This window comes from Polypterus senegalus, chromosome 1 (genome assembly GCF_016835505.1).
Source record: "Polypterus senegalus isolate Bchr_013 chromosome 1, ASM1683550v1, whole genome shotgun sequence".
Lineage (NCBI taxonomy): Eukaryota > Metazoa > Chordata > Cladistia > Polypteriformes > Polypteridae > Polypterus > Polypterus senegalus.
In genome coordinates, this window is record NC_053154.1 from 79756953 (window position 1) to 79901131 (window position 144179).

The 144179-nt window shown below is 38.5% G+C and overlaps 1 protein-coding gene across 2 annotated transcripts; it reads right to left on the bottom strand.

The window, feature by feature from the left end:
* Positions 1-11114: 11114 nt before the first annotated feature.
* On the bottom strand, positions 11115-89452 carry il6r (interleukin 6 receptor). Of its 2 annotated transcripts, none has more exons than XM_039751744.1 (10): positions 89155-89452; positions 55467-55721; positions 42982-43105; positions 41438-41610; positions 40908-41068; positions 30884-31025; positions 27163-27209; positions 25942-25978; positions 15280-15388; positions 11115-14012 (listed from the first exon to the last, which is right to left on the bottom strand). In XM_039751744.1, the coding sequence occupies exons 1-10, from the start codon at positions 89237-89239 to the stop codon at positions 13751-13753; spliced, it is 1395 nt and encodes a 464-aa protein (XP_039607678.1). In that variant the 5' UTR covers positions 89240-89452; the 3' UTR covers positions 11115-13750. The 2 variants fall into 2 exon arrangements, with proteins under 2 accessions (XP_039607678.1, XP_039607670.1); XM_039751736.1 differs by having other exon boundaries at positions 25942-26026.
* Between the last annotated feature and the right edge of the window lie 54727 nt (positions 89453-144179).

Genomic DNA, 144179 nt, shown 5'->3' on the forward strand with positions numbered 1-144179 from the left:
ATCAATAATAGGCCTGGTAAAAATATAGATTTTCTGATTAATTTTTATATTTTGTTTAAATGATTCTACAGTATATTGATTCCTAAAGTCTCAGGGTGCATCTTGTAAATCTCTATCCTGCTCAATTACTATATGTAGATTTTTGCTTATCTTCACTTTTTGGGTCCGATCCAGTAGATTTCGCTAATGTGCCTGTTAATGCTTTCTACAATAAAAGCACTTTACTAGAGTAGCCTTCGCTGCAGAATGTGGGATGGGGAGGAGATGGAGCTCAAGGGGATAGGGTGCAGACATCTAACTATGCAAACACAAATAATGTTGCAAGAGCGAATATAAAATCCTAACCCTGCCCAAGTATGTGCTTGCCCCTCTAAGCACTGCACCCCGTTCACCTGAGCTCCAGTAGCCCTAACAAGCAACAGTTGAACATCCTTGACAGAAGATTCCAACATGACAGTCACCTGTTAAAAATGACTGGGCACCTGTGGCGGATGTGTTGCAGTCAAGCATGCTACATGCCAGTCATACCAGGAGCACCTTTGCTGCAAATACAATATGCAGAGCTGCTGAGATGGCTGGCTGGTTGTTGTTCCAAAAACCTTTCTAGCATTTCCAATGCACTGTTCCATTGTGTGCCCACATCAATCACAAGTTTGTGTGTTGGCAAGTCTAATCAAGGTTGCTTAGCTGTAAGCATGTGGCTTGTTGTACTGCTACAGTGGAAACAGTTTCCAACGCACCTCACCCGGCCAGCCTACAATACCAAAATGAGTGTGTGCGGAAAGCAGCTGACATGAAGTAACTGAATACGCTGTATCATATGGATCATATTAGCGGCTTTATCAGTCACAATGGTTGGTTCTTTGTTTTTTATATTAAATTCATCCAATGCCACTGTCATAAAGCATCAGATCCTCTATCATCTAGATCCTCGTTTTAAAACACTTCCTTTTAGTCTGAGGAATAACTGTGATGACACGTTTTCAAGACTGATTAATGTGACTGCTACACATGAATAACTGAAGATATGTAACTCATAGAATTATAGAAAGACACAAGTCTTCCCACTGTATCTTTAATTTCAACTAATTCAAGATTACTATTTAATGTCAAATAGGGGAATACATTTGACTAAAGGTTTAGTTGAAGGGTGTCTACATGGGGATTCATAACACATACATAGGTTATAGAATAACGTTTATTAATTAAAAAACAATATCAGATTATTTTATAATACTATTATTGGCATGTTTTATAAGGTAGATGTCATTGCATTGTATTAAAACAATATGTGTGGACTCATATTGTGACAACATATATGTTAGTTAAATTATAGTGAATTTTGAATGCAGTGCTGTGAAAAAGTTGTTTTTTTTAAAGAGAGTGATGATATTTTGTTCCACATCTTCTGTTAACTGTTCATTACTAATTAAGTATTAAGTATTTGTTCTTAATTGTCATTACATGCTTATCCAGATGTTATGAAGTCACTATGCAGAAACCCTTCAAACACAAGTGTCACTGAAATTTGTCACATTATATCAATGTTCTGTATGCATGGTTACGTAATCTCTAAAAAAAGCCAGCACTTCAAATACTAATTCTGTCAAGATAAAATCAAAATAGAATCAAATTGAGACATTAATAACAGTTATAAAATAAATGGATAACAGTAAGTGTAACTTGAAAACAAAGCAGCTCATCATTCAACTCAGTACAATAGTATTAATGAGTGACTGCATACACTTATTTAAAAACATGTATAACTTTTACTTTTAATCAAAACTAGACATTACTCTTCTGAAATTAAAATGGTAGTTTGTTGATCCACGCCACTTCTTTGTCCTTGGCTCCTCCTATCGCAGTCTGTTGCCATGCAACATTAATTATGTGACACACCTGTAATGGGAGGGGCAAAAGGTTTAAAAACAGAAGCTTGCATAGACTCCTTGCAGTAACTTTATATATCCTACTTTTGTGAAATCCTCTGTTCTAGCTTTATAGCATTCCAGTGTTTAGTGCTTTTTGAGCCTTGATTTTCAAGTTTTGAAATTTTAAGTTATTTTCAATTAAACAGTGCTTTATATCACTTTGTCTCATACTTTAGTTTTTTTTTTCATTATTCTTCAATTGAAAGATCTTCTAAAAACTCTTAAAACTGTCACATCATAATGGCTATGTCTTCATCCATTACAGAACAGAACATTACAGACGTCAATGAAATAGAAATATGAATTTTAATTTGGTTAATTATCAGTTTTGTCTGGTAATTAATCAAATAATCCGGTAAGGCTTCTACTTTATTTACCTTCCATTTCTCTGTTGAGTCTATGAGCTTTAAACTTATAACAAAGTAACTGAGGCACACTAATTTGAAAAACAAAATACAGTAATCCCTCCTCGATCGCAGGGGTTGTGTTCCAGAACCCCGCGCAATAGGTGAAAATCCGCGAAGTAGAAACCATATGTTTGTATGGTTATTTTTATATATTTTAAGCCCTTATAAACTCTCCCACACTGTTAACATTATTAGAGCCCTCTAGACATGAAATAACACCCTTTAGTCAAAAGTTTAAACTGTGCTCCATGACAAGACAGAGATGACAGTTCTTTCTCACAATTTAAACAATGCAAACATATCTTCTCTTCAAAGGAGCGCCGTCAAGAGCAGAGAATGTCAGAGAGAGCGAGCGAGAGAGAGCGTGACAGAAAAGCAAACAATCAAAAATTAATATGTGCTGTTGGGCTTTTAAGTATGCGCACCACGATAAAGCAGCCGCAACAGAAGGGAGCAATGTGAAGGTAGTCTTTCAGCATTTTTAAAGTAGCATCCGTATCTTCTAGGCAAACATCCTCTGTGCAAACATCCCCTCTGCTCACACCCCCTCCGTCAGGAGCAGAGAACGTCAGAGAGAGAGAGAGTGAGATTCAAGCAAACAATCAAAAAATCAATATGTGCTTTTGGGCTTTTAAGTATGCCGAAGCACTGTGATAAAGTGGCATTTCTTAGAGAAGCGTCTGTATCCTCTAGGCAAACAGCCTCTGTGCAAACAGCCCCTCTGCTCACAACCCCTCCATCAGGCATATCGAATGTTAAAGAGAGAGTGAGAGAGGCAGAGAAAAGCAAACAATCAAGCACCGCGCAGGAAGCACATCATATATCATTGAGGAGATTTATTTAATACATAATACATGCTCTGATTGGGTAGCTTCTAAGCCAACCACCAATAGCGTCCCTTGTATGAAATTAACTGGGCAAATAAACTGAGGAAGCATGTACTTTAAATTAAAAGACCCATTGTGCGTAAAAATCCGCAAACCAGCGAAAAATCCGTGATATATATTTAGATATGCTTACATTTAAAATCCGCGATGAAGTGAAGCCGCGAAAGTCGAAGCGCGATATAGCGAGGGATCACTGTAATGCAATTTATTGATAAACAAGGATTATGACTATGATAACTGAATCTATATATTTTGCATAGAAGACTTGATGCAGAGAGACTAGACAAACAAACATACAACACAGAATAAGGTAGCTGTTTCCTGCTTATTACTGATTTACTAGAGTTCTGACTTATCTTTGCACAGATACAGTAAATGGCTTCATGACACCACGTCTTCAAAAGGTGATGCTGTGGTGAATTGTTGCTTTGTTGCTGCTCTAGATTTAAGACTCTTTCTCTTTGCTGCATGAGCCTTTCTTGTGTGTTGTCTTCACATCTTTCTGGTTCAGGAGTTTATATGCTGAAGTTCCCTTCTTGAAGTAATGGCTGCTTCTCTGCCTTTCTGGTCCATTGACCTACAGCTTGGCTTGGCAGAGAGATTGTCAGTTTCTGATCTGCAAAGAGAAAGATGTTTCCCAAACAGAAAATGAACTGTCATCTTTTGTTTTCAGAATGCAGATTTCAGAAGTTTTCAGTCATTTTGGAGAGTTCCCCCCCTACATGAAAGAATCCCAGAGAGGGTGCCTCAAGAGAATTCCCATGGAGTTCAGTGAGAGTGTCCCAAGAGAAATATCCCAGAGAATAGTCAGAATTCCTAGAATGGATAATGCAGAGAATTTTAAGGGAATTTAATTTCTCCTTTTTGGATTAAAGTAATTCCCAGTTACAAAATCAGTATATTCTAATTACTTGCTTGCGTCCATTTAGTACCTTTTGGCTCAAGAAGTCTGCAGAGGGCCCTCGGGAGAGGTGTCAGTGCAACTCTGATTTATATCTTTCTATTAAATGAAGTTCAGGCAAATTCTGGTAAAAGCTGGAGTTCAGTCACTTAATTTGGAATGTAAGTTAGGAAGGTGTTGCTGAATGCCTGCCTTCCTGTTAAATCTGCTTTCTTAAAAAAATATCTCCCAAATGGAGTGGCAAATGTGTTTACTCAAAGACTCCTGTCAGCGAAATCTCACATTTGCATCCAACTTGCTGAAAACCCGAGCATCAGCTACCAAACTTAAGAATATTCTCTACAGCAGTGTTTTTCAACCAATGGATCACAATTCCATTTTTGGGTTCTGGGATCTCACCAGTGGGTCACAGGTTGCTCTGTTTATAAAGCTAGTGGGGTTACAGTGGGTCGATTCTCCAACAATCTCACTCGATTCACAAAGGGAGACTTCAACGCTCTCACAATCATGTTCAAGTAACCAAGAAGATCGCAACAACAGAAAGGTTATGAAACACAGCTGTTTGTTTTTTTTTTTTCATTTTTTTTTAAACTTCCACATTGTATTTTGTCATAGCCACTGTCACACATGTGCGCATGGGAGGCAGCTAAAGGGCTTGAGTAAGGGCAGTTTCGAGTCATACTGGGATGTGGCAGAGTGCACTGACTCTTTTTCTCCCTTTCCTGCAGACCATTCACGGGAGATTCCACCTGGCCCCCTGTGATGTCACGTCCGGGCTCGAACCTATGGTTGAAGACCTTCCTGAACCCGACCCCTTTGATCTCACTTCCTGTCTTCCCCTTTAAAAGCCTCCACCTTTTCCCTAATTCTTCAGTTCTGTTTTGGACTTGGTTTTGTGCACAGCAGTGCTATCATTTAAACAAAGATTTGCAGCCAGAAAACCAAGTATATGGGTGCCTGCCCAAACCTTGCTATGGCTTTTGTGACACCACACAAATATGAACTGAACATACTTCTTGGGAGCTACCATCATTCCACAAAACCAACCTGTGGGCTCTTCTGTTTTGCTTATTACTACCATCTGTTCCATTTATTCAATCTCCTGTATCGCCTTCTCCATCATATGTAAAGGAACTCTCCGTGGCATTTTGAGTGAAAAGGGTATGGCATTCATGTACATTTTTAAATAATGTCAAAGTCTAACATAGTTGCCTCATCTCACAGTACACCTATTAATACAATTGCTTCATACTCTCCATATTGACATCTGTGATGCTCTCATGTACATCTTCAGAAATGAGTGCAATATCTTCTCCTATGTAGATGCTAAATTACTCCATTGTCTTATTTATGTGTACACTTATAATCAATGGATTATCTTCAGCTTTCACTGGGCACAGGAGTAAACTTTCTATCTCTCTAATCGGAAACATTGACTTCATTTTCCAACAGAATTTGGCATAATGTCCGCTTTAGCCACACACTTGACATGTAATTTTTCCCAGCTGCATGCTTCCATTTGGTTTCTTGCCACATGAGATGCTTGCATTGCATTTTGACTGTTTTTTCTTTGAGACTTTTTCTTATTTTTGCCACAAAAGCTTTGGGATATGAGTTTTTACTAATATTGTATATTTCTTCCCAAATCATTTTATTTTCATTTAATCTCTTCCGGTTGACTTTCCATATTGGTAGCTTTATCATGTGTCAACACTCATTGTGTCTCTCGGGCTGGCCGCTAGCCAGACTCTGATAAGTTCATCATGAAGCAATCGATACTTACAGTTTTTAGCTCAGCGGTTCTCAAACTTTCGTATTTTGTGCAAACCCCCTTTTCTACCTGGAATAATTCTGCGCCCCCTGCATAATATCAGATAGATGAGAATTACCCATGATACAAATAACAAAGGTATACTCACGCGGTGTCGCGGTATCCTATCATTTTTACCTCCATAAGATTTGCATTTGTTCAGCTAACTTTGATGAAAAATTTTTTTTTAAAGTGCTTTAATAACTGTTAAAATGCCACGTGTGGTTTTTGGTAGTAATTCTAATCCCAAAAACAAAGAATAAATTATTTATTCTTATTTAATTATTTTTTATGTAAAGAAACGATTAAATATGTTTACATTTTTAAAAATTTTGTAAACGAGGACACTGATTAAGTCAATCTGCGCGAGACAAACGTATTTTCAACAACAACAACAACATTTATTTATATAGCACATTTTCATACAAAACAGTAGCTCAAAGTGCTTTACATATTAAAGAATAGAAAAATGAAATACATAATTATAAAAAATAAATCAACATTAACATCGAATAAGAGTAAGGTTCAATGGCCAGGGGGGACAGAAAAAACAAAAAAAACTCCAGACGGCTGGAGAAAAATAAAATCTGTAGGGATTCCAGACCATGATACCGCCCAGTCCCTCTGGGCATTCTACCTAACATAAATGAAACAGTCCTCTTTGGATTTAGGGTTCTCACAGAAGGGCTTGATGATGATGATGGTCACGTAGACTTCTTCCTTTTAATCCGTCCATCATTGTTGGAGCATCATGAAGCTTTGAGTAGGTGGAGGTGGCGCAGGCCACCACCACAAAGAAACCGGAAAAAGAAACAGAAAAGAGAGTAGGGGTCAGTACCGATTTTAGAGCCACCATGAATAGTTGTTATGATGAATTGAACATACAGAGTATCAGGATTAAGTTAAATTACGATTAAAATGAAGTTATAAAAGGCCATGTTAAAGTAATGTGTTTTCAGCAGTGTTTTAAAGTGCTCTACTGTATCAGCCTGGCGAATTCCTATTGGCAGGCTATTCCAGATTTTAGGTGCATAACAGCAGAAGGCCGCCTCACCACTTCTTTTAAGTTTTGTTCTTGGAATTCTAAGGAGACACTCATTTGAGGATCTGAGGTTACGATTTGGAATATAAGGTGTCAGACATTCCGATATATAAGATGGGGCTAGATTATTTAAGGCTTTATAAACCATAAGCAGAATTTTAAAGTCAATTCTGAATGACACAGGTAACCAGTGTAGTGACATCAAAACTGGAGTAATGTGTTCTGATTTTCTTTTCCTAGTTAGGATTCTAGCAGCTGCATTCTGCACTAGTTGCAAACGATTTATATCTTTTTTGGGTAGTCCTGAGAGGAGTGCGTTACAGTAATCTAGTCGACTGAAAACAAACGCGTGAACTAATTTCTCAGCATCTTTCAGTGATAAAGAGGTCTAACTTTACTTATGTTTCTTAAGTGAAAAAATGCTGTCCTAATGATCTGATTAATATGTGATTTAAAATTCAGATTACAGTCAACAATCACCCCTAAGCTTTTAACTCCGTCTTGACTTTTAATCCTAATGTATCCAGTTTATTTCTAATAGCCTCATTGTATCCATTATTGCTGATCACTAAAATTTCAGTTTCTCTTTATTTAACTTGAGAAAATTACTATTCATCCATTCTGAGATACTAGTCAGACATTCTGTTAGTGAATCAATAGAATCGGGTCATCAGGTGCTATTGATAAGTACAGCTGTGTGTCATCAGCATAGCTGTGGTAGCTCACGTTGTGCCCTGAGATAATCTGACCTAACGGAAGCATGTAGATTGAGAATAACAGCGGACCCAGGATAGAGCCTTGTGGAACACCATATTGGATATCATGTGTCTTCGAGTTGTAATTCCCACAACTAACAAAATATTTTCTCCCTGTCAGGTAGGATTCAAACCAATTTAAGACACTGCCAGAGAGGCCCACCCATTGACTAAGGCGATTTCTAAGAATGTTGTGATCAATGGTGTCAAATGCAGCACTCAGATCTAAGAGGATGAGAACAGATAAATGGCCTCTGTCTGCATTTACCCGCAAGTCATTTACTACTTTAACGAGTGCAGTTTCTGTGCTGTGATTTGTTCTAAAACCTGACTGAAATTTATCAAGAATAGCATGTTTATTTAGGTGGTCATTTAACTGCATAATGACTGCCTTCTCTAGAACTTTACTTAAGAAGGGCAAGTTAGAGATGGGTCTAAAATTTTCAAGAGCCGAGGGGTCAAGATTATGTTTCTTAAGTAGGGGTTTAACTACAGCAGTCTTAAGACAGTCTGGGAAGACCCCAGTATCTAGTGACGAATTTACTATGTCAAGAACATTATCAATTAGCACGCCTGATACTTCTTTGAAAAACCTTGTTGGTATCGGGTCAAGGACGCAGGTGGAGGGTTTTAATTGAGATATTATTTTTTGTAAATCAGGTAAATCTATCCTAGTGAAAGAGTTTAATTTGTTTATAACAGGATGTTGGGGTTTAGGGGGATCCTTAGTGTTGGGGAGATATACTATGTTATTTCTAATATCATTAATTTTCATCCGACAAATATTATACCACTGTTAGTTGTATCGTGAGAATAACCCAATACGCATTAAATTATTTAACTCAATTTGCCAATATTGGCTATGCTGCCAATGTGGTGCAGTTGTGCTACATTATCACCTGATCTACTGTTACCCAAATGTTTGCGACAGATACCGATACGTCTCGAACTTTCTGGATTGAAAATATGCGAATATAAAAGCAGCTGTGGCGGCGACGCACATCATTTAGTTCATGGTTGTGCCATTGTGACTGTGTTACATAAGAGATTTTGCCAGTTGGAGTACTCTGAAAAAAAATATTCTGATGTCTTGTTCATTTATTCAACGCCTACCCCCCCATCCCAATCCCCAATTGTACAGCTTCAGCGCGCCCCACAGTTTGAGAACCACTGTTTTAGCTCATCTCCATAATGATGCAACAAAGGAATTTATGGCTCATTGGCCTGTTGTACTATTTAAACCTAAGCCTCTGTAAATCGAATTTCTCTTGAACATGAAAACATTTTTACAGACATGCTTCACTGACACATACCTCTGCAGCACATGTTCTTCCAAGTTCAGCCAACCTGATTTCCCCTTTAAGAAGCTTGAGGTTGCTTGAAAGTTGAAATAACTCAGATCATCATATCAATTGCTCCCTTTTCTGCAGTGAAATCCAAAGGCTCCAGAGAATTGTAATTTTTGCCCTTGGAAGTGAAGTCATCCTCCCTAAACCTTATCATATCATGGCCACAACTTTCTCCATTACATCAAATCAAACTCTTTTTATTGGTTTACAATTCTTGGATTTTGGCTTTTACAGTACATAAATATTATCGCATTTAAAGTGCTTGTAATAAGTCTGAAGTCTTCAGCTAATCTTGTTGTTTTCAGGCATTGCCTGCTGAGTCTTGCTGGCCATCTGTGTGTCATGACTTTCGTCACAAAGTGTTGCACCGCTGCTGTGAAGTCAATAAAGTGGTGTGCTGTTGATAGTTTTCAACTGAAACGTAAATGGGTTAGTCAGAATTACTTCATGTGCCAAAGGAAATGAGCCACAGCATGCCTTTCATCATTTAGACAAGTCATTAGTGAAGCATAACCGTGTGTTGAAATAACTGGGTACAAATCTACTCTCTTCCGTATTTATTTTCTGGCTGCAACCTGAAGAGTTCTTATGAAGAATATAGTATGCATAGAGAGGGTTATAAGGTGACAACAAAACATTTAGAAAGCCGAGCAATCTCCTGTAAGATTCAAATTGTATACATTAAGAATATAATGGGCAACTGTGACTCAACATAGATTTTAATATATTTCAGATTTATGTCACAAAGCCACAAGAAAATCATCTCATGCAAGACTTTTAAAACTATCCCAGGACCACATTTAACATTCCAGACCTTTATGATGGTAGCTGTTGTCTATGTTTATGCCTCAACAACTCAACATAGACAATAACTTTATTATGAGAACAATTAAAAAAAGAAAGAAAATAACAGTTCTCGTTTTATAATTTGCCTTATTCCATAGATTTACAAAGAACTGTTCACCAGATAGAAATATCTAAAATTGATTGCCTTATCTGTAATAAAAATGTTTTTCACAAAAGCAGGTCATATCGAGCTGAAGGTTCCAGCACAGGCTTCAAGATAGGGTGAGAATCTATCACCACCCACACTGTTGCACTCACTCACCTTATATTCTTATGGATTAAGTAAAGAAATAACTACAGAGACAAGAGGAGAATATTCATACAGAAATACAGCTAGGATTTAAATCCAGAGTTCTGCCGTTGTGAAGCAGCACCCCATTATCCTCAACAAAATTTAGACCTTAACTGAAAATAGGTGTGATGATGTACAGTTGAAGATAAAAATGATAAGTGAGCAATCGCAGTACTATCGTTAATTTCACTCGTTCTTGAATCCAAAATAATGGACATCAGTAACACAGCCTTTTCACGTTTAAAGAACATTTCCAGGCTGCATTATTTTCTATAACCCACTGCTGAGACTCTCATCCATGCTTTTGTTACATCTTACTTGGAATATTGTAATATTCCTCTGTTTGGTGTTTCATTCCACAGGCAATGGGGATTACAACGTGTACAGTATTCATTTGCCAGAATTTTTCTCCTAGCAAGCAGTAGTAGACAATACTCCTACAATGGATTGTTTTACTCATGTTTGAGTCTCTTTATGGTCTCATTCCTACTTATCTTTGCAGACTAAATCAAATATACATTCTATAAAATTTGCTGTATCTTCACTCCATGAAAGATGCAGTGTTCAATGTTACTGGTCCGAAGACCCACCTCTTACTGCAAGTGTATCTACAATTTTAACTTCTTTTGAGGAACATTTCAAAGCTTACCTTTTTAGACAAGCATTCTGTCTATGTTTTCTGTTATATATTGTCTTTCATGTTTCATTTGTGTAATTATTATTTTCATTTTTATTCACTGTTTCTTTTGTCTTGCATTTTATTGTGCTTGGTTTTATTTTTTATTCAGCTATCAATGTGTTCAATGGTGCCTTACAAGGCAATTTTAAAGAAAATAATAATATGCTCATTTGGATTAAATTGTGATATTGAAATCAAATAGACATTCAACACACTTTTACATTCAGGTTTTTAATGGCTTTATTATTTGCTGAACAAAAAACATATACAAACTCAAGATGGTAAAATATACAATCATATAATTACAATGTATTTCTTAATTTAATTTAGAAGCATACAAAAATATGTTTATTTCTTCCTTATATCTATGACTAATTTTCTGCAAACAAGACCTGAGCTCTACATGTCCCCATGTAGGCTCGTGTTCCCTTTTATCCTGTAAACACCCCATGATTTCTTGAGTTAATAAATTCCTGATGATGTTTCTGTATCCTAGAAATCAACATGATTAAACTCATGTAAGATTTCTTTCTGAGAATTAGTCATTGTGCTCCTGGCGAGGATGTGTTAAGATGGTCAGTTGGCAATGAAATATAAAACTACTGTATTTATGCCAGTATGTTAAAAAGCACATTTGGTCACTGGAAAAACCTGCTTTCAGATCATCTCAGCTAGAAAACCTAACTTAAAATATATAATCATATTTCAAACAATACTAATTTCTTCTGTTTAACTCTCTAGTCTGGCAAAAACTCAGCAATTAAAACATATTGATTAATAAGCAGCAATACTGATAAAAAAAAACAAACTTTAAAAAGCCGAAAAATTACACATAAAATAAATTCAATAATCTGGGCAAGGCAGTTTAAGAATGAAACAATCACCTACAGGTTTGCCTTCACAGTGCCAAGGTGCTTGACTGACTTTCTCTAGTGCAGCAGGCAGCTCTCATGACCAGTGATCCAGATGATCAACAACATACTATAGTTGGAAAAAGTTTCCAGAAATAGTGCTAAGAATCCCGAAACATTACAAATGCCACATGTGCAAAGGGCAATATACAAAGACCAGATCTTTTCTGTGTAGTGCATCCAGAAAAGCAAGGTCAGTTATAAAGAATTGGCTTCGCAAATGACCACCTATTGAGTGGCTAGAAACACCTTTAAAAAAAAGCAGAAACATAATAAGATACACATGTACCGTTAGTGATTCTTAATGTCCAAGCAAAATTGCCATCATTACAGAAAATCACTTTACAGTCATGAGGCTGAATAACAGGAAAGAGAAAAGTACCCTTCTGAATGATATACTTTAGTTCTGAGACTTTTCTCAGTAAAATCAATCAGTTAGTAAACAAGTTAAACGGCAGCATATACAGTACCTGATATGTTTTTACAAATACTGTACAAATATAATGTATGCTTAGTAACAGATATGCTGTATATACGTATGGTCATATTTTGCGTATATGCTCTAAATTCCTGGTTGAGCTGCACCTATAACACACTACTTGCATCTGTTGTAATATGGATGCAGGTATGCAACTTTGTACAATCCAAAGTTTTTATTTCTCTTTTATCCATCCATCCATCCATTATCCAACCTGCTATATCCTAACTACAGGGTCACGGGGGTCTGCTGGAGCCAATCCCAGCCAACACAGGGTGCAAGGCAGGAAACAAACCCCGGGCAGGGCGCCTATTTCTTTTTTATGGTTTTGGAAAACCAAAGTCTATCCCTGTAGAATCATCTGCAATCCAGGAACCAACCGTGAATGGGATAAATTCTCCAATGCAGAGCATACTCACGCACACCCAAACAATTTAGAATAACCAATTAAAAATGTGTAAGGAAGCTAAGAAAACCCACACCGACAGTAGGAGACCGTGAAAACTCCACACTGACTTACACACTATTAAAGCTGGCACCTGTGAGACAGCAGCATTATGGAATGGTGCCATTCCATCCTAGTTGTGTAAGCTCATTAGATAAATGTCCCGCTGTTTTAAGTTGCTGTTGGTGAAGCCAATAATGTATAAGGCATGAAAACTACCAAACCTAATTTCTTCCTGATCTCTTTTGTACATTGTTTTAGTCACAGCATAGGAATCTTTATAAGTACATTTAACAGGGCTCACATTCCTGGAAGTTCATATCCGGAGTAGCTTCAGGTGATCCATTATACTTGACACTGAATGCTGCTATTTTTCAAACATTTACCAGCCTCCTCAATAGATTTTCTCCATGTTATGGTGGAGCTGTTTTGGTTTTTGATCTCTGATTAAACCAAGTACCCAACAGTCCGTTTGTGCATCGTTTTGTTTTTCTGGACTTTTTTGTTTATGGTGAAATACAGTTTCAATTCTCTTTTTCTTCTTTCTATCTTCAGATAGTATATCATGGAAAGTTTCATTGTTTTATTGTCTGCATGACCACACTCACAACCTTTCCAGGTGTCTTTAGTTGAAACAAATAGGCAGCAGCTGTTTTTCAGTTACAAGATTAATGTGCAACTGAAATTTCTGCTCAGGCATCAAGTACACCCATGCTTTGCTATCAGAGAAAACTGTATTGGCTTTTCAAAACATAATCTTCATGACAGTTTCTGGACACACCTAGGATGATAAAAGGTTTTGTTAGGACATCATGAAGTATAATCCTGGACATGTTGCACATTTCCAGAAAGAATAAACCAAAAACCTTCTGTAAACTCAAAACCAAAAACTGTAATGCGTCCATACAGTACTTATTGTCCAAAACAGCAGAGATTTCTTCTCTGCACTTTCAAGAGGCTGTAGTAATGTCTATGCAATTGTTGAAACTGAACATATAGCTGAAATTGTTGCTCCAATCATCGGGGTACTAGAAAGTAGCCCATATTCATGACATGAATGGGGCCAGGAGACTCTGTAATGGAGCTGTCCAGAGCCTCTTCTACTTTGAGAGCAGTATCCTCAGTAGGCTCTGTGTCCACTGGGGACGTGGGAGGAGATTCCATTGTGATCTCTCTATACTCAGCTTTGTCTACTGTAATTACTCTGATTGTGGGATTCAGTGTTGAGGCCGAGGAACCAATCACCTTTAGCAGCTTTTCCCGCAATTTCTTGTGGAACCTGCAAGAATAAGATTGGTACAAATATTAAATAAATGAGTAGATCTGTAAAAGTCACATGAAATTCAGTTTTACTCATAAGAAATCTAAGATCTTTAACAATAAACTTCAAGTGTGACATATTTTCTCTTTTAGAAAACTATGCACATTTCATAATTTGACTAAAAATAAAACAGAAGATACTAAAACACTGTCTAAACAACAAAAGCATTGAAATGCAATGCAAATAAACAATTATACCACTACAATAGTAATGTTCTACTTGTAATCTAATAATATCAGTTTGCAGTGATTTGAATCTTCAAGTTTGTATGGTCCTTTGAGAAAAGAAGTAACCAATAAAAGTAGATTTTATTTGGTAAACCAGGTACATGGACAATCTATCCATCTTCCAACCCGCTGAATCCAAACACAGGGTCATGGGGGTCTGCTGGAGCCAATCCCAGGAACCAATCCTGGGCAGGGTGCCAGTCCACCGCAGGACACACACAAACACCAAGCACACAGTAGGGCCAATTTAGAATCGCCAATCCACCTAACCAGCATGTCTTTGGACTGTGGGAGGAAACCCACGCAAACACGGGGAGAACATGCAAACTCCATACAGGGAGGACCTGGGAAGCGAACCCGGGTCTCCTAACTGCAAGGCAGCAGCGCCACCACTGTGCCACTATGCCACCCGGTAGATGGACCAATTCAAATAAATTTGATTTAATTCAGTTTAATTTTGTAAAGCTCTCTTCACTGAGTGCAAGTTCACAACACTTTAACAAGTTCACATGCATGCAATTATAAATTTCACCAACTGTTAATTGCATGATGAATACATATGAACATGCAGATTTCTATAAACAGACAGGAAAATAGAGTAGTTCCAAACTGATTAACATAAAACGTGTCTAACAATATCTGTCCATTAACATTATTCTTAAACAATGACCAGTTGACAAAAAACAAGAGGAAACCACGACTCCAGTTAACAGCATCCCTGGATTAAATAAACATCTAGGGGGTCCTTGGTCAGTTATAACACAAAGTCATAGATACAGTGACACACAGTTACAGTCCTCATATAGCCTATAGGCCAACTGTCTACCCACCCCATCCTGTGAAATCTACAGTGGATTTTGCACTGGGTTTCCTAATTTGATGACAGAAACTTTCTATCCAATGACTCCATGGCTCCACGTGTTTCAGTTGTCTTTCCGGAGGCAGGTAAACAACTTGATCCCAAACAAATTAACACACAAATTAAGGTCTCCACATACCTGGCTAAAAAGAGGAAGAAGGTAATTACAGTTGCTAGAAGACTACCTGCAACTATCCAAAGGCTTAATGAAGAGGATGGTGTGGCGTAGGTATCAACTGAAGCCTGTACTGTGAAACAAATGAAGTAATTAAATTTAATTTGAATACAATTTTACATTGCAATTCTGATAAACAGTTTCATAAAATGACAGGAAACATTTTCAGTACCTAGTACAACATTAAAAAAGAACAGCATTTTGTGTGAATGAATATTAGAATCCCATTTGCTAGGACTGTGAATCCATCATGATGGAGAGATTTGTATGTCGAGGAATCTTTGTGTTACTGATAGGAACAAAGTGATCTAAGTGAAGGATGACGGCCAAAGAATAATAAATTAAAATCACCTATGGTCAACATAAAATAAAATTAAGAGAACTATGTATGTTGGTCAAAATTTGTCTTAGAAAACTGCACAGAGCTTGTATGCTGGCTAGCTTACAGAAAGGTGAAGAGTTGGGGTCAGGTGCAGTGCTAGTCAAGTGGTGAATGTGTGCATGAGAGATTCATTCAAATGATAAGAAATTGTTTAAATAGCAATTATACAGGATGCTTAGCCTGCTGCCACCACAACCCTCCCCAGGAAGAGCAGTTTCAGAAAATTCGACGAGATGCTTCACGTAGAACAGACCCATGTATTAACTTCCCTGCATTCAGAGATTTTGAGTAGAAATTACAGAAGTAAATCTGTCTAACACCATCTCTGATCATTTTGTATTTTTCAAACCTCCTACTTTAGTGTCATCCACAACAGTTATGTACCAAGCTTGAAAAGATAATTTGCTATATAGATCTTTAACATTGATTAAAAAGAGTAACAACTCCATAAATAATCTCTGAAGAAATTCACTTTTAAAATCACAGAAATCAGAAAATATGACTGATTTCCTTAACTTCTATATTTTGTTTATCATTTTTTTTTAACTGATTATTACATTATCTTCCCAAGTACAAATATGTTAGGCTAACTGGTAACTCTAAGACACTCAACGATTATGTCTTGCAGCCATCCAGTCCAGAGTTCCTTCCTGGCTTGTGTCTAGTTGTCCCAAAATACACCAGTGACCATCAATAGGAAAAAGTAGATTCAGACCACAGATGGTGACATGCATGTATAGCATATATTTAAAGTACTAGCAGAATACCCGCGCTTCACAGAGGAGAAGTAGTGTGTTAAAAAAATTATGAAAAAGAAAAGGAAACATTTTAAAAATAACGTAACATGATTGTCAATGTAATTGTTTTGTCACTTTTTGAGTGTTGCTGTCATATATATATATATATATATATATATATATATATATATATATACATATAAATATATATATATATATCTACATATATATATATATATATATATATATATATATACACACACACACACACACTCCAAGAACATACAAACATATGGGAAAACCATATCTACATATACACATATCTACACATATACATATCTATATATATATTGTGAGCTGGAGGGCTGATCACACTCCAAGAAGATACAAACGCCCCTGGGAAAACCACAACCTCTGAAACACAGACTACCCTCACATTGCTCCTTACTTTCTCACTTACGCTATAACGCGTAATACAAACCTCGCGCGATACTTCGCTAACTTAAAAGCCTTGTGCAGTGCCTGTCAGTTTGGAATTGATTGTTTGCTTTTATCTCTCTTTATCTCTCTCTGACATTCTCTGCTCCTAGCAGAACTGTCATCTGACTTGTCATGGTGCACGTTTAAGCTTTTGAAAAAGAAACAAATGTTTTTTTGCAGTGTTTGAATAAAATTCCTGTTTTCTACAACCATCTGTGTCTCTGTGCAAATGTGTGACCCAAGCGTGACAATATACATATACACATCTACATATATATACACATATCAGCATATATATACACATACATATACATACATACATACATACAGGTAAATATATGTATATATACACACATACACATATATATATATATATATATATATATATATATATATATATATATATATATATATATACACATACATACATATCTATATATATATCTACATATATATATATACTGTATATAGCAAAATCCCCATGCTTCGCAGCGACGAAGAACTGCATTTAAATTTTTATTAAGAAGAAAAGAAAACCTTTTTAAACTGAGGAAAAATATACCAATAACTATCTGTTAAGGATCTCTTTGTATACCACGTTGTCAGTTCAGCACTCCGGTTGTAATATGACCAAGCTGTGCACTGAGATTACTCTTGAGAATGCAACGTATAGTTGTCCAGGAGAAAAGCAATGTTGCCTCAAATCAATGGCAACCTTTTGTAGGGTCTGTCCCTAAGACTTATTAATTGTCATCGCGAAGCAGAGCCTTACTGAAAATTTGAGGCATTTGAATTGAAATGGGAGATCAGAGGGTATAACGGTGATGCGAGGAATGCATTCAGAGTGTGGTGCTCTGCTGTTGTTTTGTGTAGCTGCCTTCACACAGCTTCTCCGCTGCTTTATAAACGAACACCATATAAGGCCATCGTATCTCCTTGCTTTGCGGTTCTGTACTGTTTTATTGTTCATTTATTACAATTCTTATAGCTATTGTGTAGCTATTCGAGACTTACTTTACTGTTTAGGTACCCATTTCCTTTATTTAATCCGCGGGTTGTACGCTATTTTTTGTTCGTTTATTACGATTATAGATATTTATTGATTCCCTTCTTTATCTGACTGCCTGCTCATATAAGGCGCTCCGCTGGTTTTCTGTGAAGCAGCCTTTACACAGCTTCTCGACTGTTTTATAAATGAACGACATATAAAGCCATCCTTTTTCCTTGCTTTGTCAAGGAAGCTGCCTTTTTATTTAATCCACGGGTTCTTTGCTGTTTTATTGTTCGTTTATTATGATTATTATAGTTTTTTTTTATATATGACGTTGTCTTTTCAGCACTCTGGTTTTAATATGACGAAGCTGCGCGAGCTCACTCTTGAGAATGCAGCGTTGTCCAGGAGAAAAGCAATCTTGCCTGAAATCAATGGCAACCTTTTGTAGGGTCTGTCCCTGAGACTTATTACTTGTCATCGCGCAGCAGAGCCTTACTGGAAAGTGGAGGCATCTGGATTGAAATGGGAGATCAGAGGGTTTAACTGGAATGCGAGGAATACATTGAGTGTGGAGAAACTCTAGAGACAGCGTGTGTATTAACTTGTGGATTTTTCTGTGAGTATTTGGTGGTAGCGTGATGAAGTTTCTTCCGCAAGACTGTGTTAGCTGTGGAGCTCAGCTCGGAGTATATTCTTTTTCTACCTTGTCAATTGTGTAATGCTTTTTTTGAACAGGTTTGATGCATGGAAGCGATCACTCGTACTGCGTTCAGTCAGTTCACGTGAGCTGCTCTCTTGAATGATGTTGCGATGTCCACAGCTTTATTTAATGTTAGCTAAGACCCGGCACTTAAAAGTTTCTCGCTACAGCAATTTTAACTCCGTTTCAAAGTGATCCAAAGTCTCGTTTATACCTCGTGTCTTCTCATTAAACTTGTATCTCGTGAATAAAGTATTCAGCATTTTTCTTCAGCGCTCTTTGGAGTTCTTCCTTCTTTTCTACGTACTGCGGTCACAGTCTGTTCATGTGATTACGTGGGAGGCGTGATGATGTGACACGCAGCTCCGCCCCCCACGGCCATCAAACTAAAGTCCATTACAGTATATGTTAAAAAATAGGTTCCAGTTATGACCATTACGCGTAGAATTTCGAAATGAAACCTGCCCAACTTTTGCAAGTAAGCTGTAAGGAATGAGCCTGCCAAATTTCAGCCTTCAGCGTTGGAGAATTAGTGATGAGTGAGTGAGTCAGTGAGGGCTTTGCCTTTTATTAGTACAGATATAGGTGAAAGATGAAACACAATATTTTAGCTTTTCACTAAACAATAAATTCTTTAATCACTAATTTTTCAGAGTGCAACTAAGTTCTAATTTTTCCATTCTTCTACTGCAGCCAACCTTAACTCCACAACATAATGTAAGAGGTTTATTCCAGCTTCATCATGTGACTGTGCAGGTCGGCTCCATGCTACTGGGTGCCACCGGGAGCCTTTTGAACCCCCCCCGCCGATAAGATGAGGATAAACACACACTTAGCAAGTTATAGTGTAAATATTTCATAAAAAAAGGTGTCTCTGTGGAGATTAAAATGAAAATATATACAGGTAGTCACCGAATTACGGACATCCGATTTACGAACGGCTCCCTCATCTGTCTGGGGGACATGACACAGGCTCCTCAATAGCTGCCGCTCTGCCATCTCCAGCCTGAGGAAGCTGCAAGCGGTGGCTGGATTGGGAGGTTTTGCTGCTCGTGCAGCGTAGTGTCCCTCAGGCTGACAAATGGGGCAGTGGGAGCCGCAACCCATTCATTCTCAAGTGGGCGGCTGGGTGCACGGCAAGTGCTCGTGTGCATTACGGAGGCTTGATGAGGCGATTCGCTGCCCGCCCACCACGCCACTGCAGCTACTGCTCCTGACTGGATGGAGGCTGGATGGTGCAGAGGGGGGCATTTCACTGCCCGCAGCCTTGCAGTGTCCCTCGAATGGCTGTCCCATTCGTTCTTGGTGGTCGGCTGGTGATGCTGCAAGCGGTGACCTGGTTGTGGCTGAATGGAGGCCATTGAGGGTGAATGGGGCAGCGGGGGGCAGCATTGTAGTGTGCCTCGAGTGGCTGCCTGTTGCACCATCTGCGGTGGTTAGTGATTCACTACCCACTTTTGGCCGCACCCTGTTTGCTCTTGGTGGGCTGACACTGCAGGCAGCATACTGTATGCAAGTGGAGGTGACTTTGAGGTGGGTGGGTGGTCAACTGCCCCTCACTGCCCCCATTCACTCTCAATAGCAAGCCTGCTTGTACAATTATGTACATAGCAGGAAGTTGTCTCTTGTCAGTACACCAGACGTGCCGACGAGGGGTGCCTTCCTGCTATGATAGCGTGCACAGTGCTGTGGAGAAGAGCTCATCTTAACCTTTTGTCTTCACTCTTCAATAATGTCTCTGAAACACAAATCTGATGCAAATGCCGGTGATACAGTCAGGGCTCTAGACTAACTTTTTGCACTGGTGCGCCTAACTTTTTTTCTTAGGTGCACCAGCACAAAAGTTAGGTGCACCCAAATTTTCAACCGCATCACATTTAACACCACAGTTTTACAAGTTCACTTTATTTATTTATTTATTTGGTTTTTTTTTTAATCGCTGTCCATATAGGCAATATTGACTTGTAAATGATTAACTAAAAATCTGGTCAATATAAAGTTCTTTATTTGAAGGCAAGCACAATTCTACAAGAAAGGTAACTTACTGAAAAAGTGTTGGTGCTTAAAGTGCTTTACTGAGCTGAAATTTAAACTTAAAAAATCTCAAGATAAATTAACAAAAAAGAAAATCTAAATTAAGTGTTTTAAGGGCTTCAAACTGAACATCTCATGGCTTAATGTCTTATGGACTATCCTCCATTGCAGTCACATGCCCCTCGGATGGCCAACTCCTGTAGTTTGGCCTTCTTGATCTTTGGCCTTGACTAAACCAGCTGGCCACACTCTCTCTAGCATCAAAATCTTCCAGACTTGGGCATGAGCATGCTCGACCTCAATGTGTCCAATAAGTATATTCACCGGTCTTCCTCTCCACAAGATACGACCGTAAACAATGACGCATTCCTTTGTGGCGATATCTGTGTCTCTGTCGATCAGGAATGCCATGTAGGCACTGTTCGCAATTTGCACAGATGTCTTTTTTTTCAATGTATCTGCGATGACCCCTATAAATTGGGCGCACGCGACATCATTGCTGTACGTCGGGTTTACGTTCAAGCCATTTTTCTTCATAAGAATTATTTCGGACTTGAATTTAGTGAAGGGAAGTTCTTCTTTTGCAATATTGTAGGCAACGTTAAACTTAATTATCATCTCGGCCTCGTCTGATGATCTGTTTGATACTGCCTGCCGCTGAAAGGCAGCGGGGAGAGGGACACTTGAGCAGTGCATTTATCGCGGCATGTAATGTGTTTTATAGATGCATTGTGCTTTTTCAGCGTTTCAATTCTAAATGTATTAGAACCATTCACAAATGCACTACTGCCAGCCATGGTCTTCCCACACTCTTTACAGTAAATACAGTGCATTATATTATCGGCTTTACTGTATCTTAGGCAGGGAAACTGGTCAAGCCACTCTTTTCGAAATGTATACACTTTACCCCTTTTAATTTCAGTGGGCTCGGACTCGATCGTATGTGGCTCATTATCTAATGCCGTCTCCGGACCAGGGCTTGCTATAACTTGGGAGGCTGATGGCTCCGTGTCAGAGCATTGGTTATGATTTTCGGACGGATCAGGCCCTAACTTAACATTCTTAACAAAAAAGCTGTCAATCGTTCTTTTCATCTTCTCTCATAATCCGCGGCTACATCCACTGTTTACCTGATGGGCTACTCACCTCTCTCTCTCTGACTGCATCACATGCATTTTCAAACGTACACACAAGTACAGGAATATCTGGACCACGGGCAATCGGGCGGATCCGCCCTTCACTATCTCTGATTGGTTTAGACTACGATATGGGCCTAATGTGTGTCTGTTGTTGAACAACAGGGAGACTTTAAGAGTCACGGAGTTTCGTTTTTTTTCCCTCTCGAACGGCTGGTCACACCGGTGCAATCTTTGATTTTTTTTAGTCGCACCACTGAGAAATTAGGTCGCACGTGCGACCAAATTGGTCACACTCTAGAGCCCTGACAGTAAAGAAGAGAAAAACCATCACCATGGAAAATAAAGTAGAAATATTAAAAAGGTCAGAGAGCCCACCTCCAGCGCAGCTCCTTGGCTCTGACCATTCTAGCCCTCTCTGTGCCTCCGACTCCCGCTGCCAGACTTGCGTCTCTGTGGTCCTTGGCACAACCTGCAGAATGCCGCTCTGTGCCTCTCCTTCCCCTGCAGCCTCGCTGCCTCTCTGGCATTGAGTCGCTACAACTGAGCAGCGTTGCTGCCATTCCAGCTACCCAGTTCACTCAGCTGGAGTGACCATCTGCCGCCAAGCACCATTCATGTGCTCCGAGGGACATCTTGACGGCTGTCTACCTTCTCCATCCTTCCTTGAGCTCACTTGCAATGGATCTCTGTTTCCTACCTTCCCTCCCTCCATCTTTTAACCTTCTTTTGTTTTCCCTCAATCTTTTTCTGTCCTTCTCCATCAGCTTTTCCTTTCCTCCAATTCTTGTGCTTGGTTGTTCGTATAAGGCTTTGTGGACACAGCATCTCAATCATGTACCACAGGAAGCCAATGAAGCAAATGAGAAAGAACACACCTTCATGTGCAATTGTGTCTCGCCCCAATTACTCCATCATCTCCCCTCAGCTGCGTGATTGCCACCCCCTTGGAGAATGAGTCGGCCAATTGATTTTTTATTTATTAAAATTGACACTTTTTCATGATCTGCAAGTCTGCTACTATATATCAAACACCAGCCTACAACCAGCTCTCCTTCAATGAAGAGGAATAAGCAGATAAAATTGCAGAAGTACAGGAATGTCCCCACATGCCACAATTATTTTTTGAAGAATGTCTATTGCAACATAATTTTGGAACAAAACATTTTTAAAAAACACAGTAAATGATGAGAATACTTGAATATGAAAAGAAGAATTCCTCCTACGGTGATATGAAGATTATTTATTCTTACACATACAAACATGTTGAAAGAAATAAACAATAAATGGAAGCTCGATAAAATACAGACTTACTCAGAAGATACATGAAAAGAAAAGTCACAAATAATACAATAATACTAGAGAGAGAGACAGAGAGGTTGGGAGCTTGGGCTCATTACAGCTCATTGCTGCATCCACCACGCGATGACTGGCTTTAAGTCTCTAACCTATTTTTTCAATTTGTTCACCCACTTGTTTTATTACAGAAGCACAAGGTACCAAAGATTGTCTCGGCCACAGCACTTGGCATTCAGCAGAATGGGAACATTGCTGGGTACACTCACATACCCATAATCAATCACGTCACCCATAATCACTCAGTTGCCTAACCTGCACCAATACAGATTGAATGCTTAGTAATATGTTTAGGCAAGAAAAAGGCAGACACAAATGCAAATTGTTTTTAGCTCAGTAAAGTAGATTTAGTCCTATGCTGTAGGCATAAATTCATTACAGTTTTTAATGTTTAATATTGCCTGCTTACTCCTACAGCACTAAATGTTTTGATATATTCATTTTTTCAATAAAAATTGTAAGCATTTTTAATCACTCAGCTAATAAAACACATATTCATCCGGGTCATAATAAAAGGGGCCGCCTCCTTCCAGTAGACGAGCCAGAGTTGGGAGGAAGGAGACGAAGCTTGTGAGGAGGAGAGAGGAGGTCAAGAGAGAGAGAGAAAGAGAAAGAAGAAGAAGAAGAAGACAACAGTGTAGAGAGTTGGTGTGAGGACATTGTGGTGCTTAAGAACTCAATAAAAGAAGTGTGTTTTGGACATCCTGGTGTCGGTCTGTCTGTGTCTGGGGGTACGCTTTCAACAATGGCGCCCAACGTGGGGCCCACCTCCTGCTAAAAGGGGGGACCCCGTTTTCAAAAATATTTTGTGGAGGCAACCCTGCACAGCAGACGAAGGCGCACTTCCATCGCGGTATGCAAGCCTGCGCCAATTCTTCACAAAAACACTTTTAGAGGAACACGCCTAACAGACGTTTTATATTATGGGGAAGAAGAAGGGCAAACGTGCCCTGAAGATAGCGACGCTTCTACCCGGCGTCGTCGTTGCGGATGCACGGGGCGGCGGAAGAGGCCGCCCAGCGACAGAGTATTCAAGAAGACGGGATTCGGGAGGTAAGTCTCGCGTCTGATGGTGATACGCTTGGCGGGGCTTACCCTGCGGTCCCCTGGTCTTGTTTTTTAGTAGGGGACTGCCCGAATCCACGTCTGTGGCCAAAGCACGCTGACCCGTGGAGTGACAATGAGACGGCGACGGGTGACGAAGAGGAGCCGCTGTTGACTACAGAATGGCTGCGGGCCGGAAGCTGCCCGGAAGACTCTTCCCCGTTTGAGTCCACGCATAGGGTGGAGGGAGCGTCGGAAGATCGGAAGTTCCTCCTAAAAACAAGCACAGGATTGGACAGAGTGTGTTGTGTACCCACCAAGGAGTACTTGAAGGCGGGACCTACGGACGTCAATCCTGGGACGCTCAAAGACCCAATGGAGCATGCGCAGGAGCTCCACGGCTCCCAGCCGGCAGGTGAGTGTGAAATAAATATGACTTCACCGCCAGCTGGCTTAAATGACTTGTTGTTGGCTGTACAGGAGTTGGAGAAAGTCTTTCGTCCTGTACAGCCTCTCTTACAGGTACTGTGCGATTTGAAGGGTGTGATCAAAACGCTGGAGGAGACTGCGGACGAGCCCCTGAGAGCAGTAGTGGGGTGGTTAACGCGGCGCGACGTGGGATTCTCCAGCCAGTCCGATGCTTCGGTACAGGTAAGTGATACCGGTACCGAACATGATTATGGAATCCCTAGCGAAAAGAACCCGGATGGATGTATGCAATAGACTGTGTTCTTTCTTCTTTGATCTCATGGAGGCACGGTGGTGCAGTGGTAGGCACCACTGCCGCACAGCTCAGGTCACCTTTTTGGCCACAATAATCAGTGCAGTATAGTTGACAGACGTTTCCCTAGCCCTCAGGGACACTTTATAGATGACTGCATCATTATAATGCAATCAAATCTAGTTCTGTTAGTCCTTCCCCATTAGTTAAGTGGCAAGTCTGTATCACAAGATCAAATAAAAAGCTATGCAACTCAAGAAGGTTAGAACTGCTGCCTCAAATTTTCAGAATGCTGGGAGCCAAATATGGCTTCGTCACTGCCGGTGTACAGTTTGCACATTCTCTAGTGCCTATTTGGGTCTGTATTTCTAGGACAGAAGTCTGCAGTGGCTGCAGGTTTTTGCTTTAATCCACCTTTTAATTGTAACCAATATATTTACTACTAAAGCAATGTTTTTTGGGTTTAGTTTTAGTTAACTCTTTTGTTACTTTTCAGAACCCTTACATTGTGTATTTTAGTTTTAAACAGCTGCATTAAGGTTTTAATCATTGGGCATTGTCTTAACCAACTATCGGTTAATAATGAGATGCAAATGACAAAAGAATCCCCAGCTCTCCAGCTAATGTGCTTCCATTTAAACTTGTGAACGTACATCATGAAGCATCTGTGTTAATAGAATGGTTGAAATAAATGTGAGGGAAGGGAAGGACCAAGAGATACAAATCTGTTACAGATGACAAAACATATGGATAATGTTCTCAGAAAAATCTACAAAATGATCAAGATTTTTCTTGGAAGAATGAAGCTAACAATCCATATAATTAAATATCAACTTTCATCATCTACTAGTCCTGGCTCCTAATTATGAAAGTGGCTGAAATGAACGCCTGAAGCCAATGCGGCTCTCCAGGGAGAGAGTTATGTACCCCTGTTTTAGGGCTTCCTCCCACATATCAAAGGTGCACAAATTGGCCCACCAAAATTATAAATGAGTGAATGAGCCTTCACTAAAATAGATTAGAGTGCAGCACTCATACCTACCATTATCAGAAGGTTCTTCCATCCCAGAGCCATCCATCTGATTAAAGGAGACAAAATGGTTTGCATTACTGATATCTGGTAATGTCTGTAAATATAAAACCGAAAGATAAATAAAAGTAAACAGTGTCAGTGCAAAAACCAAAAAGAAATAAGGTGAATGAAATATTAGCCTCTGAATTAAAAATAATAATAATAATAATAATTACAAAAACACATGGCCAACCATACTACAAATTATAGTAATGTTACAGAAAACACGCTGTGGTAAATTCAATACACTGAAATATAAATCCTGTGTAATCTTAAAATATTAGGTGTACTAAACTTACAATTTTATTGGTATGGATTTTTTCTGAAGTTCAACAGTGTTTAAGAAAATATGTTTAGCCATACAATATTGTCCTAGACCAAATATTTTAAGACATAAATCTTCCTCTTATTTTGGCTGCTCCCGTTAGGGGTTGCCAAAGCGGATCATCTTTTTCCATAATTTAAAGACATAAATATCCATCCATTTTCCAACCCGCTGAATCTGAATACAGGGTCACGGGGGTCTGCCGGAGCCAATCCCAGCCAACACAGGGCACAAGGCAGGAACCAATCCTGGGCAGGGTGCCAACCCACCGCAGGACACACACAAACACACCAAGCACACACTAGGGCCAATTTAGAATCGCCAATCCACCTAATCTGCATGTCTTTGGATTGTGGGAGGAAACCGGAGCCAGAGGAAACCCACGCAGACACGGGGAGAACATGCAAACTCCACACAGGGAGGACCCGGGAAGCAAACCCGGATCTCCTAACTGCGAGGCAGCAGTGCTACCACTGCGCCACCGTGCCACCCAAGACATAAATAAGTAATTAAAAATCTTGCAACAGTAGAATTAATTAATTTGTCTATCATCTTCTGTCGCAGTCAACAAAAACAAAGAGTTCAGAACTCTTATTTGTATTTTCCGCTCTTCTACAGAAGGGGACTGGAAGTATGTTGGACAGGACACACTCTGGAGGCTCTGGTAGTTGGCCCAGCACAAGAAATGAAGGGGTCTTTGTAGAAGGGACAGACAAAGGTTATATACAATTAAAGTATGAAGAATATCTAAGTTGAAAAACCGGTTTTACAATTCTGTTTTTTGTGTCTCACCAGCCTCTGTATCTAATATGTGTGCAACTAACCACCTTATAGAGAGTCTTTCATAAACTTTCAGTCTACTGTACCTTGTATTCTGTGCTTGGAAGGGGAGTCTTAACCAGGATCTTTGGATCTGAAATGAAAAATGGCTAAAGTCTAATGAGATGCTTTATGATCAAGCTACAAAATAATTTATTGTGCAAGCTCTTTTCCACTTGAATTTTATTATACAGATTTACTTTATATATTTCTGGGTTTACAAATAAAATTTTTGCTCATATATTCAGCTCATTAATGCATATTAAACGTTTAGATTTTAGACATCCCTATTTTAGAGTACTTCCAGCATCATAAACATTTACTTTTTACCTATATGTGTATTCTGTGGAGCAGTAGACATCCAACAAATGTGACATGAACACCAATGACAGCTCAGTTTCATGCAGATGTCTGTTTTGATGGACTACAAAATGCCATTAGAATTTGTCCAGAATTACACTACAGTATCTGCAATTATATTTTCTGTGAGTACATAACCCAAAAACAGGCAGCAAAGATGATATAATAAACATGGATTGTGCAGATGCCTGTTTGCTGCAGTACAATACAATGCTGGCTTTGTTAAGGTACTCATTGGCTACTACCAAAACACAATAAACCTTCAGTGAGATGCAGTGATATTAGTGTTACAATTAATATTTTTTCCATTTATTAAAATATTTGTCATCTCCAGCAAATGAAAAGCCCCTAGTTTATCTTTCTTTTTATATATGAAACACAAGTTCTTCCTTTGCTGTTTTTAATCCATTCGTGGGGATTCCCCACTGGTGGGCTCATATATGGTGAAACTCATTCTGGCATGCTTATTGTTTTCATTTATTGGCCCCCCAACATGAGCATGTTCTATGACAAGCAGAAACAATGATTCATTTAATAACTTGCGGTACTGTTAAACAGGGGACATAATCATTTGACCTTTCTGTAAGATATGTCGTTAATGCACTGCTATGCAAAAACCTGAGATCACTTCCCAGCAACAGCTTCATCATGATATGTACAGAGTGCCTCCAAGGAACAAAACCTTTAGGCTGAGTTAGTATATGCAATTGGTAAACCATTACTGATCTGCAGTTTTTACATTAGCTAAAATATATTTCCCTGCTTTCAAAATAATTTGGCTTGTTAATATTTCAGGAGGTTCCTGTTACTCTACTATCAAATTAGTACAGCAGCAAAATACTGTAAATTACAGCATGTATAATATTATTATGCACATACATATGTTTTATCTTCTTACATGCGTGGACAACTGGCTGGTGATTCACCCTTTTGGGCCATTAATAAAGCAACTTTTTATCTGTATATAACACTGTCAAATACATACAACTTCTGTTAATATAGATATAGATTTCTCAGAAATATGCCCAAATTCAAGATTCAAGTTAAGCCGAAATCCATTTTTTTAACCTGTATAAAACTTTCTGGACAATGATTCACAATAAACAGACAATATTACTAATGTAATATTGGCTTCTGTACACACCATTGGTTCTCCAATTTGTATTCACACCGCAAGTAGTGCTGCATTCAATAAAAAGTACAGCATTTTCATTTACTCCCTGAATCCAAATGTGGTCAGTTGAATCAAGTTCCTTTCAGCCTCAATACTGTGGTATCCTTGCAGATTTTGTACTGTTTACATGTCTATATTCTGCCACTGAGTTATCCGATGAACTCTCATAACTTTATGTGTTAGTCCTGCGCTTGTAGCAGAGGGGGACATTTTTTGTAAACTGGGTGGTTCCATTTCTCTCTTAGGCAAAGGAACATGTAAATATTACATTTAAAACACAGTAGATGAAAAGGCAAATTTCCTGGATAATCCCGTTACTGATTATTGTCATGGTTGTCTATAGGATATTGGCATTTGCTGCCTCGCAAAAGAATCACCACTTTGAAGTTTTAACTGGTCAAATATACAAACAATACAAAATTGTGATAAAAGAACTGCTCCTTCCTTAGAAAATGTTTGTATTTACCTCACTTGGAAATTAACATGTCTGAGAATTTTGTTTTCTAATCAGCATATGTGTACTCATTGATTGTTGCTAACAATAGATTTTTTTAACATGTGTTTACAATATTTGTTAAACCCAGGAAATTTGGATGAGCCATTGTTTAACCCATCGTCCTGTTAATCCATGCAAGGACTGAAGGAGATTTAAACTTCTGGGCAGGAGAAGGCAGGGAGATGGACGGTCCATTGAGAATGCTGCCAAGACACTTGGACAGAGCACAGGGGCTTGCAGGCAGACAAGGGTATGTGGCTGGCACGACGTGAGGCACAAGGACGGCAACACTTCCCTTCAGGGAGGAAGAGACAGCTCCACAAGAAGATGCTGGTTGTGGGTCCAGCGAGAGAGGGACGCCGCATGAAAGGGCTAAGCAAAGCTGGCAGATGAGAAGTGAGGCGTGCTGAGGTTGCAGCAGCACAATGAGCCCAGAGTGAAAAAAAAAGAACGATGAAGAGACGTTGACAGAAATTCCATGATTTTGACAAAACGTCTATTGGGAAACGAGTGTCCAGTGAACAGAGTGCATCCGTGGACAACTGGATGATTAATTGGGGTAACACAGTGTGCAAATTGGACTCTGCACCACTAAAGGTTGTATCCTCCAATTCTTGTTTTTAATGGACTTGTGTTTTCTTTTTAAAAAAAGGAATTTTTTTCCTGATATTGTTAGATTTTGTTATGTTTATTTATTTTTTAAAGTACTTAATATTGTCTTGTGTAATAGAAGTTAGTGTTGCTTTTCCTGAAATTACTGTTGCAGGTCTTTCATTGTGTGTTTACTCACCACCCAATTTAAAGAAACCTGTGTGCTATTATTGTTAAATTTTAAGAGTTCCCAGTCTCTTAATAAAACTGGGTGGTGTGGTTGGATATTTTAATGGTGTCTAAGTTAGATTACCTGTGAGTGTGACCAGACACCTGTTACACTTGAATTTGGAAATTACCCCTACACAAATATTCGCTATGGAAAATCTGACTGCCATTTTGGATGCCCACAAATTGATTCAGATTGAACATTAAAAAAAACAGAACTTCTAATTGTAGAATCAGCCAGACTATTCAAAGAACTTTGTGTCCTTCTCACTAAACCTCAGTTTTTGCTAAGGTACAGAATCATCCTCTATGACCATTCTTGGAGTTGTACTTGACAGTAAGACAATTTTATAATCTCACATCACTGCTGAATTCAAAGCCTCATTTCTCATCTCTTTCTCATTTCTATCATCTTTTATATTCCTTTGTCATTCTTTCATCACTTCAAAGTTGGGTACTGCGATACTTTTTTTAATGTTCCTCCATAATGAAGTATTAACAGGTTATGAGAGGTTCAGAATGCAATTGTCAGAATACTTATCAAACAGCTGGCTCATTTACAATGATTTTCTGAAGAATATGAAACTTTCTTCAAAATACTGCTAGTTGCAACACCTGTCTACACTGTTTTTACCACAGAAATGTTTTAGGCAACCAGGATTATCTGATGCTGGTAACTTGTTTCAAAACTCCACTGCACACCTCTCAGCAAACACATATTCAGCTTTATGACTCCTGCTTTTCATATATGAGTCTCCAACCACCTTGAATAAATGGATTCCTTCGAAACGTACACAATTTAACCTAATAAGACAAAAATCATACTTATACTCGTCTATAGCTATCCAGCTGCTATTGGTTAGTTCAATTAAGAGATGCAAAGTGTGCAGCCATGTTTTCTCATTTTAGAGTAGCTTACCTGTCCAAGTGATTCCATAGACCTCCTGACTCCATTCACTCCAATTGCCATTAAACTCATCTCGTGCTCTCACTTGTACAATATAAGTAAACCCGGGAAAAGCATCACGGACTACTAACCATCTCTCTTTGATGTGTGAATGCTGTAATACAAGAAAAACAAAATAGCCTGTTGTATAGCCCATTTCAATATCACACAATCTTAAAATCAAATAGACTTGGAAAAACTAGGGAGGCAAACTCATGGTCTTACGAAACATTTTTTACAGTTGAAAAGTTAAATAAAATTACCTGTATATTTTCAAACTATTCTACTAGATATTTAGAATTATGAAAAATGACTGATATGCTCTAGTTCAAGGGTCCCCAAATCCGGTCCTGGAGGGCTCCAGTAGCTGCCGGTTTTCATTCTAATCATTTTATTAACTGGTGACTAGTTTTTGCTGCTAATTAACTCCTTTCTTTTCATTTTAACTGGCTTGTTTTTTGAAGATTTGTTTCCCTGAATTTCTACATCTTTCCTCTGAATTACTTAATTTCTTTCCTTAAATGGCACCCAAAAAGAAATTAAATGTGAGGTGAGTGAGCCAACATTAGACCAACTAAGTCAGGGCCTCAAACTCCAACTAATTTCACTCCAACCATTTGCTTAATTAGGCACTGATACTTGCTGTTAATTAAACTCGTTCTTTAATTCCGTGGGTTGTTGCTGCTCCTTATTCTGCAATAGCATACATTTCCAAAACTGTTGATTTTTCTAAGACTAATAAAATGTTTTGGGGACCTGAGCAGATCAAAATTCCTGAGACCTTCATCTTTCTTTGTTTTGAGATATTGTACAATTTACACACTTTTCTGGTCATGCTTTGGCTCATTTTGTTTCTCATTATTGTTTGGTTGTTAATTAAGGAAAAAGAAACAATGAAGGAGTCTGAGTCCTCAAAAGCAAGTCAAATAAAATTAATTCAAAAGAAGCGAATTAGCAGCAAAATAGGTCACTATTTAAGAAAAAGGTTAGATTGAAAACCTGCAGCCGCTGTGACCAACCAGGGGCCTCATGTATAAAAGGTGCATACGCACAAAAATGTTGCGTAAGAACATTTCCACATTCAAATCGCGATGTATAAAACCTACACTTAGCGTAAAGCCATGCACATTTCCACGGTAGCTCATACCCTGGCGTACGCAAGTTCTGCACTCAGTTTTGCAGACTGGCGACACCCAGCATCAAAGCAGTGCTACTGTTCCTATGTAGTTACCCTTTCTTTTTTAGATCCACAGAGCTTAGAAGCTCAACCCTATAGGGGCCCGTGGTCACTGCCAGGGGGTGCCTAGATGCCTGAGGAGCCACACCCAGAAGTGTTGGGGGGATGAAGACCAGGGACACCTGGAGGGCCGGCGGAAGGTTATTGGGAGGCACCTGGAGCTCGTCTGGGTGAGTATAAAAGGGGCCGCCTCCCTCCATTCGATGGAAGGAGGAAGAGAGACGGAGCTCGAGAGGAGAGGAGAGGAGAGGAGAGGAGAGGAGAGGAGAGGAGAGGAGAGGAGAGGAGAGGAGAGGGAGACGGACTGAAGGAAGGCCTGGACTTTGGGGAAGTACTGGGGCTGTGTGTGTCATCTTTGTAAATAATAGAATGTACAATAAACGTGTGTTGGGTCAACTATCGGTGTCCGCCTGTCTGTGCCCCACACCGCATATTGTTTATTAGTTTAATGCATCTGATTATAATTAACCTGTAACAATATAATGGTTTACAGAATGGTCAAACTATTCCAAATACCATAACTGCTTTAGCTTTGTTACTCTCACTGCACCTTCTCCTTTCAGCTGCTCCCATTAGGGGTTGCCACATCGGATCATCTTTTTCCATATTACTCTCACTGCACCACTCAGAGTATTTATGTCACTGTATCTGAGTGTGAATCACAGCTATACAGCAGCTGATCGGAAAGAGAATTATCGGTATACAGCATCAAGCACATGCTGCCTTAGCCATGCTGTCTATTGAACTGCTCTCATACGGCAAACGCTTCAGAGCCTTTTCTCGCGGTTCAGAAACAGTTTCATCCCAAGAACTCTAAACGCACTCAATCATTCAATCAAGTGCTCCATGTAGAACTGTTTGAACTTACAAGTACAACTACCTCACTGTAAACTTGCGATACAGTTATAATATTGTACAACCTGAGCCACTTTATAAAGAGAGTATTTGCATATGATGACGATATAATTTTTAAGATGAAATGCAGCAAAATATGTTTATTATATTATACAGATAAAACTTTAACTTTATTTAAATAATCTATATTGTTAATAATTAAACATGTGAGGACACGGTGCCACAGCACTAGCGAGCCGCTGGCGCTCCGTTCACGGATTGTTTCTGCCTAGTGCTATATTCCTGCTGGTGCTGACGTGACACTGGAAGGATAGATGGATAGAATAATTAAACACGTACTACGAAGATATTTCAATGTTCCTTAAAAGTTTTGAAGAATTGCCATTCTAAGCTTACAGATGGCTTAACGTCTATTACAGAGCTGATTGTATGGCGATTGGGTATTTGGAGAAAAAAAAGGACAGGAATTGGAAGTTAATACGTTTGAAAGAGACAGTACTGATACAATAAAGTATTTCATTTAAGTTTGTGCATAGCGCAGCATGCATCTTGCGTGAGACATGAACAATCACTGCGCCACCGTGTTCCCATGTTTAATAACATGCTTTAACTCCTATCATCATGAAAATTATATCTCGTATACATCTCAGTATTTTAATTATTCAGAGAGCTGTAGTATCACGAATGTAATGAATTCTGTGTCCTGTTGGAGGAAGAGAAAGCCCAGAGGCACATAGTGATTCACATACATAGAGAACATAGAAGATCAAATACAAAACAAAACATTTAATGTGCTACTTTAGTTACGATGGGATTTGAGAAACTAGTAAATGAAACAATTTTAAGATGAAGTTTATGATATTCTACTTTAATGACAAAATAAACTATGTGATTAAAGTGGAAATTTCGAGATTAAAGTTGACATTTCGTGCTTTTTTCCCACTTTTTGCCTATTTTTTTTCTCTGTACCCTAATAAGCTTTCATATGACACTCAGACGGTGGGGCTGCGACTCGCCTTTTCACGGCAACTTTGATATCTGACAATTTCTTTTTTACTTTGGGCACTGTGTGACTTTGTAAACTTGAGCTATCGAGTTTCTCCAACACACTATGTCACTCGATCAACTTCCTTTTGTTGTTTATACCACTGTTTAAACCAACAAATAGTACGTTTTTCTTTGCTTCCACTTGGTATTCGTTGAAATTCTATTTTCCCTCATGCTTTTGCCATTACCTTTTCACAGAACGCTGAACTTAAGGGCTATTTATATTGATTTGCATATTCAAAGAGGTGTAATTCTGGGAGGAGTTGGGGTGGGGCAGCAGGCGCGTGCAAGTGTGTTAATTTTCATGCTGACCGGGATTTACTTGGAAGTTGGTGAATGCACAGATTTATGCATCTGGATTTTTTTGTACGTAAACACATTTCTGCTTTTGTGCTTACGTCATGTTATAGTGTGAATTCTATGCACGGCCTTATGCATGAGGCCCCAGGGCTGAAGTCACAACCTGTCACAACCAAGACTCTTTGCTTTCAAACTTCCTTTACTAATTGTATATCTTTGAACTTCTTAAGATGTCTTCCTAACTAGATTTCTAGAGTGCAAGGTCATACAAATCAAGACCCTATCTTAGCAGCAGAATAGCATGACATCAGCGCATATTGGGTAGAAATCTCATGCTTTCAGGGCGCAGTTATAGTGCAGCTACAGCCCCATTCAGAGACCCCAGTCAACCTACTGATCCTACTGAGACATTTTTAACTAATTTCTTCAAAGTTCTACAAAATAAGCCTGTGTTGGCTTTACAAACTACATAAATTTCTTAACAGTGAGCATTAGAAAAATCTTAGTTTGTTTTCTGCAAATTCATGAATAACAATGTGTGATATATTTTAACATTGCTAATTTTATTGCAGCATATTAAAAGGGTAAGTAAGAGCAACCTTCTTATGTTTAATAGTTTTGTTCTCTGACTTTTCTATGCTTTGTTTGGCTAGTTTTAAATGTTTTTATATCAAACTTGGGTAAACTGCATATACAGTAATATTTATTTGAAGATATACTTGACCCAAATTCTAAATATATATATATTGTCATCCTTTCAAAAACTGCCAATGGTCAATTAAATTGATTCCAGACTACAGCTTGCCACTTGAGATGATCTGCTACTGCCAGTGCTTGCAAAATTTCAAACTCACTGGTAGCCATTCAGGTAGGCACTCTTCAAATTTTGGTAGCCCGAAAAGAATTTAAGAAAAAAAGACAATTTGTTAATGTAGAAACTTAGATATAGTCAAAAACACAACACAACACAAATAGCAACAATCATACAAAAATTACTTAAGATCAAGTAACAATCATCAACATCAATTAACATAAATATGCATTGGAATCTAACTGAATTGAAACTTGTACAAACAATATGATGAATTTAAACATGAATTAGTCTGTGTCAGATTCTGAATCTAAGGTCTCAACTAAAATCACAGATGACGAAGTGCCACTTGACGTTGCGGTCACAGTTTCATCAGCTTTGTCCCTTGGCTGCTGTGCATTAGTTTCCATTTCTATAGTGCAATATGCAAATGAAATATCTCAGTGAGAGGGGAGGTCCTGTAGAAAATTGTGGAGTGTGGAAGGTGCAGGAATTGAAATACCCTATCTCTGCATTGGTGAGGAGGAGGGGAAACACTATGGAGTATGATCTCTGTTAAAAATAACTCGTAATAATTTAAGTCAAAATTACATTTCATATGTGTCACTTAGGCTTGCGCTTCTGAAAGTTACTCTTGCTTCTGAAAATTACAAGTACAATTCTGAACTGTCAAAAATATGCCATTCGAAGACCTTTGAAATTAACAAATTAACCGCAGCGCATTTTAAACTTTACATAACGTCTTAGCCGAGTGTTCATATGTTTGTTGTAAGTGTAGAGGAGAGCGAGATGTTGCAGAATGTTCCCAACCTTCGGATTTTGACACTCTTGGTCATAGATTTGGGGTTGGGGTGGGAAGCACGGAATTATGACAAAAATAAATAGGAAAAATAAATCAAAGAAGTGTTAAATATGACAACAACTACATAACAACATTAAATATGGGAGATTGCAAGTTCTTCCTGAGTCTGCAGGGGTTTCCTCCCACGGTCCAAAGACATGCAGGTTGGGTGCTTTGGCAGTACTAAATTGTTTGTGTGGGTGTGTATGCTCGCATATTTTGTGTCACTTTTAATTATTTATACTTGCATTTCATGTTGTTATTATTTCATTAGTGTCACATTTGACAATACTTTTATTTATTTTCATTTTATTTATTTGTGTATTTATCCATGCATCCATCCAGTTTCTATGCCCACTTTATCCTTAACAGAGGCAGAGTCACAGGGAAGCTGGAGCCTATCCCAGGATGTATAAAGCTCTTTTCTTTTGTCTGTGCCAATTAAATATCACATAAATCTCATTCATCAGCTTACAATGTGCCACCTTTACCAGTCAGTATTACCCATCTAACCATGCTGGGACAAGACATCCATTTTGTCACCAAGCTATTAAAATAAGTTGGTCCAGTGCCGTTTAACCTTTTACAATGGTAACTGAACATCACAGTGAAACTTATTCATTGGAAATGGCAAGTTTGCCTGCCAGGCAATCTGACCCATGAACTCACTTTGGGCCAGGCAAATCTCAACTGCAACATAAAAAAGGAATCTTGTCACAAAGCTATGAAAATAAGGGTGGCAAAATGCTGCAAAACTCTCTACAGTGCCTGTTAAACATCAAAGTTAATCCTAGTCATTAAAAATGGGAATGTGATAATTTTGCCAGTTAATTTGAGACAGGTGCTCACATTGGTCTGTGCAAAACTCAACTTCAACTTAAAAAAGGCATCTGCATTTTCTTAAAACTGTGACAAATAGGGTGGTCCAACACCATTTACCCTTTTTACAGGTGCTTTAAACTACACAGTTAATTTCCTTCATTGCCAAGTTTGCCAGTCAGTCTGACCCATGTAACCTGGGACAGCAAAACTCAACTGCACTTTAACAAAGGTATTCATTTTTCTCTGAAAATCAGAGTGGGTCAACGGCATACAATCCTGTATAATGCCAGTCGAACATTACATTGAAATCTGTTCATTACATATATGGGAATATCACAAATTTGCCATTCCATTTCACCCATGCACCCAAAGTTCAACTGCAACTGTTCTCAAAACTAGTGTAGCACAAAGCCATCTCCTAAAATCCAACACCAGTTCCTTTGGTCTTACTGGTGTTCATGTGTAAGTGGTTTGAGTCGCACCATTTAACAAAGTCTTTGATTAGCTTCCTGTACTCCTCCTCCTGCCCACTCCTGATACAGCCCACAATAGCAGTGTCATCAGCGAACTTTTGCACATGGCAGGACTCCGAGTCGTATTGGAAGTCTGATGTATATAGGCTGAACAGGACTATAGAAAGTACAGTCCCCTGCGACACTCCTCAGAGCCGACTATAATTTCTTAGAAGGTTGGCGTCCTTCAACATCTGCAATAAGATGCTGCAGATGTTCTACCAGACGGTTGTGGCAAGTGCCCTCTTCTATGCGGTGGTGTGCTGGGGAGGCAGCATAAAGATGAAGGACGCCTCACGCCTGGACAAACTTGTTAGGAAGGCAGGCTCTATTGTAGGAATGAAGCTGGACAGTTTAACATCTGTAGCAGAGTTACAGGCGCTAAGCAAACTCCTGTCAATCATGAAGAATCCACTGCATCCACTGAACAGTGTCATCTCCAGGCAGAGGAGTAGCTTCAGTGACAGACTTTTGTCACTGCCCTGCTCCACTGACAGATTGAGGAGATTGTTCCTCCCCCACACTATGCGACTCTTCAATTCCATCCGGGGGAGTAAATGCTAACATTACTCAAAGTTATTGTCTGCTTTTACATGCATTTTTATTACTATTTAATTTAATTTTTTTTTTGCATCAGTATACTGCTGCTGGATTATGTGAATTTCCCCTTGGGATTAATAATCTATCTATCTATCTATCTATCTATCTATCTATCTATCTATCTATCTATCTATCTATCTATCTATCTATCTATCTATCTATCTATCTATCTATCTATCTATCTATCTATCTATCTATCTATCTATCTATCTATCTATCTATCTATCTATCTATCTATCTATCTATCTATCTATCTATCTATCTACCCTCTGCAGTGCCCATTAAATATCTAATTCCATTCACTGGATATGGGAATGTGCAAACTTTGCCTGTCAATCTGACCCATGTATCCAACTCAGATATAACAAAGGCATCTTGTCACAAAGCCCTGAAAATGAGTGTTGCTCAACATCACCTAGCACTTTGCTGTGCCCAGTACATCTTACTCGTTAGATATGACAGTGTACCAAGTTTGTCATTGAGCTGGGCAAAACTGAACTGTCATTTAACAAAGGCACCTGTTTTGTCACAAAACTTTGAAAATGAAGTATGTCCAACTTGATGTAACTCCTTTGTATCCAATCAGCTCGAAAATTTGGAAAATTGATTATTTTTTTTCAAATAAAGGGCCCATTTTAGTGATGTACGTTAATATCTTTTTATGCTGCAGGACAATTTGACTGGCTCTTAACGATGAATACTATAAGTAACTGCTTTGCACATGTTGTGTAAATAAGAAACTGGAAGCGAAAAACTTCCAACTCACGTTCTCTCCGTTGGCTTTACACCAGACCTCCGATGACTCACAGATGATGTAAATAGAGGGTCCAATGGCGCAGCCCCGTGATGGGTTAGTGTCACAGCCTGGGCTGATTGCCCATGGAGTTCACTAAATGCTGCTTGGGAAAACTCTGGTCCCCGAGAACTCGTTAGATCACAAACACGCAACACCGTGGGTGGCAAATGAACCGACAACCAAAGCTTTAGCACGCATATATGGAGTAAGATCGCTGTCAAAAATAACTCCATCGTTCCACCTTTATGGCACATGCATAGCAACAAAATTCGATAGAGAATGCCTCGTGCGTCCAATAACGTATTTTGACAGTTTATTCATGCTTGAGAATTGTACTCGTAACTTTTAGAGGCGCAAGCATATTTTTCAGAAGTAACTTTTAGAAGTGCAAACGAAATTGACACGTGTGAAATTTAAACTTGACTTAAATTATTACGAGCTATTTTTATAAGCGATCTTACTGAGCATGGAGCGGTACGTGTTTGGACGATACACGTTCTGGAGTTTGAAACTGATGAGCTTTGATTAATTGCCTTCCAGCTAAACACAGTCCTGGCCTTGGGAGATGCCTCAACTTTTTAATGGTTTTCGGTCTTGATTGACTCCTTCACACTACTCGTCTTTCACTTCACGGCCCAAAAGCATGGTGCTCTTTCGCTCTCATTCCCCTCTACTCGACAGTTCACTCCGCACTGATCCTGAACACCATGCCTTTCCTGCACAGTGTGTGCTCCCCCTCCCTCCCACCAACGCCAAACAGAACATTTCTGCTTCAGCATCTTTCACACTCCATGCTATCTCTCGCGCTCCTTCCACCTTTTTTCCAGGGACATCCCCCTTTCGCTGAGATATTTCATTTGCTTAAAGCATTGCGCCTTCTAAACGCACAGTGCGGCTCAGTAGCTGTCCAGCCACATGGCCCTTTGAATCTCCAGCCTGATCATTACACTATGAAAGAGAGAAGAGAAGTCAGTCAGTCAGTCAGTAACTGTCCAACCCGCTATATCCTAACACAGGGTCATGTGGGTCTGCTGGAGCCAATCCACTCTGTTGAGCAAAGGGCACAAGGCAGGAACAAATCCCGGGCAGGTCACCTTCCCACTGCAGGACACACACACACCCACACACCAAGCATAATGTAGGATCTCCAATGCACCTAACCTGCATCTCTTTGGACTGTGGGAAGAAACCGGAACACCTGAAGGAAACCCAAGCAGACACTGGGAGAACATGCAAACTCCACGCAGAAAGGACCTGGGAAGCGAACCCGGGTCTCCTATCTGCGAGGCAGCAGCGCTACCACTGCAAAAAGTAAACTCAATAAACACACACAGGCATACACGTCGGGCAGTGCAGTGTAACAGTTTGGTAGCACGTATGGAAAAGTTAACAGCCCAGGGACGTCAGTTATTGATTTTGCGAGCCCTGTGTTGCTAATCCAATAAAAGGATTTAAATGAGATAGAAGACCAAAATCTACAAAATGAAATACTTAGTCAAATTTATTCAACATACACCAATAGACATTTTAAAAGTACTAACTAAAATTAAAATTTTAAAATATGTTTGAAAGATATCCAACATTATGCCATCTGAATGAGGATAAAGTCACAAGTTTCTATTGTCTATGGTTTTAAAAATAACAACTCTTCTCTACATGACAGCAAAAACTGTAAAACAAAGTGGGGATTTTAATTTGCCACAGCACCCTTCCAGAAAAACAAAGACACTGTTAATAAAAATATTGTTTTAATGCATAAGCCAAAATGTTGTATTTAAGAAATGACATGCCTTTTTGAAAGTATAACTTTCTTTCATTTCAGTTTTATTATTTTAATTATGGTTTAAATATCAATCACATTGATTGTTGTGTTAGTTCACAGGGTCCTTTAAACATAAATAAATCTGAGCTTTGAAAATAACGTGACAGAACAGGAAAGAGTCTTGCAAGTAAATTGCACTGCAGAAGACATTGTTTTGTATTTGCTTTTGGCTCCAATTCCCTTTAAAATAAAACACATTAATTTCATCTACTTCTTTTTTGTCATGGGTTGTTATATTCATATTAACACATAAACACTGCTGAAAAATTATTTTTTTATCCGGATATATTGTAAGTTCTACTTTCACAGGAGTAACGTCACTGTGTGCTAAGATTATCCAAGTCTATCACTTACCTGTATAAACGAGTACTGGATCTTGGTTTTATAGCGAACTTCGTAAATCAGCTGATAGAATACCGTCTTCCAGCTTGTAGGTTTTGACCACTGAATCAAAAGATGCCGGGTGTTTGTCTTCACTCCCTGAACAGACACATTGATTGGTGGATCTGGCTTGACTGGTGGGGAGAGGAATACACCAAAAAATAAACTTAAACCACCTTCTTGTTTTTCTTGGAGAGATATTTTATTATCACAACTGAAAACGTGTATCTACCAGTCTATCTTAATTATAGATTAGCAGATACATGCTTTAGTAAATAATGTTTAGTCAAAAGGTATGCATTCTCATTTGAAAATTAAAAGGAATACAGCAGCATCTCTGATAGGAGTGCAGTCACCTATGGACGAAGTGAAAAGCTCACTGGTTTATAGATATGAGTGAAAAATATAAAAATTAATTCAGTGGGAAAACTCCATAATGTTTTTAGATCAGCATCCAGCTAAATTCAATTAAAGAAAATGCATTATATTGCTGTCAGACTCACCTATCTTGTCAGCATGAAAGGAGAACTGGTCAGACGTGGAGCCCACACTATTGGAAACACAGAGACTGACCATGTAAAAATCATGGTCGCCCTCTATGTGGGGCAGGATACAAAAGCATTTCTGCTTAGCGGTGGAGTAACTGCAGTTGTACCGGGTAATGTTTCCAATCATCCTATGGGAAAGACACTGTACATTAAATGTTAAAAAGTAAAACCCAACCAGTTTTTATGATATCAAATCAATTTACTTCATTTGTTGAATACAAAGCACAGCAGCAGTTTTCAACTTATTGTTAATTCTTCCATAATGAACTATTTTAAAGCTATTTTCTTGATATTCTTAATATCCAGTAATTTGTACATGTTTCACATAAGGCATTACAGTATTACTATTCCAGGGAAAAGTAACTAAGCTTTATTTTTAGAGATTCTAGATGATAATAGAATGGCACAGTGGGTAGCACTGCTGCCTCACAATAAGGAGACCTGGGTTCGCTTCCCGGGTTCTCCCTGCGTGGAGTTTGCATGTTCTCCCCGTGTCTGCGTGGGTTTCCTCCCACAGTCCAAAGATATGCAGGTTAGGTACATTGGCAATTCTAAATTGTCCCTAGTGTGTGCTTGGTGTGTGTGTGTGTGTACACACCCTGCAGTGGTCTGTCGCCCTGCCTGGGGTTTGTTTCCTGCCCTGCGCCCTGGGATTGGCTCCAGCAGACCCCCGTGACCCAGTAGTTAGGATATAGCGGGTTGGATAATGGATGGTTGGACAGATGATAATACAGTATGTGCATTATGAAGTTTAGGATCAACCAAGTAATGACAATATTTTTCACTCAAAGTGTAACTTCCTCCTTTTCTTTCTGTGGATTTACACCTTTCTGTTCAATAAGCTCACAAATACACTCACACACACACACAAACATACATGCATGCCCACACACACACACACACACACACACACATTAAAACACACACACACTCACATATAACTGTCACTTCCTGGCTTGTGGCCTGAACTCCTCTGTCATCATGTCATACTTTTTTGTTTAGCATTTACACTGGACCTTAAACCTTCCACTCTATTCCCAGACCTGTAAGCAGAGTCTAAGAAAGTTGTAAATTACATATTAAGTGAATAATTCTCAATTAATAGTTTTAATCGGTATATTGTTTTCTGATCAATTAATGTTTGTTAGCAAAATTTACTAATATGTTATAATTTAAATCAGGCTGTGGGATATTTTAAAATTTCTGGAAGAATGGTCAGGACCAATATATCAAATATATATATTGTATATATATTAAAATTTTCAGTTTTTTTGACACTTTCACCACATCTTTAAACACCTATATTAAACATACCTCAACAGAAAAAATAATACTAATTGATGCTCAAAACAACATAACACAAAAACTGTTAGAACGGCACTATGACTCAATATCACATCTGAATAAAGGAAATGGAAAGCAATTTTCTATTGAAAACGCTGTCAACTGACTTTAGCCATTTATTTACCTGCTCAGTTTTAAGAACATTAGAAACCTACCCTTTCTTAACACTTAACCAGCATTTTGGCAATGGAGTAATCTTGTTCTGAGAAGTCCACTCACATCTGATATTGTTATTAGGCACCTTTTGATAACATGTCATGCTGGCCGTGCTTGGAATCACTAAAAAAAAAACACAATCAAAGAAAACTAAATAACAAATACAATGACAAAATACTTTATACCATAAACTGAAGTCTCCAATTAAATACAAGACCTTTCTTTTTCTCTGATGTATACTTTCAGTTATTCACTCTTTTATTTGTAAATTGTGTTTCTATAAGAACATAGAGAATAAACAATCATTTTATTACAATTAACTGGCAAACATTTCTCCCTTTCTATTAAACAGAATCCTGGCTATTGCTGTATTATATTTGGAATTACTTTCAGCTAACATATACTGCAGATTTTAATAATACTTTAAATTTCATATACATTAAAATGTAATTCATACTGTATATTATTTCAATTGTGTTTAGTGAAACGTTTCTATTTTTTATTTTCTAAATCTTTGCATATTTTAGATCAAATGCTATGTGTTCTTTATCAAAACCCTAATAAGATTTCCAAGTTTTATGTTGTTGTGTGCAAGAAAAGTAATTAGCCCAACGATTCAGCAATGATTTCACTCACATTCAGCTGCAATAACTGCAGTCAAACATTTTCTGTGATTGCTGACCATTTTTATACATCACCATTACCATTTATTTCATGGTGAAATACTGCTCATATCTAGCATGCATAATTCACTTCAGATACCTAAAAATCACTTCTGTAAAGGATTAGAACTGGATTTAGAGTTGTAACTTCTTATTTGTTTAGTTTGTTGCTCTTTTTACAGAATTCTGTGATTCTAGGCAGAATTCTTGGTTGCTTTAAAATGGCAGGTTTTTCACGTACCAAGCTGGAAAAGCATCCCCTTCACCATCATACTATCACCACCATACTTTATGGGACGTATGATTTCCTTAGGGATTGGATTTCACAAATCTTAATGCAACTCATATTACATTTTTGACTCATTGGTCCATAAACCAAGCCTTCAAGAATGTTATGAATAATCCTTTTGCAAAACTGTCCTTGATATTGACCCACTATTATGCGAATGTCTCATTAGTCCTATTTTATGGGTGCCATGCAATAGAAGTGCTAGATCATACAGTATATTTGGTAATTGTATCCTTACATCAACACAAAGCTCTTTGATCTGTGTTGTTAAACTATTCCTGTTATTCTTTGGCATGAGAAAATGCATAAATGATATAGGTCACACACATTACTTAGGTGGTACAAATGGCATTTCTGTGATTCTGTAGTGATGCTAACCTCTATAATATCTCTTTTAGAAAATCTTTTAATTTACACCACAAAAATATAGCAAAAATTCTGTTAAAAGAAAGTCACCAAAACTCACTGCCCTTTACAATGGTTACAGTTGGTCTAAGCAGTCTAATACACTATTCACGGCTCCCTCTTACAGGACTATTGTCTATATATCCTTCTGCGGTCTATCAGCTCTGTAAATTTTGCTTCTTCCCAGGTGGAAGTGTCCACTTTCTGTAGAGGTTACGTACAAGCAGGTGATACCATCTAATACCTCATTAGTCTTACCTCAAGTTATCAAAACATCTTTTTATTATCATACATATCTACCTTGGGCAAGAGTACATCATTTGATGTTTCCTGTACTGGTGATGTACCATCAAAAGCTGAATGTTTAACATTTGATGTTGTACTTTAGCCACCAGTAAGTCATTTTTCAGAAAAAAAATCAGCTGTAAGAAGGAAAGAAACAACTTTTTAAAGTAATTACTTTTTCATTACATTCACAAAGAAAAAGCAAAAGTGTTTCATAAACAGTCACTTTTCGGTCAGAAAAGAGAGGTGGAAATTGAAATTAAGTTAATGACGCATCACTTCTTCTTCCCCCTCTTTGTCTCTGGCTCAATGCAGACTGGAGCCTATATAGATCATAATTTCTAACAACCATAACAGAGCAAAAAGAAAGCAAAATGATAAAATCACTGAAAAACAGTGATCACAATATAATTAAATACAAAGTAGTCTACTTTGGAGACCTTAATAGACTTAATATTTCCAATTTTTGCAATTATTTACTAAACGTATTGTACTTCTTCCTCCCCAAAGTCAATTTACTGTATCTGGTTAGAACAACTTTATTGTAACCAAACCAACTACAGTCCCTCAACATAAACTGCTAGTTGAAAGTCATTAGATAGCATCTCAAGTGGGCATCTGAAATTTGACTGGGGTAAAACTAAATTTTTATTTTAAGCATTCTGATGCAAACATAGTTATTGTTCTTTAAAAAATGTTAAGTTAATAAGGTGTTGATAAAGCAAAGAATCTGTAAACTACAGAATGACCACTTCACTGCTATACTATTGAGTGCATCTTTTCATTTTATCATGATATTACAGAGTCAATGTTTAAAGTTGATATTCCATCTAAGTAATACTGTTGTAAAAATCTCCAAGATACCAACCTAAACCTTTGGGCAGCACTGAAGTGGTTTTTGCCTTGATACTCTGCCACAGATCTTTCTAAAAATGAGGACTGGTCTAAAGGACTTAGCCTGGTGGTAGAACATTCAGTATTGTTTTTGGTGCTCTTTAAATTTCCAGGGAAACTTTTTTGCCTTGAACAGATCTTAGAAAAACTGCTACTCCTTAATATCTGCAAAGATTCATGACTGTGAAAAATCTTTATCATTTGGAAAATATGAATCTGAATGTGGCCTGGTAGAGCCTCAAAGATTCAAAAATGGCTTTTGTCATACATGTGCGTCTATGGATCGGACTCATCTGAGATAGGTAATACCAGCCAGGTGCTCTTGTTAACCTTGTCTTCTTTTATTTCCTACACAGTAAGGGCAACTGACTCCGCCTCTTCTGGTCCGCCGCCTATAAAGCCAACAGCTGCCGGAAGGAGGCATTCAGTTTGGAACAGACTCCACCACAGGATGGAGCTCCTTTCACCGTGATCAGATCTCAAAAATGTATTTAGCCAGACAGCTTTCTTTTATTTAATATTCTTTTGAACATTGTACTGGTGTGCAAAGTGAGCCCTTTTCCTTGTTTCTTGGAGAGAATTAAACAGATACAACTGAGTTGGTGCCTGAATATTTACAGTGGTGTGAAAAACTATTTGCCCCCTTCCTGATTTCTTATTCTTTTGCATGTTTGTCACACAAAATGTTTCTGATCATCAAACACATTTAACCATTAGTCAAATATAACACAAGTAAACACAAAATGCAGTTTTTAAATAATGGTTTTATTATTTAGGGAGAAAAAATCCAAACCTACATGGCCCTGTGTGAAAAAGTAATTGCCCCCTGAACCTAATAACTGGTTGGGCCACCCTTAGCAGCAATAACTGCAATCAAGCGTTTGCGATAACTTGCAATGAGTCTTGTACAGCGCTCTGGAGGAATTTTGGCCCACTCACCTTTGCAGAATTGTTGTAATTCAGCTTTATTTGAGGGTTTTCTAGCATTAACCACCTTTTTAAGGTCATGCCATAGCATCTCAATTGGATTCAGGTCAGGACTTTGACTAGGCCACTCCAAAGTCTTCATTTTGTTTTTCTTCAGCCATTCAGAGGTGGATTTGCTGGTGTGTTTTGGGTCATTGTCCTGTTGCAGCACCCAAGATCGCTTCAGCTTGAGTTGACGAACAGATGGCCGGACATTCTCCTTCAGGATTTTTTGGTAGACGGTAGAATTCATGGTTCCATCTATCACAGCAAGCCTTCCAGGTCCTGAAACAGCAAAACAACCCCAGACCATCACACTACCACCACCATATTTTACTGTTGGTATGATGTTCTTTTTCTGAAATGCTGTGTTCCTTTTACGCCAGATGTAACGGGACATTTGCCTTCCAAAAAGTTCAACTTTTGTCTCATCAGTCCACAAGGTATTTTCCCAAAAGTCTTGGCAATCATTGGGATGTTTCTTAGCAAAATTGAGACGAGCCCTAATGTTCTTTTTTCTTAACAGTGGTTTGCATCTTGGAAATCTGCCATGCAGGCCGTTTTGCCCAGTCTCTTTCTTATGGTGGAGTCGTGAACACTGACCTTAATTGAGGCAAGTGAGGCCTGCAGTTCTTTAGACGTTGTCCTGGGGTCTTTTGTGACCTCTCGGATGAGTCGTCTCTGCGCTCTTGGGGTAATTTTGGTCGGCCGGCCACTCCTGGGAAGGTTCACCACTGTTCCATGTTTTTGCCATTTGTGGATAATGGCTCTCACTGTGGTTCGCTGGAGTCTCAAAGCTTTAGAAATGGTTTTATAACCTTTACCAGACTGATAGATCTCAATTACTTCTGTTCTCATTTGTTCCTGAATTTCTTTGGATCTTGGCATGATGTCTAGCTTTTGAGGTGCTTTTGGTCTACTTCTCTGTGTCAGGCAGCTCCTATTTAAGTGATTTCTCGATTGAAACAGGTGTGGCAGTAATCAGGCCTGAGGGTGGCTACGGAAATTGAACTCGGGTGTGATACACCACAGTTAGGTTATTTTTTAACAAGGGGGCAATTACTTTTTCACACAGGGCCATGTAGGTTTGGATTTTTTCTCCTAAATAATAAAACCATCATTTAAAAACTGCATTTTGTGTTTACTTGTGTTATATTTGACTAATGGTTAAATGTGTTTGATGATCAGAAACATTTTGTGTGACAAACATGCAAAAGAATAAGAAATCAGGAAGGGGGCAAATAGTTTTTCACACTACTGTATGTGTGGAACTTGTCGTACTTCATTCAAGCATATATTCCATCTCTTGACGGACTAAAAGACACTTTATCAAGAGGTCTTCAAAAAATGTCTTTTCCTAAGTATACAACTTCACTTTGATGGCAAAAACCAAGTAGAGGTTCGGATTCAGCTGAACTACTGTAAATGTAGCCTGATTATTAACTGTTGCATTCAAACAGTTCACCATAATTATTCATTTGATTCTCCTGAGCTTATTGGGTGCACTGGAGATATATCTTTCTCTCCTTAAACATATTGTTTGATTGATTTGTGCAACAGAAATTAAAAATAAAAAATAGAATTAATGTTATCACTTCACCCCCCCTCCCCCAACAACTGAGACAGTAGATGTTACAAGAGTTTGCTTATTAAGTAAATTAAATAAGTCACAAAAAATGTTTTTCATTCATGCTTTATTTTAGTAAATTATAACACTCAATATAATTTCAAACAGGTAAATATTTTTAATTAAACTTTATAGTCCTTATTTATAAGCACTATAAGACATGCACACCACCTAAAGCTTATTTCAGACTGTTTACATTTGAGACAGATAAAAAACACTACTAACTGTATTCAGTGAAGTTCTTCTAAAGAAATATATTTTGCTTAGTTTACTTTTTCTTTTTCATTGCATCTTTTTTTTTCTTGCCAAAACTGATTTCAAGAAACCTGACTGAAAGTTACATTTCATGTTGCCCAATGCTGCCATTTCCTTAGAGCTTCCTCCCACAAGTTAATGTTACAAGCTGCTACAATCCTGGGGATTCTGTAGCGTGTGAGTTAAAGTACACTTATGTGAAAATAGTCAATTACATTTTAATAGCATGTGCCTGCTTATCTATTACACCAGAGATTCTTCGTGTCCGACAGTCTATAAAATATGACATCACTTTTTCTTCACTTTAGTGAAGCCAACGATATAAATTATGAAATAAGACAATGTAAACACTCACACAGCTACCCTATGTACCTTATGAAAAACGCTACAAACAATACATTGAAAGTTATTCAAAACCTCCTATATTAATTGGAACAAAAGTAAACTTATTTTTTGCAATATAGTTTCATGGAGGTAAAAATGTCGCTCTAAACAAAACAAATTTTTCACCAAAAGTGAAAACAGCAGTTCCCTGGCCACTCTAAAGAGCAAATGGTTTTAATTCCTCTGATGATCAATTCAAAGATAGCATGAGCAAGAGCTGTCTGGTATTTGTTACAGTCATTTAAGACTTTTGTTTTAGAACTAGTAATCAATATTAACATCTAGAGGAAGGATGAACACTGTCACTGAGTTAATTTCTACATAACTTCCTATTCTATGTTTACAAATTCATATACAAAGTGTTTCAAACTTGCCTTGAATGCCACCTCATCAGTTAGACAGGAATTAAACCACAAAACCACCATTATGCAGGTGGTGAATCCAAGATTATCATGCCATTTATTTTTCGGTGTAGCACTAAAGCATTTCATTCTTTGAGGTTAAGTAACTGAACATCCTGCAGGCAGCTCATGCTGTTTGTATTTTATTGCCTGCTGATATGTTCTAAAGATCAAGAGACTAATGATTTTGTTCAGTACCCGACCCTGTACTTACATGTTATTGCTACAAAAATGTGTGGTAAATTCATAAAATGTTTATATTTACTTGAAATATGTGATTAAAAAAGAATTTCAGGAAATTAATACTTAATACAATCTATACATTTGAGTCACAAAACACAGATATCTACCATGTTTTATCCTTATCTTTTTATGGTAATGCATATTAACAAATTCTTAATGCACCAGACCCTTATGTAAATAATTAATTTGCTTGTAAAACAGGTGTAAGAAGTTACTGAAAAGTTTATCTACATGATGAAATCATTGGAACTTCACTATACCTAATAACTGTTTTCAGAGCTGCATAGTGCTCACATTAAGATATTAGAACATTAGTAAACTTGTGAAGACAACAGCTCATTCAGCCCAACAAGCTCATCCATCCTATTCAGCTCAGCAAAATTCTCTCAAGTAACATCAAGTATTCATTTTAAAGTATCCATAATGAATGCAAACTTGCTTGCAAATGGTATAATCCATAGTAAATATTCACAAAAAGTTAAAGGAGGTGAGACCCACATCCGCCCTACAAAATGTCACATAAGAAATGCAGTGTACACTGCAATTTCAACCTTCCCTCAAATACAGGGTGAGTCAAAATTATGTTAACACTAATGGATTATTTTTATCTCGACAACACCTTTCCAGGTCGATGGATAGGTCGTGGTGGACCATTGCCATGGCCTCCACACTACCCTGATTTGACACCCTGTGATTTCTGTTTATGGGGTTTGGTGAAGGAGATGGATGGCCGGCTTCATATTCCAGCCATCACCCCTAGGCCGCCAGGAGGAGCTCTCCCGACAGCATGGACGGGCCCCGAATTCCAGCAGGGCCTCATGGACTATGTAGTTTTTATGCACAGCCCTGCTGGATACCCTGGAGACCACTGGGAGTCACTGTCGGGAGGCCAATGGACTCATTTATGCCCTATAACCCGGAAGTGCGTCATAATCCTGTGACAGAAAGAAATGACGTGCTTCCGGGGTGAAGATAAGGACTATTTACCCTGACCCTGAAGGAATAAGGACTTGTGAACTGTTGGGCAGGAACACCTCCGGGTCAGGGAATATAAAAGGACTATGGGAGCTCCCAGACGGCGAGCTGAGCTGGGTGGTAGGAGGGCAACGCGTCTGGGAGTGGAGGATTGTGGTTTATTATTATTATTATTATTGTTATTGTATTTGGTTTATGAGTAGTGTGGAGTGGAGGGTGCTTAGTGCACATTATTATAATAAAAAGAATTATTGTAGCACTTTTACCTGGTGTTTGGCGTGGTACCTGAGGGTTCAAGGGAGCGATAGCTCCCCCTACTGCTACAGCGTGTATAGCAGGAACATTTGTGATATCGATGAGCTAAAGTACAGAATATGGACTGTGGTATCATCTATTCCTAGTGAAATGTGTGTCTGGGCTTTAAATGTTACTGTTGCTCGATGTTTTTTGTGTGTTGAACATGATGGCGAACAGGTTGAGACATTCCTGTAAATCATCTTGCACATGTGAAGTATGTTGTGTGAATAAATTGTTTCCATCATTCAAATGTTAACATAATTTTGACTAACCCTATATATTTCTACATCTGCGTCTAGGACTGGTACTTACTTTTGAAACTTACTATAACAAGGTATTACATTTTGAGATTTTCAACTAAAGATAAGGATAAGTTCAGTTCTTTCCAAGTCAAAATTATTTCTTCACAGTCATGACATGTATTACATTTGTCACATTATATTGTATTCTGGAGAATTTTTTATAAATAAAAAAAATAGCTAGCCTGATTTTGTATTATAAAATGGAACTGAATTGAGGCTAGTGTCCAAATGTGAAAGCAAAAGCCTTAAAACTCACAAATACAACCAGTATGAACAGCAAATGTTTTGATTTAAGAAAATGTGGCTGCATTTTATCCTACTTTTGTTTTTTTTTTACTCTGTTAAGGCTTGTAACAAGTGATGCTCTGCACAAAACTCTGCTGAGTGCGTGATATAGCAACACAGCTCTCAGTAATTCAGGAACATCATCTGAATGGAGCACACATCTACCATGATTCACTATACCCACCAAAACCCAACAATTTCTCCTAAATAACATCTAATTCTCACCTATTACATTTGATTCAATTGTTTTACGTAGCCTACAGTGCAAGATTCACACTAATTGGCAGCATGTGCATACATAACTATAATCTCAACTGAACCAATCACAATACATTGCATGTTTTATGAAAGTCTCAGAATTTTGAAAGGACCAAGCCACATGCACTTACTGTAGTTTACAGTGCAAATCAATATTCAGCATCACACACTTTCTTTGGCATGTTGTGTGCACGCACAATATAAAAGTATTGGGAAAATGAACAAGACAGATTATTCAATCAAAACAAACCATTATGAAACAGATTTAAGTGACACAAACTAGTTATCAAATTTATAACACATACATGCTAAATGATCATGTGACATTTTTCAGTGATTATTGTCTAGTTATCTGCAGTACAGAGACAGGAATGCACTGGGCATCAACATTTAATAATGTCAATTGTAACAGCATTTAGACACAACATTTTGAAGTGAAACTACACCCTAGGGGCTGAAAGATTGCCACAGCAAAGTGAGGAACACTGCCAATCTCCTTTTTAAATGATCGAATTTCAATAAAAAGCTTTACTTTTTGTTTAGTTTAGGGGTTTTTTTTTATCATTAAACAAAATGAATATGCTACTTTTCAGTATGTGTGCAATCTCAAGATGTGAATCAATACTTGGTAATACTTTTAGCTTGAAAAATTGATGTATTTGGTAAGTTGTAAAGCTTTTGTTTAACTGTTTGGACTGGCCCATTTCACCTCCATTTTAAAATGCTACATAATTTTTAAAATTTAGAAAAAATGCTTTACTTTAGAACACAATTTCACATGGCAAATGAATATATTCCATGACTCTGCTCTGGGTTTGATTTTGCTACTTCTCTTCATAACAACCCTACTAGGTGCATGCTTATGAGTCTGAAAAATAACTACAGTTACTTAATTGACATTAACATTAAAACTTAACTAATTAATTTAACATTAAAAAGACAATACATTTTTAAATTATACAGTAATTTTGATGACCCGGTATCTTCCAAATATAAAAAAAGGGGAAAAAACAGAAAAAATATGAAGAAACAATAATCAGGACACACAATATACAGACCCAGTAGTCCGTAGAAAACAGCTAAGACATAAAAAAGCAAGCAATAGCTTACAAATAAACCAAATAACCTCTTTGCAATGCCATACATTATTTCATCAGATCAAAAAAGAGTGGGTGGCGCAGTAGTAGCGCGGCTGCCTCGCAGTTAGGAGACCTGGGTTCGCTTTCCGGGTCCTCCCTGCGTGGAGCTTGCATGTTCTCCCCGTGTTTGCGTGGGTTTCCTCTGGGTTCTCCGGTTTCCGCCCACAGTTCAAAGACATGCAGATTATGTGCATTGCGCGATCCTAAATTGTCCTTGGTGTTTGGGTGCGTGTGCCCTGCCCGGAGTTTTGTTGCTGCCTTGCGCCCTGTGTTGGCTGGGACTGGCTCCATTAGATCCCCCGTTAGGATATAGCAGGTTGGATATTGACTGACTGACAAAAATGAGCAAGAGAAAGCACCCAGTTCTGAAAAGTAATGGATTTATGACCTGATAACCAACCATGGGATAAGGAATGAAATAAGGAATTAGAAACCACTGGTCTAACCAATCAGACATTTTTGTAGAGATTAGAAAATGTGCAAAGATGAAGGAACTTACTGTGTACCTACGCTATATGACCTAACAAGAAGGAGGACTGTAATATCTGTGAACTTAAAATGGGCAGTAAAAAGGTCCAATGATTATTTTTAACCATAGACTAAAACATGTCCCTAATTATTGTGTTCATCTTATAAATGCCAAGCAAGATGATCTGCCATTCCATCCGGGATGGATATGGGACAATTGATCCGGAGGTGCTTCCATCGGGCTATGCTGTGGCACTGGAAATACTTCTAGTTCTGACATTAAAAGAAGCTGTCCAACCTCCTTCAGGGAGTCAGAGTCAGAAGAAAGGAAGGCAAGGGTCACTGGAGGGATGTGGATAGAAAGAGAAGAAAGAAATAATAATTTGATGGGAATTGTTTTTGTGCAACCTTTTCAGGAAACCTTTGTGAGGTATTTGTATAATAAAAAACCCTGTTTTGATCCGATGACTGTATTTGTGTTGGTTGTGTCGAAGATTTGGGGCTCAGTGGTGTCCCCTATCTGTCACAATATCTAAAAGACTAATATCCACACCAGTACCATGAGTCTGTGGAAGATTACCTAAGACAGAGACAGTAACTTACTGCAGCTATCTTAAGTTTTTGGTATGTGACAGTGCAAACAATCTTCTACATTCTGATAATTTCACTTACTTTGTTCATTATCTTATTCATGATCCCTCAGAATCAAAGACAAAGCAACCCAGATCCCTATTCAAAATGAGAATATTTTACGAAAGCACAAATTAATATAGGAACCAACATTCAAGAAAATATTTATTTGAATCCTGTGAAGAATTCCATTATTTTGGTCTAATACTACCTTTAAAAAACACCAACCACCATGGATGGCATGGATGGCCTGGCATCCCAACCAGGATGAACCCCATACCCTGTCTCAGCTAGGAGGCTGGCATGGTGTGCCAACATGGACTGGAATTGTAGTTGGGATGGATAGAAGATCCCTGCCCAGCCAGGAGGCCTGTATAACAAAAGAACTGGGGGAGACAGCCTGTCACAACTGTATGCTCCCCCCAACACACGAGGTGGCAGCACTCCATAACTGGTGCACCCATTCATGCACCTAAAGGGCATACTGGAAACCCATACTGGTCCCATTAGACAGCCCTTCTGAGCTCCATGGATGCTGCCATCAGGAGCTGCGAGAAAGGACTATCCCTATTTTGGGTGGCTTCCATCTAACCTGGATGTGCTTCCATCAGATATTGTCTTAGCAATAGAAGTACTGCCAGGTCCAGGATAAAAGAGGTCACTATGCTTGTGATTAGTTGTGCCTTGAAAAAACTACAGAAAGGTACTTTGTATAATAAAAATATATTTTATTGAAACCCTTGACTGTGTCTGTGCACTTGTGTGTGGAGTCTGGGGCTTTAACACACCCCGTACTTGGCACAATATATGTACCTAATGTACACCAATCAGCCACAACAGAGCACAATGGATAACTAAGATGACAGCCAGTACGCATCTAAGAGTGCTGGTTGTCAACAGCAAAAAACAGGGCTTCCTGACAATTGAGCTTTGTGTCTTCCTTGAGCTTTTATTCAATTAAAATTTTTATGATCATGCCTCTTTTTTTACTGTCTAGAACACCGCTCCGTCTTCAGTCATCCATCAATCCTATTGGTTAGTGGGGTTATTCACATGACCTGTCAATCATTTCTGCTGCATCGTTCATTTGCATAAAGCATGCTTGAAGCAAAGCGCAGAGAGTGTACAGAAAGTTAGCATAATATTTAGTAAATATTGACAAATAATGTATTGATAACAAGGAAAATCTGTGTCAGCTAATTTTCTTATTTTGGGTTGATTTGAAAAAAGCTATTTCTAGTTTCTATTTCAGCTACATTCCTCTGAAGATTCAGGTGTTACACTCACTGCATTTGTTTTTTTTTTTGTGAATCCTCTTTTCCATAAGACAGTTGCTAGAACCATACAGCACCCCATCATTCGTATAATTAAACAATTTGAGTAACGCACCATAAGCACAAAAATAATGTTGTTAGCACTTAATACTGAACTTGTGGACAAGCCCATTAGCCACTTAACTGGAACTCTTACTGTTCTGCATTAGATCATTACTGTAGAGGTGAGTATTACTTTTTATCATTATGAATAATGTTAGGATTCATAAGGATATTCAATTCAGTAAGTCAAGATGTTAACACAAAGCTTTAATTTACTAAAATGCTACAATAATGACTCTGATGTGCTGCCTAATAAGAACATGATGCAAAAGCTACAGCAAAAACTTAAATTAAGCAACATAAATAAATGAACAAGAAATAACTGTTATGACTGAGCCATTACCTCCAACGGATATATTCTGCGTGAGTACTAGGCCCCCATCTCTGAAGCAGGCATAACTCCCAGAATCACTAAGTCTCGTGGCAAAAATATATACTCTGTCTCCATCGACTGTTCTCTGTGCATTAGATTTCATAGGTCTCCCATTAAGCTTCCATTCTGTTGTGGATAAATTTCCTCTTGCGTCACCACTTACAGGTGCACAATCCAGAGTCATATTTGTACCTAGTGCCACCAACTGTGTATTTGTAAATTGCACTGTGGGGAGAGAAAAAAAAACACTTAAAAACACAACTGAAATGTTTTAATTTTCTAAATCAAACACTCAACTAAGCACATTGCTATGCAAGTCACCATTCAGTGATTCTTCATCACGGGTTCATTCAGAACACTGAACAGTGTATAGCACAAGTTACATTTATTATCACACAATTGTATAACAGAGCTTTTCAAAAATGAGAAGATTTCACAATTTCAGTTACCATCTTTCAGGGGAACAATTAAACAAACAATTACATTTAGAATTTTAAAAGGGCATGCAAATGAAATACTATTGTCATCTGTGTAACTGGCAGTGGCTGGACCAATCACTGGCCAAGAATTCACCACCGCCTTGTTAAGCTGTAACTATGCCATTACACAATTATAGGAGCAGGAAGTAAGAAATTTAATTGAAATGGAAATAAAGCAAAAATGTCATGTTTCCTGTTGGCTAGAGAAACAATGGCATAACTGAACAGTCAATTTGAGCATTTATCATAAATCTGTGTACTGATGTTTTACATTTTGATTTGAACCTTATTTTATTGATTTTTTTCATTAGTGTTTGGAAGATAAGCGTACACCAAAGTTCCAAGTCCTTTACATTTTTTTGAAATTTGTCTTTTCCTTTCCTAAATTCCTTCTATTTTCTCTCTTGTTAAGTTCTCCAGGTCCAAAGGTAGAGAAGCATCACTATTTTGTGACACTACCACTATCACAGAAGGAATGCTTTTCTCAGAATGATGTCAAATGCCACTTTGACAGATCATCTTTATAAAAAGCACACATTTTATTAACACAGTCCCGCACAGCACACAGTGCTCCCAGCACCAATCACCCCTAATACGGGCCTTTCTCACACTGTCTGTGGGCCGCCTTTTCCTCTCTCCACGGGAGCTTCGTCCTGCTCCTACTCCTGACTCTAGCTCCCAGACTGTAGGAAGGTAGCCACTTTTATGTTCATCTGGACGTGCTCCAGGTGCTCGATGAGGATGTTCCAGCAGCACCTCGTGGTGTGGCAGAAGTGCTGCTCTTGCACCCAGAAGCACTCCGGGTATCCCTGGAAGGCTCTTCCTCCATCTTCCCGGGTGTGGCAGAAGTGAATGTTTCCTGGGCTCTCTGAGGCTCGGGGCACCCCCTGGCGGAGACCACAGGTCCCAATGGGCTTGAGCCTCCTTGTTCCTCTGCAGATCCAGGGCATTTGCCACCTAGTGGCCCGGAGGACGTATATGCCACCTTCCCAGTCCTTCCAGGCGTCTCAGCTGGGTCTGTCCCCCAGCCTCCTGTGACAAAAGTCTGTCACTGTCTATTTTTCTTTATATTATTTCTAACTAATTTCAAATTATCTGAAAATTTGGATTTCCACTTGACCATTTTATAATTTCCTTCTGTGGCTTAAAAGAAAGCTATCACCATTTAATGCATTAAGAGTCCACATTTAACACAATTAAAGGTAAAAGGTTTAAGGGTATAAATAATTTTATGGCCACTGTACTAAAAAAGGAAGTTCACCTAATAAAACATGTAAGAATTTAACACTTGCCCTAGTCTGGGCTGAGCAGGATTTAGTACACTATCAGGTACTTGAAGCTACTCCATTTTTCATGAATATCTCTTCTCATCATCTCAGCTATCTGATAACTTAAAGACTGCTTTTGCCCTCCTCTGCATTTTGCCTATGAGACACATATACGTGCTCTAACTTACATGCTCCACCGAGCCAACTCCCACTTGGACAAAGCTGGTGCCACAGTTAGGATAATGCTCTGATTTTTCCTGTGCTTTTAACACCATGCTGCCTCATTGACTTGGGAAAAAGCTCAAAGCTTTGAATTTTGATGCCCCCAGAATTTCCTGGATGATGGACTACCTGACCAACAGAAAACAGTTTGTGAGGTTGAGGGACTGTGTGTCAGAAATAGTGGTGTATAATACTGGAGCACTTCAGGAAATTCTCCTGTCTTTCTTCCTGTTTAGCCTTTACACAGCAGACTTCCAGAACAATAATAGTTCTTGCTATCTACAGAAATTTTCAGATGTCCTATTCATAGATTTCATTAATAAGATAGATGAGTCGGAGTACAGGAAGTGTGTGGAGGACTTTGTCTTGTCCTGCAGGTACAGCAACCTGCAAGTCAACATCAGCATGACAAAAGATCTGGTGGTAGACTTCAGGCATGCCAAGGAGCCTCGGAAACCAAGTCGCTATTTAGAGGTAGGACGTGGAAGTAGTACAGAGCTACAGGTACCTGGGGTTTAATATAAACAATAAAGTGGACTGGTCTGACAACACAGTGACGGTATACAAGCGTGCAAGAGCAGACTGTCCTTCCTAAGTAGACACAGGTCTTTTGAAGTATACAGCAAGCTTCTGGAAATGTTATATAAGTCCATAGAAGCAGTGTGTTCTATGCTGCAGTCTCCTGGAGAAGCAACTTGAGCTCAATGTCTGAAAAGACTCATCAGGACAGTCTGCTCATCACAGGGTGAATCTGTTGTGGAAAAGAGGATGGTGGAAAAACTGGATGTCATCATAAAAAATCCCTTCCATCCCCTCCAGGAATCGCTCTCTTGGATCACTTTTACCCACAGACAAATTTCACCATACTAAGAAACGCCTCTGGGGACTGTTTCTGTCCATTGCTATCAACCAAATCAGTGCATTCTCCAGATGTACTCATTAAGTTCGTTTTGAAATATCTGCACAATATACATTTTATTTATGTATTGATTTAGTTTACTTATTTTTTGACCAATTGATTCATTGGCTGCATTATTTGTTCTGTGAATCTGTACCCTTGCTTTTTATATTTCTGCTGCTGTATGCATCTGAATTTCTCAATAGGATTAATAAAGTTTACCTAATCTGAAGGGGATAAACATTAAACCCATTCATCCACTAGACAACACTGTGTTCTATGTTAATATTTGATCCCTTGTTCTCAAATTGTTTAAGGTATTTGGGCCTACTTTACTATTACAATTCAAGTCTTTTTGTCAGTGTTGTAATGTGAAATTTTGCATACAAGTTGATAAATATTTTGTATGTCTTTATTTGTAACTTAGACAAAGCAATGTAATATTAGTTTTACATTATAAGAGCAATGGTTTAAGAACCCCTTCCCCCTTTTCGGGAATTTTTTGTAATTTTACGACAGGATTGGGGGAAGTGTCTCAAACAAGTTTGATCAATACTTCTCTGCTAAAGTCTCTCAGTCAACCCCCACAGGAAAGCCAGGCTGCCTAACTGCCAAGCTTTAGCTTAACACATGGTTTGGAGGGCAGGTAAGAAGGTGTTCTATCCCCTGTTGGTCTAAAGTATGGCTGTTTGGAACTGACTTGTATCAAAAGCCTTTAAGTACTACGATGCCCTATTGGCTCTAGGGTTGGACAGAAAACCTATAAATTTGCTTGCTTTACCTCACTCTCTCTCTCTCTTACCAAACTGATGAAAGACCATCTCACACCATGAACTGAAAAAGAAAACATAATGAAGAGCACAGCTCGGCAGCCATACTGAGACAGGCATGTGGCCTGTTCTGAGTGCTGCTAACTCAGGCAGCTCTAACCTCTCTCTCTCTCTCTCTCTCTCTCTCTCTCATTTCTCCTAGGGCACGAAGCAGAAAATGGCCGACAGTGGGGTAACTCGCGTTGAAATCGTAATTGAGGAACTCCAAGCACTTGATGAACAGATTCAGAAACTCCTGTCCCGACGGAAATACCTGAGAAATCTGAAGTCCCGGCTGTTGGATAAACCATCCTTGCCATCTGGAACCGGCGAAACATCAACCCCGCGTTGTGCCGACCTCACCCCCGCGTCTCGTAGGAGCGACGCCGCTGCTGACCTCGGTGGATTTCAGCTATGCAGGCGGGGGTTCAAGGCCAGAGCACCTCCATCGGCACAGGCGAGCATTTTATCTCAGAACCGGTTTGACTCTCTCTGCGTCCCCATTTCTACCGTTAGAAACCTTAATGTCGCATGCCCTAATGCAAAATCGTTTGTTTCTTGTTTTCCCGGTGCTCGTGTCCGAGATGTAATGAAACGTGCGCCAGTAGTCTACGAGAAACACAAGGAGAGGGCAGTTGGATCAATCGTCTTGCATGCCGGCGTAAACGATATAAGGCACCGACAATCAGAAATCCTGAAGGCTGACTTCGCAGCTTTGATTAAAGACACGAAGGAGAGGACCCCATCGGCAAAGATCTTCGTTTCGGGTCCACTACCTCTCGTCAGACGATCCAACGAGTACTACAGTCGTCTGCTAGGGTTGAACAACTGGCTACAGGGTTTCTGCAAGAAGAAGGATGTCGGTTTCATCAACAATTGGAATCTCTTTTGGAAAGGCCGCGTCTCTTCAAGCGTGATGGCCTGCATCCGAACAGTTTCGGCGCCCGGGTCCTCTCCGAAAACATATCAAAGGTAATTCGTTTTTCTTGACTATCTATCTCTGCTCTTAACCCCTTCCAAATTAATACTGCTGTGCCAGGACATGATGAATGTTTAATAGAGTCTTCCATTAAAGTGCACACCATTAATACTGTAATAAGCAATCTCAATGCACGTAGAAAACCTAGGAAATACGGCATAAACTCCAATAATCTAATTAAAATCACTATTTTAGAGGAACAATGTATTAAAACTATAAAAACAGATCACAGATTAAACAAAAAATACACACAGAGCGGCGCTAATAATAATAATTTAGTTCCTATTCCAAATAACAATAACGCACATAGTACTCATCTCTGCACCTCCGAAACATTAAATATGGCACTATTAAATGTTAGAGCTTTAACTAACAAAACGTTTTTTATCAACGATCTTATTAGTGATAAAAAATAGATCTTATTGCACTAAATGAAACGTGGCTTGTTCAGATGCGCGCAGTTTTAATCGAATCTGCGCCTCCGGATTACAGTTTTACTCGCAGACCGCCAGGAAAAGGGGCGGATTGGCTAACATTTACTCGAGCGATTAAAATGTAAAGATGTCAGTTTTGGTAAGTTCAAGTCCTTTGAGTATCTCGCCGTTGTTATCGGAGATTCTCAAGTTCTAGTACTATCCGTGTATAGACCTCCTAAATATAACGCGTCGTTTTTTGAGGAATTCTCTGACTTAATGTCAATTTTAATTACTAACTATGACACACTCCTAATAGTTGGCGACTTTAATTTTCATATAGATAATCAGTGTGATCTAAAAGTAAAAGAATTTATGAACCTCCTGGATTCTTTTGATTTGAGACAACTCATAAATCAGCCTACACATAAAGCAGGTCATACATTAGACTTAGTGATTACTAAAGGACTGAAAGTTGATATAAAACAGATCATTGATATTGGTCTATCAGACCATTTTCTTCTACTTTTAATATAGAAATAATGATAAAAACACTCATGAGAAGCATATTGTTAAAAAACGCTTCTTTGATTCGGCAGCAGCTTTAAAACTTACAAACATTTTAAGCAATCAGTCCGTTTATAGTGCCAGCTATAATAGCGAGGACAATGTAAATAGTAAGGTGGAAAGATTTAATTCTAAAGTGAGAGCTGCTGTTGACATAGTTGCACCTGAAAAGACAGTGAAAAAATCTTCTAGCATTGGTATACCATGGAAGACCCAAAGAGTGTCTGATTTAAAGAGAACATGCCGTAGAGCTGAGCGTCAATGGAGGAAGACTAAACTTACTATCCACCACGAAATATTAAAAGTCAAAATAACAGAATACAATAACACTGTCCGTCTTGAGAGACGCTGCTATTTCTCAAGATTATAAATAACAATGCTAGTAATCCCAGAGTCTTATTTTCAACAATTGATCGCCTACTAAACCCAGGTAGCTCAAAGGAATGCCTCCTAAGTGCTTCCAGTGAAACCTGTGAGGCTGTCGCTGTATTTTTCAATCAAAAAATTAATGATATTAGAAATAACATAGTATATCTCCCCAACACTAAGGATCCTCCTAAACCCCAGCATCCTATTATAAACAAATTAAACTCTTTCACTAGGATAGATTTACCTGATTTAAAAAAAATAATCTCTCAATTAAAACCCTCCACCTCGTCCTTGACCCGATACCAACAAGGTTTTTCAAAGAAGTATCAGGCGTGCTAATTGATAATGTTCTTGACATAGTAAATTCGTCACTAGATACTGGGGTCTTCCCAGACTGTCTTAAGACTGCTGTAGTTAAACCCCTACTTAAGAAACATAATCTCGACCCCTCAGCTCTTGAAAATTTTAGACCCATCTCCAACCTGCCCAGTCCTGGGCGGTCTCTTGGTCTGGAACCCCTACAGATTTTATTTTTTCTCCAGCCTTTGGAGTTTTTTTTGTTTTTTCTGTCCACCCTGGCCATCGGACCTTACTCTTATTCTATGTTAATTAATGTTGACTTATGTTTATCTTTTATTGTGTCTTCTATTTCTCTATTCATTTTGTAAAGCACTTTGAGCTACATTTTTTTGTATGAATATGTGCTATATAAATAAATGTTGATTGATTGATTGATTGATTGATTAAGTAAAGTTCTGGAGAAGGCAGTCATTATGCAGTTAAATGACCACCTAAATAAACATGCTATTCTTGATAAATTTCAGTCGGGTTTTAGAACAAATCACAGCACAGAAACTGCACTCGTTAAAGTAGTAAATGACTTGCGGGTAAATGCAGACAGAGGCCATTTATCTGTTCTCATCCTCTTAGATCTGAGTGCTGCATTTGACACCATTGATCACAACATTCTTAGAAATCGCCTTAGTCAATGGGTGGGCCTCTCTGGCACGGTCCTAAATTGGTTTGAATCCTACCTGACAGGGAGAAAATATTTTGTTAGTTGTGGGAATTACAACTCGAAGACACATGATATCCAATATGGTGTTCCACAAGGCTCTATCCTGGGTCCGCTGTTATTCTCAATCTACATGCTTCCGTTAGGTCAGATTATCTCAGGGCACAACGTGAGCTACCACAGCTATGCTGATGACACACAGCTGTACTTATCCATAGCTCCTGATGACCCTGATTCTATTGATTCACTAACAGAATGTCTGACTAGTATCTCAGAATGGATGAATAGTAATTTTCTCAAGTTAAATAAAGAGAAAACTGAAATTTTAGTGATCAGCAATAATGGATACAATGAGGCTATTAGAAATAAACTGGATACATTAGGATTAAAAGTCAAGACGGAGGTAAAAAGCTTAGGGGTGATTGTTGACTGTAATCTGAATTTTAAATCACATATTAATCAGATCATTAGGACAGCATTTTTTCACTTAAGAAACATAAGTAAAGTTAGACCGCTTATATCACTGAAAGATGCTGAGAAATTAGTTCACGCGTTTGTTTTCAGTCGACTAGATTACTGTAATGCACTCCTCTCAGGACTACCCAAAAAAGATATAAATCATTTGCAACTAGTGCAGAATGCAGCTGCTAGAATCCTAACTAGGAAAAGAAAATCCGAACACATTTCTCCAGTTTTAATGTCACTACACTGGTTACCTGTGTCATTCAGAATTGACTTTAAAATTCTGCTTATGGTTTATAAAGCCTTAAATAATCTCGCCCCATCTTATATATCGGAATGTCTGACACCTTATATTCCAAATCGTAACCTCAGATCCTCAAATGAGTGTCTCCTTAGAATTCCAAGAACAAAACTTAAAAGAAGTGGTGAGGCGGCCTTCTGCTGCTATGCACCTAAAATCTGGAATAGCCTGCCAATAGGAATTCGCCAGGCTGATAGAGTAGAGCACTTTAAAACACTGCTGAAAACACATTACTTTAACATGGCCTTTTTATAACTTCATTTTAATCGTAATTTAACTTAATCCTGATACTCTATATGTTCAATCTCCTCAAAATAACTATTCATGGTGGCTCTAAAATCGGTACTGACCCCTACTCTCTTTTCTGTTTCTTTTTCCGGTTTCTTTGTGGTGGTGGCCTGTGCCACCACCACCTACTCAAAGCTTCATGATGCTCCAACAATGATGGACGGATTAAAAAGCAGAAGTCTACGTGACCATCATCATCATCAAGCCCTTCCGTGAGAATCCTAAATCCAAAGAGGACTGTTTCATTTATGTTAGGTAGAATGCCCAGAGGGGACTGGGCTGTCTCATGGTCTGGAATCCCTACAGATTTTATTTTTTCTCCAGCCGTCTGGAGTTTTTGTTTTTTCTGTCCCCCCTGGCCATTGAACCTTACTCTTATTCAATGTTAATGTTGATTTATTTTGTTTTATAATTGTGTCTTTCATTTTTCTATTCTTTAATATGTAAAGCACTTTGAGCTACTGTTTGTATGAAAATGTGCTGTATAAATAAATGTTGTTGTTGTTGTTGTTGTTGTTGAAGAAAGCCCACCAAAAATGAGGACCTTTTACGTAACTAACAAGTTTGTGTGCCACATGAAACTACACATCACCATTTATCAGGTTGTATGGTTGCCAATATTCAAATGTACTTTGTATATTGTTATTATTTATGAATATTATCAATAATATATTGTTTAAATTGTAACTTAACTCCTGCTTGTCTTTTACTACACCTAATTGCCTGAGGTTATATATGTAGAAGGGAAGGTGGGGAGAAGTTATATGGTACAATACCTTATAAACAGTGCTATGTCTGGGAGATTTGAGGCATTCTGACAAAGGCTACCTATTAATAATACAAAAGAGGAAAGTAGAGTAATAAATTTCTCTACCAAGACAAAACAGTCACACAAAATGCCCCAACTCAACCTTGATTCAGCCTACTACTGCTACTTTATAAAGGTCTTACTAAAGCCTTAGCTATACCAAAATTTTAAACAGGCCCACCACTTGCCACTTCAGCTTCTAAGTGATCTGTGAATTGCTGACCCATTTCCTATTTCTGAATGTGTAGTTCTTCCTCTTGTGGTGTACGGCTGGGGCCCTTTCCAGGCCAAGATGCCTATATAGTGGAACGACCAGGGGAGAGAACATATTCAGGGCATTACCTCCCCCTGGAATGTGGGATGGCCACCCCCCAGGATTGCACCGGTGTCTCTGACTCAGGAATGGCTGAACCCTTTGGTGCAGCACTCCTGCCACACCTTGAAGTGCTGCCGGAAGAAGATCACTGGACACCTAGAACACTTCTGGGTGCCATATAAAAGGAGCCAGCTGCCAATACTCCCTGAGTCTGGAGGAAAAGATAAGAAGCTTGCCGGGAGGAGTGGAAGCAGACTGAGAGAGAGCAAGAGAAGAAAGAGAAAAGAAGAGAAGTGAATTTTGTGCTGTGTAATGTTCTTTGGAACTGTGCTTTGTAGGTGGGAAACAGGGGAAGGCATTTCCCACAAAGAAAAAGAAAAAAATCAAAACATGTGAAAATCAAAACGTGTGCTGAACTTGTGTCCTGCATTTGTCTATGTCAAGTTTGGATGGCAGGAGCACACTCTGCAGGCCACACTCTTCAAAACCAAAAGTCCACTTTCTGTTGCCTCCTATGATGAACAGAAGCCAAGATAGTCATGTTAACTCAGAGGGTATGTGGTCAGAAAATTTGTACATGCTGAGTCTCTAGAAGAATTTGATGTACTGGCTGATGCTTTGTTATACTTTCTGTCGGAAGATCATCAAGGACATAGTCGTTTTAATCCAGTTGCGAAGAAAGGTTTGGAATAGCTTTTCTGTATATGGTGGAATATATACCTTAATTTTGCACCTTAATCACCTAGAAGGCCCACCCACTAGGTTGTTCAGTGATTATCATTCATCATTCTCACATTTAAATTTGTATAAACCCTTGAGGTTGCGTTGTCTTTGTTTCTTAAGACAAAAAATGGCATATTCACCCATAATGAGTATCAACAGGATCAGGTAACAGGAGGAAGTTTAGTCAGAGTGCAGCCCAGAAAGGGAATTTCAAATGAGAACCCCCAGTCTTTTAAAGCACTAATGAAAGAATCCTGATTAGGGTGTTAAGGCAAGGCAATAACCTTAACATGGGGATATATACTATGAGCTTTAACTCAATCTATAGACTAGCAAAATGACAAATGAGAATGCTGGTAATGATATTAGCTAGAGTAATTCACAGTTATTCTTCCACAGCAGAAAGAAAATTAGATCTACAAAGTTAAAGAGGAATTAGAGTTATTGGAGAATCCTTTGGATATTGCATTGGTCATGAGGAATGCTCTAGGCAGCGCATAGACAACTCATGCACTGTAACAAGATTTTTTTTTCCTTTTAATGCTATTTTTGCCAAAAGAAGCAAATTTAGAATCATTATTTAATCTAACATATTACAGATGTAGGAGGAATAACTGAGAAACCAGAAAAAAATCAACACAGACCCAGGGAGAATGCACATTAAGAACTCTCAAACTACATAAGAATGAGATTTGAACCTTTGAACAGTTAATCTGTGAAACAGCACTGCTGACCACTGCTCTACCACCCAAATAATTTCATTTGGCTTACTTTTAAAATATGTTTAATTTGTTATCTTTATCTTACTTTTTCTTTGAAATAATTAAAATTCCTATACAAAAACACAGAAACCTGACACTCTCGCATAACTTTAGATGCACGTGGAAATGCACAGTATGGGACATAAATGCAGGCAATTGACATGACAACATCTTTTTCATTAATACTAAACCACTGCTGTTTATACTCCTTGAAGAGCAGTGCACAAACATAATTGTTCAGCTACCAGGTCAACAAACAAAGCCGGTCTCAATGACAGTTATCTTTGAAACCAAGTATTTTGCAAATATTTATTTCCAGCTTGGAGTACAGGGTACACTTGATTTTAGTGAAAATCTATAAATATTAATAGCTTGCAGTGAAACACAAATTAGAGTACAGCATGATGTTAAGATACAGTTTTTTTTTCCATTCAAACTCTGTTTCCCTGTCTATTCTTATTGTCAGGTATCCTAGTAAAACCAATCATTTGGAACACAAATGTATTCAAAACTCTTGGTTCCTGGTGATGGTGTAACTTTTAATTTCTAGGCATTTGAAATTCAAAACGATCACCATAAAATCAGCACATGTGCTCTCAGCTTGTGATTAAAGGCACTTTTTAATATTACACTTTAATGGGCCTGCAAGAAATGATGTGTACAATTAGTTGTTTTTTCAGTCTAATGTTGTAATTGTTGTAATCTTTATTACTGCCCGTAATGTTTTATATTTATAGCACCTCAGCACTTAGGCATCAAAATCATTTATATAAATTAAACAAAGCTGTAGTGCCAGACCCTTGCAGAAAACCACTCTTGCTCTCATCTAACTGTAAAAAAATAGAATCTCAGACAGTTTACTTTGCTTATGTTGATTTTGCACCTATCTGCAAACAGAGTCCAGATTCTTTGCTTGTTGTAGTTTGATGACTAATATCCTATGGGTATGTCATGAAAGGCATTTGGGAAGTCAATGTGGATAATACCTTATGCTCCTGTCTAATTATAACTCTAGTATATTAGCCAAAGATAACCCACTCTCCCATCCAACTCTATCTCCTAAAACACCTGCACTAAATATGCATTTCCATATTTTGACTTTTGCATCTGCTTCTATTAATGTATCTGCAGTACATGCTAATCTAACTGGGTTATAGTCACTATGGGTAACATGATCACCTTTTTTAATACTACCTGATTGATGCTAGCTCATACTCTTTCAGAATTTCCTCTGTATGAAGCAAATCCTGAATAAATACACATCCAAAATTCACATACTGTAAATATATAAAAAAATCACTAACTTATTTGAGAACTCTTGGGTGTAAATGTTACTCAGTCCCACCGGTTCTCTTGTTTGTGCCCTTTTATAATTAAAATGTACTTTACTTTCAGCAAATCTTTAAAACCTTTGAGTCTCTTCTTATAGCTATTTTTTCATTCTTCTTTATTTCGACTGATACATATTCTTGTATTAGGAATTTGTTAGTTTTCGCATACCTCTTGGGGTCAGAGCGTAAGGTCAGCCATTGTACAGCGCCCCTGGAGCAATTGCAAGATCTCTTTTGACAGTGAAAGGGATTCGAACCGTCAACCGTCGGGATACCAGCACAGATCCTTGGCCTGAGAGCCACTACTCCGCCCTATTGGCATATTGCTGACCTAATTTGTTAATACCTGTATAAATCAAGCAACTTTGAGGTCAGACTCAATACTGTAATATACAATTGAAATCATTTCTGGAATAATGTGTGGATTTCTGGTCACCACTATACAAAAAAGGTGGCAATAAGGGGACCTAAACCAGGCCTTTAAAATTCTCAAAGGCACTGATAAGGTGGACTGTGCAGATAATTTTGAGATGTAAAGTACATCACATACTCAAGAACACTGCTGGAAATAACAGTAAAAGGAAGTGCATTCATTTAAGGAAGAACTGTTACACAAAGGGTCATGGGAATCTAAAATAAAATGCAAATCATGTAGCTGAAGAAGAAAAATTAGCAGTAAGGTTAAAAGGTACTATATCTGAAGGGGGAACTGGGAAACTTTTACAAAGTAAATGTGCTTGGTGGACTCTGATAGACTTCTCTTATTTGTCTGTCTTCTTGTGCTCTTATATTCACAGCTGAAAATGTACTATTTTCTTTTTCACTATCCTCTTGATAATCATAACATTCCTCACCTCTTTCTTAACTGTTTTCTTATCAAAATAATGAGACTAACATTTTTTACATTATTAGTTCCAATATTTGCTAAATTGTGACACTGTCTTTAGTTTAGTACTTACTTACTTATTATTATTTGGACGAAGCCTTCACCCAACATTTGGGAGATACAACTAGTTACTATTGTTTTTTTTTTTGTTTGTTTGTTTTTTTTAAACAGTTGCAGCAGTGGCAGGTAAAGTGACTTACTCATGATCACGCAGTGTCAGTAGTAGGATTTGGACCCAAAACCCCAGGGTTTGAAATTCAAATGACTATAATTGAGAAGGCTATCATACCGTACTAAACACAGATAACTTAACCTGACTGTACTTCCTTCAAGAAGACACCATAAGGCCCATAATATCTCACAAAAGAGACATATGTACCATATAGGATGTTTTACAAAACTAACACTCCAGGGTCTGTCCACGAATTACACTTCATCATACTTGATCTGAATAAAGCACAGACAGCATAATAAGGGAACCCTCTTAATATTTGTCATGCACAAATAGAGAAAAAAATATGTGGTCTGCTAGAAACTTTTCCATTCTACAAAATAATACAGGGAAATTAAATGTAAAAAGACATTTACTTCTCAGCAGCACGTTTCAAAATGCTATTCAAAGGAAATTAAAAGGTTCAGTTCTTCAAATGAATAGCTGTATTTATTTTGAAATTATATTATTCCAAAGCAAAACTTCAGTCTGAGCATCTGTCTTTAAACTTCTCACATCATTTCTCTTTTATACTTCAAAACTTAATAAGGTGTAAAATTTCCAATTTCAGCCTAGTTATTGGCAGTAGGGACAATTATGTTTTGCCGGACTTTCTGTAGTTTTTTGTTGACATATTCCTATGGGGTCTCAGGGAAAACAGATACTTCAAAGTACTGTAGATCTCTGACCTGGTGAAAGTGATTTCTTAGGGAGCAGGAGTTTCACCTAGCAATAACGCCAGCATAGGGTCAAGTATGGCGTTAGCTGGAAGAGTTTGGTGAATGCTCAAATGGCAGGAGGAAATTAATTAATACTTGTGGTGGGCAAATGACCTTGGCACTATGCCCAGAAGAAAGGGGTATAATCACTGTGTACCCAAGCCCAAAGGACAAACAAGACTGTTTTTTTTTTTTTTGCTTTGTTCAGTTACACTTTATTGTTATTTTGATTAGTAAAACAAATTTTTGTTTTACATCTGACTTCATTGTCAATACACTGGGTTTGTGGGAATGTATCATCTCAAAGTCATCACCTAGTGGACTACAACATTTACAAAGTAAATTTGACACTCAAATATATAGCAAGTAACTCAAAACAACCACAGGTACCACATTCCAAAAACCAATAAAGTTTGGACACATAATAATTCTTATAATTTTTTGTGGCAGTGGCAATTCAGTGCCGCAATCTTTCTATATAAAATGCTAGCATGGCTATCCGTTTGTCTGTCCAGGATTTTAAATCACCTGTAGCTCACAAAAAAAGAGAAAGAGTATCTTCAGTGTGCCGTTACTGGTGTTTAATATTGCTGAGACACTGTTCTAGAAGATAGGGTTCAAATTCTGACCTGTACACCATTTGAGTGAAGTTAGTACTCTAAGGACTTCGAACAGGAATCCAGGTGGCTTCGATCTGCCCTGATGTCTCTGGTGTAATTTAAATCACATTAGAACAAATCATGGGCAATGTGCAGATTCTGGGGTGAAATGGAGTAACAGAGTATTAACTCAGTGCGACTGTGGAGCAGACAAACCATTCACCACAGAGTCACTGATTGCCCTATAAGATTGTATCATGGAGACATGGATGATTTTATCAGTCCAATTCCAGAAATAATTGAATGGTTTAGAGACCTAGATGCTCAACTTTAGCAGATTAACTGGCATTCAATAATATGTTAAACTTTAAATGTTGCATTATATACTTTTATATGCACTTATTATATGTTTCTGATAGTTTTTATTGAAATTCCATATGCTAAATAAATTAATGAATAGGCAATGTAAAAGAAGCAGTAATGAGCCCTATCTGAATGAAAGGGAGAGCAGGTGATGTCCATAAGCTATAGATATTAGAGGGCCAATTTAAGTGTTCAATCAACTTGTTTCTCTCTTATATATGGACACATTATTGAGTGTCTGTTTTAAATACACGGTGCACAGGACACCTGTATTTTATTGTGTATCAGCTCTTTTATTTTCTTCTCTTTTATATACAGCTTTACTAATCTGCATTACAAAACATATCTGTTTGAAAGCGTTAAAGAAAAAAAATAACATTCTTGGATTCTGCTTAAATTTAACACACTCCCCTATTTTTCATCCCTTGAGATAAAACAGATTACTATATTAGTCAAACATGATTGTCACTATTTTAGGGTGCTTCCTGAATTGTCACTATTTTAGGGTGCTTCCTGAATCTGTAATCTTTATATAAAGGCCATGTTACATTATATGACTTTCAGAACAATTTTCAGTAGTAGACTTCATTTGCACAATCTAGGAGAGTCACAGGCAGTAGTGGCATGCTCCCATGACCTCTGGTTGCATAATATATTCAGTGACTCACTCCAACTAGATCAAGACTTTACCTGGAACAATCAAACAGGCTTGATTTTGTCTTAAGTTATAGGGGCAGGCTCTGTGCACCGAGTGCGGACAACCAGTTGTATGCTCATCTGGAGTCATGAGGTGTGAAAATGTAATTCTCGGAATGAACCTGTAAAAAAATGTTGTGTGTATATCTGTGCATTAGTTTCTACCTTTATCTTTGAAGTAATCTCCTTCTGCAACTGTATATTTGATGACATTGATTTAGCTGGAGACATACCTGGAACTTTGTTTCTGGAATATCCTTGAGTTCCTTTGCCATATTATGGCATATGTCAGAAATGTTTGAAAATCTTTGTCTTTTCACAGTACTTTTTATTTTTAGGAAGAGCCAGAAATCACAGGGGGCTAAGTTGTGTGAATTGGGAAATGATCCAATTTGATTACTGATTGCCAGGAAGTCGAGAACATTGAACACAGCATGGCTTGGGCACTGCCATGATGGATAATTCACTTTTATTGACATCGTTCATATCTTCTCATCCCACTGAACCTTTTATGCTACTCAAATATAGTTGACTTTTTCACGGTGTCCTCACCATATTCTACTTTCAGCAGCTCCAATATTTCAGTAGCGCTTTGTGGCATGGGCGTAACACTATACGGCCAGTCCGGGAATTGAATTTTCACTCCTCGTACAATGCATATAATGCAGGGATGAGGAATAAAGAACATGTGTGTGTGTTGGGACCTCACATACAGAAGAGAAGCTCATCTTTCTCATGCCTTGTGTTTTATGCAGTGACTGTGGGCTGACTATGACCACTATTAAGAAGTGTATTTTTTTATCTTATATTGTAATTTGCTGTGGTAAGAAATGAAATATACTGTCTACTATTAAAAAGCACCAAATAAAATTGGACAAATTCAGTGTGTAATACCAATGGCAGAGCAAGACTTCTAGTTGGTTTAATTGACTTCAATTTTTTAACAATACAGTAAGGTATAGGTATAGCCATTTTCATGGGTGCAAGGTAGGGACTGGCATTACAGGCACCAGAGATCCAGGAAGAAAAGTGAAGTATCCCCTTGGTAGTAGAGCATTTCGATAGAGTAATTACTAAGGAACTGCCCTTTAGGTCAGGTAAGGTGGATTCTAGAAGAAATGGACAACAAAGTTCCAGGTGTCAATCCTGACTTCAGAGGTGTTTCCTGGCTAAGGTTTACATGGTTCCTACTGACCTACATTGAATTTGGAGCTGAGGGTAGGACAAAAGGGTAGAAGTGAGGCCAAAGGGTCATTCAGAGAGAAAAGGAAAGAAACAAAGGTGGGAGAGTTGAGTGCTTATTTGTGGCAATTGATGCTGGAGAAGTAGACACGCCATCCCAAAATTATACCTTTTTTTGTTTATTTTGTACTCTTCATGCAAATCACTTTTTCTTGTGTCTTTTATTTATAATGACACACTTTTTTAATACTTAGGCTACTTGGAATGTATTGTTAGTTTGGGGGAGGCTAAATAGAGTCCCCTCTTGTCCATTTCAGTTAATCTATTACCATACTTACAATTCAATGATTTGCTTTCAGTTTTAAAATATAATACATTGGTCACAGAGTAATTTGCAGTTTACTGATTTTTGTGTTGTGTTGCGGGAAGGCACAGGAAGAGAAACTAAAGGGGAAAAAAGATTCCAGATGACACAAAGCTTTATGGAAATTGCTTAAGAACAGTTAGACCTTGCTACGTGGTGTCATAGGAAGTGTGCAAGACTGTTGATGTATCTACTTAATGTGAATGTTTCTTCCAAACAGCAGCAGTCCAGACAGAGAAGACGGAAATATTTTGAAGCTTCTAATATTTGATGACAAGGAAACTGAAGGGTTGAGCAGAATTGTCTGTATCAGTTAACTGTATAGCTGTATAATGAAAGAATGCATCAATAACCAATTTCCCAGTTTATTTGTATGATCTCAACTACAATGGATTTAAGTAAGATACAAAACAGCTTGATGACAGTCATTGGACAGAGAAATGAAACTTGCTTTAAGCTGAGGCAGTACTTTCCTAGTGCACAGCAACAGTACAGATAACTTACAGAAATGTCCATCTAATGTATTAATCTGGCACCCAGAAGGTCTAATGTATTTCTGCACACAAAGTAAACTGGTGTCAGCTAGATTAGGCTTATCTGTCACAAAATCAATTTTCCTTTTATTTAAAAGTGTTCCACCATGTGTTAAATGTTATAAATTGTACCTGGAGGTAGTAATATTTTGTTCTGAAAAGCATTGCTCTCTTAGATTTCTCTAAATTGTAAATTAGTCTTCTTAATGAACACATGCATTAACGTTCAGGGCAAGGTTAAGTAATAGACAGCCCACACTTATTCATATGCTGCTGCATTTGGTTGTATTAGCAACATATTAAACAAACAGAAAATTTAATAGCACCTTAAAAAGGTGTAATAACAGTCTGTCACACTACATTTAACACCATTTGCATCTGAAGCAGCACATCAGCAGCACTTCGCCAAGAAGCACATCTCTAGTGTCAATTGTTAGCTGGCAAAGTTCCTCAACAAAAGGCAACTGTAGAAAGCAGTAAAATTAATTGATAATTACTAGTATATTATTTTTATGTTTTTAATGACTTTATCTTTTCATACACATACAAAAATATATAGTTTGTACTAGAAAAAACAGGACAAGGGAGGACACTTTCCAATGATATAAATGTCCAGTCACAGACACACTGCAGGAAAACAGATAAAGCCATAGATCACATGCAATTCTTTCATATAACCAAGACCTTGCTAGAATTTTCCCGATACTGGGAACAGCAGAAACCGAAACATTATTTAGTCCAATAAAAGATGTTATTTATTCTGATATTTCTAAACAACATACCAGTTGAAAAGAGTAACCACAACAACCTACTGTCACTGTTGTCCCTATCATTTTGACATTCAGAATGCAGTGACATGATTAGTGCTTTCTGTTTCTCACTTCAACTACATTACTTTTCCTTTTAGCTCCCTCAACTAGTTTCGAGTTGCCATTAGATTCCAAATCAAAACTCTTGGCCTGACCTATAAGTTCCTGTATAGCTCTGCTCTAAAGTATCTTCTTTTTCTGGTCTTTCCATGTGTCCCTACCAGAATTCTCCATTCTGTTTCAGCCTGCCTGCAGAGTGTCCCTTCCATCTCACCAGAGATGCTAAAAACTGGAAGAAATCTTGCATCCACATTGTGGAATTTACCTCTTGTGACCATCTAAATTGCTTCCAATCCGTAAATGTTTGAGTGCCTCGTAAAAGATACATCTCTTTTCCGAGTATCTTGGGACTGCTTAGACTTTCTACTCTGTTGCAACTGTTGGAGCACAATGAATCATCAAGTAAGTTCAATATGGTCTAAGTTGTAGTATGCATCAAGCCTGCACTGCTTGTTAACTTTGTACTTTATTTCAAAACATTTAAGTGACAAGAAAAGTATTTGTTTTATGTCATTTTCTATAGATAAAGGCATTCACTTAATAAAGACTTATGGTAAAAACAACAGCATCTGACTAGCATTCAGAATGGCACACAATCTTTAGACATCTTTTCTACAAATCAAGTTACCACAACAAAGTTAAGCAGCTGAGAACTCAACAACAGACAAGATGTTTACAGGCAAGAAGTTTATCTATGTTGCTGCTTTGCCTGATGGACCATACATTTCTTTAATGATTTTGATCATGAAGTGCATCTTGTACCTACAGCTGCTTTTGCATGCATGTTGAAATGAATTTGTCTTTTGTTGCTGATTGACGGAATGGAATCAGGCTTGTTAGCTGTGGTAACAAAAAAATAATTATTTTTCAGAAACCCTGTGCCCCCTGTAAAATATAGCAGAATAATTAACAAAAGTATCTAGTAACAAAAAAAAGAAAAATCTACGAGTTTGAGAATAACATTCCAATATATAATAAAGAACACGACTTCTTGTCTTGAAAACAGTTTGTCTTTCATTTAGCCATTTGCTAATTAGACAAGAAGCCTTGTTTAGAACTATAGAAGATACCAAAGTACTAAGAAAAAAAAAAGGTCCAGCATTCCAGCCGGGATTCAAATAAGTGGTCTGGGGCATAGCCATGAACTGTCACTCTACTTTAACTCACAAATTCTTTCTTTTGTGTTAAATGAAAGAATGATTATATTTTAACTATTTATAATTATAATGATGAAGAAATAAACAAATTGCACTCTCCATACCCTCATCAAATTTGCCAAGATACAGTACTTATTAGAGCCATGCACAAAGTGATAGATCCATTTTTGTAGTGGGACTGTATTTTAGACTGTTCTGCTGCTGCCTGAAAATTTAACCTCATACTTGGGAATTTAGGTATTACATTTTTACATTTTCTTTTTGCTTTTTTTACTCTTCTTTTCTACTCTACTATTCTTTTTTTGCCCCATCAAGATTCCATGTTTATTTGACAGACTATAGACAGCTGCAATTTAAATGTATTTTAGTAGATGTTAACTACATAATTTTTTATGCTGCTGAATCCACAAAGCTGTGGATGTTCTGTCACGGCTGAGTGGTTAGTCTGAACGTAATTAATGTACTTCACATAAAGCATAATGGCCACGCTAATAACTAAGGTCACTGTTTCTAGTTGGGCTGCTATCGTTTCTTCAAGGAGGTACTGTCAAACAAATTGTTAAAAGTTTGTAACGCAAGCTAGTATCCACCCAGAGTGATTAAGGAAGAATCTTACATCTGCAATGTGCAAACTGAGCACATGGCAGTCCTATCTGGAAATTTATAAATTTCAGATGTAAACTAGGAAAATGAAGCAGGACCTTTTTTATCACTGGATAATCTATGATTATAAAGGAAATGTATTGTAAAGCACATGGCTATTTCTTGTGGCACAATTTTATAGATAATGCTTTCAGACCTGTCATGTCATGCTGCTACCACCTACAGTATCTGTTTATCTATGGGAGTCCAACAGCCGAGAGGCTCAAACATCTGAGGTAGTGTGGGTGCAAAAGACATGAGAGGTCTTATCTGCAGCTGGATGCTGTTGGTTTATCTGGAAAATATTTCCATAACATTTAAATTTCAAATCAAGTTTAAAATGCATATTCAAAATAATAAAAGTTATGTAATTTGGGTGCTAAGTTACAGTAGTTTTGACAGAGAATGTAACCTGAAAATTCAGAATTCAAGCAGGACTGTAACCAAGGGGGCAATAACTGAGTAAACAAAAGCTCTGGACGTTTTTCCAAAAACATAATTAAAGCAGAGTGGTAAGTTATAAACTAAAAAACGTTACACCTAACCAAAGCCAAAAAGAAAGAAAATGCAAGTCATAGACCGATGGCAGAGACATGTAATCAACAAATTTTATATTAACAATATGAAATTATGGTAATGTTTTTGCTTTCGAGATTTCAATCTTCAATGACCAGGAAGTTCATTATTCTGACATTTAAGCAGTTATTGTAATGACATCACACATCCCCGATAATTCATCTTGGGCATCATCCTAATAACTGTCAACAAAACAATTCCAAAAATGTCAGCGTTCATAAGCGAAATGATATGGTACTGCAGGAAAATATCAACCATTTTTAAAAGTGACCATGCGTGAATGCCTACTGGTCACCTTCACATCTCCTGCAAGGTAAGTGATTTTACCCCGGGACTAAAAGTGGTGCTGTTGCTGTCAATAACTCCCTTTTCTTTTGCTGCCACAGTTCTAAGGGGGCAAAACTAGGATGAGATGTGAAATCTCCTCTGCCAAGCTGCAGAGACTTTGCCCATCTAGAGAATACCACTGAAAAAACTATTACTCAAAAAATATGGTGTTCACAATTGAACCAGGAGATCACTACTGCGAGAGACATTCAATTTATATATTGCTTCTTTTTCCTTGTAAATTATTAAACAAGCTCATTACAGAGGTGCCCCAACTCTTGAAGCCATATTACTCTTGACCTTAACAAAGTGTTAATAACATACTGTATAGGGACAAAATAAATATAACCAATAGATTCTTTGACCTTCAGCACCCCAGGAACTATATTCTCAAGTAATTTTTAGAGGCCATGGTGAAAAAAATTTAAATTATAAGCCAGATCATGACAAGCATAAAACACCAAATTTAATAATCTTCTGTGACCCTGGTTACATATTCACATTGTCTTTCTAAAGAGTAGAATAATCTGACTGACTGCTGATGTTTGCGGCTGTTAAAACTAGAAAAGTTATAAAGGCATGCAGCTGATGTATTTAAGAAAAGAAAAGCTTCTAAATTTAGCATCATTTATATCATACGAATATACAAAAACAGGATTTTAGACATTTTTGCAAATTTATTAAACATAAAAAAATCTTAAATATAACATTGACACAAGTATTTTAACCCTTTACTCAGAACATAGATGTAGTACCTTCCACAGTGATTATGGCCTGGAGTCCTGGATTTGGTGATTTTCTGCCATTTTTCTCTGCAGACCCTTTCAAACTCCATCAGGTCAGATGGAGACCATCAGTTGAATCTATTTTCAGGTCAGGTGATTTGATTTCATGTGATTTGGTTCAAGTTCGGGCTCTGGCTGGACAACTCAATGACATTCCTAGGGTTCTCCCTAAGCAACTCCTGAGTTGTCTTTGCTTTCTGCTTGCAGTGATTGTACTGTTGAAAGGTAAACCTTTGGCCCATTCTGAAATCCAGAGTACTCTGGAGATTTTTGTTAAGGATATTTCTATACTTTCCTCAGTTCAGTTTTTCCTTGACTATGTCTAGTCTCCAACTCCCTGGTGCTAAAAAACAACCCCACAACATGATGCTGCCACCACCATGTTTCACCAATGGAATATATTGCACATGTGATGAGCAGTACTAGGCTTCCTCTAGAAACAACACTAACTTATGTTTTTAATGAGGAGAGGCTTCTGCCTGGCCTCTCTGCCATAAAGGCCAAATCTGTAGAGTGTTGTAGTGATAGTTTTCTTTCTGGAATTTTCCCCCATCTCCACACAGGTTCTCTACAGTTCACCCAGAGTGACCATCAGATTTTTGGTCACCTCTCTTGAATTGGTTTTTGCTCTGATGTGCCTTGTCAACTGTTGGAACTTTATAGAGACGTGTGTCTCTTTTCCAATTATGTCCAATCAGTTGAACTGATCACAGGTGGACTCCAAACAAAGTTTAGAAACATCTCGATTATGACTGATAGAATGGGATGCAATTAGCTCAGATTTCAAGTGCCATAGGAAAGGATCTGAATACTTGTGTCAATGTGATATTTCAGTTGTTTTTTTTTAAATTTGCAAAAATTTCTAAAATTCTGTTTTTGCCTTATTATTCTGGCATATCGATTGTTGCTTGATGAGGGAAAATACCTGTATAATATTGTCAGAATTTACTGTAGATGGCGTTGTAGTCTGTCTTCTTTATAACTAGTTCCTTGGTTTTGTTTACACTAATGGAGAGATTAGCATTAGCAAAATCATCTCAAAAGTCAAACATCTTCTTTGTTAGCCATCTCATAATTGTTGGTGAATTGGTGCTTTGTTTAGCTACACAGACATACAAAAGGTGATCAAAGAGTACAACATGATGCTCACCATTTAATCCTGTGAAATCCTGTTTCAAGGATCATTGTGGAAGAAGTGATGCTGCCAACCTCCATATGCTGGGGTCTGCCAGCTAGGAAGTCCACTAAGTCTTAACCCTTGAAGCTTAGTTTGATGATACAATAGTGTTAATTGCTAAGCTGTAATCTATAAGAAGAACTCTAAAATGGCAGTTTTTGTTAATGAAAATGAGCTATGATGATATGAAATATAAAGAACATGGAATTTTTTGCAGACCACTTTTGACAATATGCAGACTGGAGAAAATCCAAACTATCTAAAATACTTAATGTAGTATGTCTCAGCACCGGTCTCACAAAACATTTTTTCATTTGGTCTGTAGCTATTGAAACAGTCCAGCTGCGTTTTTGTTTGCATATAGATTGTTTTGACAAAGACTTTAAAATTACAAAGAAAAGGCAAATAAACGGTCACCATAAGCTTTTGAAACAGCATGAGACTTCAGGAATTGTGCCTATTATTAAATATCCTGCATTGTCTAACTTAATAAACTGGTAAAATTCCAGTGATCTTTCAAGACAAAAAGTGTTTTTATATTATCATTTATATTCCATTATGGAATTAGTTCACAGATAAAAATACATGATTTGTATATGCTTTAAGAGCACAGTGATATGACTAATAAGCTGTTAATCCCAGTCATTTTAACTTGTAGCCTTAAAAAAGTAGAAAGTACAGTGAACATAAAGTTGTATTTATCTTCTGAATGTAATGGACATGGATACAGATGTCCATCTAATGCTCCATTCATCTTCTAATTGGCTTATTTGATGCTGGGATTTGGTTAGCATACATTTTCACTTACCAATATGGGGTCATCATATAATTTAACTTGCATTTCTTTGAAGTGCAGAGGTAAAAAGTAAAAATCAAGTGGCTACATCTGTACCTGTGGCTAGTCAACAACAGTGAAAAAATGAGCTGCTCTACATATTCATTGGTAAAAATAAATCACCAAACACTACGTGTTATTAGTTGGGTTTTTGAAGCCAAAGTAATGTTAATTACTATAACACTAAAACGTGACAAACACAGTGAAAGCACATAGGATGCATATGTGAAAGTGAGAATATGAGAGTAAATTAGTTTCAGTAATTTAGAGTTATTGCTGCAGTCAAGGTCAGTCCAGGTCAATTCTGAAAATGGATTAATAATCAGTTGACAAAAGTTTACCTCACAAAGGTAGCTTTAAAGCAAATGGTGGGAGATATTTGGAAAATTAAATCATTACGAACTTATAATATTTTAAAATTGAATCAATTTTATTTCTCTGTTAAATATTACCCTTAAGATAAGTGCAATTAACCAGCTAATTTCTCCTCCATATACTGATGTAAACATATATCTCACAATAACAAAAGTCAAAAATTTAGCAAACTGACTTTCTGACAAAAATGATTTTAATAGTGTGTTGTCACAAAAGCACCTTTAAAGACTTTGTGGTATTGTGACAATGATATTTCAATTTTTATTTTATTTTTTTTACTTTTAAGCTATACTGATTTTTCAATTATTGTTAAGTTACTGAAAAGAAAAGTCAGTGAATAAATTTAATACACCCACATGGCAAAATAAATCAGGTAGTCAACAAAGATCTTATCATTCATTATAAACCTCACTCAGAAATCCTTCAAAGTCTATAAAATAACATTAGCATTTCCTAAAGCATTTCTAGTATTATGTTTTTATGATACCAAAAATGCTTGTGAGTGTTCTGTAAATTATGAATGTCTTTTCTGATTCAAGGTTTCTTCGTAAGAAATGAATGGATTGTTTACATAGGCATGTATTCATCCACACTTTTTTGATTATTCCAATTATGATGGCTGAAAATCCATCTAGAACTGAGAGGAAATGCTAAACATATCCCAATATAAAGAATCAAAGCAACATTTACATGCTTCATATACAGAATTAATGAAAAAGTTTATTTTATAAAATTCTCTTCCATCCTGGGACCATTACTTTCTGATTTATATTAATGATATTTACTTTGGTATAGTTAGTACATTTTCAGATAACATTAAAATTGGAGGAATGGTAGACACTGAGAAGGCAGAAACATTTTTTTTCCATAAACACTTGGACAACCTTCATAACTGGGCAAACACCTGGAAAATGCAATTTAATGAAGAAAAGTGCAAAGTGCTACATGTGGGCAACATGAATTTCAATTATATATACAAGATGGAAGACATGTTCCTACAGGAAACAACCTCTGAAAAGGATTTAGGGGTTTATGTTGACAACATTTTCATCACCTAAGCAATGTGTAGAAGCAATGTAAAAAGAAAAAGAAAATGTAAAGTTATATCATAACTGTAATGGGCTGGCACCCTGCCCAGGGTTTGTTTCCTGCCTTGCGCCCTCTGTTGGCTGGGATTGGCTCCAGCTGACCCCTGTGGCCCTGTAGTTAGGATATAGCAGGTTGGATAATGGATGGTTATATTATAAAAACTGTTAAATATAAATTGAGGGACATTATGCTTAGACTATGTATTGCACTAGTGAGACTGTATCTGAAGTATTGTGTGCAGTATTGGTCACCACACTGCGAAAGAGAAATAGCAGCAATTGAAGGTGTGAAGAGGAGAGCATACCAGGTGCATTCTAGATCTTAGGGACATGCCATACTCTGACAGACTCAGAGAATTAAACCTGCTTAGTCTCGAACAGAAGAGACTACATGGGGACAAAGTAGACCAGCAGAATTTTCTCAGCTTAACTGTGAATCACATACTTGAGGACTCCAGTGAAAATTATGGGAAAGTGCACTTAGGACTGGAGCCAGGAAGCACTTCTGTACGCAAAGAGTTTTCAATATCTGGAAAAACCTGCCAAGAAATTTAGTTAAAGCAGAAACTTTGACAAGCTTTAAGAAGTTTCTGGGACAGCTTAGCTATTAACTAAATAAATTAGCTTGATGGAATGAATGGTCTCCTCTTTATTATTGTTATTAATAACTTCTATAGTATAATTTATCCATTTTAAAATACAACTTGAAAGCTGTAATTATTTTCTAAATGTAGCATATTTATTGTAGTATAAACATACATAAAATGAATTGAAGACAATTGTCTACTGGAAGCAGAAAACTCAACTACCAACTTTACTAATACAGTATTCCATACAGAGATAATTATGATACAGTGTCTTCTGTTGCCCTAGCACTGTACCATCTTAAAATTAATACCATGAAAACCTTTACACAGTTGACACAAGATCTAAAAAGTGTAACCATCTTGCACTTGAGACAAAATACAACAATCAATCAATTCAGGATTTCACAAATTCAAGACTCACTTAAGTGTCAGTAAAAGATGAACAGGCTGTTCCAGAAATAATGCTGGGTGGCCTTTTCATCTCTAATGGAACGTCTTGAAAAAAAGAGCTGGAGATACGAACAGTTATAGTATTTGCAAGAAAGAGTGATTTATGTGGGAAAAGGACCCTCTTATTTGATGGTAATTAAAGGAATTAATGCAGTGACTGACATATGTCAAAACTCACCCAAAAATATTGCGTATGTAACAACCACAAAATGTGCACAAAATGCACTTACACTAAAGCATTTGAACTCCACCTCAACTCCACCACTGCAAAATGCACACTAGAGGGAGATATCACTGTTAACCCACCGATTGTAACAAAGGTAAGCTCTGAATATTTATTTAAAAAAAAATACATTTTACACAATGAGGATTCCAATCAATATGAAGTTCCAGTGACCACAAAGGCAAAATGCCTGTAACACAAGTATCCAAATTGAAGAAAGTCTCAATAAAGATTCCAAATAGTAAGATCAAAACACAGTACAGAAATTTGAAAAAATCCAGAGAACTCACAAAGCATAAGGAATTTATAAAGCACAATAATTCATACTCCTGAGCGCATTTGAAATGAACCGCCACAAACTATGAAAGACCCTCCAGATTTATAGGGTGAAGGGAAGTTCCTGATGGTGATTAACAGGTGGCCCTACTTCTGGGGGGACCACTCACAAAACACATGGAACATAACCAAGGCATAGTAAACACTGCAGATTATAAACAAAAGAAACATTAACATAAATAAATGATTCAAAAATTAACCTAAAGGACATAAAACATGGATTTTAATTTTACCCATGGGAGAACCCAAGGCTGAAATATAACAATGGGTTCCACGCATGACATTCATCTGTACAGAATTTACTTGTTCCCCCTTTGTCTGCATAGGTTTTTCTCATGTTACTTAAGTTTTCCACCAACATCATTAAAAACTTGTATGTTAGCTGTCTGTTAATTGGTCTTATGTGAGTGTCAGTGTACGTGAGCCCAAAAATAGACCATTGCTACTAATGTGAGCTATGTCCCTGTGACCCTGAATTCATCAGATTTGAGACCATATGGATATATGTATGTTTCTTAAAATGAAAGTAATTAATTATTGATTTTACTTGTATATTGGACCTTTTTGGGATATGCATGAGTGTGTCCTGTGATGAACTGGCTATCTATCCCTGCACCTTTGTCTCTGAACTAGATTTAAAATTAGATCATGTTATGAACTCGATCAGAACGATCTGTTAAGGCCATATTATTACTGTTACTTGTTTCAGCAGAGCTATTTTGGGTTATGCATTGTGCTCTTATTTTAGAATTAATAGAGCTGTAAAATTAAAACCAAAATGTTTTGAAAGAAAGTTAAAAGTATAGTGCATTTAAGTTAACTATTTGAAATCTCACATTTTTATAATGGTCTACTCAATCAACACAAAATACTGTATTCAAATTGTTACACAGAACATTCAATTGTGCCTCAAAATATAAAGAAGTTGCTAAAATGTTGAAATCAAAAAAAATTGTGAATCTTGTCATTTTGAGAGCTGTCCTGTAGTGATAAATAAATACTCACACAATATCAAGCTAAGTTGCCCCTGGTCAAAGTTGCCTGACACTTTCTAGTTCTCTATCACAATTCCTCCTCCATCATGTGATCTGCTGTATTACTGTTCAAATTCTTCCTTTACAACTAATCTCATGTAAATTCTGCCGTGTTTTCCAAAGTTGGGATTAAGCAAACATTTCGTCCCTTTACGCAACGCAAGCTAAACAAATATGACCTTTACTGCTTTTAAAGCATACTTTTAGATGTCATCTGTATGATCAGGGTGACACAGTTTTGAAGCACTGTACACGGAGTGCAATTTTCAATACCTAGTCTTATCACAGAGTGCAGAGCCTTGCAGGCTATCCTTGTGGTCACAGAAGTTCTTCTAATGTAAAGTTCTTCTAAACTAATGTTTTTTACAAGATTACTATGTGGCACACTGGTGACCCTTTTAGGGTTGGATCCTATTTTTTATCAGATTGTCCCTTACGCAATAAAAAAAGACCTGGGGTGGTGCATGGCTCTTCATGGTCATGGCAGCTTGGCTGATAAGAAAAGAAATCTGTGAGATGCTTCTCTGTTTTTCAGACCACAGTTTTGGTTATCCATGGAACAGATCACATCATTATTTTGCAAGCCTGTTGTGAAAGCCAGCTTGCATTTAAATGTGATCATTGCTGCTTTGTAAAAAAAAAAGAGAAGTTCTCATGCATTTCTTCTGCAGCTCACAAGCCCATTAGTCTTAAACCCAGAAATACTGTAATACAAATCACACCTGCTCACTAACTAATAGTCATCCAATAGGGCAGGTTTTGACCAATGTATTAGATTTCAATACAAATTGGTTTATCACCTGAGAGATAAGACTTGAAAAGAAGACAGCATTTGGTGGGCCTTTAAAGCAAGGAGCACATGCTAGGGTCAAAATGTTCTTATTTTCAGAGAATTAATTTAAGAAATAAATCTGAAATCTAATTTCATCCACTCAAAGTTTCAGCAATATAAAGAAGTCTTTACACTCCTGCTAAAAAAAGAGAGACGTCAATAAGGTGGCTTTATGCCATCTGGTAACAGGCCTTCTGCAGCTAGTTAGTGTCTGGAAAAAAACATTGAGTTACGTAACATAAATATGAGAACACTGAGTTCTTGGGTTAGCAGTAACAGAACCTCCCTTTTTATACTTCCCCGATTCTAACTCTGTCCTGCATGCAGGTGGAAGTCTATCTTAAGAAGAATGTTTATTCACAATGTAGAGGTATTATTTAATTATAAACTGTCCAGAAATGCTACCACATCTTTCAAAGACAGCTGAGAGGGAAAGCTATTAATAAACTGAAAAGATATTCTTTCAGAATCCCTTATTGTACTTAATAAATACCTTTTTTGTAATAAAATAACCTGAAAGACACCATTTGTTCTAAAAATACATTAAAATCTGCAAAAATATTAAATATTCATAATCTTTTTAAACACATTTTAAATGGTATAATTTGATGTTTACCATTCTAATGAATATATATCCTATAAAATGACAGGAGGAGACAATGTGACTGCATGCCCAGATGGTGTCTTTCTCCCAATATGTTGCTCAGTCAGCTGTTAACAACAGCGGGAGAAATTTATCCAGCAGAAATAAAATACTGTTGACTTGAAAGGCTGGATAATGGAGCAGGCTTTTACTGTAAGTGCAATATTATTTCTACTATAAAGTTCAATTTTTATTACTGTTAAATTCCATTTTCAAACCCACTAATTTCAGCCCATAGCATCAGGCATAAGACAGGAACCATACCTATTACCCACATTCATGCATATTATTAACAGCCATTTCATGTAAAATGTGCATCTTTGAGCAACATTGTCAATTCCAAATCCTAACATTTCACTTCTCATTTAACGAAAATGGTAGGATGTACACAAGAAAAGGGAAGAGAAAACAGGGTATAGGGTTTCTAATTGTTTATTTTATCATTTGAATTGTCTCAAGATATGCAATACTGTTGAGGGCAGACAAGCAGAAAAGTTTTGTTACCAAAGAAACAAGCATTTTTGCCCCACATATCTCTGTCGTAAAACTTAAATTTGGGCTAGGTGGTCCTTTATTGTGGAGCTCAAATAATCTCCCTGTGCGTGTGTACATTTCTTCCGTGGATTATATTTTCCTTTAACACCACATATATGTAATAACATTCTCCAACAATCCTGTCATCTCTTACATATAAAGGAAAACCAACATAATATGACACCACCACTCCTCTTTAGCTTAACATTCTTAAGAATCACTCACACTATTCAAATTAAAACTAATAATAATCAAATCCGCTTCCCACAATGAACTGCCTCTGTGCTCCTTTAACATGCTACTCCTCTTAGCATGACTCTTCCTTTATACTGGAATCCTTTCCTGATTGAAAGGCACTCTTGTTTTATCTTCAGAAGCTTCAATATGGTTAGCACTTCGATTCAGTATAGCGACTTAGGGCCCTGACGTAGACTAGTACCAGGGTTAGTTCCTGCCTTTGCAACCAATGCTGCTAGGTTAGGCTCTGTCCCTCTTCCATGAACCTGAATTGAATCAATGTTACATTATGATATATGGCCTACTGAATTGGTTGCATGCAAAGCATTTACAGTACGTTTTGTCATTTTCAGCTATACAGATTTCATTTTCAAGGCTCAGGTTTGGGTGTCTTCTTGTATCTGTGTGTGGTCCTTTCCACTGCTTAATTTTCTTGTAAGATTTCAATGAATGTTGCTCAGTCCATTGTCGTCAGCAAATTGCCCTGTGTGTGTGTACCCCAGGTGAGGCTGGCACCCTTTCCATCAGGTTCTCTTAACCTTGTGACACCTACTGCCATCTTTTACTTGAGCATCTTACCAACCTAAGACAAATAAGCAAGTTTAGAACAAGTGTTTTTACCTTTCTCACTGTTCATGCTAATTACAAAATACGGAATATGAAAATGAAAATATGGACACCCCTGGAGAGACAGATAGATAGTAGCTCTTTAAATAAATACATAAAGAAGAAGAAGACAGACACCCACAACGGTCTGAAGATGCACCAGAATGGCTAAAAAGAATGATAATTTAAAAAAGGAAACTTCTGACTTGCCAGTCTCAGTCCCAGTGAGGCATGAGTGCATTGTTATTGGCATAATGGGGCCCCAGTAACATTTCTTGAAATTCTTTTGCTCAATAATTTGATTGATGAAAGTCCTCAGTGTTAGTGTGTCTGAGAAATAATATTCAGCATTGTTTATAATAGCTCTCAGTTTTGTTTTAATTCATTCCTTTGCTACGACCACCACGGCTCCACAGTGCATCCTATAATTGAGCCTGCCCTTTTAATTAGCTTATTGATTAGCAGGGCCTCTCCTAAAGTGATGTTACCAGCTCAGCACACCACAGCGTAGAAAAACGTTCAGGCCATCACAGAGTTGGAGAAGATGTGAAGGATGTCACTACCTACATTAAAGGAACACAGTCTCCTAAGGAAAAATGAGCCCTCTCTGCCCTTTTTTATATAGTTCTGTGTTATGGTATATAATATAAATACAAGTATAATAAAAATTAACATAATTTAAGCCAATTTTTATGCATCCCGAATGTGATGATGTCTTTAAGCTATGGGAGGAATAACATATACAGTACATTCATTACATTAAATAGTGTCTCCAAAACATTTTAAAAAAAAACAAAGTTAAAAAGAATAGTGGATATTTATTAAAAACAAAAAAGAAACTTGCCTACCTTTGAAGCAGTAGCTCAATAACCGTTTGAATAAATATAAAAAATATACATACTACATAAAATCTTAAAAAATACTCTCAAATACAACAAAAATGTTGTAACTCTCCCATCTTAGTATGACAATATTTGAACAGAGTATGTCAGTTTTTCCCTGCTTATGTGAATCCCCAAACTTTCTCACTGACTTTTCCATCCATCCCGCTGAATCTGAACACAGGGGTCTGCTGGAGCCAATCCCAGCCAACACAGGGCACAAGGCAGGAACCAATCCTGGGCAGGGTGCCAACCCACCGCAGGACACACTCAAACACACCAAGCACACACTAGGGCCAATTTAGAATCGCCAATCCACCTAACCTGCATGTCTTTGAACTGTGGGAGGAAACCCACGCAGACACGGGGAGAACATGCAAGCTCCACGCAGGGAGGACCCAGGAGGCCAACCCAGGTCTCCTAACTGCGAGGCAGCAGCGCTACCACTGTGCCACTGCGCCACCGTGCCGCCCCACTGACTTTTCAGTATGTGCAATTCACTGGTTTCATTATTTTTTATGGTTTAAAAATGTCAGATTGTAAATATCTCATCCATCCATTCCTTATCAAAACTGCTTACTTTATTTCAGGGTTGTAGGGGAATATTAAATAATGAATACCATTATTTTTAACTGTCTTCAGATGAAAGCATAAATCACAGTAAAGGAAGTAGATTCCGGAAAAATGAACCAAAATAAGTAGTGTGAAAACCTCCCCTGTTCCAAAGGTCAGATGGGCCTACTGAATAACAACACAGCAGCTGTACATCTTTTCTCAGAATCTGCCTATAAGAAATGCAGCTGCATCTGCCAAAGCTAAAAGTAAGATGCTGCCAGAAATTCGCAATAATGAGAGTTTCGTTTAATGTATTTTATGTCTTTTCAAATCAACACAAAAGTGATTATCATACCCGAGAGACTGATTTAAATAAATAAACTATATTTAACGTTTGGAATACAATGCTTCCAAACAACAAGGCTTAAATACTGTATGTTACGGGAACGGAATACACCACGTAAGTGACCACAACGCAGGGTGCGGAGGTTGATGACGGTGATAAAATTAATAACTTGCAACAATAAACAATTTTATTTTACTTATGACTAGAAAAAGATAATGTTTTTTTTAATATAGTTTGCTTTTCATCTATACTCTTTAAAGTACATGTGATGTACATACTGTATATTTGATTTCTAGTCAAACATTTCCTACACGAGCCTACAGCATCCTTGCCAACTCACATTCACGACTGCAGCAATACCTTGACGCTACACCGCCAATATTAAATTAACCCTTAAAAGTATATAAAGCGTATAACACTCGAGATATTGCAGTGTGTCAAATGCCTTAATAGTTCTTTGAACCCGTTAGAAAAAATCAGTGAAATGGAGAAGTAAAAAATCCCTTCAGTCAGCATACACCAGTCCATCCGCATGCCAGCCTTGTTTATATTCGTATATTATGGAGCGCCTACCACCTCAAGTACAGCGTTAGTGCACTTTGCAAGAACTGAACGAATTTGTAGTTTCAAAATGCTGGAAAAAATGGAATTTGGACTTTGAACACACTCATTTGGTAGTTATTCGCATCTCGATCGATTCACTCGATAAACTGACGTCGGCTTGCAAAACAAAGTCGAGGAGCGTGGAGCGACTGTCAGGGCGCGATCCGGACTGGCGCCAGCTCTATGAGGAGGGTGGAGGGCAGGTGCGCACCCCTGAACGTCCATTTAAAAACCCGTTCGACCCGTGAGCGGTCATTAAAAGCAGCTGGGGTTATGATAACTGAACAAGTGTAAAAGAATTAGCAAAGAATCCCCACGTTACTTCGAAATACTGTTTAAATCAAAGTGTCAGGATGACAGAGGACAGTGCAAGTGTCAAAACATGAACTCTTTCTTACCTGGCTGGGGACAAGTATTTTCAAAAAATCCTTCGATGACTGAAGTCCAAGTGGAGAACACATAGCAGATAACAACTGCCTTCATGCTTGGTTTTGAATGTTCTGAAAATCTTCTAAACAGCCAGTAGTTCCTTTGGTAAGTGATTTGATTATCCAAACTCCCCAGTTCGTTTAAATCAGAATGTGTAAGCCCACAAACACACTAAAAACAAAAATATTGGTACTTTATATCAGTCGGGATGATAATGAAAAATACACGATGACGTTCGGCGCTTCACTCTGGTTACTTCCCCTCCCAAAAGCAGTTAAGTCCGCCAACTGCGAAATGCGGGGGGGCGGGGGGTGGGGTGTGTTCATTGGCACAGGAGTGAAACCGGAGCGCGTGCACAGTGTCAATAATTATCTGCGGTTAGGAAGCGCTCACTATGCGAGAGGCAGAAAAAAGAGTCGCCCTTCTGGAAAGAGGGTCGAGGAGGAGGTCCGATCACCACGAATCCCTTTTCATCCAACAAGGGATACCCAAGGCCAAATCTGGTCAAAATGGTTCATGAGTCACTGTGCACAACGTGCCGTCGCCCTTAGCCTCGGATAACCGTCATTGTCCTTTGAGTGTCTGCGTGTGTACAAATAAAAACGCACAATGCAGACCGGACAAAAGCAGGCGGCATTGGGTAAGACCAAGACTCAAATAGATACGTTGTCAAGTAGTAGTTTAAAATTAGTACTTGAAACATTTTTGGCACTTTTAAATTATCGTGACAAAAATCGTATTAAGACGGAAAATTTACTCCATTTGACTTTCTGTTGGCCAGAACTCCTTTATACATTCTAGCATGACTCGCAGTGGAAAGTACCACATTTTTCAAAGAGTAACTTTATTCTTAGTTATTCTAATTAACCGTTGCGTGTACGCACAAGGTAAAGTGTTTAGCCTAAACTGGCCTAATAGAAATGTGGGCGAGTGTGCTCAGTGACGGACTGGCGTCCGATCCAGGACAAGCTTAAAGGTGTAGATATTATTTACTAGCTGTCTCCACCCACGTAATAATGAAACAAGACAAACTTTTAAAATCAATAAAAAAATGTAACTTGCATTGAGAAAATTAAATATTGATAGTTTTCGTATATGCAATATTTTTTGTTTTGCTATCAGGGGCGAGGACATATACAGTTGTGCTTGAAAGTTTGTGAACCCTTTAGAATTTTCTATATTTCTGTGTACATATGACCTAAAACATCATCAGATTTTCACTCGAGTCCTAAAAGTAGATAAAGAGAAACCAGTTAAACAAATTAGACAAAAATATTATACTTGTCATTTATTTATTGAGGAAAATTATTGAATATTACATATTTGTGAGTGGCAAAAGTATGTGAACCTCAAGGATTAGCAGTTAGTTTGAAGGTGAAATTCAAGTCAGGTGTTTTCAATCAATGGGAAGACAATCAGGTGTGAGTGGGCACCCTGTGTTATTTAAAGAACATGGATCTATCAAAGTCTGCTCTCACATGTTTGAGGAAGTGTATCATGGCACGAACAAAGGAGATTTCTGAGGACCTCAGAAAAAGAGTTGTTGATGCTCATCAGGCTGGAAAAGGTTACAAAACCATCTCTAAAGAGTTTGGACTCCACCAATCCACAGTCAGACAGATTGTGTACTAATGGAGGAAATTCAAGACCATTGTTACCCTCCCCAGGAGTGGTCGACCAACAAAGATCACTCCAAGAACAAGGCGTGTAATAGTCGGCGAGGACACAAAGGACCCCAGGGTAACTTCTAAGCAACTGAAGGCCTCTCTCACATTGGCTAATGTTCATGTTCATGAGTCCACCATTAGCAGAACACTGGACAACAATGGTGTGCATGGCAGGGTTGCAAGGAGAAAGCCACCACTCTCCAAAAAAACATTGCTGCTTGTCTGCAGTTTGCTAAAGATCACGTGGCCAACCAGAAGGCAACTGGAAGAATGTTTTGTGGTTGGATAAGTCCAAAATAGAACTTTTTTATTTAAATGAAAAGCGTTATGTTTGGAGGAAGGAAAACACTGCATTTCAGCATAAGAATCTTATCCCATCTGTGAAACATGGTGGTGGTAGTATCATAGTTTGGTCCTGTTTTGCTGCATCTGGGCCATGATGGCTTGACTTCAGTGATGGAGCAATGAATTCTGAATTATATCAGAGAATTCTAAAGGAAAATATCAGGACATCTGTCCATGAACTGAATCTCAAGAGAAGGTGGGTCATGCAGCAAGAAAACAACCCTAAGTACACAAGTCATCATACCAAAGAATGGTTAAAGAAGAATAAAGTTGATGTTTTGGAATGGCCAAGTCAAAGTCTTGACCTTAATCCAATCGAAATGTTGTGGAAGGACCCGAAGTGAGCAGTTAATGTGAGGAAACCCACCAACATCTCAGAGTTGAAGCTGTTCTGTACAGAGGAATAGGCTAAAATTCCTCCAAGCCAGTGTGCAGGAATGATCAAAACTTACCGGAAACGTTTAGTTGCAGTTATTGCTGCAAAGGGTTGTCACACCAGATACTGAAAGCAAAGGTTCACATACATTTGCCACTCACAAATATATAATATTCAATCATTTTCCTTAATAAATAAATTATCATATTTTTGTCTCGTTTGTTTAACTGGTTTCTCTTTATCTACTTTTAGGACTTGAGTGAAAATCTCATGATGTTTTAGGTCATATTTATGTAGAAATATAGAAAATTCTAAAGGGTTCACAAACTTTCAAGCACACCTGTAGGTTTCGTTGGGGATCTAACCCGTGAGAAAGCGACGTAAAGCTGACCATGCCAGTAGCATGGTGAGCTAAGATCAACCCTTCCAACTTACAGTAAGTGTCTGGCCCTGGGCCTTTTTAATTGACATTGCAAAGCAAAACTTCATGGGCAACTGTAATCTTTTGAATTCAAAGGCATGTCCGTCGCGATTAGAGAGGAATGCGAGGGATTAAAACCCCCTCGCCAATGCCATATCAGAGCGACTCGAACGGAGGATCGCCCGTGAGTGATGAGGTCCCCGCCTGGTTCCCACTCCTTCGGCCCACAGCCTCTCTCTTGGATTCGCTACCGCAAGGGAACTTTGATACTTAGCCCGATGAGAGAAGTCGCAAAATCAACTGAAATGCTCAAGCAGATTATAGAAAAAAACCCGATTTAAATCCGTTAAGTAGTTCTCTTGTGAAAAGCGGACATACATATAGACAGACGTTGCATATATATATATATATATATATATATATATATATATATATATATATAGAGATATATATATAGAGAGAGAGAGAGAGAGAGAGAGAGAGAGAGAGAGAGAGAGGGTTGATATGATATAATATAAAGGTGTTGATATAAAGACCAGCGCGAATGCTTCTTACAGTTTGGTATTTTTCTGAGCGCTAAATATGGTTCCGTCAAGATAACACCCCACACCTCCCTAATGCACAAAGAGGAATTTAGAAAAGCAGAGTCGAGTTTGGATATTTTTAACTATCTAGCTGCACGAGAACAAACTTATGCTATTCAGTCAGTTATGATAAATGGGAGTTTTAACTGGGCACATCATCATAAAATCATAAAACAAATAAGAATGCAGTTCTAAGCAGAAAAAGTGCAATGCATGTTCATATAAGTCTATATAAAACATTGATATTATCAACCACCAGGACAAGCAAGACAGGGATCAATACAATGACTATGCACAGAAGTGGAATACAGCAGAGCCAGCAATGGTAGAAAATAAAAAACAAGTATACTATAGTTGATCTAAAATGGAAGGGAGTAATAATTAATAAAACCTCAATTCCAATGAAGTTGGGACGTTGTGTAAAACGTAAATAAAAACAGAATACACTGATTTGCAAATTCTTTTCAACCTATATTCAATTGAATACACAACGAAGACAAGATATCTAATGTTCAAACTGATAAACTTTATTGTTGTTTTGCAAATCTTCACTCATTTTGAATTTGATGCCTGCAACACGTTCCAAAAAAGCTAGGACAGGGACAGCAAAAGACTGGAAAAGTTGAGGAATGTTCAAAAAACCCCTGTTTTGAACATTCCACAGGTGAACAGATTAATTGGAAACAGGTGTTTGTCATGATTGGGTATAAAAGAAGCATCCCCAAAAGGCTCAGTCGTTCACAAGCAAGGATGGGGCGAGGTTCACCACTTTGTGAACAACTGCATGGGCAAATAGTCCAGCAGTTTAAGAACAACGTTTCTCAACGTACAATTGCAAGGAATCTAGGGATTTCATCATCTGCTGTCCATAATATCATCAAAAGCTTCAGAGAATCTTGAGAAATCTCTGCACGCAAGCGGCAAGGCCGAATACCAACACTGGATGCCCAAGACCTTCGATCCGTCAGGTCAGAAAACCATTGTCAGTTAACACAGTTTGTCGCTACATCTACAAGCGCAAGTTAAAACTCTACCATGCAAAGTGAAAGCCATATATCAACAACACCCAGAAACGCCGCCGGCTTCTCTGGGCCCGAGCTCATCTGAGATGGACTGACGCAAAGTGGAAAAGTGTGTTGTGGTCTGATGAGTCCACATTTCAAACTGTTTTTGGAAATCATGGACATCATGTCCTCCGGGCCAAAGAGGAAAAGGACCATCCGGATTGTTATCAGCGCAAAGTTCAAAAGCCAGCATCTGTGATGGTATGGGGGTTTGTTAGTGCCTATGGCATGAGTAACTTGCACATCTGTGAAGGCACCATTAATGCTGAAAGGTACATACAGGTTTTGGAGCAACATATGCTGCCATCCAAGCGACGTCTTTTTCAGGGACGTCCCTGCTTATTTCAGTAGAACAATGCAAAGCCACATTCTGCATGTGTTAGAACAGCGTGGCTTCGTAGTAAAAGAGTGCGGGTACTAGACTGGCCTGCCTGTCTCCCATTGAAAATGTATGGCGCATTATGAAGCGCAAAATACAACAATGGAGACCCCGGACTGTTGAGCAACTGAAGTTGTACATCAAGCAAGAATGGGAAAGAATTCCACCTACACAGCTTCAACAATTAGTGTCCTCAGTTCCCAGATGCTTATTGAGTGTTGTTAAAAGGAAAGGTGATATAACACAGTGGTAAACATGCCCCTGTCCCAGCTTTTTTGAAACATGATGCAGGCATCAAATTCAAAATGAGTGAAAATTTGCAAAACAACAATAAAGTTTATCAGTTTAAACATTAGATATCTTGACTTCATAGTGTATTCAATTGAATATAGGTTAAAAAGGATTTGCAAATCATTGTATTCTGTTTTTATTTATGTTTCATTGGAATTGGGGTTATATATCGTGTTATTAAATACCATTTAAGTCCAAATCTATGGATTGCCCTCTGGATTTCAGCAGCTCTCCCGGTTACAGGTGCATCTCCTAAACAAACTTTTTCAAAACTTAATCTCATCGTAACACACTTGAGGTCATCCATAGCACAAGAATGCATAAGCAGCATACACTCAGCCATTGCACAGAAACAGGCATATGATGACTAAACAGATAACTGAACAATCACTTATAAGTTTTTATTGATTAAAAAAGAGATTTTATTTGGCTATGTGAAAATGTTGCAGTTTGTGATATGTGCTTTATTTATTTTGTATATGTTTCAAATTAAAGCTGTTATAAGAAGTACTAATGTAGTGGATTCTGGAAGAGGCGGGTGGGTGAGTTAGGGGGTTCAACAATAAGATTCTTCTTAGGCCTCTAGTTTGGCTAGGGGCACCAATGTGTATACATATTGTGGACCATCAGAGCACATACAGCCACCCTAACCTGACACAGACAGGCAGAGATGTGAGTTCCAGCACACAACACACTTTATTCCAGCGGTGGAGCACTTTGCTATACTCCCACAGTACAGTACAGTACAGCAAAGCACTACACAGTGTTTTCTTCTTTCTTTCTTTCCTTTCTTCCTTAATTCCTTTCCAATTTACATTCTTTCTGCCTCCACTCCTCCCTCACAAGCTTCATCCTTCTTCCTCCTGACTCTAGCTCCTTGAATGGAGTGAGGTGGCTCCTTTTATTCTACTCCTGGGAGTGCTCTAGATGGCTCATGGGAATTAGTTTGAATCACTCCCAGGTGTGATGAAAGTCAATTATAGAGCTCTGAAGCTCCCCCTGGCAGCCCCACAGAGCCCAACAGGGCTGCACCAAATTCTAAGTCCCAGCATGCCCTGCAGGAATCCATGGTGCCACAGCTTCCCAAGAGGGCTGCCCTCTAGCGTCCCAGGGAAGGTATTGCCTTGCTGATGCTCTCTCCACTGGTCCTTCCATACAGTTGTCATCCCAGACAGGTAATGGCTGTGGCCACCCATCACAATATATATTAAATATAAACAAGATAGGGGATGAGTTAAAGATTTAAGGAGTCTCCATGACAACACCATTTTAATAATGGAAAGAAGAAAACTGAAAATCAGGTCCACTGACAGGGACCATCAATTAAAAAGATTGCTTCTGCTACGGAGTACTGTCTCATACAGGTGCTGGTTCTCAACTGAATGCCAATATCCAGGTTGATCCGGTATTATATTGTAGCCGAGGTGGGGCTTCTAGTGTAGCAGAAGCAGTGTTATTGCTTTTCAGGCTGTTCCTGGTCAACTCATGGATAGAGAAGGAGTTGGCAATCACACACTCTCTTGAGAGGGAGTATGCATAAAAGTCTCAGAAGAGCCTTGGAAATACCCCCTAGTGGCATGTATCTGACATTAAATATAAAGTATATATAATTATTTGTTTATTTTTATTTTTGATAGCTTGATAATAAATCCAGTCTAATCCTCCCTGGACATGTAAAATGAGGGGTGTTGAACTCCAGGCCTGCAGTGCCGCACTGGCTACGGGTTTTCATTTTAACCCTTTTCCTAATCAGCAACCAGTTTTCACTGCAAATTAACTTTTTCCACATCACTTTAATAGCCCTGTTAGAACAGTTCAGCCCTCTGAATTGATTCCTTTCTTCATTAAATGACAGCCAAACAAAAATGAGATGTGAAACAAGCCAATAGATGGCCAGCTAAATAGGGGCTTCAAACTCCAACCACTTTCACTCCAACCAGTTTCTTAATTAGAAGCAGATTTTTGCTGTTAATTAAACTCATTCTTTAATCCCATGGCTTGTTGCTGCTCTCATTCTGCCACAGCAGACATTTACAAAACTGTTGTTTTTCTGTTTTCTCTAAGAACATTGTCAAAATGTCACCTGAGAGATCAACCTTACTGAAACCATAACCTTTCTTTATTTTGAGATAATATGTGATGGGAACATATGAGCTGGTCATGTGGCATCTTGTTTTATGTCTCATTATTGTTTGGCTGCTAATTAAAGAAAAAGAAACAACTAAGGGGCCTGAGTCAAGTTAATTATAAGAAGTAATTGGCAGAAAGAACTGGTCATTAATTAAGAAGATGGCAAGAATGAAAACCTGCAACCACCGCGGCCCTCAAGGACTGGAGTTCGACACCCGTGTGTTAAATTGTACTCAATGTTATTGCCAGGCACCACAGAGTAGGTTCTAGAAATTTAAAAATGGTAAATAACAACTTTTGATTCACCTAAGTGGCTGCAGTAGGAAAGTACTGTATCTCTTTAGGTAATGAGTGTTTCACTCTGCCATTGGCCAGTAAACTTAGCTGAAGTGACTATGGTATTTGATTATATTAGCTCCCTGATCTGCAGTATGTTCAGGTCCTGAATAGCACCTAGTTTTGGTGTGTAATTGTTTATAATCTCCAAATACCATACTGCGGTGTGCTTTTAAATTAGCTGACACACTGCCAAGAGCAGACTCTTACAAAGGAAGTGAGAATTCTCAAAAGCCTGTTTATTTTTAATTTCATTTTAATTGTCCAAAATTAAATTAAACTCCAAAAATAGCTTTTTTTTAGTGGTGTGATCAAATCACTACCCACTAATGGTACCCTTTCCCCTCTCTGGATTGGTGCCTCCATATTTTTTTATATCAATAAATCCTGTTGCTATTCATGTGGTTCTGACAAGTCAAAACTTTTCATGCTATGCTGTCACTAGAAATGATGGTAACATACAAAAGAAAGATGTCAAAAACATTGTTAAAAAAAGGAATTTAGGAATTTTCATCTTGGATATATCAGACTTTTGGCTTTGGTTTCCCAGTTGAATTTTTCTCCATGTTCAGATTCTTCCTTCAAAGGACTATATTCTTGTTTTGCCCTTTTTGTCTCTTTTGCATCATATGCTCTCATAAATAAATTCATTCTTTTATAACAAGAACATTTTCATTAATTGGCCTATAAAACAGGTGCATGGCTGAGACAAATTAGTGTTCCATTTGGCAGAGAGAACATATTGTTGAACTTTCTTGATAAGAAAAGTTATGTATTTATCCCATTCAAAACCCAGACTGCGAATAATAACTGTGTTAAGAAATTTAACTGATCTAGCCCTTTGACAATGACACCATTAATTACTATTGATATAGGAAGAGGGGAATGTCACCTAAAAACTACAGCAATTCCAGTATTGTTCTTCTAACTAATGTGGTATAGAAGCCATAGCTGCTTTGGTACATCTTCACAAAGCTACTTGTAAGAACTTGTGAATATTCACATACCTTGCACTTAAACAAGAGAGGTGTGGTTCAGTTAAAAGTACAAAGACTGTTAAATTTGATTGAAATTAAGAATTTATCAATCTATATTGTTGTCTTTGGTAGTGATGATAGTTGTTTGTATTTTTGTCTCAGTCTTCCATGATACAGGGATTCCAAAGATTGGTCACCAATAGGGTGCAACCTGCATATTCTTCCAATGTCTGGGATTTTTCTGAAGGTAGTTTGGTTTTCCTTGCACATTCCAAAGATGTATGTGTTAGACTAATTTTACACTTTAAATAGGTTAAGTGTGAGTGGTTGCACACTGTAGCTGCTAGTGAGGGGTTGGTTCCTGATGCTGGCAGAATAGACACCACCGTAGGTGGTTGGAACATTGTCACTGTACTGTGTAGGGTGATTTAATACAGCACTGCAAAAGCAAATGTTTCATATTTGATCCAATCCACATCATACCGGTAATATGGCATGGCTGAACGTCATTAGTTAATGCGTTTATTGTTTGTGTCCATAAGAATATAAGATCAACTACAGCATTACTAAATCATCCGGCCTTTGTAATGGGATTGGACAATACGCTTTTTGTCCACTGTATATAGCACCCACACAGAATAAAATCTTTAGTAGAGATTTCTAAACATTCAATTACTTTGCGAAAACAAGTTGGCACATTTGATTGATTGATCTGTAAAGGCATGCAATTTTAAGAAATCCATTCCTGAATGAAGAGAAAACCGAATCCTGCGCTAAACTATAAACAACTGTTTTGATGTGTCTTGGCAATAATTATTCAATCAATCCATCCGCAAACTTGTTTAAATCAGGCAAGGTAGAGAAGCAACCTTGGATGGTGTATATTCAACGCAATCACCTATTTTCTCTCATACATAATATTAATCTTTGAAATAGTAGAGGAAATCCAGGGTCTGTAAAGGATTTTTCTTTCTGAGTACTTGAGCAAAACATTCAGACTTTTTAGGGTTGGTGCCTAGGCCTGTCAACTGGAGCTGCTAGGGTTGAAAAGCTAACAGCACTGTTGTACTGTCCTGCCTACATTTAATTAATTTCAGTTGTATATTTGTAAGAATGATTTGCCAGGTGTAAGAGTAATAGTTTATTATCAATTTTCCTAATATAGGAAATAGCTCATAACTTCACCAGGATTTAGATGGGCTTATGTGCTCACCTAACATTCTAGGATCTGCCAGAAAAGAGTGTTTAGGCAGAGATCAGCATGTACATTCTGGGTAGGACAGTATGTTTTGGAAACGCTGGACAACAATGAATATTGATTTGGCAGAGATGGAATAATATTTGTAACAAATCTTGTTCTGTAGTTCACATGATCACTCCATCTATGCAAAGAAGCCAGGCACTGTCAGCGAAAAAGAAAATGTTGATAACATTACATTTTTTGGCCAAAAAGCAGCTTGGCAAATGTGGTTACTTGGGTGTATCGCAACCATCAATTCATTAAATTTTACACCAAAAGTTGATTGCCTTTACAATGTGTGAGTTAATACATATCCCCACCACTCTACATGAGATAATGTTAAAGCAAGCTGCATTCATGCAAATCACTGGTTTTCCCAGAGTTGTTGGTGTGATTGATGGCGCATAAATGTTGTGGCCCCAAATGTGGATGAGCGCGCATATGTGAATCACAAGCAATCAGACAGTATCAACACATACAGTAGGTGGTCATGGGTGTTAGCTGTATTCTTGATATTGCGAAGCGGCCCAGTTTAATGCATGATTTTAGAATAATGCATGATAGTAGCATAAATTTTTTATTTGAACATAATTACATTCCCCCGGCGATGTCATTCTCTTATCCTCTTGGAGATGACGGATAATCCTCAGAAGAGGGGGCTGATGACTTCTTTATCAAATCCAACAGTCAGTGTTCAGTTTTTTTACAAGTACAGCAAATCTAAGTTCAGAAATTATTGACATACTTTCTGTGTATAATTGTGGGATTGTATTAAATATATAATATTTGCCTCAAAATTAACATTGATTTATGACTTAATTAGTAAGGTTTTGGTAATTTGACAGAATTAAATGTTATGTGCTTTGCATTAATGGCACCTTTAGAGCACACAAGACTACAACAAATATAACTGAATGGGGAGTTGGAAAAAAATGATTTGGATTTGTGATCAATGCAGAAGTGTGTTACTGTGCACAGAGGGTATGCACTCTCTTTGCAACATGTGCAGTATTACACAACACGTGTTAATTACACAAAAATGTATGCCTCCCAACGATGAAGAACCTGGTAGATACAGTTAGGTCCATAAATATTTGCACAGAGACAACTTTTCTCTCATTTTGGTTCTGTACATTACCACAATGAATTTTAAATGAAACAACTCAGATTCAGTTGAGTGCAGACTTTCAGCTTTAATTCAGGGGGTTGAACAAAAAGATTGCATAAAAATGTGAGGCAACTAAAGCATTTTTTAACACAATCCCTTTATTTCAGGAGCTCAAAAGTAATTGGACAAATGAAATAACTGGAAATAAAATGTTTATTTCTAATACTTTGTTGAAAACCCTTTGCTGGCAATGACAGCCTGAAGTTTTGAACTCATGGACATCACCAGATGCTGGGTTTCCTCCTTTTTAATGCTCTGCCAGGCCTTTACTGCAGCGGCTTTCAGTTGCTGTTTGTTTGTGGGCCTTTCTGTCCAAAGTTTAGTCTTCAGCAAGTGAAATGCATGCTCAATTGGGTTAAGATCAGGTGACTGACTTGGCCATTCAAGAATTTTCCACTTCTTTGCTTTAATAAACTCCTGGGTTGCTTTGGCTGTATGTTTTGGGTCATTGTCCATCTGTATCATGAAATGCCGCCCAATCAATTTGACTGCATTTAGCTGGATTTGAGCAGACAGTATGTCTCTGAACACCTCAGAATTCATTTGGCTGCTTCTGTCCTGTGTCACATCATCAATAAACACTAGTGTCCCAGTGCCACTAGCAGTCATGCACGCCCAAGCCATCACACTGCCTCCACCGTGTTTTACAGATGATGTGGTATGCTTTGGATAATGAGCTGTTCCATGCCTTCTCCATACTTTTTCTTGCCATCATTCTGGTAGAGGTTGATCTTGGTTTCATCTGTCCAAAGAATGTTTTTCCAGAACTGTGCTGGCTTTTTAGATGTTCTTTAGCAAAGTCCAATCTAGCCTTTCTATTCTTGAGGCTTATGAGTGGCTTGCACCTTGCAGTGCACCCTCTGTATTTACTTTCATGCAGTCTTCTCTTTATGGTAGACTTGGATATCGATACGCCTACCCCCTGGAGAGTGTTGTTCACTTGGTTGGCTGTTGTGAAACGGTTGCTCTTCACCATGGAAATGATTCTGCAATCATCCACCACTGTTGTCTTCCTTGGATGTCCAGGTCTTTTTGCGTTGCTGAGTTCACCAGTGCTTGTTTTCTTTCTCAGGATGTACCAAACTGTAGATTTTGCTACTCGTAATATTGTAGCAGTTTCTCAGATGGGTTTTTTCTGTTTTCGCAGCTTAAGGATGGCTTCTTTCACCTGCATGGAGAGCTCTTTTGACCGCATGTTGTCTGTTCACAATAAGATCTTCCACATGCAAGCACCACACCTCAAATCAACTCCAGGCCTTTTATCTGCTTAATTGATAATGACATAACAAAGGACTTGCCAACACCTGCCCATGAAATAGCTTTTGAGTCAATTGTCCAATTACTTTTGAGCCCCTAAAATGAAGGGATTGTGTTAAAAAATGCTTTAGTTGCCTCACATTTTATGCAATCTTTTGTTCAACCCACTGAATTAAAGCTGAAAGTCTGTACTTCAACTGCATCTGAGTTGTTTCATTTAAAATGCATTGTGGTAATGTACAGAACCAAAATTAGAAAAAAGTTGTCTCTGTCCAAATATTTATGGACCTAACTGTAGGTACTGTAGATAGATAGATAGATAGATAGATAGATAGATAGATAGATAGATAGATAGATAGATACTTTATTCATCCCAAGGAGAAATTCACATACTCCAGCAGCAGCATACTGATAAAGAACAATATTAAATTAAAGAGTGATAACAATGAAGGTATAACAGACAGACAATAATTTTGTGTAATATTAACGTTCACCCCCAGGGGGTGGAATTGAAGAGTCACATAATGTGGGGAAGGAACAATCTCCTCAGTCTGCCAGTGGAGCAGGACAGTGACAGCAGTCTGTCGCTGAAGCTGCTCCTCTATCTGGAGATGATCCTGTTCAGTGGATGCAGTGGATTTTAAATGTTTGACAGGAGTTTGCTCAGTGCCCGTCGCTCTGCCATGGATGTCAAACTGTCCAGCTCTGTGCCTACAATAGAGCCTGCCTTCCTTACCAGTTTGTCCAGGCATGAGGCATCCCTCTTCTTTATGCTGCCTCCCCAGCACACCACCGCATAGAAGAGGGCGCTCGCCACAACTGTCTGATAAAACATCTGCAGCATCTTATTGCAGATGTTGAAAGACGGCAGCCTTCTAAAGAAGTATAGTTGGCTCTGTCCTTTCTTACACAGAGCATCAGTATTGGCAGTCCTGTCCAATTTATCATCCAGCTGCACTCCCAGGTATTTATAGGTCTGCACCCTCTGCACACAGTCACCTCTGATGATCATGGGGTCCGTGAGGGGCCTGGGCCTCCTAAAATCCATCACCAGCTCCTTGGTTTTGCTGGTGTTCAGTTGTAGGTGGTTTGAGTTGCACCATTTAACAAAATCTTTGATCAGATTCCTATACTCCTCCTCCTGCCCACTCCTGATGCAACCCACGATAGCAGTGTAGTCTGCAAACTTTTGCACGTGGCAAGACTCCGAGTTGTATCGGAAGTCTGATGTATATAGGCTGAACAGGACCGGAGAAAGTACAATCCCCTGCGACGCTCCTGTGTTGCTGATCACAATGTCAGACCTGCAGTTCCCGAGACACACATACTGAGGTCTGTCTTTAAGATAGTCCATGGTCCATGCTACCAGATATGAATCTACTCCCATCTCTGTCAGCTTGTCTCTAAGAAGCAGAGGTTGGATGGTGTTGAAGGCGCTAGAGAAGTCCAGAAACATAATTCTTACAGCACCACAGCCTCTGTCCAAGTGGGAGAGGGATTGATGTAGCATATAGATGATGGCATTCTCCGCTCCCACCCTCTCCTGGTATGCGAACTGCAGAGGGTTGAGGGCGTGGTGGACCTGTGGCCTCAGGTTTTGAAGCAGCAGCCTCTCTATTGTCTTCATCACATGTGACATCAGAGTGATGTTGATGAGGATAAAGTGCAAAATGAAGGTGAAGGAGGCTGCAGGTTTCACCAGCACTTGGCCAACCTTCACTTTAGTTAAGCATGGCAATCAACACCATTATTGCCACATGGTATATTAATCCTAAGATTACACATTGCTGTTTTGTTCATTGTACTTTTTATAGTATCTTTAACAGTACAAAAATTAACAAATATGGCTGTTTTATTTCTTAAGTTTATTTTTTTTATTGTGTGATATTCCTCTTGTGATTTGAGTGTGTTTAGCTGCATTTTTATTTTCTCTCTCTTGGGCTGATCAAAAGTCAGTTTGTCAAGATGTCATTGAAGGGTAGACTGGGCCTCTCTGTAGAATCTGAATACTCAGCTGTGTGAGTTCAACTGACTTGGGATTCCTGGGTGGAAGGGAATTGGATTATAATTGTATATTACAACATTGTTGTTTTGAAAAACTTACATTTTTCCCTCTTCATCTTTTCTGACTATTTTTTCACTAGTTTTGCATTTGGCTATGGTCAATGTCACTACTAGTACCATGAGATGATACCTGGACACTACAGAGGTTGCACAGGTAGTCCAACTTCTCCAGGATGGCACATCAATACATGCCATTGCCAGAAGGTTTGCTGTGTCTCCAAGCACAGTCTCAGGACATGGAGGAGATTCAGGAGACAGGCAGTTACTTTAGGAGAGCTGGACAACGTCATAGAAGGTCCTTAACCCATAAGCAGGACCAGTATCTGCTACTTTGGGTAAGGAGGAACAGCATGAGCACTACCAGAGCCCTAACAAATTACTTCCAGCAGGCCACTGGTGTGAATGGGTTTGACCAAACAATCAGAAACAGACTTTATGAGGGTGGCCTGAGGGCCCGATGTTCTCTAGTGGGCCCTGTGGTCACTGCTCGGCACCGTGGAGCTCAATTCACATTCTCCAAAGAATACCAGAATTGGCAGGTCCACCACTGGTGCCCTGTGCTTTTCACAGATGAGAGCAGGTTCAACCTGAGCACATGTGACAGACGTGAAAGGGTCTGGAGAAGCCATGGATAATGTTATACTGCCTGTAACATCATTCAGCATGACCAGTTTGGTGGTGGGTCAGTGATTGTCTGGGAAGGCATATCCATGCAGGAACACACAGACCTCTACAGGCTAGACAACAACACCTTGACTGTCATTAGGTATCAGGTTGAAATCCTCAGACCCGTTGTCTTACCCTGTGCTGGTGCAGTGGGTTCTGGGTTCCTCATGTGGTGAGAGTATGCAGGCAGTTCCTGAAGGATGAAGAAATTGATACCATTGACTGGCCCCCACGTTCGCCTGACCTAAATCCAATTGTACACCTCTGGGACATTATGTTTTGGTCCATACAAAGCAGCCAGTTTGCACCTCAGATTGTACATTAGCTCAGTGATGCCCTGGTCCAGATCTGGGAGGAGAACCCCCAGGACACCATCCATTGTCTCATTAGGATCATGACCCAACATTGTTACACATGCATTCAAACACATGGGGGCCATACAAACTGCTTCTCTGGGCATACCAGAATTTTTGAACAGGATCTGATTACTTTTCTAAGGACAATATTTGGCGAAGGGGTTGTGCTTCAGTGTTGATTGTTCATTCAAAAAGGGCATGATATTTTTTTGCTTCTTAAATAGTACAGCTGGGAGCAGAATTTCAGACAGGTCTATGATAAGTGGCCCGTGGTGCTGTGCTAATTTAAAATAAGTAATCACACCCCATAAATTACAAGCTCTAATTGGGTGCCTGTGAGTGTGTGTAAGTTGGTCCATGAGGCAGGTGCCTCATTAATACCTCGTAGGGAGTGGCACATGGACTCCTGTGCCCCATTAGAAGGGTCAGTTCAAAAGGAGCCTGCACAGTTAGAGTGGGGAAAAAAAAACAATAACAACAACCCAAGACAGAGAAGGAGCTGTGAGAGCAACACTGTGGAGAGAGGGACAATGAGCCAGGCAGTGTGGGTGCGAGGCAGTGCAGTTGTAGCCACACCAGGGAACGAAGGATCAGCACTCTAGAGTCGGATCATCCCCACTGATTAATTGTTGAGGAGTGGGAACGATCAAGGTGGCATCTTGCCCCAGGGATCTGAGGTACACAAGGGGTGCAAGAATGAAGATGGGAGAACAACCAGCTCCAAGTTGTTTAACTGCTGCCATTTGGAGGCAGCTAACATGGGCGTCTGGTAGTGAGGACCGCAGCTAGTTGTGTCTCCACTGACTGAGCGAGCAATGGGTGAGTTAGGGAGACAGAAGTGGAGAGATGCTGAGGACTTGATCGTTGTTGGTTTTAATCTCATTTTAATATAAATGTGTGATGTACAAGGAAAAAAGCCACATTTAACGACCTTCTAGGATCAAACAAGCAACTGAAAAACAGCCCACTGACATTTTTAATACACATCATTTTACTATTTGCATGTATGTTGTAAAATAATAATCAGTAATATTTTTATAATGGATTACCTCAATTAAATACATTAGACCTCCTCATTATTTTATAGTAGTCCATACTGTGTTGGGGCAGCATAATGGTGCAGTAGTAGCACTGTTGCCACACAGTAAGGAGCAGCAAACCTTGGTCATCCCTGCATGGAGTCTGCATGTTCTTCCTGTTTCTGCATGGGCTTCCTCCTGGTGCTCCAGTTTCTTCATACTGTCCAAAGACATGCTGGTTAGATAAATTGGGAACACTATATTGACTCAGGTGTATGTGTGTGTGTGTTTGACCTGCAATGGACTGGCACGCTGTCCAGGGTTTGTTCCTGCCTTGCACCCTGTGCTAACTGAAACAGGCTCCAGCACCCCCCACAACTTTGGTCTGGATTAAACACGTTGGAATATGAAATGACATATTGTGTTTTCTTTGCCACCAGTATTGTATTAAAAATTCTAAATGTCCTTTAATTGAGTAGATAAATAGAGTTTGTCAAGCCTTATCTGGTACTAGGGAAGATGATTTTCACAAACATTATATTCAATGCATAAAAAGTCAGTTTGCTTTCCTTTCAGAAACACTGTGGGATCATACACGATTTGTCTATTTCTTGAAAATCCAATGAATGAGGAACTCAGATTGTCTGTAACAAACAATTTAACAACTGCAAAGACTGTTATGTATGATGTTCACACACTAACATGTTAACATTTTTAATGTGAATAATGCCAGTAAAATGTAATTATACAATTATACAGATTTATGCTCATAATGTACTCATTGCACTGACCTGTTGGTATTTCCTGAAGACAACAGGATTGCAAAAAACAACTCGCCACAGCAAATGTCTGACCACTGTTAAATAACATCATCCTCATGACAAGAGCAAATAATACAAACTATTTTCTGGCCCTCTTACTAAAGATATATAGGTTGGTTTTGTCTCTGTGAGATCCCCACCAAGAATTAAAATCCAGCTGCAATCATTTTGTGGGAGTTCTTGGACTAAATGTGTTATTAACTCCTAGACAAATACTGATCACACTTCGTTATTTGTACAAAGGTCTGGATAAAATGAGGCCCCCGTCTTCCCTTTTAAATATTTATTAATATATTTTTAGGAGGAGGATTTAGAAAGTCACAGGAATTCTAATTAAAATCTCAATTTTTTAAAATTTTGTACTCATTCTGAACAGCTATCTTCGATTCGGGGTAGTCCACGATCTAGAATGTCTGCACGCTGATTGGTCTACATGCGTGTGGTCTACAGCTTGGTCACTGCACATACGTAGCAAAGTCTGAAGTACTTTTCTGCATATTTTGTACTACAAATCTGCTTATTTTTTTCTCTGTTCTAATGAGGGACTCTCTTGGTAAGCTGCAGTGTACCTGAGTGAGTACTGTACTAGCAGCGGATAAAGACAAGACACGGTAGTACGTCACTAGGAAAAGACAATCCTCAGGTCTAAGTGCTGTCCCAGTGAACAGCAGAACAAGCTCAGTCCCTCCCAAGTTTAACTAATCTACAGCTAGTCTTGTTTTGGCCTTGTGTTTCTCATCGATTTGCTCAAGTGGTAATCTGATTGCCCATTACTGGTGCACATTTTATTTAAATAGGCAGATCACAGGGAAAAAGTACATCTTCATGTAAACTTGATCAAAAAAGAATTGCAAATGTTAAGCTACATTAGATCAAAATGAATGTCACTGTTGTTAATATAATTGTTATTCACTTCAAGTGAATGGAAATGCCCTGAAATCCTTATATGGAAAGCAATGATGACGAGAGGTACATATTACCAGAATTATATCTAAAGTATAGTATCTCTGTAACTCCATTACTAATTACATAGCTAAAACAGAAGAGTTGACACTTGTCATTCATCGTGCCCCCCAGATTTTTCTTGTAATCCAATTAATCAAACAGACACCACAGTGTATCAGATACCTAGTCAAAGGCTGGACAATATTTGTACAGAATGTCTCAGCACAAACTTCACAGTAGAGCATAAGCTCCATATAATACATATTGTGAAAGATCTCATATTAAATATGGAGGACACCTCAAAGATACTTCCACAACACTCCAATGGAATACTGCATGGAAGAAATTATCAGAATATTTCTATGCACACTTTCTGAACCATATGTTGATCAGCATTGCACATCTAAAAAAATTATGAGTCAATTACAGGGCATCAGGCAACAGCTATGCAAGAAGAGTCTGGGTCAGTGGAAATGCAGCTGGTGAGGTTGCTTCCAAATTATCAGTATCTACTGACTGTGCCATTGACAGTGATGTGGTTGCAGAATCTGTCTCGCCAGGTATAAATACATCACTCAGCACAATAATGTAATGGAGAACTGCTGCATTGTAATTAAAATCTTCTTTTCTTTGTAACTGCTGTTGGTGTCTCTACAGGTCTCCAGAATGTGTGGAGGGTATAACATCCCTTCCCTCAGTGAAAAACGCAATCTGTCTATTCCAGCTCCACATTGACTTTGTGCCATAACCATATCCCAATCCACATTCACTGGTAAAGATTCCCCCCTTAAGGATGAGGTTACATATTTGTTCCTAACCACTTGTATACTGACTGACAAGTGACTGATTTAATAGAATGGGTAATTAAGAGCACGATTATGGTTTTGAACTTCCATAGTCATTGTTAATTGATATAATATTACCTATTTAGTATTATATGTGACAGTTTTGTCATTTATGTCATTCCAGAGTTTCCATCAATTGTACTTATCTCAGTGGCCTGGTTGACTTTATGCTAATCTTGGTGAGTTGCAGCTGAGACAGACTGCAGCCTGTATATGTACTGAGTTTGTAAATGGGTGGGTGAGCACCTCTGGAATACATGTTTTAGTGTGGCAGCATTTTACCGATTTTTCAAAGTGTTGAATTATTTTTGTTCTAATTTGTTTAGACCACTGTCTACAGACCCATTTCTTGTTACGGTCTCATTATTGTTCACACCTTTCTAAAGTTGGGTATTTGTGGAACTAGATTGCAAAAATTTCTTAAATGCTCTGTGAGATGTTACAAATGATGTAAAATGATGTCATACAATTGTGTCAAAAATCAGTAATAGAAACTGTGCTGGTGCAGATATATGGGATTGCTAGAGGTGTAAAGATAATTACTGGCTGCAAGTGAAGTGACCCATTACTGTATATCTGTTATCCTGTGATAATTCCCCAGTTGATCACGTTCACTGGTCCCCATTAAGCTGGTAGTGAAATTTCATTGGTTAATTGGCCTGCAAGGAATGGGCAGACAAGGATTTTCCCAGTCAATGAACATGCTGTGGAGCACTGTGTATGCAGCATGAAATGAATGTCTTTTGCTGGTGATATTCTAAGCCTCAACCAAAGGGATGTACAATATCTTCTCAGGACACCAAATGCCCTTTCTATATGAGAGAAGGCTTTTTTGTGGGCTTTGATTGTATTGCATTTGAGGAGGTATGGCAGGATGCTGCACAGGCATCAGAAGACATTCACAAAAAGAATACACTCAGTACCGCAGTACTACTCCAGTAAAGTCCCCTGCCTCATACCTCGGGTGTAGCATGCTGTTGGTAAAGATGCAAGCATTGTTGGTGCAGCCCAGCCCCCTGTCAACAACGTTTTGTATGCGCAGTTTTTCATTGCACACCATTTGACAATTGACTGATGTATAATTGTATATGGTGAGGAACACTAGATTCTTGGCAGTACCATGGAAATACTTACATGTGTCTTATATTTGCAGTCAATAATGTCGATCACGCCTGGCAAAACCGAGTTTGTGTTTATGTGGTAATATGTTGCAATATCACGTTGCTCTTCCTCATGTGGCATGACAATATAGCAATTGTGGAGACCAGCAAAGCATTTGGCAACTCCATAAATTATGTAACACACTGTACTTCAATGTATGCATCAGGTCACCAGCACACTAATTAAAATATTGTTTCTAAGAAACAACGTGTGAGAAGAACCTGCAGTTTTACTTTAATCATAAGTGAGCCTCTCCTCCTGAATCTCAACTGCTTATCAAGAATTTCAATGAGCCTCCTTACCCAGTGCTTCAACAATCGGTATCTTTGATGGAATTCCTCCTCTGTATACACTTAAAGGGGTCCAAATGGCATTGGTATCATTTGGACAAAATCTGATATTAAAGAATCCTGCACATTGCCATTATATGGCCATTCAAGATGTCCTACATACTGTACAACAAACCTGTGCTTATCAGAAAAATCTAAACTTGTATCATTGCAAAGTAGGCCACAAATGCACTGGAGCACTGCAATTATGGCTACAAGTTGTAAATTTGCAGCGTAGATATTCAAGTGATTTCTTTATTAGAGACACTGACTTTGTATCTTTTTCCTGCAAATTTAATGGTTAAATGCATGCTGATCCTTATTTTTCTCTTTCATATATTACACAATATAATTATTTTAATGCATCACACGTCTTTGTCTCTGACAATAAGTTAAATATTTGATTTAGTATCACTGTATAATTCAGTCCAAACATAAAGAAAATATGGTATTTATACTTTTTAATGGCATACAAGAGGTTTTTCATGTCCACAACAGTCTATCTGATACATGTAGAATTTGCTTATTAAATTACCAACCACACTAAGTCCACTGAACCTGCTCACAAAATGGTTTACTATGCAACTTCTGTTACCCTTCCACAGCTCCAAGAGGCCACTACAACTACATTTAGTCTTAGTCTTGGTCGTCTGCTAGCTCTGGCATAAACTGCAGCAGCATTAACCTGAAAATTAGTCTTGTTAAGGTAAATATGTACTAAGACAAGAAAAGATTTTATTTTTATCACTTGAAATTTTTTTACACTTTCAGAGAAATTAGTGATTAAACGTTTAGCAAAAAATCCTTTGGACTGAGTGTTCAACTCTCAATGATGCAAGTTAAAAAGAGAAATGGATGTTGTAATCACTTCTTGAAAATATGGTATCCATAGCGTCAAAAGCATACTGACTGTGACGCTTTAAAGTGTGGTAAATTATTAGAGGACACGGGAAAGGAGGGAAGCACAAACTGGAAAGCTAACTGGTATGTGTGTTCTATCTGACATAGATAACATGGAAGAAAGACTTAAACAAGAAATCTGTCTCCAACGATCAGTCAGTCTAATGAACCAGAAGAAACTGGGGACCGAGCAAGAGGGAGAAAGGGGTAGAAAGAAGACCTGTTCTACATGTGTTCAAGTCAAGAATGCTAAAATGGCTGACAGCAGCACACTGTCCATCTTAGAATACTGAAAGAAAAAATGGAAATTGTCTCTCTGAATCTTTTTACTTATCATTTGTGGGTTCTTAAAATTGATAGATTATCCATCCATCCATTATCCAACCTGCTATATCCTAACTACAGAGTCACAGGGGTCTGCTGAAGCCGATCCCAGCCAACAAAGGGTGCAAGGCAGGAAACAAACCCCAGGCAGGGTGCCACCCCACTGCAGGGCACGCACACACACCAAGCACACACTAGGGACAATTTAGAATCGCCAACACACCTAACCTGCATGTCTTTGGACTGTGAGAGGAAACCGGACTACCTGGAGGAAACCCACACAGACACAGGGAGAACATGCAAACTCCACGCAGGAAGTGAACCTGGGTCTCCTAACTGCGAGGCAGCAGCACTACCCACTGCACCACCGTGCCGCCCTTGATAGGCTATAATGAGAATATTATTACTATGAGTGACAACAGAATAAGTACAGTACAGAACAGTACAGTTTATTTTTTGTATAGCCCAAAATCACACAGGAAGTGCCGCAATGGGCTTTAACAGGCCCTGCCTTTTGACAGCCCTCCAGCCTTGACTCTCTGAGAAGACAAGGAAAAACTCCCAAAAAAACCTTTAGGGAAAATGGAAGAAACCTCGGAAAGGCAGTTCAAAGAGAGACCCCTTTCCAGGTAGGTTGGGCGTGCAGTGGGTGTCAAAAGTAGGGGGTCAATACAATACAATACACAGAACAGAACAATTCCTTAATACAGCATAATAATAAAAATTTTAGAAGTACGGTTTAACAGTAGATGATATGACATAATTAGGTTTGGATATTTTTAGAGTTCTGGAGACCTCATCCATCTAGCTGCCTCCCCATTTGGCCATGCCACGGCTGAAATGTTGCTCCGATGAAAGGACCCTCTTTCCCATGATTCCTGTGATCCTCCATCAGGGATGACTTTACCATAGGCAGGCAAACAACTTGGCAAGTGGGCGTGGCACCAATTGCCACATTTGAGTACCAAGAAAAGAAACAGAATAGGTGAGGGTTAGTATTCAAATATAATTATCATGTTACTTATGTTATAGTGCTAATGACTAACAACAGAGATGCAGTATGTACAGTTAATCAGCAGCTCTAGTCAGGATATGCTAAACTGAAGTAGTGAGTCTTCAGCCGAGATTTAAAGGCTGAGACTGAAGGGGCATCTCTTATGGAAGCAGGAAGACCATTCCACAGTTTAGGGGCCCTGTAACTAAAAGCTCGACCTCCCACTGTTATTTTATTAATCCTTGGAATCCTAAGCAGACCGGCATCTTGAGATCTTAATGTGCTCAGGTTTGTAAGTCATGATAAGTTCAGACAAGTAAGCGGACCTTGGCCATTTAATGCTTTATATGTTAAAAGGAGGATTTTGAAATCTGCCCTAAACTTAACTGGGAGCCAGTGTAAAGATTTAAGAACTGGGGTTATGTGTTCATATTTTCTTGTTCTTGTAATAATTCTTGCAGCGCATTTTGGATTAACTGGAGGCTGTATAGAGAACAGTTTGAACAGCCAGTGAACACCGCATTGCAGTAGTCAATCCTACTAGAGATAAATGCATGAATTAATTTCTCACAATCCTGTTTATTTAGAAAGCGCCTTAATTTCCTAACATTTTTAAGATGGAAAAAACATGTTTTGGACGACTTTGTAATATGCGCTTTAAATGACATGCTAGAGTCAAAGATAACACCTAGATTGCGGGCTGATTCAGTAAAATTAATTGGGATTCCAACTGAGTTAAATGACGACAAAATATTGCTGTGATCAGCGTCATTCCCTCCAACAATTAACATCTCTGTTTTATCTGTATTTAAAGACAAGTAGTTCTCATTCATCCATTCCTTTAATTCACTAACACAACTAATTAAAGACAACATCGGAGAAACTTCATTTGATTTAAATGAAAGGTATAACTGGGTGTCATCTGCATACGAGTGAAAATTAACATTATGTTTCCTAATGAGAGATCCCAGTGGAAGCATGTAAAGTGAAAACAGTAAAGGTCCCAGTACTGAGCCCTGCGGGACACCATATTGAACTTCTGTGTATAATGATGGAGTACTGTCTGCACATTTCTGTACATACTGCACCTTACCAAAAAGATAGATAGATAGATAGATAGATAGATAGATAGATAGATAGATAGATAGATAGATAGATAGATAGATAGATAGATAGAGGCGCCTTGTGATAAACATAAATTTACAATTTTGAATTGGCATAAACCTACCACACAAATCTTTGAGATATAAAGAAAAACTTCAGTACCATGAAGAACATCCACACAACATAAGGGGAATTTGCCAGCTTCACACAGATAAAAACCCAATGCACTCAGAATTCTGGATATGTGAGGCAGCTGTGCTAACCACTGTGATATTTCTTTGAAAATGCAAAATTTTTATTTTAACAGCTAATAAAAGTCATTGCAAACAAATTGTATTTTTAATTGATTAAATCACTCAATTTGGTGCCTTTCATAGTAAGCAAAATTTCAAAACTCTTAATAAAAGATTAACATTGGCAGACCATTATGTATTAGTCAATTACTGTAAATGAATCTATATAATAACACCTAACCAATTAGACATCAGCTTCAAGATAAATGGGTGGAGTAATGGCAGGTGACAGTGATTGGTTATCTCTGTAAAAGGCTTTCATCATTCATTTGGAGCGTGGAGGACATGAAAAGATTTTGTCATAGGAAGGCTTTTCACATGAAAAAATACCCTCTGATCTGGCAACCCTGGAGACAAACCCAGATTAAGACATCCATCCTGGGTGACTTAAGGAATAGAGTTCTTTAAAAAAGTGTTGATCATGCTTTTAACAATGCAGGGCTTCCAGGCAGAATGGCAAACACGCTGTTTCATAAGCTCTGTTTGCTTGTTGAAATCATTTTAAATATTGTCTTTTTTAACAACAAAAGACTGCTGTTATTTGATTTACCAAGCAAGGCAAAATAGTTTTTGTGAATTATTTTTGTCTGTAAAAAATTTAGTTATACCAAAGCCAAACCATTAGTAAAACAGTACTGCTGTCGAACACTATCGATCTGTTCTTAACTCAATTTTTCTTTTTGTAAAAACTTGATTGCTTTGTATGGATTGCAATAAAATTAATAAAAAAAAAAAAAGAAAAACACTACTGTTAAGGCACTGGTTCTTCACGCCTACGCCACCAGTCCTGGGGTCTTGTTGAAAAAGCTTAAACAAAAAGAGGCTCCAAATGTGTGTATGAAACCTCCCACACGTTGGAAGTTATAAAATAAAACTTAATGGGGGAATGTGCATATATTTACGGTGACTTTGACCAATCTGTAAGCCACACTCTTATCGAACTTTGACTTTCAATTGAGGTCCTAGAGATTGCAATGAAACATTTGAAGTGATCATTCTCCATGCCTAAATGGCCTTTCAGCTAACTCTTCTAACTATTGCTCAGAAAATTTTAAAACTATTGTAAAAGAAATTACAGAGTTCAACACTTACAACTATAAGAAATGTGTAACTGTTTTGATTCTAAAACCAGGTAAAGATCCCACAAATTTTGAAAACTGGTGACTAATAACACTACTAAATAATGACTATAAAATGTTAATACATATTTTTTTCAAAATGTCTCAAAGTAGGAATTTTTCAAATAATAAGTGATACCTGATCAGATTTCATGAAAGGCAGATCTGTACATAATAAGTTATGTTTAATTCTGGACTTGCTTGAATCTTGTGGTTTTTATAAATGATGATGGATTTTGATTTTTTTCCATGATTTTGAGAAGGCTTTTCATAGATAAACACCTATTTATTTTTAAAGCATTGGAACTCTGTGGTTTAGTTGAAAAATGTATGAATATTGTTTCTATCACAGCACAAACAGTGTCACACACATGCGCTTGGTAAGCAGTCAACAAGTCCTAAGGTGAGCGATGTAACAATTAATGGGGTTTTTTTTCATGGTAATAATGCCTCTCTCTCTCTGACTTTATAGAACCAAAGAAGACAATTAAAACAACTACTCACAACATAAACAATAATCCTGAGAATGGGACAGCTATTACTCCATCATTCACAACACTTCCGGCTCCGGTCCTTCCGAGATGACGTCACTTTCCGGCTCCTGGTGATGATGTCACTTTTGGTCCCCACGAGATGACGCCACTTCCGGCTCCTGGTGATGACGCCACTTCCGGTCCCACTGAGATGACGTCACTTCCGGTCCCCCTCTGATGACGTCACTTCCTGTTTCATCACTTCCTGTAGCCATCTTATGTCCCATATAAAAGCCACCATTACACAGCAGATGTTATTGAATGTTTTGATGTTTTTTCATCTATTTTTGACCAAATTTTGATTCCAGCAATATACGGGGCCATTCCCCAACACTTTTGGAGTTGTTACTCGACTTATTTATTACAATTGGCATAGCCGGCAGGATCTTATTGTTCATGAATGAGCGAGGGACAGGACCTAAACACTGTGCTGAACACCTTGGTTGCAGAGCTACAACAAGTCAAGATCCAACTAGGAGATACCCGGACCCGACTTGCAGAATCCGAGGCACGTGCAGCAGCAGCAGTAAGGGTAGAGACATCACGGTCAGTACCACCTTTCTTGACTTACCTCACAGCAGAAGATGACGTAGAAACGTACTTCTTAGTATTTGAAAGAAACGCTAAACGTCACGCCTGGCCGCAATCAGAATGGGCCTACATTCTGGCACCTTACTTGAAGGGGGAAGCGCAGAGGCCCTATTACGATCTAACAGAGGAGCAGGCTGCCAATTATGCCACCCTGAAAAAAGAAATCTTCAAACACTACGGCATTTCTGCGGACCAGCAGGCGACGGAGTGGAGGGAGTGGAAGTTTGATCAGACCAGACCCATACGTACACAAGTGTACAAAGTTTGGGGTAAGGTGGGACGCTGGCTAAGGCCAGACGTTAACAGTGCACAGTGAATGACAGAGATTGTGACTATTGAAACCTTTATTAACGGTCTCCCTGAGAGAGTCGCCCAGCAAGAGGTTGTTAGTATGGACGACCTCGTTAAAATAGTAGAACGGAACTGGGCAGTCTGTAAATCTGAAGGATCAGAACGGTACTCTTGTCCACCCCGACAGGTTCGTGTACCTTATTAATGAGCCTGCCCGATCGACTCCTGACACCTCTACCCGGAAGAAAGAAAAACCAGTCTATCCACCGCGCTGTTTCAAGTGTGGGGGGGTAGGACATCTATTTACAGTGTGCCCAACTCCGGAGCCGATGGACTGTTCTTTGGGAAGAGTAGAGAGGTATTGTGCTGTGATTAATCCCTTATCGTTGCCATATACGGGAGCAGTAATACTGAATGGAATGAAAGTTACCACTATGTATGATTCCGGGAGTAACATTTCTATTGTTGCTCACCGTTTTGTCTTACCGCAACAATGGCTATTACATAAAATTAGTCTCGATGTATACATGGTGACATTAAATATTATCAGGCCGCCTCTTGTGTCATCTCGGTGGATAACGTTATGCGCTCTATGATCGTGGCCGTAATGACGAATCCACCCTATGCAGTGATACTCGGGCGCGACTGGTCAGAAATGAAACGCGGTACAGACTGTACTCTCCCATTAATAAATGAGGGCTTGGTAATGGAACATAAAGAAAATATTCCAACTGCTTCCAGGCCGTGTAGTAGCTCTCAGAATCCTAATGTAGATAATGTTAATAAAGGAGATGAAGGCACGTCAGGCACTACGGGAGGCAACCCACCCCCCGAAGGACCTGAGGTAACTGAATCTCCGCCCCTTAAGGTAGCACAGGATCCCATAACTGATTTGGCTTCACAGTTTAAATTTACCCCTTCTTCTTTTAAACAATAGCAATGGAATGATGATTCCTTAAAATTTGCGATAAATGCAGTTGTTTCAGTAAATGGCCAAATGTCTATAGATCCAATGCCTTACTTTGAAAGAAAAGCTAATTTATTGTATCGCGTGGCTAAACACGAAGGTGAAATAAGAACCTTACTGTTAATACCACGCACTTATCGTCGTCAGGTGTGTGAATTAGCACATTCCCATTTACATTAGAACGGATTAAGTTCAGATGTTATTGGCCAGGAGTAAACGAGGAGGTCCGACGTTTCTGTACTTCTTGTCCTTGAGTGCCAGATTCGTCAGATTCCTAGAAGGGACCGTGCACCTCTTATTCCTCTTCCCCTTATTGATATTCCTTTTGAAAGAGTTTGTATTGATCTCGTAGGACCCATTGAACCTTCACTACGAGACCATAAACATATTCTCGTTTTAGTAGATTATGCCACGCGATTTCCTGACGCTGTCCCATTGCGTACAGCTACTTCTAAAAATATCACACGGGAACTGGTAGGGATATTCGCGCGTGTGGGGATTCCCAAAGAGGTTTTAACAGACCAAGGAACTCCCTTCACTTCGGAGACGTTCAGGGAGGTTCCGAAGTTACTGAATATTAAACATCTGAAAATGTCAGTTTATCACCCCCAAACTGATGGCCTGGTTGAACGTTTCAATCAGACCCTTAAACAGATGTTACGTAAAGTAGTTAACACGGATGGGAGAAACTGGGATCAGTTACTTCCACTCTTGCTCTTCGCTTATCGTGAAGTTCCCCAAACCTCCACAGGCTTTTCTCCTTTTGAACTCCTTTATGGAAGACAACCACGCGGGTTATTGGATATGCTAAAAGAAGGTTGGGAGGAGGAGGTTCTCCCATCCTCTAACGTACTGGAATATATATTGACCAATTAAGCGATCGTATTAACAAAATCAGGCCTATTTTAAAAGAACATATGGAAAAGACTCAAGCAGCACAGTCGCGCTATTATAATCGTACCACCACCCTGCGGGAATTCAGCCTGGGGGATCGTGTAATGGTGCTCATTCCGACTTCTCATTCCAAATTATGAGCACATTGGCAAGGGCCTTATGAGATCATTGAACGAAAAGGGCTTGTTGACTATTTGATTAGACAACCAAATCGTCGACCAAGTGAGCGTGTCTATCACATCAATCTGTTGAAACCATGGAAGGAAAGGGATGAGGACCTAACTCTGGTCAGCCATGCTCTCTTTTCGCTACTTATCAGCCCCTTAATTTTGGTAACAATTTGTCTTGGAAACAGCAGCAAGAATTAGAGGATGCTATCCTGTCCATTCCGGAAGTCGTTAGTAAGCTACCTGGTCGCACTGCACTGATTGAACATGACATTGTTACAGACCTGGGTGTTATTGTCCGAGAACGGCCATATAGACTTCCCGAGGCGAAGAAAACTGAAGTAGAGCTGGAAATTAGACGAATGCTAGACATGGACATTATTGAAGAGAGTTATAGTCCGTGGTCTAGTCCAATTGTCTTAGTTCCTAAACCCGATGGGTCGTGGAGATTTTGTAACGATTTCTGACGCCTCAATCAGGTCTCTAAATTTGATGCTTACCCTATTCCTAGGATTGATGATCTTCTTGAGCGTTTGGGTAATGCTCAGTTTTTAACTACTTTAGACATGACGAAAGGGTACTGGCAAATTCCCTTAACGGCCTCCGCCAAGGAAAAAACCGCCTATAGTACCCCTAGTGGACACTGGCAAAATAAAGTCCTTCCATTTGGATTGCACGGGGCTCCGGCGACTTTTCAGCATCTGGTGGATACGCTGCTAAGGCACCACAATTCCTATAGTGCTGCCTACCTGGATGACGTAGTCATCTATTCCAGCACATGGACGGAACATATACAGCATGTGTTAGCTGTTCTTTCGACACTAGCTCAAGCAGGCTTACGGATCAACCTAAAGAAATGTTTCTTTGGCTTGAACGAAGCCAAATATTTAGGCTACCTAGTTGGTGGGGGGACAGTTCAACCACAGTGTTCCAAGATTGATGCCATTGTTAAGTGGCCCAGTCCAATTACAAAGAGGCAAGTACAAGCCTTCTTAGGATTAGCGAGTTACTATCGTCGTTTTGTTCCTCATTTTTCTGAGAGGGCTACACCTCTTACATATCTTACAAAGAAAAGTGCTCCTTTCAAGGTGGTATGGGACGACAATACAGAAGCTGCATTTTGTGACTTAAAATCGGCCACGACTTCAGCACCTGTGTTAAAATCTCCTAACTTCTCTTATCCTTTTATCCTCCAGACCAATGCATCGGACACAGGATTGGGTGCCTTGTTGAGCCAATGCACCGATGGTGCTGAACACCCTGTACTGTTCCTGAGCTGGAAACTGTTGGACCGGGAGACCAGATATGCAGCGGTGGAACGGGAGGCTTTGGCGATTAAGTGGGCTGTGACTCAACTTCGTTATTATCTGTTGGGATGGGAATTTACTCTTGTGACGGACCATGCTGCTTTACAGTGGATGGCTCTGAATCGAGAGTCTAATATTCGTGTCACCAGGTGGTTTCTGGAATTGCAACCTTTCAGATTTCAGGTCATTTATCGTCGGGATGCTCTTCAGGCCAACGCTGATGCTCTCTCCCGAACCTTCAACCTCTCGGTGCAGGCCGCCCGTCCTGATGGGTCTGGGCTGAGGGGGGGTCATGTCACACAATTGCGCTTGGGAAGCAGTCAACAAGTCCTAAGGTGAGCGATGTAACAATTTATGGGGGTTTTTTTCATGGTAATAATGCCTCTCTCTCTGACCTTATAGAACCAAAGAAGACAATTAAAACAACTACTCACAACATAAACAATAATCCTGAGAATGGGACAGCTATTACTCCATCATTCACAACACTTCCGGCTCCTAAGGATGAAGTCACTTCCGGTCCCTCCGAGATGACGTCACTTTCCGGCCCCTGCCGATGATGTCACTTCCGGTCCCCCTCTGATGACGTCACTTCCTGTTTCATCACTTCCTGCAGCCATCTTATGTCCCATATAAAAACCGCCATTACACAGCAGTTGTTGTCGAATGTTTTGATGTTTTTTCATCTATTTTTGACCAACTTTTGCTTCCAGCAATATACGGGGCCATTCCCCAACACTTTTTGAGTTGTTACTCGACTTATTTATTACAACAAATAAGTATATTTAGCATACTTACCCTCATTTTAATATCAAAAGATGATTAAAACAGAGATGCCCAATCTCTCCTGCTCTTTTTCTAGTTGCAGCAAAAATGCTAACTATACTTATTAAAAACTCAAAAACTGAACAGTTGAATGTTTTTGGCAATCATATTGTTATGTTAGTTTGTAGATGATTTAGCTTTATTGTTGAAAAATGTAGATCAAGTCCCCAAGGCTCTCAGTTTATAGAAATACAAGGGATGTTCAAAAAGTTTCTGCACTTTTATATTTTCGTTGGAAATGGTGAAGGTAGGAGGAGTAGTAATTGGCCATTTTAAAGTTGGTATGATGATGGGGAAAATGCATTGCAAAAGACGGTGACTATGTAGAAAAGTGATGTAATTTGTTTTTGAAATTCTTAAATACAGGTAGATTTAAAAAAATCGGAACTATTACAAATTCATGATTACTTTCTCAATTGCTTATATTCCTGTTAAAACCACAGTCAAATACTTGAGGTGTATATTACTAAGGATACAAAACTATGTGAATCTTTGAATATATGGAATAAACTTAAGGAATGTAAGTTAAAAATACATCTCAAGATGCATTTTTCCATCTTTTTCCCTCTCCATTTCAAATGGAGCTTTAAAGACAATCAATAGACCAACTTTTGATTACATTTGGAAGATAAAAGACTTACAATATAAAGAAATAAGCCTCCATGAAACATTCTCAATAGGGTGGTCTGCAAACCCATTGACATGGATTGCATTACTGGGACTTTTGGTATTATGTTTCAAGAGAAATATTCAAAGAGTTGGGTGGTATTGAATTTTTACTGTGCTGTGACTTTTCCATTGAAAAATTACCTCTGAGGTTGTCCTCCTATATATACAATTTATGTTGTGCTAGAAACTTTATATAAGCAATATTTACCACCACAAAATATTCCTATTAGGAATTGCAGATGTATTTTTTTTAGAAATAAATCTCTGTTTTTCATCGATTGGATAAAGAGGAGCATTTGGTCCATTTCTTATTTGTTAATTGGTCATCTCTAAGCCTTTGAAGAACTTTGTACAAAATTTAATTTCTCCTGCAATTGTAAATAATATGATAAGCTGATTAAGTGGATACCAATTACCTTTATTTTGATGATTAAAAACTCAATACCTTAATTAGATTCTCACCCCTAATATTACACCTTTATCCATTGATTAGGATTTATAAATAAGATTTTGGCAGATAAAGTAATATGTGATCTTTACCAAAGCAATTTTATTGTAGAAATTATCTTCCTTTCAACTTTAGTTAATCTGAAGAAACTGTGTATGTAATACTTGGAGTTGCTTCCAAAAGCCAATTAGTTTAGAAATTTTGTGTTAAGAATATTGGGAATACAGATAATTCGTTTTTCACATGCTCATAATGCAATACATTTTAGAATGAAAACTTTAATTGGTTACATCCAAAATCCCCCTCTCTTTCCCATTTTACTAGAAATGATACAATCTTTAGGATTCTAATGGAGGACAGGAAGGTTCAGTGTTTGTTGAATGCCCTGTTTATTTTAAGAAAATATTATACTCATAAATGTAAATACATTCAAATTAAATCGTCATTAAAAGTTTTATTACAGAATTAACATTGTAATATAAATCATTAACGTACTGTATATGTAAAACAAATTAGGAAAAAAATACTGCACATTGCTATTAATTTATAAATATTTGCTCTGGTTCATTACAAATTTGGTTAAATATAGACATTTACATCTGTTGCTGTATTATTGTATATTTGTGTTGTATTATTGTATTTTTTGTACTTTTGCATGGCATAAATAAAACCTCCTTATTAAAAATAATAATAATAACAATGCAGAACATGGAGGCCAGGTATACGGTAATTGCCATTCTTGCTTCCTGTGGGCGGACATTACTTTCATCGAGCGTGGGGATCCCCAATGCTGATTTCCTTGCGCAGTCCCACGATCATCGATCAAGCGGGCGAGTGCCCATTGGCGGGATGCCGGATGAGGGCGGGGTTAGGCGTAGGTGGGGTTGGATATCTGAAAGTTACTTTAAGCAGTGAAAGTGAACTTGTTAATTTCAAGGTATCTGTTGCGTTTGGAGAAATATTACAAACAAAAATAAATCAACAAAAAAATTGCAAACATGATGCTCACATTTCATGCACTTTTTCTTCATTTATTATCAAATTTCAAAGTACTGTACTTTTATTTAAGTATTTGATTGTTTTACTTTGTCCGAAATACTGTATTCCTCCATAAACTTGTACTGTTCATCTGCCATTACTTCTCATTTGAATTAGACATTTGCTGATCTTAAAATAGCAGCTCGAATCCGTTTTGACAGATTCTTACAGTCATTCGAAATCGCCAAACTTTTTTCTCCAAAATATACTTTTTTATTTACATTGAAAAATTTTTGGGGAAAAGGCTTTGCAACTGAATTGTTGGGCAGATGCTTGCGCTGCGGCAGAGCCTTGTGGTTCTTATGTCTGTTCTCTCGTAGGACTCTGGAGACAAACACAATTGTCAGAGTCCTTGCAAGTTGGGCATCAGATCATTTCACCATTAACTGTTCACCGTTACCTCACAACAATTAACTCCAGAACGGTATTTAGGTTTAGTGCATTCGTGACTGAACCTGGCTACAAAGACCGTGTGATTAAAACTTACAGAATTAGGTCTAATAACTTTAATGTCCAGTATGACAAAGTTTGCTGCATATATTAGTCGAAATGTAGGCGGAACGATGGCGCTTCCCGAGTCCTCTCTGCGTGGAGTTTGCATATTCTCCCCGTGTCCGCGTGGGTTTCCACTGGGTACTCCGGTTTCCTCCCACAGTCCAAAGACAAGCAGGTTAGGTGCATTGCCGATCCAAAATTGTCCCGTGTGTGTGCTTGGCGTGTGAGTGTGTGGGTGTGTGTGTGTGCGCACCCTGCGGTGGGCTGGCGCCCTGCCCGGGTTTTGTTTCCTGCCTTGCGCCCTGTGTTGGCTGGGATTGGCTCCAGCAGACCCACGTGACTCTGTAGTTATGATATATCGGGTTGGATAATGGATGGATGGATGGATGGATAGTCAAAATGTGCCAGGTTCATTGAGCATAATTTTCATACACACCACATTTGTACTCCTAAAATAATGCTCAAAATAACACTCGTCCGAAAAAGTTATCTTTTTTTTTTGTTACTCCCGTAAATGTTTCAACCACTTCTGAAAAGTTTCGAATGAATAAGGGTATGTGTGATTTTTAGAAATGGTGGTCAAGTGACTGTTCACATTGCACGATCGAGTCCGATTGACATGTCACGACGTGAGTACTCAGATTATACGTGTACACAACAGACAGTTTTAACCATTGACATTTTACACTAAAACGTTGCCCATTCAAAATGCCACAAACCTCTCAGAATATCAAATGAAAAACTACGAACGTTACGTTTTTTCCACTGTGCCCTGAAAGTATGCAAGAATAGAAAAACACGCGGATGACTGAGGTGCGGACGCTGCTGTCTGTACAAAGAGAACTGAATGCACGTAATTTACCGTTGTATGATTATTTTTAGGTTTATCCAGAAAAAGAAAACTAAGCTTTGGTCATTTACCTTTAAAAATAAAGGTTCTAAAATGGCACTATACTGGGTTGTGTGGTTCATCATATAACCATTGCTTGTTAAGGAACCTTTTCATTCTATGAAATACCTATGAAATCGAATCACTGGACGTCTTATGAAAAAATAAGAAATCGTTCGTATGTAGTCAAAAACGTGAACATCGCCTGTGTGATTGTATGTAGCTAGAGTCCTTTTAAAGTTTGAAACCCAGGTGTATTTTATAAAACTGTTGCTATCTATTCATGGTCTAAGACTAGACTCTAAATAAATAAATATTATTTCTGCAACCTTCATGTGAATGGCTGTTTAGGGAACCAGAAACAGCTACCTGATAGCAACACTCTGAAATACCGCTGTGGCACATTTTGTAAGACTGTTTGACATTTAGTTGTATGCTCGTGTTGCTATGTTTACATTTTTGAAATGAAAAATATGAAAATGATCATGCGATCGGAAATACCCAATTAACCATATACAGTACTGCCATTGATGCGCAGTGAAATTTGATAGCAACATCACGAAATCGAGAGGCTGCCAACACGGCGGAAAGAAAATAATGACTTGACAAAAATTGTTCTGATTGGACTGCAGCTCGATTCAATTGGGAATCGCAGCCCCTCTAATACTGCAATTGAAACGCGGGCCGATGAAAATGAAATTCGGGCCGACTCCAAAAATCGATTGGCGACTGCAAATCACGTTTAGAATCGTGTCATAATCGTACAGCGTATGAATATGCACGCCATCGTTAGAACCCTAAAGTACAAACCTCAGGACTTCAAAATTCTGAAGATGTTTTCTTAGTGAAAAAGAGTAAGTTTGTGGAACGCGGACACAACGGAACAAAATCATTCGTACTTATTCTCGGAGAGAATTCCTCTAATATTGTTACAATATTATTAAATTATTCAGTCAAGATTAACAAATCTGAACTCACGGTGATAATGGGTAGCGCCAGTCTGACGTCTACTACAGACTGATGGAGATCTCTGTCTCCTGACTAATAGTTTATCCGATTATCATTCACAGAAAACTACATTTAGTTCGGCAGCTGGACAACTTTTTGTTCGAGGCGCCTTTCCTGATAAGCTGATAATCATTCACAATTGCCAATTATTTTTGGTCCCCTCTAAAAGAGATGATTTCGTGATGATAGTTTTAACGTGATATGCCATTTACATCTTGTTTTAAATGCTACAATTTGTAATGAATAAATGCGTTGTCCCACTGCTTCAGATTTCAAATTGCGCTTTCGAGGTCGCAAATGGCTAATGCTGGTTTCAGACGGTCATTGATTGGATTATCAGGCCTTGTCATGCACACATTTATGGTTCCTACAGTACAGTAAAGTCCTGGTAGTATGCAGATACAAAATAATCTGGTATAGTGTCATTACTGGAGATTTGGTTTGTATTGATACGTGGCTTTGAAGATTCTTACATCAAATTTAGCTTCCGAGTCCAGACATGGGTGTTTCAATAGATTTTACATTCTGCAAAATGTCACTGTGAATAATGCATAACCTTGTATAATCGGTATTTTATATAAGAGAACGCCAAGCGCAGGACGGTGCCTCTTCATTTACTGTCGTTGTCGATATACGTCTAAGGTTGCAGTTCAATTGTTAATGTTAGGTAAATCGTTTTCGAGCTTTGTCAGGACTTTATTAATCGGAAGAAAACATCGCTCGGCTTTAAAATCGCTGCAGCAGCAACTGAAAGCACATGCAATCGTTAATTTTGTACGAATATAATGAATACCAATTAACGGTACAAACGCACCCTGTCTCCGTTATAAAAACGAGATTCTTACCTGGAGACCGCGCGATGTCACCACATTCGGGTTGCTCCGAGGATGGTTAGTGTTTTTATCCCTGTCATTTGAATATAATATGTTCTGTCCGTTTAAGAAAGCTCGAAAACTGTTTACCATATGGTTAACTTCCAAAACCTTTTTAAATTATGGGCAATCGGAGCTACATTTGGTTTTAGTGATTACTGTGTAACACGGTGGGCGGCACGGTGTCGCAGTGGGTAGCTCTGCTGCCTCGCAGTTAGGAGACCTGGGTTCGCTTCCCGGGTCCTCCCTGCGTGGAGTTTGCATGTGCTCCCTGTGTCGACGTGGGGGCAATTCTAAATTGTCCCTAGTGTGTGGGTGTGTGTGCTCCCTGCGCAGGGCTAACGCCCAGGGTTTGTTTCCTGCCTTGCGCCCTTTGTTTTCTGTAGTTAGGATATAGCGGATTTAGTCCCAATACAGTTATATTATATTATTATTTCTAATAATACAAACATATCCTCTTGGCTAACACATTAACTCATTTAATTTCCGACAACACGAAATCAGCAGATCTCATTCATTTGAACAGATTCGCACTTAGACATGCATGGGGACTGTTGTTACCGTTCATTTTATGAAAATTGTACACCTTCTGCACATTCTGCACATAAACTATACACCTATTTTCCCACAGTTTTGAACTAAAATATTACGCTTTTATGTTTATGTGCTTGACGACTTTGCAACAAGGCTGGTAAAGAAGGACCCCCAATACACGCACACACACCACCCAAACAGCAGGTTCGTTATTTTAACCTATCTGGAAAATTAGATTGGTGCTGAGTAGCTATGGGTTTGTGCATTACCAGGTGTATTTTCCTGACTGATTGATTGATTTTCAGTTTTCGATCTGCCACACAAAACTTTTTTCAATGTGAGCAAGTTTGTTTGGAATTCTTTTGAGGTGTAACTAATTTACATGTGAAGTTTTCATATAACATAGTAATGTTAAAATCATTAGATAATCCTAAGCAAAAACTTGTTATTTCACTGTGTTGATTTAGTGTAAATGATCATTTGTCATAAAGACTGTTTAAATGTCATTTACCCCCAACGTGGGGACAGGATTAAACTAACCGAAGTTATTTGTGTTATTGTTAACACTGCCATAACTGCTTTAAATAATTTTAACACAGTACTTGTTTTTGTGCTTTTTTAAAGTGTTAAATGTGGAACTTATCAATATTTATTGCATTGAGCAGAAGGGTCCATTTTATTTTTAATAAGCCATTTTCATAAGAAAATATATTGAATTGAATGTGCATCGTGCTGGCGACTTCTTCTTTTTTTGGAATTTATTTTCTGTATTTTGGACTCGATGTCTCATTTCGAGCACAAAAGGCTGTTTAGATAGATAGATAGATAGATAGATAGATAGATAGATAGATAGATAGATAGATAGATAGATAGATAGATACACAATACACTATAAATAATAAAATAAACATAAGTATAAAAGACAGCAGCAATAAAACATCATCAAGTCCAGACTTTTCCTGAGGTTGTACGCCTGCAGAGACCAGTGATCTGTGTGCGTGGGTCTGCAGGGGAGGAATACGAGTGTGTGTGTTTGATGACTAAGGAAGTGTGTGTGCATGTCTACAAGGAGGCAGGTTAGGGGTAGATGTATGTGTGTTTATCAGCAGGGGCAGATGGACTGCAGCTCTGGGGAAAAAGCTGTCTTTCAGTCTGCTGGTATGTGTTTTTATGTTTCTGTACCACTTTCCTAATGGCAGTGAAACAAACAGTCCATTTCCCAGATGGATGAGATCCGCATATATTTGGCCAGCGTCTGCACCCTTCCAGCATATACAGAGTCCAGGTCTAGGAGAGTACTTCCTACGATTTCCTGTACTGTTTTCACCACTCGTGCCAAGTCCTTCCTATCCTGTGTTGTGCAGCTGCCGTACCACACTGTCATACTGTGACAGAGGATGCTTTCTGTAGCGGATCTGTAGAAGTTTGTGAGCAGCCGAGAGGAGAATCCAGCATGTCTCATCTTCCTGAGGAAGAACAGCCTTTATTGGGCCTTCTTTACCAGGTGAGATGTGTTCAAAGACCAGGGGCCTCATGTATAAACGGTGCGTACGCACAGAAATGTTGCATAAGAACTTTTCCATGTTCAAATCGCGATGTATAAAACCTACACTTGGCGTAAAGCCACACACTTTTCCACGGTACCTCATGCCTTGTCGTACGCAAGTTCTCCGCTCGGTTTTGCAGACTGGCAGCACCCAGCGTCAAAGCAATGGTACTGTTCCTGTGTGATTACTCATTATTTTCATGAAGCGGCTTTATAAATACACAGAAACTAACCGCATATTGTTTATTAGTGTAATGCATCTGATTGTAATTAACTTGTAACAATATAATGGTCCAGGGAACAGCCATAGTATTCCAAATACCATAACTGCTTTAGCGTTGTTACTCTCACTGCACCTTCCTCTTCTTCTTATTTTTCTTCTTCTTCTTTCAGCTCCTCCCGTTAGGAGTTGCCACAGCGGATCATCTTTTTCCATATTACTCTCACTGCACCACGCGAGTATTTATATCACTGTATCTGAGTGTGAATCACAGCAGCAGCTGATCGGAAAGAGAATTATCGGTATACAGCTTCAAGGACACGCTGTCTCAGCCACTGCAAAACGTTTTAAAGCCTTTCCTGTACGGACCTCGCGGTTCAGAAACAGTTTAATCCCAAGAACTTTAAATGCACTCAATCAATTGCTCCTTGTAGAACGGTTTGTACTTATAAGTACAATCACCACACTGTAAACTTGCACTACAGTTATAATATCTCACAACCTGAGCCACTTTATAAAGCGCGTATTTACATATGATGACAATATCATTTTTAAGGTGAAATGCAGCAAAATATGTTTGTTAAATTATACAGATAAAACTTTAACTTCATTTAAATAATCTATATTCTTCACTGGGAGTGTCGTTAAGGATAGAATAATTAAACATGTACTACGAAGATATTTCAATGTTCTTTAAACGCTTTGAAGAATCGGCGCTAAGCTTACAGATGGCTTAACGTGTATTACAGAGCTGATTGTGTTGCGATCGGTTACTTGGGGAAAGAAAAGCACTGACTGCAGTGACGGCTACACCAATATATATTGAATATAAAACAGAAAGATAAAATAACAACACAGCAAAAAACACAGCGACAAATTTCGGCAAAAGTTAAATGCTTGTGTCATGAGCACGAGGCGGCTAGTGTCTGCAACATACGTGGCCATCCACCGTGCATGACATTGGCGGGCAAGGAGCCACCGATTCTTCCTCTGCCCAGTGCCACCACAAGCCTAGCAGCCCTGAGTACTGCTGCAATAAATTATTTCATCAAGTGAAACACATGTTTAATAATGTGCTTTAACTCCTATCATCATGAAAATGATATCACGTATACATCTCAGTATTTTAGTTATTCAGAGAGCTGTAATATCACGAATGTAATGGACTCTGTGTCCAGTTGGAGGAAGAGAGCCAGTTTAAGAAGCAAGTAGTGATTCACACACATAGAGCACATAGAAAATCAAATACAAAACAAAGCATTTAACGTGCTACTTTAATTACGATGTGATTTGAGAAACTGGTTAATTAAACGATTTTAAGATGAAGTTTATGATGTTCTACTTTAATGACAAAATAAACTACGTGATTAAAGTGGAAATTTTGAGATTGAAGTTGACATTTCGTGCTTTTTCCCCACCGTGTGCCTTTTTCTCTGTACCCTAATAAGCTTTCATATGACACTCAGACAGTGGGCTACAACTCTTCTTTTCACGGCAACTTTGATATGTGACTTCTTTTTATTTCCGCACTGTGCGATTTTGTGAATGTGAGCTTTCAAGTTTCTCCAACACGCTATGTCACTCGATCAACTTCCTTTTGTTGATTATACCACGGTTTATTTGAACAAATAGTATGTTTTTCCTTTGCCTCCACTTGGTATTCGCTGAAATTCTTATATTTCCCCGTGCTTTTCCCATTGTCTTTTCACAGAAGGCTGCGCTTAAGGGCGATTTATATTGATTTGCATATTCAAAGAGGCGTAATTCTGGGAGGAGTTGGGGCGTTACATAAAGCGTGTGCACGAGCGTTAGTTTTCACGCTGATCGGGATTTATGTAGCGGAAGAACGTGGAAGTTGGAGTACGCACAGATTCCTGCATCTGGATTTTTCTGTGCGTAAGCACATTTCGGCTTTTGTGCTTACACCATGTTATAGTGCGAGTTCTACGCACCGCGTTATACATGAGGCCCCTGGAGTTGAAACCAGATATTCACTGCAAAAAAAAACCAGTTGTATATTATACACCATATACATTACTGTTCTTATTCTTTTAATGTCCTGTTTTTAACAAGGGGGCTTGGATTGTTTTTAGTGTGGGATTTTTAGTACTTTTATTATTATTTATTGGTGGTTTTAGTGCCATGGTAGTATGGTTGAGCCGCGGACCTGGGCCACCAGTTGCACTGGGATGGTAGTGGCAAGGAACCTTCCTGTGCAGCTGGGGCTTAAGGGGGGAGGTATGTGGTATAGCAGGTCTGCGGCTTCAAAAATATGTCCAGTTTTAAATCCAGATAGCTGTGTAAGTCTCTGTGGGTGCGATTGCATGACTGCAGGGAGTCAATGAGGTAAAAGGTAAAACTTGCGCCTGCATGTCAGGGTGCGATTGTTCTCAATTGCTTCAACTGGCTTCCAGCGGCATGTGATTAAGCACTGCGCCCAAGGAGTTGTATAAGTACAGGTCGGTACAGGGGGAAGAGGAGAAAAAGAAAAAAGAAACGGGTGAAAGAATGAGAAAGAAAGAGAGGTTAAAAGATGTGAAAGGCAGCCTTGGGAGGACAATCTGGCTACCTGGAAGGAAAAGGCAGTACAAGCTGGGGCACCGCGAAGGAGTGTAGGCTGTGGGGCTCTAGGGGTAGTTCGCCCCACTGAATATTTGGGTGGAGTGAGGGGAGCAAGGCAGATGACCTCCCTATCCATCCAAGATCTGACTGAGTGAGTGCGATGGAATATGGGAGGAGAGCCGGCCTCAGATGGTCGGGCTGCGCAGTTTGGAGGCAGCCAAGACTGGGATCAGCAGAAAGGGGTCTGTGCCTGCTGAGTTTCCGCCGGGTACATGAGGGATCGGTGAGCCGAGGAGAAAGAGAAAGAGGTGGGCTGAGATCATGAAGAGTTTGACTGCATTTTTACCTCTGATTTTTAACAGATTTATTTATTATGGATTTTTATTCCCACATTTGACTTGGTTTTATGGATTTATTTTTGTACTGTTTTTTAGAACAGTGCACAGTGAGTGCACAGTGGACACTTTTGGTTTTATTTTCGACTGTTTTTAATAAATGCACCTGAACACTTTCCACCATCCCCTTGCTTCATCTGAGATTTGGCCGCATTTGTCAGCTCATCTCGGGCATAACTATCGACAGTGTTGGGTTCTACAGACTCCCATATGTGAAGAGGGAGTCTGGAGGGGACCTGCACTGTCACACTTACCTTCATTAGTTTCAACATTCTAATAGTTTTTTTTCTTCCTCCCACTCTTCCCTTCACTCAAAAGTTGTTCAAGCACCACCACAACGTGATGGAGCTATATTGATAAGTCAGCATTTAATAAACAATGAAGTAAATTACTGTAATTAACATCTAGACAGCTTTGATAATTATTAATTTGACATATTGACAGAAAACTCAAGAGGTATGGAAAAACTTACAACAGAAGCTTTAAAGGGAATAATTGATAAAAGTCAATTTGCACCCAGAAGTTAGTATTATGCAGTAGATGATGGAGAAAGCCTGTCATGAACACATTACACACCGGAAAGAAGAATGTAGGAGTGACGTGATTTTTTTACAATGCTGAAAATGTGCATTTGGGAAAGAATTTCAACTTTCAATTTACAATATTTTGAGATACAAAAATTACAACTCTTTTGCTATTCTAATTGAAGCACACGGTCTCATAAGTGTGATTTGAGCCCACAGCCCCAGGGTTTTAGGTCCAAAGTCTTAGCCACTACACCACACTGCCTGCTATGTGACGAAACTTCACCTATCTGTACTTTAAAACAGATGATTGTGTACATCAAATACAGTATATTAGTTTACCTAATAAAGAGGTTAGGGTTGGTTTGGAAGTAACCTACAGAATGAAATTTGTTGGCAAAACTGAGATAAACACACTAACTGAGGTCCTTGACAGTGTTTCTTAAAACTTGTAATCTGATTAGCATAGGATCTGATGGAGAAGCTGTCATGATTTGGGGAAAAAAGGAGTGGCACAGCTGCTCAAAGATAGAACAGAAAGAATTGTGGCCTACTGTCAGTTGTATAAACCACCAACAGGCCTTTTCTAGTGGCCAAGCAGCTGCTTAGTCAAGTGTAATAATATTTTAAGGCATCTGTTTTTTCTTTTAGAATTCCTCAATCAGAATTACTGGTTTAACCAAAAATATGCAAAATAATCCTGAGATTAAACTTTAAATTGCTAGTGATGGTAAATGGTTCTCACATAAGTCTACAGTACAACTAACTGACAGTAAAGTGCATGGTGTGTGTTATAACTGCACTAGAAACAGGCTACTGATCAAACACCAATCACAGCCGAAAGTTGAAATAGACATATTAAAGCCTACAATTGTGTTGATTCACTAACAATACTTTCAAATGTGTTGCCTTTATTGTCTAGCCAGCCTTGAGCATAGCAAAGGCAAGATACTAACTTTAATGAAATTGAAAGGCACCTTGGCAGATATGTTCATAAGCAACAGGATCTTGTTGTTGAATGATGAAATCTTCACATTGGTTATTCCAATGCTAATGTTATCACATTGGAGACTAATATCCATCTTAATAAAAGGATCAGCATCTGTGTGCCAGTCTGTCTGTTCATCCTGTTGCTAAGTCTCTGTCATCCCAAAAGGTGCTCATCACAAACAGGTTAAGTAATAAAATGCATTGCTTTGTCATTCCTACAGATGGTGCATCACAAAAATTAACACTGGAAACTGGAAATGTTAACAGTGAAGTCTACATTGATTTCAACCTGTCTTAGATGGGTAAAACGGCTAGTTTATGATAGATATAGTGGGCACAATGGTTAAATAATGCAGGATTTCCTGATGTGCCAATCATTTCCTGTTTTTTTCAAGTGTGTTATGTTTAATTTTTTTTTTTCTTTTTTGTTGTTTAAGCAGAAAGCAGTAATCAATGTGAGGCTGTTGAGACTCTTTCTGATTATTGTTCTAAAAATGGCTGACCTATACTCTAAACCCTAGACCTGTAAAACATATGAGTGGACAGTTCTGTTAGAATTATTAAAGGAGAGTTATTCAAATATCTCAATCCAAAACAAATACTTTACTGCTAAATTTAGCTTTGCTATGTTTACAACTTCTCTTCTCAGTTCAAAAAAAGTCCAATGTTTTGCAAGATTCTCCCCTTCTAAACCTATGCTAGCGCTTTCCTCCTTGTACTGTAGTGTCTGTTTTGTCTTTTTCCCTGTCCTAAAACAGAACTGGTTATAATATACTTAAAGTTACATTATCAAGTATGTGGACAGTATAAAGATCAACAAAGTTAATTCCCCCGGCTTCAATCTAAGCCGTACAGAGTGGTCTAGAAGTGAAAGGTCTGGGTTTTTCCACATAACTCTGAAAGATAATCCTAACCTGACTGTTAGAAAGTTCTGGATACTTTTAAGGCATCCTTGGAATGCGATCACTATAGAAAGTGGTGTAAAAAATGAAGTTTGGTGTTTTGCAAAGTTACTATTTACACTTCTCAAACATGCTCCGAAGTTCAAAAATTTTGTGCCAACTCATTGTGCTCTAAGGAACATTCAATTGTTCAAAACGTCACGTATGAAATAGCAATGAAGTTTGTCATTAAAAAAAGGTCTGGGTAGTAAAAACCTAGTCTTAAGTCCTGAGATGGATAAAAATCACTTGGGTCTAAAGTTTCTTAAATGCACAAAAGCAAGTTTACTATTTTTTTTTAATCTTTATCAAAATAGGGAAGAAGATTTTTTGCTTACACATTAGTTTGTTCTCTGCTGTACCCACACTTGATGCTATTTCTGGAGTTGTCGATTCATTCCTTTTTAACAAATGTGGGATGTAGATCTTGAGAAATCAAGTCTTTTTTTGTTTTTCACCATTTGTGTAAACACGCATAAAAATGAGAAGCCACATCATCATGTTTGTTTAAAAGCAACACCAGAATGTGTTACTGGTTAGCTCGCCGTCAAATTATGAGAGAAGAAACGACCACCAAGAGCGCTTCTGCAAGCTCCGGGTACTTTACCTCTGTAGCTAAGGGTGGGTAGGGGTTGACCACATGTAGATGAGCAATAGCATTTGCTCTTACAAAGTCATCTTAAAGTTCAGGATAAAACAAGGTGATGAAAAGTGGCCATTTATGTCTTAATTAGTTCTGTAGTGGTATATATGCAAAGACATGCAGTTTTAATTTTTTTTTTTTTTAGTTTGTTATTATGATCCGCTGTAGCAACCCCTAACTGGAGCAGCCGAAGAAGAAGAAGATTAGCCTTCTACCACTTGAACAGTTAAGGGTGTCAATGCTGTATTTAGAAAGTCTGTGCATTTCCCCCTGAAATTAACTAGTGCCCCATCCATCATTGTATCCTGCCTTTTCCCTCATGCTCTCCAGCAACCTGTGATGCTAAAATAAATGTATGTGTTTGAGATTCTTCTGATTTGTACCAATCAGACTAACATGATCGTTTTTCAGGTCAATTGGGCCTGGAGAAGACATTTTACATTCTACATAAAATAAAGTTCAAAAAGTTGGCATAGGCTTCAAGACATTATGGATGGGGCAAATCTGGGGTTTTTTATATTGTGCGGTGCAGTGGTCAGCATCTCCGCCTCACATCTTTGTAGTCTTGGGCTAACTCTATCACCTTTTTTGTGTATAGTCTTCCCATTTCAATGTGGGGTTTTCACTGGTTCCTGAAGAATTCCTTCTCCATCCTGAAGGCAATAATGAAATTAAATTGTTAGTAATGCATTAGTGTAGTGATTCATAACCCTCTTATGAAATATAATTATCAAATTCAATATACTGATATTTTCAACTTGACTATGAAGTGTCATTACTTGCTTTTGTTTTATTATATGAAGCAGCGTTTCTCAACCTTTAAGTATTTGCGACACAAGTCTTCATAACAATTTTAATCGCGCCCCCAACATTGTTTTGAAATGTAGATGCATATTTTATTATACCTACTTAACTTTTATCGACATTTATCTAACTCTATATTTATTGTTCTAGTATCAGAATGTAGTTTAAATCAATTTGTTTTGGTTTCAACAGATGTTTTTTTCACATTTTTGATTCTTGTTTTCTTTTTTTCACATCTTCGCACCCCCCTTTTTGTTATTTCGCGCCCCCTTAGGAGGGCCCGCCCCACAGGTTGAGAACCACTGATATGAAGTGTGGCTATTAAACAGTTAGACTAGTGCTGTAACTTAAATTTAATGAAGAAAACATACATTTCAACTGCTTTCCCCTTCAGTAAAGTCCCCTCCTGCATCTACACATGGCTGCATTCTGATCTTCCACTGATCAAAGCAGTGCTGTAAGTTATCTTCCATCAGTTGTCTCAGAAGCTCTGTCATTTTCTTCTTCTCCTCAGTAATTGATTCGAAATTTATTTCCTTGAGAGCAGACTTGACTTTAGGGAAAAGGAAAAAAAAATGCATGGAACTTGGTCTGGTAAGTACAGAGAGTCTCTTCAAGTAAAAGCAAAGCATTTCTCTGCCATAACTGCTTCACTGAGATGGTCCTGATGAAGAATGAAACAGTTTTTCCACAACTGAGCTCTCTTTCTTCTGACCCTGTCTCACAACATTTCCAGAACCTGTTTGTAGTAGTCTTCATTCATTGTTGCTCCATCTGGAAACCACTTTTTTTTTTTAAATTACACCCTTAGTGTCAAAGAAAACAATCAACATGGCCTTGAATTTGGACATATTTTGTGCTTTCTTCATCCTTCGTGATGATTGTGTACTCCATTGCAAGTTTTTATTTTTTTTTTTTTAAAGTTCAGGTTTGCTTCAGTTTGCCTCCAAATGTCGGCACAAATTCACTTGAGATTTTCTTTTTGGTCGTGGTTAGATGTTTTGGAACAACTTTTCAGAATGTAAGACAAATTTTGCCAGACAATCAATTTACTCATGTGAACCATTTCTGCAATGTAATGCTGAGTCGTTGATCATTTTGAACGGTTTCTTCAACTTTTTGCACACTATGGTTGATTTTCGACATTGTTTCAGGATGTTTATTTTCTTTCACATCATCATGGCCTCCACAAAATCTGTTGTGCCACTCAAACACTTGTGCACACAATATGCATTCATCGCTGTAAACCTTAGTCAATGTCCAAAAAGATTCTGTAGCCATTTTGTTCAATTTCAGTAAAAATCTCAAAATGATACGTTGCTAGATTTTTGAACTGATCATTTTCCCAACACAGAAGAAAGACATGTTAAACTTCAAGCAATACATGAATGCATACTAATAACGTGACATGACTGAAACTTACAAGGCTTGTTTATCCTTGTTCAAGGTCAATGTCCCCACCTAATTCTGGCCTACATGATATGGCTCATTCCGCAGAAGGCCAGTCTTGTTATTTAATAGCCAAAACTCATACATTCTTGATTTTTCTTTTCATTCTTACAATGTACTAACAGTGTCAGAAGTCTGTGACGAAGTACTTCATGGACTCTACAAAGAGAGACAACAGGGAAAGTTAATGGTTTCCAAAAAATATCTGGAAACAGCTCCTAGTCAAACACTGGTTGGCATAGTCTACGAAAACAGTGCTATCTTAAAGCTATAAAATGCACGTATCACATCCTGGCACTTGAAAAACACACCATGTTTTTTTGACTCCAAACACACTAGAGCACCACAACAACTAACCTGCTAAACCACGGACTTTTAAATTACAAACTCTGTAAACTTCAATCCTCCAAACTTCTACATTCTCTGATGGCACCAGGAAAAGATAATGGTGGGAGTGCCCAAAGCACCTCGGCTAATAACACCAGAAAGAGCAAATGTGCTCACACGCTGCAGCAGCAGTCATCTTGGGGAAATTCAGATGGGGTTTTCCAAGTAGATTCTGATCTAGGTTTATAGTAGAATGATTCTTTAATACAAGCTAAGTATAAAAAACTATTTGTGTTGTGATTTTTTTTTTGCTAATGTTGTGGTTATTTTGAACTTTACATTGAATGACCACTGTGAGTTTTCCAACAGCTCCACAAGTGGATGGGGTTCTAACACTCCCTTCTGAAAATGAGTGAAAACACCCTCATCTGCTGGCACACATCCAGGTTTTCTTTTTGCTTCATGCTTATTTTTGCCATGATTGGCACCACCTGAACTTGACTGAGCAGGACAGATATTTAATGGATACATATTTTTGAATATCAGAAAGTAAATAAAAAATATCCAATAAGCAGACTGAAATTACATTTCTTGACAAATGCATCTGCATCATCCTGGATGATGGCCTCCTCAATGGCAGAGAGCTTCAAGAAGGCAGAACGGTTGAGACTATGTTGTCTAAAACCAGTCATGCTAGTGACCATCACTAATAGTTGGAGGCTAATGGAGAAGCAATGAACACAAGCTAAAGTGTCCAGTCCTAGTAGAACACCACACAATTTATGTTTAGAAATATAATATGGTGTGGATGTGAGAGAGACACTGGAGCACCACAAGGTACAGTTCTGTTTCCTTTTCTCATAATGCTGTGCACCTTGGACTATAAATATAACACCAGGATATGACATTTGCAGAAATTCTCTGACGACTTTGCACTAATGTGGTCTATTAACAGGGGGGAATGAGACAGAGAAGAGATGTCAGGTGGAGAACTGTGTTTCTTGTGGCAAAGAGAATTGTCTAAAAATTTAAATTAGGCAAATCAAAGAGCTCTAAACCAGGTTACTATGTACGGTGTGGAGGTGGAGGTGGTGCACTGCTAGAAGTACTTAGGGGTCCTCATCAATGACAGGCTGGACTGGTCTTGTAACACTGAAGACCTACATAAGAAAGGGTAGAGCAAACTCTTTTTTTTTTTTTAGGCGACGGCACTTCTTTACTGTGGGTGGTGACATCCTTTACACATTCTATAATTCAGTGATAGCTGGTGCAATTATCTATAGTATGATATGCTGGGCTGATAACATTATATCTTAACTGAAAATAAGACAGTTTTGACCTTAATTGCCAATTTTCCCAGGAGTTATTGCCATGAAGCCTATTGTTACATTGACACTTACAATTATAAGGATTACAAGGATAGATTAGAGATAGCTTGCTCTCTTGATCTCCCCCTGCCCCCCTTTTTGCCTCCCCAATTGAGGCTGGGCTCCACTTCACAAAGTCCCAGTCCTCTGACATACCTAGAGACAGAGCACGTCCAAAACAAAGCAAGCCCCCCAGCAGCAGCGTATAAGGATTAAAATTAAGATATCTATTGACAATACAGTCCAAATACTATAAGCATAAAATTTGATCTGAAACAATCGTGAGATAGTAAATACAGGGAATGATGTTAAAAAGTAGCCCTGGATAAGCATAGTAAGCCCTAATACAATAAACCAAGGGTATGATGTTAAACAGTCTCCTTTTAATTTTACACATACATATATATGCACATATATTTGTAATTAACGCATAAGCAAAAAGTAGCCAAGAAGGGAAAAAGATGTACGGTATAATTACATTACCAGTATCATTGCAAACGGATCAAACAGCCGGTAAGATCTTCTTTGCCATGCCATGGCAGGATGTGAATCACAATCGTATTTTCAAAAAAGTGTTGGGTTTAGTTTTCTTAGCTCTTTTTCTGCTTCCTTCATAGAGGTAAAGATGTAGTGCTTGCCTTGAATGTCCACTTTCAGTTTGGCAGGATAAAAGAGGCTGTATCTGATCACATTACTTCAAGAGAGGCCCACTGAATCGACAAGTTATTTCTTACTATGAATTTCTGCACATTTAGCTATCGCTGTGTGTTTTTAATTTTGGATTGTGTAGGTGCGGGTAGCGATGAATACTTCACACAACTGTTCCTCAAATGGGCCCATGTTTTCTTGTTTAGCGCATGCGTAGTTGACATGCAAAGGCACGCGGCGGGCCACATGATGACAAAATTCTGAAGGCACATGGTTGCCAATGTAAGGGTCCATGTATCAGGACTGCTGACAAAATTTACATCACAAAAATTACCACAATATTATGGACCCTTGAAGGAAAGTGCACAAGATATAAACAGGCCTGTGCACTGAATACTTTCCGCCAACAAATAATTCAGCAGAAGTGTGTCAAGAAACATTACGCTTTATGCTAATTAGGTAATAAGCCTGCAGAATGCCTCACTGTGACTGCTCTTTTTATGTTTAGCCAAGTTAGAAGTTTTCTTCTGTGTTGTAATTCTTCTGTGTGTTTGAGGGGGTTGTTTTTTCGTTAAATTATTTCTATATTTCATTTATCTTCTGTATCTGTCTAAAGTGGAAGTACTCTGAGCCTACACACAATGAATGACACTATGATAAATTGAACTGAAACATCACAGTAACACTGTTGCCATTTCAGCAATTTCATGTAACCCTACACTACCACAAGCTGCAAAGCACAAATACATCGCAGTGTAGGAAGTGTAATGGCAGCAGTCACTTTCCTGATTATGTGGCCCACCTGTCCCTCACAAATAATCCCCTACTCATTCAGTGATATCAGAACATGAGGAAATATTGTCATTTAAACCAGATAGGTCATTGCTAGTGGATTATGGGTGTCTGTGCAAGTGAAAGAGAGAATAAGCAGGCTAAAATGTTTAACATCATTTTAGAAAGTGACCTTACTGAATGTCAGACATTTTGACATAGGGATTCTGGCACAAATTGAGAGGCACCCTGTGAATGTGTCCACCTGGAGACCATCCTTTGTTCAGAAACCAAGCAGCAAAGGAAAGAGCCAGTGGAGGCTGAGACAACCCGCTTGCAGCTGAATACATCTAACTGATCATATGCCAGCAGGGAGTTTTGAAGTCCCAGTCAGCAAACTAGGGATATGTCTAAGTTGGGGTAAAGAACACCAGGGACAAAAAGAAAAAACATCTCCATCTACTTTCTGATTCAAGGTGACTGGAGGACCAGGAAATGGAAAAGTTCTAATGAGTCTCTAGGTCTCCGGCTATTGGTAGCAGTGAAATGTCAGCGTGTTTTTGTTACACACACATTGGGTTTTGTAACGCAAGGATAAGAACATTTAAATGCCACAGGATATGTGAACAGCATTCGCAATCAAGTGTATCCTTTCATGATGGAAGAGCACTCATCAGTGACTAAGCTTTCCTGTACCATTATGTGTCACAGTTTTAGGGTAATGACAGTTAATTCAGATAAAAGAAGTGGCTGCCCAAGTAACAAAACCAACCATAAAATGGAAAGCGAAAATGGGCTGTTAGTTCATTTGCTACAGTTATGGTACCCCTTAGAGTCCACACTTTTGACATAATGTTGAACAGTGGACAGACTTACCATTTGGCTGGACTAGTCAATAAAATGCCCCTCACTGTGGATCTTTACAGTATGTGAGACAAGTCAGCTATTTAGGGTAAAAAAAAAAAACCCAAAAAACTCAAACCTCACAAAAAGAACATCCTAGCCCAAAAGTGAACTGGGATAGGGCAATGTCAGAAATATAACAATTAACTTTCTTTTTTTCTCCATTTCTTCAAGGCCCACATGCAAACATTTGGTGTTGTGTCCACTCTATGGGATGTTAGACCAGCATGCTAGTGGTCATCTTTAGTTAGTCTTCTCATTCCTGAAAACTCTGGGTGTCTTCAACTGCTCACAGTCAGCAGAGCAGATCTCAACACATGTAGTTTCATGTAAAAAAACAGCAGCGTAGACCAAAAGCAGTTAGCTCTAACTGTAGTTTTTGTTTATTTAAATGCTTACACAAACACACACACACACACACTTGCACTATTTATTTGTTTTATAAGGCTTCACAGTAGGGTGAAACTCTCATTGTAGACTCCCAGCTTGCAGTGCTGCTAATTTCCTAATCACCAAGCTATTCATAGTAAAGTTTTCAAGTGTATATACATATATGTGACTTAAACAGTTCTTTTCTAATTATAAATATACTTTCCTGTTGAGGGAAACCAAGCATGACGGATAAACTGAAAGTGCCACACACCTGGTAGAGAGCAGAGTGGCTAATTGTAATTCTGGACAGCAGACAGACATGCATAACTGTGAATATCCCCTTGGGATTAATAAAGTATCCATCTATCTATCTATCTATAACTGTCACTCTTAGAATCCATCCATCCATTATCCAACCCGCTATATCCTAACTACAGGGTCACGGGGGTCTGCTGGAGCCAATCCAGCCAACACAGGGTGCAAAGCAGGAAACAAACCCTGGGCAGGGCACCCATCTTTTAACAAGTTCCCTAGGGCCCTGCAGGAAGTCCATGTTTTTTACTTTCTTAAAATCTATTTCTAAATGTGATAAAACAAGACAAACATCCATAAGGGACCAATCATAGGATTCGTTTTTTGAAAAAGGTCAATTAGCTGAATCTGCAGCTACTTACAGGGTTGTGGCAGAGACTCGCACCAACTAGGAAGCACACACTTGCCACTCATCCACCCTTTATGACTATTAACACTCGTGTGTGTCTATGGTGAGGAAGAAAACCCCCGTGAACATGCAGAGAATCAGCAAACTCAACTCAACACAGACTGTGACCGAGCCAAGAACCAATCACAGGTCCCTGGAACTATGAGACAGCAGAACAAACCACACTACTGTCCAGATTTAAAGATCCAAATATGGGACATCTTTTATATAAGGAATAAGGAAAGGGCAGGGGTCTAAAACTCAGTAGTTGTAGAATTTCACTTATACTTTCTCAATTAGTAACTAACAGAACAGATTTCGTGGCATTTGTTTTAACAGACTCACTGTTTAAAATTACCTAACCCAAATTCTTACTTTTGCCAGTAAACAATAAAGACTGCATTCCTCAGAGTGAAAAAAACATTTGAATTATATTAAAATATCAGAAGATCATCAATCTGATATGTGAGTGAGTGTGTGATACGCCGTTTTACAGGGTAGTCGCAAAATGGCAAGTGCGGATCAGTGAGTGTAGGACTGGTCATGTACTTTAATGGGGTAGGGGTGGTTACTGCAGGGATCTGATCATTTAATATGCATATGCAATTGAGGGATTGGCACAGCCACCTGGCACTGACAGCTCTATGTGACAATTCACATGGTGCCTACTTCATGTAGCTACATTTTTTTGAGCAGTGACAAGGAAAGGGGTTCAAAGTTCAGAGAGAAGTCAAAGAAAGGAGGTTGAGAGTTAAGACCAGTCTAGAAAAATCTCATGGTAGCATGCACTCTTAAAAATACTGTTTCTTTAATGGCACTTTGTGGTTCTTTAATGGGTTGTGTGGTTCTTCATAGAACTATTGCTTGACAAAGCAAAATTTAATCCTGGGAAGGGTTCTTTGTGCTTTGAAAAACTTCCGAATATGTAGAAAAAAACCTGAAATCTCTAATGTTTAGTAGCCTACTTAGCAGGACACAAACAGATTAAGAAAACTGGGACATAACCTGTGTGACTGCATGCAGCAAGAGTCTTTTTAAAATCGGGAACCCATTAGTATTTCACAAATTTGTTACAATCTAGTCATGTTTATTTACTGCATGGATCCTGTTAAAGATCTTAATAAATAAGGGTTCTACGAGGTGTGATCCAAAAGTTCCCAGAATGCATTTATTTAAAATCATACACACCAAATAACAATTAATGGTGAACAAACAGTTCCTTCAAAATAGTCACCCGCTGAGTTGATACACTAATCCCAGCGAGATTTCAACCTTTCGAAGCACCTCTGGAAGTCATTTTTTGTCAGTGTGTTCAAGACGCTTGTTATCGCTTGGATCTCCTCCACAGTCTCAAGTCTGCGTCCCTTGAGTCTCATCTTCATCTTAGGAAATAAAAAAAAAATGAGACGTGACTAAATCAGGGGAGTACGGAGGGTGGGGAAAGGCAGTAAACTTTGTAGAAGCCAAAAATTTGTGCACAATTAGTGATGTGTGAGCTGGTGCATTGTTGTGATGCAAAAGAAATGACTTGTCAGCCCACATCTGAGGACGTGTTTGGCGAATTCGATTTCACAAAAGCCTTAGAACATCCTTGTAGAATGCTCCATTCACCTTCTGTCCTTGTGGCATAAATTTCTTGTGGATGACACCCTTGACATCAAAGAAGCAAATGAGCATTGACTTGGTGTTGCTGTGAACTTGTCGAGCTTTTTTGGGTCTTTCAAATCACTCATTTTCACAAACAACCCTTCACAGACACAACTAAAGTTTAAACGAGAACTGCGAGTTGAAAAACAACTGCGCTGACGTTATAACGCGTGATAACAGCTCATAAGGACAACTTGAACTACTATCTAGCGGCGATTGATATAACTAAACCCTTCTGGCTGCAGAATAAATGCATTCCGGGAACTTTTGGATCGCACCTCGTATCTGGAAGCTTCAAATGTGTGGATCTTTTGGAAACCAAGAATGGTTCCCCTAATGGCGTCACTCTAAAGTACCACTCTGGCACTTTTATTTTTAATTGTGCGGGGTGCCTTTCAGATAAAGGAGCATCCAGCTGGCTGAGTGACAGAAGGACTGAGGAAGATGAGTGACTCATTATAACAGTGAGTACTGACTGAGGTGGCAGGGATAGAGCAGGTAGCAGGGCCACATTTAGAGGTGAATGGTTTCAGGTCTGCTTATTCACTGGAAGAAAGCAGAACAAACAAGTGAGGAACACCTGAGTGTTCGTCGGGTCCAATGGAGTTGCAGCACATAGTAAGCAGGCTGAATGTTATGTTGCTACTAGTGTTGTTCACAGCAAATTTGCTGCATTCACCCTAGTTCGTCGAATTATTCACTGATAATTCACCTGGTTTAGAAGAATTTTATTTTTAGAATATACTAGCACCCCATAATGCTTTGCATGATCAGTGCGACATCCTTCAGAGCTGTAACAGGCAACATTGATGGGACTGACCCCCGGGTATATAATGCTGATCATTTGTATTACAGATTCTGTGGGACGAGTTATCTGTGCTTGTAGCCAAATATGCAGGTTGATCTACGAGATCCACATCAACATAAGAAAAGGATGTGTGTGCCCTATGCATGCATAATTAGCCACGTGGCACGATGAGAGTGAAACCAAATCTTGAAGGAGCCCGATGATGCCAACAGAGCAGACTCTATTAAATGATAATAATAATGGAATATTTATTACTATTTACAGGATGTTTCTATTTTGTTTGCATCAGCACAGACAGTTTAACTCTTTGAGTGCTGAATATTGTTTTCCTTAAAACTCAGTTTACACAAAAATCAACATAAAACATCTGTTGCTACATGCTGTGGCTGATTTTGGCACCTGTTTGATGTCTCTGGCAGCAGTGGCAGTGCGGGTGTGGCTCAATGGCGGGCTGGCTGCCTTCACACGCCGATGGCAGTCATTTGCGATGCAATCTGGTTTGTACCTTTTGTCATCATAGGTGGCGGTCCTCCCAGGGGACTGATCAGCTGATGATGGCACCTCACTTTTGTTTTCAATTTCCATCTTCAGATCAGTTACATCAAAATCGGAGTCCAACAAGTCAGAGTCCGATTCAGCGATAAAACACAAAATGTCATCCATGCAGTGCAAAAG

Coding starts and splice junctions, on each gene's coding strand:
- il6r (XM_039751736.1), bottom strand. CDS start 89,239: ATGAAGGCAGTTGTTATCTGCTATGTGTTCTCCACTTGGACTTCAGTC. Junction 27,210..30,883: donor CTATGGAATCACTTGGACAG/GTAAGCTACTCT, acceptor TTTTCATTTCAG/ATCCAAAGATCCTGGTTAAG. Junction 26,027..27,162: donor TTCCAAGCACAGAATACAAG/GTACAGTAGACT, acceptor TTATATTTACAG/ACATTACCAGATATCAGTAA.